This window comes from Podarcis melisellensis (assembly GCF_964234715.1).
Source record: "Podarcis melisellensis genome assembly, chromosome: 16".
Lineage (NCBI taxonomy): Eukaryota > Metazoa > Chordata > Lepidosauria > Squamata > Lacertidae > Podarcis > Podarcis melisellensis.
Genome location: NC_138533.1, coordinates 20,858,392 through 21,002,570, shown reverse-complemented (window position 1 = coordinate 21,002,570; position 144,179 = coordinate 20,858,392). Strand labels below are relative to the sequence as shown.

At 45.1% G+C, this 144,179-nt stretch overlaps 1 protein-coding gene across 3 annotated transcripts; it reads left to right on the top strand.

Annotated features, from left to right (window-relative positions):
* Window positions 1–28,306: 28,306 nt before the first annotated feature.
* TBX5 (T-box transcription factor 5) lies at window positions 28,307–126,031 on the top strand. 3 transcript variants are annotated; one of them, XM_081892412.1, is made up of 9 exons: window positions 28,307–28,517; window positions 85,529–85,707; window positions 90,153–90,247; window positions 97,213–97,332; window positions 98,829–98,976; window positions 108,790–108,942; window positions 109,971–110,062; window positions 115,331–115,557; window positions 124,911–126,031. In XM_081892412.1, exons 2-9 carry the CDS (start codon window positions 85,561–85,563, stop codon window positions 125,495–125,497), a joined length of 1,569 nt encoding a protein of 522 aa, XP_081748538.1. In that variant the 5' UTR covers window positions 28,307–28,517; window positions 85,529–85,560; the 3' UTR covers window positions 125,498–126,031. The 3 variants fall into 3 exon arrangements, with proteins under 3 accessions (XP_081748538.1, XP_081748539.1, XP_081748537.1); XM_081892413.1 differs by lacking the exon at window positions 28,307–28,517 and adding an exon at window positions 76,981–77,154; XM_081892411.1 differs by lacking the exon at window positions 28,307–28,517 and adding an exon at window positions 80,605–81,204.
* The last annotated feature ends 18,148 nt before the right edge of the window (window positions 126,032–144,179 follow it).

The following is a 144,179-nucleotide window of genomic DNA, read 5'->3' as shown; positions in this document are numbered from 1 at the left end:
TTTGACAGCTGAAACACGGTTAAGAAGGAGATTCTGCTTTTGAACTTAAGACTTTAGGGGAAGAGGGTTCAGATGCAATTTTAAAATTTCAGAACCTAAAAGAAACAAACAAAAATAAAGTTATTGCTTGTTCATCCATGGATCGAAGTGCATTTGGTCAAGCAGTAATCATTAGTTGCAGGTAGACTATCTGGATTTTCCATCAAATGGGCATCAGGATTGTTTCCTCGGAAAAGGTATAATTTATTTCCTAATAATTGTCTAGTGCAGATCAAATCCAGAAGGTTTGTACTCAAATACAGTTTCTCTTACTTCCCACCAGAGGACTGATTCACTAGACTCTGTTCTGGATGAAAGGCACCACAATGAGTGTTCTGTTTTCGAACTTTTCTCATAAGGAAGGTGTCTCGGACTACAAATAGAACCATTCTGACTAGGGAATTGTTGCTGTTGGTTTTTTTCGAATGCATATTTTTAGATCTTGTGATTTATGTGGAAATTGTTCGATTTGGTTGTGCATTTTTTGATGTTTTATTTATTGCTTATGACTACTTTTGTTAGGTTGCAGTTATTTATTTATTTTGATGTTGTAAGCTGCCTTGTGCGTGGTTTGAGCTGTGGAAGGGCAGCATATGAACAAAATTATGTATTATGTAGAGATGTACAATTTTGATCCTGAAGCTCACCTATAGTCCTTGAGATGGTTACAGTGCTGGATTTATGTATAAGCTAAACAAGCTGAAGCTTAAGGCCCCACTCTGTTGGGGGCTCCCAAAAAAATTAAAGGAAAAAAACCTGGATGTACATTTCCAAAATATAAGTTAAAAAGCAAATAAAATAAAACCTACATGCAGCAACAGTGTTTTGTGTTGTGTAGGCGCCTATGATAATGGGCCGCACCTGCTAGGCTGCTCCCTAAAATACCACTGGTTTGTTCATTTCTGTATATAGGGTGCCTACATTCTGCATGGACTGGTTGCATGGCAACATGTGCAAATGGCTTTAGATACCTATTAGGTCCATAAATTACAATATAGCATATATTAAAAAAAAAAAAACAGCGACAATTTGTTGTTGACAAAGGACAGCTGGACATATAAAAGGTCCCATTACCTTCAGTAGCTTAGGGCCTTATCAAACCTAAATCCAGTCCTGGCTGGTTAGGACAAAAATAAATACCAATTAAAAGTTCTATTCTAAGCCCTAGAAGAAGGACATTTTCCTGCATGAGAGGGTTGACCACCTTGCTCAGTGACCCCTAGTCCCCTATGGCAATCCTAGGCAGGAAACCCCCATGGAACTCATTGCCACTTGATTGGGGAAGCGCCATAGCTCAGAGGTTAGAGCATCTGCTTCAAATGCTTCTGGTAGAACCTGAAATGGGAGGCTGTGTGTCTTTTTTGGGGAGGACGGGGGATAAGAGATGCTGAACATTAGCAGATGGAAATGGGAAGGTTTGTAAGGAAAGTGGAATCATGCACTCCAGTCAAAACTCTGAGGTAGTTTGGGATTTTGCAGGCCCTGAGCAGAATTAATGATGTCTGGAAGGTTTGTTTTTTAAAAAAAGAAACAAAAAAATTAAGTAACGGCCAATGACCAGTGTTTTATAAGAGTCATTATTTTCCAGCAAGTTCCGATTAACTCCGGCATAGCTGGAAGTCAATTTTTTTTAGCAAAACAGAAATAAAAATGTGTCTGGACATCGTAGACATATGAAATATTTGTAGGGCCGGTTTTTATGGTTTCCATTCCTATACTTAAATATATTTAAATATATTCACTATTTAAATATTGGCTATGGCCGCGGGAACGCCATATTTGGGAGGCCAAGCTCACCCAGGACTTTGAAATACTTCCTAAGAGCAAGGGGGTTGCCTCCAGGTTTTTTGTCCCCTGCTTTCCAAATGGTTCATTGTCTCTGCCTCCTGTTTTATGAATTAACCCCTTTCCCACCGAAATCCCACCCCTTCCTCTGAAGAAGAAATAAAAGAGTTAAAATATTAGGAAGCAGTTGGACGGAATCTTGACTTCTTAAGAGTAGCTATTCCACAGCAACACCCAACCATTGGAACTCCCCGCCACTTGATATCAGGCAAGTGGTCGTCCTCTTTTTGAAGCCTTCAAAAAAATCTCTGTTTAGGCAAACCTACCCAGATATGTGTTTTAATTTGGTTTTTAGCTTATGGCAGATTTTAATTAATTTTTGAATGTTTTAAACAGCTGTTTTTAACTGACAAAAGCAGCATGCAATAGTACCCATCTCCATTTAGCCTGAGGACAGCAACAACCCTCTGAGGTAGGTAAGGCTGAGAGACGATGACTGTCTCAAAGCCACCTTTGAGAGTTCTCCAGGTGAGTGGGGATTTAAACCTTGGCCTCTCCCATCCAGTTTGGGGAGCCACGAAGGCTTGTTTCATAAAGAGATTCCTTTGGGAGGACTAGAAATTGCAGGCTGCTTATTAAACAGGAGGAAATTTTAGTCCGTCTTGAGATGTGGCGATGACCATTAGTTAAAGGTAAAGGTAAAGGGACCCCTGACCATTAGGTCCAGTCGTGGCCGACTCTGAGGTTGCGGTGCTCATCTCGCTTTATTGGCCGAGGGAGCCAGCGTACAGCTTCCGGGTCATGTGGCCAGCATGACTCAGCCGCTTCTGGCGAACCAGAGCAGTGCACAGAAACGCCGTTTACCTTCCCGCCGGAGCAGTACCTATTTATCTACTTGCACTTTGACGTGCTTTCAAACTGCTAGGTTGACAGGAGCAGGGACTGAGCAACAGGAGCTAACCCCGTCACGGGGATTCGAACCACCGACCTTCTGATTGGCAAGTCCTAGGCTCTGTGGTTTAACCCACAGCGCCACCCGCGTCCCAACCATTAGTTAGATGGGTTTAAAAGCAGAGGCTGTGTTAATGAAGACTAGATGTGCTGATTTAGTTAGCTGGAACCTCAATGTACAATAATCGGGAGTATTAAAGTGTTTGCATTGGATGCAGAAGGTCCCAGGTCCTATCTCCAGGTTAGAGATGGAAGAGACTCCTTGCTCAAACCCCTGAAGAGCTACTGCCTGTCAGTGTAGACACCACTGAGCTAGATGGTTTAACTTAATGCTGTGACTCATTATAGGCTAGTTACCCATGTTCCCATTTTACAGAGAGGGAGAGGTGCCTACAATTCCTGATCTATAGGAGCTGCCATGTTTAGTCCCTAAGCCAAAGTAACTCTGTGCATGCTCAGAGTTGCCTGTCTTAACTGTGATTTTGTGGGACGCAGCAGGACCTAGCCTTGAAGCTGGCAACGGGTTCCAGGACTTTGGCTGGGAAGGGGCCCATAGCTCAGGGGCAGAGCACCTGCTTTGCAGGCAGAATGTCCCAGGTTTGATCCCCAATGGCATCTCCAGGTAAGGTGGGGAGAAATCTCCTGGAGAGCTGCTGCCAGTCAGTGCTGACAACACTGAGCTAGATGGACCAAAGGTCTGAATCAGTAGAAAGCAGCTGTCGATTCAGTTTGGCTGTAAAAATAATTGCGTTTAGGAACAACAGAAGAGCCTGCAGGATCAGGCCAACAGGCCATCTAGTCAAGCACCTGGTTCTCACCATGACCAGCCAGATCCCTGGGAGAAACCAGCAAGCAGGACACAAGCACAAGGGCAGCTCTCCCCTCCTGCGGTTATTTCAGCAACTGGTATTCAGAAGCATCCATGCCTCCACAGTTGGAGGCAGAAAACAGCCATTGTGATAGCCTTCTCCTCCGTAAATTTGCCTGGTCCTCTTTTAAAGCCATCCAAATCTGTGGACATTACTGTCTCCTGCGGAAACCAGTTCCATAGTTTAACTGCACTCTGCAGAAGTACTTTATTTGGCGCTGTGGGTTAAACCACAGAGCCTAGGATTTGCCGATCAGAAGGTCGGCGGTTCGAATCCCTGCGGCAGGGTGAGCTCCCGTTGCTCGGTCCCTGCTCCTGCCAACCTAGCAGTTCGAAAGCACGTCAAAGTGCAAGTAGATAAATAGGCACCGCTCTGGCGGGAAGGTAAACGGCGTTTCTGTGTGCTGCTCTGGTTCGCCAGAAGCGGCTTAGTCATGCTGGCCACATGACCTGGAAGCTGTACGCCAGCTCCCTCGGCCAATAAAGCGAGATGAGCGCCGCAACCCCAGAGTCGGCCACGACTGGACCTAATGGTCAGGGGTCCCTTTACCTTTAATGCATAGGGAAGTCTTTAGTGCTTGATGTTGTCTTCATAGCTGTCAACATTTCCCTTTTCTTGTGAGGAATCCTATTCGGAATAAGGGGATTTCCCTTAAAAAAAGGGAAACGTTGACAGCTATGGTTGTCTTGGTTTTTTTTGTTGGGAGCTGCCCAGAGTGGCTGAGGCAACCCAGTCAGATGGGAAGCATATAAATTTATTACTTATATTATTGTTGTTGTTGTTGATGATGATGATGATGATAACCTTTAATCTGTCAAGATTCAACTTGGCTCTAAAAAATAATCACCTTTAGCAAGGTTTCACACAAACCAAACTAACCCTTATCCTCATAAGGAGTATTTGGTGGTGCTAAGAGCTGCAGATCTTCCGGTTAGTCTGAGCTGTTCAGGCTTGCATTTTTCCTCTCGGTTGCAAGAGGGCCTCATCCAGCTGATCTTCCGCCAGGGCTGCGGACCCAGATAAGGCCAGGCAGGGGGACCAGCCGCGCGCCCTTGAAAATAGGCCGCGAGTCAGTGTCAAGTGGCTGTTTCCTCCCGGGTCGGGTGTTCTTTCGTGGCCTGCGTTCGTCACTTTCGGAAGAAAGGCCATTGAGAGTGAGTGAGCTTGGTGGCGGCGGCGTTGTTTAAATGTAAATTGAAGCCCCTTTTAAGGATCGCATTCCTGTTTGGCAAAAAAAAAAAAAAAATAATTGCCCGGTTCCAAAACTGATGGGGATTTTAACGCGGGGAGAATGCAAGCTATTTTAAAAACAAGGACAATTTAGATATTACGGGTATTGCGCTTGACAGTTTCAGCTCCCTTAAACATAGTTAAATATTGCTCATCCACCTGGGTGCTTAGCAGTCCTCGGACGGTTTTGCGTCGATCTAAGTAAGGTTTACTTATAAATAAATGGATTAAAGGTTGCAGCTGCGGATGCTGAGGAAATATAGCTTTGTGCTCAGCCAATAAAAGAAGGCACTTCTGTTGTTTTCCATAGGACTCTCCCTTCACCTCGATCAGAAGCCAAAATGGCCTTTAATTTAGCAAAATATACCATTTAGCAAAAAGTAAAGTGTCAACTTCTGGATTGTGGGGGCCGTGTTTTAAATATACCTCTTTGCAACAATAAGGGAGTAAATTGGGCTGGATCGGGCGCAGCAAACAATCTCAGCGAAATCGGTTCTTATTTTGACGTCCAAAGAAACGCGTTTCAGGCCGTCGAGGACTTGGAAAGCGGTCCTAAGTCACTAGGGTGATTTTAGAAACCGATTTCAAGAAGTGGTTTTGCCATGCCATCACCAGTAATGTGTGCGCGCGCATTTCGCGCCCCCGCGCACGCCACAGCCGCGTTTACCCAAATACTTGAGTCAACACTGAAGTCAACGAGACTAAACACCCACTTTTTTTTTTAACACGCTTAAAAAGGAAATGCGCGCGGGTCTCGGGGCCTTTGGCTGGAATCCAAAGCCCATTCACTCCCTTGACTCTATGAAACTCGAGGGGACGGCTCCAGGGTGCCGGTTTCTGTCCCGCTTCGGTTTATAGATCCAAACGCACCTGGCTGCGGTCGCGGAGTCTTTTATTTGGTCGGTAAAGGTAAAATAAAGTTTGCTAGAGCAAAGAGAGCGGGGCAGGCAGGGAGCGCTTCTTTCTGTTCGCTGAGTGGTGCGCGCCTGCAATGTTATATATGATAGTATATAATATTATATATAATATTGTGTTATAGAAATATTATGTGTGTGATACATATGCGTAATAATAGGTGTATAATAATATGCACATAATAATGTGTGTAATGCTAAACGTATATGTAATATATGTGCGTTATATCTATAAAACATATGTGTAATGTAGATATGCATGTATTTACATACAATACACGTGTGTGATAAAGATGTAATATGTCTGTGGTATATATGTGCATATTAATATGTGTGCAATATTATATGTATTATATATAGATTGTGTAATATATACTTGTGTGAAATATTCTTTGTAGGTATGTATACAACTTATGTGTAATACAGAATTATATATGTCTCTATACATAATATGTGTTTGTAATATACATACGTGTGTGCGTTCTGTATATGTGTGTGTAAGTATGTATACTTATGTATGCATACATATATAAGCATTTATTCTTGTCTGTCTGTTACAAGCTTGCATCTCGCCCTTCCAAGTCAGCCACAGACGTCGGGGTTTTATATAAACTTTAAAGAGAAAAAAGAATTCTCGTCGTGCTCTCAACCGCTGTCATGCCGGTTTTCGGCTAATCTTATTTTCCGTAGTGTCAAAAAAAGGCTAATATTCGGGATGGTGGGGGGGAGAAAGTGCCTGGCATCTTGATTTTCTTGTTAACAAACAATTCTCCTTCTTCCTGGGCGCTTTCTTACCCCACAGGTCCTTTTCTCTCCCTTCTACGTGGGAAAATAAAGCAGACCCACCCCACACACCCTCCAAGCTCTCCCGGGCGCGGGGGAAGTCTTGCAGGACGATCCGGAGCACGTTTGCATAGACGTAAATCCCTCTGGGCTTGATGGGCTGACATCCGAGAAGACGGACCCTTTTTAACAGCTCTGTCTTGGGACGTGTCTCTCATTAGTCATTTTTTGCTTCCGAGGAAATGGACACAATATGGTTGCACCCTCTTCTAGAAGCTCACTCGTGGTTGGATCGGGCCCATTCCTTCCTAGGATGACACTCTCTGAAAAGGCTGCAAACTATCCCTTAAAGCGAACCAGGTCGACTCAGAAGCATGTCTTATCTGAATTCAGTGGGGTTTACTCTAAATACGGTTAGAAGCACAACTACAATACAATACAATACAATACAATACAATACAATACAATACAATACAATAGTGACAGCCTCAGGTAGATGCTCGGAAATAATCCCCCTTGGATTTTGATGCCTTGGGGACTTTCTAGCAGACGTGCATAAAACGGGACTGTAAGTCTCCCTTTAGAACCGACGGGATTTTAACACTGCTACACCCCGTTCCCTCCGTGCACGCTTACCCGGGAGTCAACCCAGGGAAATTCAGCGGGTTTTGTTTCTGAATTCCTATGGAAAGGAATGCACTGTCGACTGTCTAACTTAAGTTGGGATCGTTGTTGTCAGTGTTTATTTAAAAAGAGCTGGAAATTGCTTAATCATAAAACTCTTTAAGCGGTGTGCCTAACAACAGCAACTATTCTTAGATTATTTTACGCGGCTTAGCGAGTTCTACAATTAGGCTGTTCTTTATTATTATTTTTAGAAATGTTTATAAACGGCCCAATCTTAGAACTTTCTAAGCAGCGTGTGAAATAGAATAATCAATTGCAATTAATATTATTATTTAGAGATGTTTATAAACCGCCTAATCGTAGAACTCTCAAAGTAGGGTACCTAACAGAATAATCTATTATTATTATTATTATTATTATTATTATTATTATTATTATTATTATTATTATTATTATTTAGAGATGTTTATAAACAGCCTAATCGCTCTCTAAGCACTGTTCGTAATAAAATATATTATTAGTATTAGTATTCCCAAAGGAATAGTGGGAATAAATCGACGCTGTGACGCCCCACGCATGAGGTTTACCTAAAAAAAAACAACCACCATTCCTTTCTGGCTGTACAAATTATCTGGGCTGAGAACAGTTACGTTCCGACATAATTTCAGAACTCCATAAAACGTAACCCAGCCGTCTACTCGGAGTTTGCTAAAGCTGAAGAGGGGCTCTCCTCCAGCCAAGAGAGGGGAACGCAGAACCTCAGCATCGCAGGGGAACGGGGACGACTCTTGTAGTTAGTTGGTGGGAGGGGAATTATTAAAAAAGAGGCTTTGGTTTTATGGCAGCCGAACAGTAACAAAATATAGAGTGAGGGTTGACAAGGAGCCAGCACCGAGAAACAACACTTGTGTCTCTGGATCGTTTCCAGTGGAGCAAACGCTACAGGGAGGGTTGTCTCCCCCCGCCCCATCCCCGAAACGGCTTCAAATTATTAGGAGAATTATGGTGTTCATATTGCAAAGTTGTTCCATAAACACGTGGCTCATAAGACGGTGCAGCGCGCTTCACTGGGGAAAGGCATTAGCTCAGGGGCAACGCATCTGCTTCGCGCGCAGAAAGCCCCAGGATCTGTCCCCGACATCCCCTGTTTGAAGAGCTGCTGGCAGAGTGGCCGTAGTATTGAGCTTGATCAGGATTAGCCACTTTGAGGCTCTCCATCATCACCCCCAGCCAGCCATGGCATTGGCTCCTATAGTCAGGAGCGTGGGGCTGTGGCTGGCTGTGGAGCTGATGGAACGATCGGCATAGAGAAGGGACTTCACATAGGAAAGGCACCTCATTGGCTGCCCGGGAGCTGGGTGGACCAATGGCCTTCTGCCTTTCCTTTGCAGAAAGCCACTTCCTGCGTCTCTGTAGAGGCAGCTGGTTCGTGGTCACATATAGAGTGCTGTTTGCTAGGTAGTTAGTCCAACGCCAGGAAAATGGTATAGAACTTCTTAAGATTAGGGTTGTGTTTAGCCATCGTGGCTAAAATAATGCAATAAACCTTTTCATCTCAACCAGATTCCCTTTTCTAGATTCAGGTAGGTAGCTGTGTTGTTCTGACGCAGTCAAAAAAATAATAATTGTCTAGTAGCACCTTATAGACCAACTAAGTTTGTTCTGGTAGAAGCTTCCCTGTGCATGCACACTTCTTCAGATACACTGATTCCCTTCAGATTCCCTTTTAACGCTCTACATGGGGCTACCTTTGGAGGGGACTCTGAAACTACAACTAATCCAGGGTGCGGCAGCTAGACTGGTGACTGGGCGTGGCCGCTGGGACCATATAACACCGGTCCTAAAGGATCTACACTGGCTCCCAGTACGTTTCCGAGCACAATTCGAAATGTTGGTGCTGACCTTTAAAGCCCTAAATGGCCTTGGCCCAGTATACCTGAAGGAGCGTCTCCACCCCCATTGTTCAGCCTGGACACTGAGGTCCTGTCCTGAGGGCCTTCTGGTGGTTTCCTCACTGCTAGAAGTGAGGTTACAGGGAACCAGGCAAAGGGCCTTCTCGGTAGTGGCGCCTGCCCTGTGGAACGCCCTCCCAGCAGATGTCAAGGCAATAAACAACTATTTTACTGTACTTTTAAAAGACAACTGAAGGCAGCCCTGTTTAGGGAAGTTTTCAATGACTGATGCTGTATTTTTTTTATATTCGGTTGGAAGCCGCCCAGAGTGGCTGGGGAAACCCAGCCAGATGGGCGGGGTATAAATAATAAAGTATTATTATTATTATGTGTATTGGAAGGTTGGAGGGGACGGGTGAAAGGGGTGAGACACTTGTTTCAAAGGGAGCAGACAAGAGATCAGACCTGGTGGCAGCTACACTCCCTGGCATGTGGTTGGTTTTTCAGGACTTTATCCTGCAAATGACCCACCTGTATGGATATTCCCCTCCGGATTAATGACTAGGCAGGTGGTGCAGTTCAGTGACTTTAGACTCTGGATAAGAACCAAAGAAGAGTTCTGTTGAATCAAGTAAAATGAATGCAATACCATTTACATCTGAGTAGGTCCATTACATTCCATGGGTCTACTCTCTGTATAACTTCATTTCATTTCACTTTTAATTTGTATCCTGCCTTTCTATTTTACTCTGCAGTAACAAAATATACAACAGAGAACGCACACCTTGTGATAATCTGATCCAATACAAAAAGTCATAATAAAACATAACTTTAAAATGGAATGACTTCTAAATAAAGTAATATTCAATAATAGATTAGAATATAATAGTGCACAATAAAATTAACTCTCAAAACACCAGTGTATAACAATTAAACAGAAATTCACTTTAAAATTACAATAAATAATTACTAAACCATGATCAATAAAAATAACTGCAAGCCGCTATGCATAAGATACCACAATACCAAACCATGTAGAAGGATAAAACTGAGAAACAAAGACACACAATTTATAAACCTCAAAAACACACACAAAAAACCTTAATTGGCTACAGGTCACCTTTGATACAACGTTATAGACTAGGGATGGGACACAGGTGGCGCTGTGGGTTAAAGCCTCAGCGCCTAGGACTTGCTGATCGAAAGGTCGGCGGTTCGAATCCCTGCTGCGGGGTGCGCTCCCGCTGCTCGGTCCCAGCGCCTGCCAACCTAGCAGTTCGAAAGCACCTCCGGGTGCAAGTAGATAAATAGGGACCGCTTACCAGCGGGAAGGTAAACGGCGTTTCCGTGTGCAGCTCTGGCTCGCCAGAGCAGCGATGTCACACTGGCCATGTGACCCGGAAGTGTCTCCGGACAGCGCTGGCCCCTGGCCTCTTAAGTGAGATGGGCGCACAACCCCAGAGTCTGTCAAGACTGGCCCGTACGGGCAGGGGTACCTTTACCTTTACCTTTATAGACTAGGGATAGTCTTCCTGTTGCTGTTGTTGGACTGTAACTCCCTTCGTATCTGCCCATTTTCCATGCAGGCTGTGGTTGATGAGAGTCAGAGTCCAACAATATTTGCAGGGGTTCAGGTTGGTAAAGGTCTCCTAGATCTATTATTCATTCATTTCATTTTAATATGTAACATCAAAACACAGTAAGAATCCCATAAAACATTAAGCAGAACATTAAAACAGGAATGCTGAAATTATGCCTGTGGGCTGTTAAAATTTGTGGAAAGACAGAATTTGTGGAAAGACAGAATGACCCATGCTCACACGCTAAACTACAGCTTGTTGTTAAGACTGTGGTCAGTCTTAACTATTGAAACAATGCTTTGGGTGGCTCAAGTGCAAACCTGAACTGTAGTTAACCTATACTGTTTCTTGAAGCAAGGCAACTTCACAATTTGTGATTTGTAAGCAGGTAGAAACTTCCTGTGCTCCTTTCTTGAAAGGGAGTATTAAAGCCAATGCATGCAATGCAGAGCTCTGCCACAGGCACAATTTTCTCTCTCCTGGCAGACTGCAGAGTCTTTGCGTAGAGCTCATGATGGCCATATGGAGCCCATGTCACCCATCCACAAAGGTCTGCCTGCCTCGGGCTCTGAGAGTCTGCCAAGGTCATTAAAATGTTCCCCAGCCCCCTAAGGGCGGACCTGTGCCTATCCACCAGCCTGCCTGCCTTTTATCTAGCCCATATACCAGGCTGCTTATACATTGCAGACTTCCTCCTTGCCTGTGCTTGAGCTGGGAAGGATGAAGGTCTGTTTCCACCCATGTCCTTACCAATGACCCTTTCCTAAATCAGAGGTATAAAGCCAGGATAAAAGGGGGGGATATTGTGGCCTGTGGGGCTCTTAGATTTAGAGAAAAGGTAAGCACGAGGTGACATGATAGATGTTTTTTAAAATAACACATGGCGCGCAGAAAGCAGATAGGGAGAGCTTTTTCTTCCTCACCATGCTAGAACTTGGGGACATCCATTGAAGCTGAATGTTGGAAGGTTTCAGGACAGATAGAAGAAAGGACCCATTCATGCAGTGCATAGTTAAATTATGGAGCTTGCTCCTGCAGGAGGCAGTGATCCATCAATGTGGATGGCTTTAAAAGAGGATTGGACAAATTCATGGAGAGGAGAAGGCCACCATTGGCTATTAGCCAGGATGCCCATGCTCTGCCCCTAAGGTTAGCTGCCTCCATGGAAGCAGAGCTCCATGGAAACAGAGTTTCCTCTGCTTCTGAATAACAGTTGCTGGAAACCTCAGAGGAGGGGAGAGGGCTGTTGTGTGCATGGGCTGTGAAACACAAGAGCAGTCAAATACAACATTCCTAGAGTGAACATGTTTATACATGGGGAGGAATGTTTGTCCAGCCAGCAGGTAAACTTCCTGTTTCCTTCTGGGCTGGGACAGACTTCCTCTGCATGTGACTAGAGATGGGCATGGCCTCACCTGTGCAGGTAATGACAAAAACACAGGGCAGAGCAGCCATCTCTCTCTCTTTGACTACACACATCGAAGAAGCAACATCTGCTTAGCCAAAGATGCTTTCAGCCAAGAGAGGACAAAGGGACTGTCTAATTATGAGATAGTTTCCAGGTGTATGTTACTTTTCTAATCTAAGTCTGCCTTCTGGGATCCCATTGTGAACAGAATGTGAGTAAACTCTTTTTATACTTTTATAGAAGACTGTGTCATGTCTTATCTTTTATGAGGGAATAAGGGGAAAATACCAGAACAGTTATTATAGAGGCTTTAGCGAGCCTGAGCAAACACATCCGCTGCAAGCTTAAAAGGGGGAATGTTACTCTGCTAAACTGTGAATTTGTTTACACAAGTTGGAAAGGCTTTAATCAAACAATATATCCTCTCCTGCATCCCTGAACATCCCCACAATGTGCAGGTCCTGCTTGCAGGTTTCCCACAGACATCCTGTCGGTCACTGTGGGAGCAGGATGCTGGACTAGGTGGGCCATTAACCTGACCCATCAGCAGATTCTTATTCTTATGTTCTTGAATATTTCTTTTAGGGGCTGTTCTGCCATCTATAACTCAAGCCTAGGATAGGCTATCTCTGGTAGAAAAAATGTATGGTGATTGGCTATCGCTGAGAACATACCGTAATTCAGGCATCCCCAACCTGTGGCCCTCCAGATGTTTTGGCCTACAACTCCCATGATCCTTAGCTAACAGGACCAGTGGTCAGGGATGATGGGAATTGTAGTCCAAAACATCTGGAGGGCTGAAGGTTGGGGATGCTTGACATAATTCATAACTTAAAAGTGATAAAAGGAACAGAAAAAACTGGATATACTGTAGTTGATGCAATGTGGTTCCAAGAATTGAAACTAGTCTTAAAAATACATTCTCCAGAGCAGCTTTGCAGATTTGACTATCCTGAACAGAATGGCTTGAACTATATTCATTTCACTGGGAATGCCTGTTTGTGATGGATAGAACAACCTTTTTGTTGTTGTTTGATGCTAGACATCAGGATAATTTGTGTGGGTTATTACACACTATGTTGATTTAGAATGGGATACCTCTTAAGGGTGGGCGAAAATGATCTTAACATTTCAGATTTTTGTAAGTATGTATTAAAAGAAACAAACATAGCTTTTAATAAAGATACCACCCCAAACATTCCTTTAATTGGGTTGTGGGCTTTGGGGGGTGGGGGAGAGGGAGGAAGGATCTCATTGATGGATGCAGTGTTGCCGTTTATCTCTCAGCGCTGTGCATACCAACAATTATTCAACCGTTCGCTCTAGTAAGTAGTTAGGAAGATGTTAAGAAGAGATAACCCTGAGCAACCCATCTCCTTTTATTCTAATCCGATTTACTGAAATCAGGGGCGCTTTGACAGAGACCCAACTAGACAAATCCATGAGCGTCTGTGTACCAAACGTTTGGACTGCTGGTTTTTTTTTAGGGTCGCCCAGGTCAGGTAAGTTCAAAGCATCACCTAACTTTCATCCAACTTCTGTCCGGCTCCACCATGCAATGAGACTTTCAAAACACCCTGATTCGAGGAAGATTGTCCCCCCCCCCCAAAAAAAGCAGCTAATAATTATTTGGTGATAATACTCCCTTTCTAGGTACATGCTGCTCTTTCCGCTCCTATGATGTAAAAGAAACCCTCTGTTGTGATTAAACTCGATTTTTTTTGGGGGGGGGCTCTCATTTGCTGATATACCTTGTGGTTCAGCAATTTCAGACAGCAGCTTTTCTTTGAAGTGTTTTTGTTGGCAATATTGCTGCTTTGAGGCCAGCTGCAGGGGTTCCTGAGAGACTGAAATGCTCTCTGAGCAGACTATTTTTTAAAAAATATATCAAATTAGTACACATTTATTCCCTCCTATAAGGAGACTTTACTTTTTCTTTTGCTGACAATAGCAGATCATTGTGTGTCATGCATTTCTTTATTTAAAACAGAGTTAGAGAACCTGGTTTGTTTGTTTGTTTGCTTGCTTGTCAAATTTATATTCCACCTTCTTTCAAAGGAGCTCAAGAAGGCAGTAACATACAGTGGTACCTCGGGTTAAGTACTTAATTCGTTTTGGAGGTCCGTACTTAACCTGAAACTGTTCTTAACCTGCAGCACCACTTTAGCTAATGGGGCCTCCTGCTGCTGCCAGGCCGCCGGAGCACGATTTCTGTTCTCATCCTGAAGCAAAGTTCTTAACCTGAACCACTATTTCTGGGTTAGCGGAGTCTGTAACCTGAAGCGTATGTAACCTGAAGCGCATGTAACCCGAAGTACCACTGTAGTGTGGTGGGGGCAGAGAGGCAGTGGCTCTGGGCACAACACCTGAGAGGGACACAACCAGGTGCCCCCATAACATGCTCCCTCAAAGTGGCTGAGCTCCTATCACTTTCTAGAGCTGCAGGGAGGCAAGCTACGCCTGGCCCAGGCCTTCAGGGCTGGGACGGCGTCTCCTTCTCCATGTGGCCAGTGAAAGGACACTCATGTCCCTGGGCTGGACAATAAAGCTACGCTGGCTCACCCTTCCCTCCATGTGGGCTCTGAGTCCTTCCCCCCACCTCCACTCCAGCCATCTAGTCTACCAGCAGGACATAACACTTGCTCTGCCCCAGGCACTGGCAACCCATGCTATGCCACTGCAAGAAGGCATACATGGTCCTCCTGGGCTCCTCATTTAATCCCCACAACAAACCTGCAGAGCAGGTTAGGCTGACGGACAGTGACTGGCCTGTTCACTCAGTGAGTTTCAATCATGGCTGAGTGGGGGTTTGAACCCTGGTCTCCCAGGTCCTGGTATGACACTTTGACTGCTACACCATACCACTTCTTAGTCGACATGCTGAGGAGCATCCTGGTAGTTGGCTATCCCCCACCCCCAGATAAAGGGTAGATTTCATTCATTAGAAATATAGATATCTATTTTGCAGATGCAAATTTATGCACAGTTACTAGGAAGTAATTCCCACGGTGTTCAATAAGACTCGCTCCCTAGAAAGTGTGTTTGCGACTGCAGACTGACACAGACCATCTATACATGTGCATTCAGAAGTGAGTTCAATGGACTTTACTCTTAGATAGGAGGATAAATGGCTTTAATCAGTTAAGTCCCATAAGAAACATGCAGTGGTTAGACCGCTTTCTAAGAGAGACTACTACCATCATGTTAAGCCAACAGCTGAAAGAATTGCACTGGCTGCCAATTAGCTGCTAGGCCAATTCAAGGTGTTGGCACTAGTGTATAAAACCTTCTACAGCTCAGGACCAGGATACGTTATCATTGTATTCTGCTAGAGAGGGCCTTGCACAGGTACAGTGCTGTGCTGGTCCAAGGTTGTGGAGTGTTCAAATACCCATTTCTATTTCTACAGCAAGGTCCCTGTCTCCCCCTAATAGCCATCAACAGCCCTCACCTCCATGAATATGTCTAATTCTCTTTTATTGCCGTCCATGTTGCTGTGAGATGTAATCCACTGGGAGCAGTAAAGTACAACATTCCTTGTTTTCCTAGAATGGACATGCAAGGGGATGTTTGGTCCAGCCAGTTAGAACTTCCTGTTTCCTCCTGGGCTGGAACATCCTTCCTTTTGCATGTGACTAGAGGTGGGTGTGACCTTACCGGTCCAGGTAACAAGGACAAGGCATGCTGCCACACTCTCTCTTTTCCATCTTCCTTTTGCCATGTGAACTGCTGTAACTGCCAGTCTGGAGTCACTGAGATTAACTCCCCATATGGGGTAGATCCACATGTACATATTTGTAACTAAGTCAGCCTTCAGGGATCACGCTGTGCTCTGCCTGATTACTTACTCTTTTATTTACTTATGAATAAGACTGTGGTGTCTTTATTCTTTTAGGAGGGATTCAAGGACAAGCCTGATCGAATTGCATATAGTCAGAGGCTTACACAAGCCTGCAACCAGCTATCTGCTGTGTATGTAAAAGGGGAATGTAAACTCTGATAAGTAAAGAAACTTGCTAATGCAAGTTAGGAAAGATATCAATAAACAATATATCCTCCCCTGCCTCCCTGAACATTCCCACAGTTGGTGGCCATCACCACCTTCTGTGGGAGTGAGTTCTAGTGTTCAATGATGCACTGCATGAAAAAGTGCTTGATTTGATCTGTCCTAAATCTTCCATGAGAAGAGAAGACTCCCTGGAAAAGACCCTGATGTTGGGAAAGATGGAGGGCACAAGGAGAAGGGGACGACAGAGGACAAGATGGCTGGACAGTGTTCTCGAAGCTACTAGCATGAGTTTGATCAAACTGCGGGAGGCAGTGGAAGACAGGAGTGCCTGGCGTGCTCTGGTCCATGGGGTCACGAAGAGTCGGACACGACTAAACGACTAAGCAACAACAACAAATCGTCCAACAATCAGCTTCATTGGATGTCCATGAGTTCTAGAATTATGTGGGAGGAAGAAAAAAGCTTTCTCTTTCCCATTTCTCTGTGTCGTGCATCATTCGATAAACTTCCATCACATCACCTCTTAGTTCCATTTTTGTCTGTGGAATGTAATCCATTGGAGCAGTCAAAATACGTTTCTTGTTTGCCTAGAGTGGACACAGACAAGGGGGTGATGATCCAGCCAGTTGAACTTCCTGTTACACTTGGGCTGGAGCATCCCCCCCCCCCGCGTGTGACCAGGTAGGTGGGCGTGACCCTTGCAGACCCCACAAAAGGTCCAGTCATGCAGCCACCTTCCTCTCTTGATGCTTCCTCTCTTTTGATGCCTTTTCTTCTCTTGGACTGCACTGTTGGCTCTCTGTCAGCAGCATCCTTACAAGGATGTAAGCCACACTGTACAGTTGTACCTCAGGTTAAGTACTTAATTCATTCCGGAGGTCCGTTCTTAACCTGAAACTGTTCTTAACCTGAAGCACCACCTTAGCTAATGGGGCCTCCCGCCGCCGCCACACGATTTCTGTTCTCATCCTGAAGCAAAGTTCTTATCCCGAGGTACTATTTCTGGGTTAGCGGAGTCTGTAACCTGAAGTGTATGTAACCCGAGGTACCACTGTATTTGTAACTACAAGCTAAAGCCTGCCTTCAGGGATCCAACTGTGAACTGAATGTGAGTAAACTTCTTGTTACTTTTAAAAGAAGCTTCTTGTGTCTTTATTCTTTTTAGGAGGGAGAAAAGGGGTCTTACCAGGAACAAAATCCAATCTGAGCAAAGCCACATTGGATTGCTTAAGTATAGAGATTCAAATGAATCTAGCAACTAGCTTCCTGCTATATATTGGGCGAATGAACTCTGCTGTATGACTCACTAGCGTGAATTGGGAAAGATAATATTTAATCAATATATCCTCTCCCAGTATCTACAACATTCCCACATTGTCAAAACTAAAAAGTCCCAAATGCTGCAACTTTTGCTGATTGGTTCCCCACAATAACAGATATCGTGTCCTTGTAGGACTCTGTCCACCAGGTCTATAAAGAGAGACATGGAAGAGTGTGGGTGGAAATCCTTCATCCTTGTCCACTTGTGACAGCTAATCTAGGCTCACCAGCAGCCGCTCCGGCAAGGGACAGACACACCATTTTTTACAAAAAGGACATCTGTGTGGATGAAATGGGCTTTCAGTAGCTTTGCTGAGATGTGCCTGGCATTCAGCACGTCAACAGATCTCTCTATGTGTTGACCTTGTGGAGCAGCTGGTGGCTTTGCCTTCACAACCAAAGCTGTCTCCCTTGACAGTGGGTGCCTTACCTGCCTCAGGCCTCAATTTGAGCAAACAGCTGACATGGTGCTGGTGTGTGGACAGGATCAATCTGAGTGAGAACGTGCTGGCAGAACCCAAAGTCAAAAATTATCTGATCTAGAGAGACAACCCCTACTTTGAAATGTTCATTTTTCTATCAGGAATTTACCCCTGATGACAGGCACAACTTTTTACAGGTCTATGACTGTGTCATAAATAACTGACGGATGGACGGACTGACCGAATGACTGATTGATTGATTGAAGCCATAACTATTTTGCTATCAAATCCAGGAAGAAAGGGCTCTTCTAGGTGACATGTTTATTGTGCATGCATCCTGTCTTGCTTCCACAAAGTTTGTGCAGAGGTTAGAGTATGTCTGATCTTTATTCTGCTTTATGATTTGCTTGTGGGGAGGTTATACAGCAGTGAGTGTTCATCCTGAAACCATCACGATTTGCTTCCAGGGTGTTTATATGCTTTTGGATCATTTGTTCCTCCCCAACTTTTTGCTGCATCACTTTCCTAACAGCATAAAGTCTGTGTCTTTTTTTAAAAAGTGGGCTTGTTGCACTAAGACAACGGGCCACTTTTTAATGGTGAATTGTGCTAGCCTAAATTTATGGTATATGCTTGACCCTCCTCCATCAAAATAGCATGTGTTTATTGTTTGTAAGCTGCTTTGAGGCCCAGATGTGGTGGAAAGAGAGCTCTTTTTTTTAATGAATACATTTCCTAAGGGGGGCTTTGCAACAGGGCGAAGGGGGAAGTAATATCATTGATTTTGGAGAGTTGAAGAATCTGTGTTATCCAGACAAGATAGTCAAAAGGGTCTGGGGGCCGCACTGCCCTCCTGCGACTAGGGAGCCTCCTGCTCATTCTTCTGAATAGAACACTGAACTTCCCCTTCCCCGTCCTGACAGTAGGGCTGGGCCATATATGGTTTTCAACATCATGATACAGCACCAGCTAAACATTGTAATATACCAATATATCACAGTGTCTGAAATAAGGATGGAACTATGTAGAGGCTTTGATTGGCTTCACATTTCCCTACACATCGTGATTTTTGCATCACACACACAAAAGGGCTGGGCCAGGTATTGATACGTTGTCAAAAATTAGTAACAACACATTGCCAAAAATTAGTAACTATTTCAGAATACAGTATTCAACATGGCGATATACAGTGGTACCTCGGGTTAAGTACTTAATTTGTTCCGGAGGTCCGTTCTTAACCTGAAACTGTTCTTAACCTGAAGCACCACTTTAGCTAATGGGGCCTCCTGCTGCCGCCACGCTGCTAGAGCACGATTTCTGTTCTCAACCTGAAGCAAAGTTCTTAACCCAAGGTACTATTTCTGGGTTAGCGGAGTCTGTAACCTGAAGCGTCTGTAACCTGAAGCACCTGTAACCCGAGGTACCACTGTATTGTGAACCATGATGTGTGCATGTGCTATCTGGGGGGGGCGGGAAATCGTGATGTGGGGGAAACCGTGAAGCCAACAATCGCTTCACACATGGTTCCTTCCGTCCCTGTTGCTCTGTACTATAAAATAACAGTTGTAACGATATGTTAAAGGTATCAGTTTTAGACCCCTAAGCAGTAGCAGTTTCCAGAGCATTACCCTTTTCACCTCTCCATAGTTACATCCTTATTTCGGACATCATGATAGAGTGGTGTATCACAATGTTTAGCTGGTGATATATATCACAATGTTGAAAGCCAGACATCAGCCCTAACGCACATCATGATTCACAATATATTGCCAGGTCAAAAATTATGAAACCGGTATCACAGTATAGACTTCAAACCTGTTTGGGACGATATATAGATATGTCACCCAGTTCCAGTACTGGATTTAGGTTTGATGAGGCCTTAAGCTACTGAAGGTAATGGGGCCCTTTATATGTCCAGCTGTCCTTAGTCAACAACAAATTGTCACTGTTTTTTGTGTTGAATATATGCTATATGGTAATTTATGGACCTAATAGGTATCTAAAGCCATTGGCACATAACAAAATACGTATTCTATCAAAGTAATTGTTGAACTCAAATATAGTTAAGAAGAAGTATATTAATAGTGAAACACAATTAAGAAGAAGTATATTAATAGTGAAATCCTTATTAAGCTCTAACTTAACTTTATTCATAACAAACTTAATAATGCAAACACAGGTTTTATTTTATTTCTTTTTTGTCTTATATTTTGGAAATGTACATCCAGGGTTTTTTTTTCTTTAATTTTTTTGGGGGCCCCCTAGAGAGTGGGGCCCTAAGCTATAGCTTGTTTAGCTTATACCTAAATCCGGCGCTGCCCATTTCTACCTGACAGCACAAGCATGTTGTTTCTATTTACACAGGCAATTGTTTTGCTGTTAGTAGCTCGATTGTATTCTTCACCAACTGTTTGTTTCTAACGATATAATCTATATCAAACTATTATTAATTGTTAGTGATATTACCAAAGTAGTGGTAACAATACCGTTAGTAGTAGTAATAATGCTGTTATTATTATTATTAGTAGTAGTAATAGCAATAGCAATAGCGCTGTTATTATTCTTAGCAGTAATAGTGCTGTTATTTGCAGCAGCAACTGTACAGTAGTAGTTATTACTATTGCTAGTTGTGTCCATCTTCTCTAGATTATGGTTTCCCATTTTATTTTTCATCAAATGCAACTCTGTGAAACAAAATGCACTGAGAAGCAGAGAAGTTTCTCGAGAAAGAGAAAATGGAAAATATTCTTCATCTGGTTAATTATGTGTTCAACTGAAATGATTTTTTTTTTCCGTCCCCAAAAACCAAGTAGGCGGAGCAAAGAACAGCCCTTGGACCATTTTGTTCCTACTTAGAACAAAAGGGCTGTTTCGAAAAATTCTAAATACATTTCAAGTGCACATCAAAGGATTCTGTACAGATGGTTTTGCAGAGTAAGATTACACCTCGTGCACACCTCAAGCCACAATAAATCTGGGCACCTTAGTCTTTAAGGTGCCCCAAGACTCTTTGATGCTTGAGCTACAGCAGACTAAAGTTGCAAGCTAGCAACCCTGTTCATATTTACGTAGGATTAAGTTCTGTTGGATTCAGTTGGACTTACTGGATTTACTTCAATGTGGATAAGATGAAGCAGCATGATAGGCATCCTTCTCCAAATCTATCAGGCTTTTGCAATGCCCTTTGTAATTATATGTGCTTACAAATATACAGGTTGAGAAGGCATTATGGTGGCACAGTAAAAAGGACTGTAAAAGGTAAAGGGACCCTTGACCATTAGGTCCAGTCGTGACCGACTCTGGACTCTGGGGTTGCGGCGCTCATCTCACTTTATTGGCCGAGGGAGATGGCATACAGCTTCCGGGTCATGTGGCCAGCATGACTAAACCACTTCTGGCGAACCAGAGCAGCACACGGAAACGCCGTTTACCTTCCCGCCAGAGCGGTACCTATTTATCTACTTGCACTTTGACATGCTTTCGAACTGCTAGGTTGGCAGGAGCAGGGACTGAGCAACGGGAGCTCAACCCGTTGCAGGGATTTGAACCGCCGACCTTCTGATCAGCAAGCCCTAGGCTCTGTGGTTTAACCCACAGCACCACCCGCGTCCCAACAAGGAATGAAGCAAGCACAAATATCCTCTCCTTGTTGGGTTTTCCTTGGGAAGCAATTCCATAAGCATGACTCCACCACAGAGAAGACCTTATTCTGTGTGACTCAGGAATGGAGGATTTCAGACATGAGTCTTTCCTTGTCTGAAGATATCATGCACTGAACTAAGGATTTTCCACACGTAAGGTTTATGCTCGTGGCTGAGCAGGGTTTTGAACTCGGGTCTTTTTCTCTAAACTCTGATCAAGGCGTTACACTGGTTCTCCAGGGTCAGCAAGTGGGGAGATCATGTCTGAGAAAGTGTTCAGTGACTCTTAGCTGCTTTTCCATTTAGATGGAAGAGAGGAGCGCTTCCCTGCTTTTAAAAAGCAGGTAGGCATTGCAATTCATTTTTATTTATTTTTTAGGAAAAAGGTAAGGAAGAAGTGGTGTGATAGAAGTTTGTCAAACGATGTACAGCATGGGAAAAGTGGATAAAGTAAAGGATTTCTCCCTCTCTCTTGCCACAAGAACTTATGGTCACTCAATGAAACGGAAGGTTGGAAGATTCAGGACAGATAAAATAAATCACTTTTTTCATGCAGCACATAGTTAAACAAAGGAATTTGCCAGTGGTGTAGCAAGGTCAGTTGGTACCTGGGGCAGAAAATTTCCAAATTGGAATTATTATTATTTGCATGCAAAAATTGTTTGACTTTATTTCATATTTTCTTACAAAGGAATGTGGATTCTGGGCCTCTGATAACAAGTAGGCAACTGTGGATAGATACTTAAATCTACAGGATGGATTGTGTTTTGGCTTGTGTTATTTTATTTATAGCAGGCATGTCCCAAGAGACTGCAATCTACTCCCACTATTAAAAAAACTGGCAGTGATCTACCCATTGGATTGACTAAAGTTGTTGAGCTTTTTTTGTGCAGGGCCAAAGTTGTTGAGTTTTTGGGGGGAGCCAAAGCTGTTGAGCGACAAGGAGTCCACCCTACAGCTGAGGGGGAGCCAGCAGACGGACCGTTTTGGCAGCGGGAATACTGCAAAGCCTAAGTGTCTCTCACAGACGTTTCCTACATCATTTTGTCACCCCGCTCAGAGGTGACACCTGGGGCGAACCACCCCCACCTTGCTCTGCCCCTGGAACTTGCTCCTGCAGGAGGCACTAAGATCCATCAACTTGGATGGTTTCGAAAAAGGATTGGACAGATCCATGGAGGAGAGGGCTATTGATGGCTATGAGCCATGATGGTTATTCCCTGCCTCCACAATTGGAGGCAGCAATGCTTCTGAATACCAGTCACTGGAAATCACAAGAAGGGAGTGTGATCTTGTGCCCAACTTCTGCTTGTGCCCAACTTCTGCTTCCCATAAGTATCTGGTTGGCCAGATCCAGCAGGCTCTTCTTCTGTTCTTTTGGGGCCAGATCCTGGCCTCAGTGTCTCAGATACCCAGTCTAAGTTCCCAATTACTTTACTCTTGCATTCTTCTATACCCATCTCTTCTGCCCACTAATTTGCATTGGTGATAATTGCCTATTCCCCTAAAGACATCACAAGGATTCCTACCATAAAGCTTCCTTGTGAATTATCAAGCAAGTTGGAAAGAGAACAGGGGGTGCAGTGATATCCCCCCCCATTTTGTGGCATTCAGGGCTAATGATTGCTCCGCTCAAATATTTTCATTACAGCCAACCACAATTGCGGTGTGTTGGTCGCTTCATAATGGGCCATTTGGAATTATTTAATCCCAGAATCTGGCAGGCTCTGGTTTCAAGGCATCCATCTAAGATGCCCAGCTCCTTCCAGCAAGCCTGCCCTATTAGCTCCATTTGTCTATAATAGCAACCAAATGTCTTCAAATACTCCAGTGCCATTTTTATTATTATTTCTTCTCCTTTTTTTCTTTTACAGCTCTTGCAATAAGCCTTTTACATGTTAACTTTTGGCCTCTCGGAGTAACCTCTTATTTAAAATCAGCTTAATTGACTTTACCAGACTTTGGCTATTTTTCATTTCTTCCTAGAGGGCTCATTACTAGAGATGGATGTTTATAAACTTGAATCACTTGTTCCCCTGCTGCTTTCCTCGCTGCTCATGTGATCATGTGTGGGAGCCCGTCAGAGAAGGGAATCCTTCTTTTCCAGCATTCCCTGGTGCACATTAGAAAGTAAGGGTATGAAGTGTCCCACTGCTTAGTGTAAATTTCATGATGTCTACTACTTTTTTAAAGTTTGATTTCATATATAGTTTGTTATGGGACGCAGGTGGCGCTGTGGGTTAAACCACAGAGCCTAGGACTTGTCAATCAGAAGGTCGGCGGTTCGAATCCCTGCGACAGGGTGAGCTCCCATTGCTCGGTCCCTGCTCCTGCCAACCTAGCAGTTCGAAAGCACGTCAAGTGCAAGTAGATAAATAGGTACCGCTCCAGCGGGAAGGTAAACGGTGTTTGCATGCGCTGCTCTGGTTCGCCAGAAGCGGCTTAGTCATGCTGGTCACATGACCCAGAAGCTATACGCCGGCTCCCTCGACCAATAAAGCGAGATGAGCGCTGCAACCCCAGAGTCGGTCACGACTGGACCTAGTTGTCAGGGGTCCCTTTACCTTTACTTTATAGTTTGTTATAGTTTGAAATCAGCCCTGAATGCTCACTGGAAGGACAGATCCTGAAGCTGAGGCTCCAATACTTTGGCCACCTCATGAGAAGAAAAGACTCCCTGGAAAAGACCCTGATGTTGGGAAAGATAGAGGGTGCAAGGAGAAGGGGACGACAGAGGACAAGATGGTTGGATAGTGTTCTCGAAGCTACCAGCATGAGTTTGACCAAACTGCAGGAGGCAGTGGAAGACAGGAGTGCCTGGTGTGCTCTGGTCCATGGGGTCACGAAGAGTCGGACACGACTAAACGACTAAATAACAACAACATAGTTTGATAAATTGTGTTGGGTTATATCCAACCAAGTTTTACTCAGGAGGGACCTACTGACCTAAGTTAGTCATTCCCAACCATTTCAATGGGTCTACCATGGATAGGACCAGTGCTGTTTTCTAGAAAAAGTGGTGCCGGAACTCACCATGAACTCCTCCCTCATTCTCTTAGGGCAAATATTTAATCCCCTGGGAGCAGTCAAGTACAACATTCCTTGTAATGCTAGAGAAGACATGCGAGGGAATGTTTGGTCCAGCCAGTCAAAACTTCCTGTTCCTCCTGGCTGGAGCATCCTTCCTTTTGCATGTGGTAGAAGGTAGGCATGACCTAACCTATCCAGGTAGCAAAAGGACGAGTCACGTAGCACACCTCTCTCTTTTTCACTTCCCTCGTTGTTTGACTAGCTTTTAGCTAGGACTGCTCTGCTAGCAGGACCAGTGGTCAGGGATGATGGGAACTGCAATAAAAAAAGCTGTAGTCCAAATTTGGGGAAACCCTGTTCTAAACTAAAAAATAAAATAAAAAATCCCCAATGTTGCAATCTTTCCTCAGAGGGGAGTCACTCCATCTCCTTGTTCATGTCTAGAGGTCCGGAGGGTGGCAACATGAGAAGGGGCCTTCTCTGCAGTGGCTCCCCATCTGTGGAAGGGAGGTTTGCCTTCATTATACACCTTTAGGCGCTAGGCAAAAATGTTCCTTTTTAACCAGGGCTTCGGTTAATCTGATTGACATCCTATGCCCTTTTAAAATGTGTCTCCTTTTTTGGGGGGGGTTGTTATTGAGTTGTTGTTTGTATTTTGATTATATATATTGTGGTTTTTATGTTGATCTTTTCTGTGAACCTCCCTGAGACCTCCGGGTATAGGGCAGTATATAATTTATAATAATAATAATAATGATGATGATAATAATAATAATAATAATAATAATAATAATAATAATAATAATAATAATGTTCGTTGCTCTTTTCTGAAACCTTCTCTAAGTCTACAATATCCTTTCTGATGTGGTGACCAGAACATGAGATACAACCCATTATGTCTACATGCTTTTAGACATTTTATTTCTTTTTTAAAAAAATTTTCTTATGAATATTTTTATATTGTTTTAAGTACCGTAAAACCGTTTCATGGTATACAACCATTAAGCGGTAAATAATTACTGATAAATAAATAAATAAATAAATAAATAAATAAATAAATAAAGCAGTACAGTGGTACCTTGGTTCCCAAATGTAATCTGTTTCGGAAGTCTGTTCCAAAACCAAAGCATTCTAAAACCAAGGTGTAGTTTCCCATAGAAAGTAATGCAAAATGGATTAATCCATTCCGGGCTTTTAAAAACAACCCCTAAAACAGCAATTTAACATTAAGTGTACTATCTAATGATACCACTGAGCCATTAAATGAAAGCAATAATTAATGTACTATACTATAAAATAAATAAGACAATATTGTAGATGATAAAAATTGAAATTATTTTTTTCCCTTACGTGCACTGATGATAGTCATTGTTTGGATGAGGGGCTTTTATCCAGTTCTGCAGTCACACAATCAATCAATCAATCAATCAATCAATAGCTGAACTGGGTTCCACACAGTCACAAACACAAGTCACAAAAACGAAGTCACAAGTCAGTCCCATAAAACAAAGAACAAGTCACAGTCAAAAAAACGGAAAAGCCACACAAACAAAAACGGAAAAAATTAGCAAAAACGGAAGCTTCAAATATCACCTCTGTCTTGCGTGAGGACTCAACAGCCAACAGACTCAACAGGAAGCTTCTGATTAGCAGCGGAAGTCTCAATTTACAAATGGAACACACTCAACAGGAAGCAGAACATGTTCTGCTTCCAAGGCAAAGTTCACAAACCAAAACACCTACTTCCGGGTTTGCAGCGTTCTATTTCCAAGTTGTCCATAAACTAAACTGTTCTAAAACCAAGGCACCCCTGTAATTCATTAAAACATTTTAATGGATGAAAAGTGTGGCCCAATAAATCACGCAGTAAATTATGATGATGAGTGGAAAGAGTGGAATTGGGGATGGAGGCAATATGCCAAGTGCTGGGAATCGCAGGTGTGGGGATACTGCCCTGTGCCCTGATCCTGTTTGCTGGTTTCCCACTGGTGTTTGGTTGGCCACCGTAAGAGCAGGTTGCGGGGAGGGAAACCCCTAACGGCATAGAAAGTTTGCAAAATTCAAATTTAAAAGCTCTTTTTTATTATTCTTATTCAAAACATGTGTTGGCAGGGGCGTGCCTACCAGATGCTTGCTTTAGCAAATGATTAGCATATCATTCACTATGCTGGGACGTACTGCTAAATATATAATGATGGTGGTTATTTGTTATTTTTTTAATGTTAATTACAGTACAATAAAACAAACTTTAAATGGACTGAAAAGTCTCATTTGGCAAAAACCCTACAAACAGTTTCCAAGAAAACGTCAGTGTAAACAAATGCTGGTTCTGAATTCTTCAGAACTATTCGTAATGAACAATGTAAAGAAGCAGAGGAAGGCAACCAGGTGCCAGATCTCCATCTTGGTGTCCCAGACTTGCTCCTAGAAGAGCGGACTCCAGCATGGACCAGGGGTGTAGAACCTCAGGCCTGGTCCTCAGGACTCTTCCCAGGTCATGGTCTTCACTGATCCTGCTCCACATACCTTAGTAGTCAAATGGTTTTGCCTGGCTTCTGGAATATATCCTTGGACTGTGATCATTGTAATTACATCAGAGTCATGGGCTTTCTATAGGTACCGTAATTACGACATGTGAATTAATATTTTGCAGTACTTCTTTCATTGCAGTTACAATAACGGGCAGATTGTTGTGAGCTTCTAACTGTTGCATTTGCATCCCATCTGTTTCTCCAATGAGCTCAGGGTGGTGTGAATGGTTCTGCCCACCCCTACTTAATGCCCACAGCAACCTTGTGAGGTAGGTGAGACAGAGAGACAGCGGCTGGCCCAAGCTCGCCCAAGCAGTTTCATAGCTGAGTAAGGATTTGAACCCTGGTCTCCCAGGTCCTAGTCCAACACTAACCACCACACCACACTGGCTCTCATATTGTGATTATGTTTCTTTTTAATTGATTCTTTCCCTCCCTGTGTGAATGTGGAAATGTGTATTTATGATCCTTTTTTCATTCCTTCCTATCTGCCTATCTAGAAACTGCAGCCTCTTTTGCCATCTACTGATCTACCGTATTATAAAATACCACTTATTAAAGTCGTCGTCCCCCAACAAAGCGATTCCCATATTCATCTGTATGATGCTGGTCAAACCAAAGTTCTAAGGAGAAAAATAGAAGACTTTCAAACCTCTCGTCTGTATTGGCACTATAGTTCTTCAAGTGATAGGGGGGAAGGAAGGAAGGAAGAGGAGGAAGGAAGAGGAGGAATGAGGGAGGGAGAGGAAGGAGGGAAGGAGAGAGAGAGAAGGGGAAGAAGAAGCGGAAGAAGGATGAGGAGGGGAAGGAGTGGAGGAAGGAGAGGGGGGATAGAGGAGGAGGAAGAAGAGGAGGAAGGAGAAGAGGAAGGAAGGAAGGAAGGAAGGAAGGAAGGAAGGAAGGAAGGAAGGAAGGAAGGAAGGAAGGAAGGAAGGAAGGAAGGAAGCAAAGAAAGAAAGAAAGAAAGAAAGAAAGAAAGAAAGAAAGAAAGAAAGAAAGAAAGAAAGAAAGAAAGAAAGAAAGAAAGAAAGAAAGAAGGGATTTCTGTTCACATAGAATTATTGGCCTGGTTGGCAGAAATCGGTTCCCAACCAGCAGCCCCTCCCCGCCGCCCAGAGCTCAGCAACCCCTCAGAAGGTGTGACTTGGAGCTCGGCGGTGGGGCGTCCAGCGCAACGAAGCTGGAATGCGGGCGCTCGTGTGAAGTGATTGTTGCCAGAAGCGCCTCGACGTCTCCGTCCCGCTGTCCTGGAGCGGCGGCTCAGTGGTCCCGTGGTGGAGCTGCGCGGTCGCTGCAGGTCGCTAGGCTGAGAGAGCGGCTGGGAGACCCCCTTATCAGCCAAGACCTCCTCGGGCAGGGTCCCTGGTCGTTACAGCCGGAAGAGGGGCCGAAGGAAGGAGCGAGCCGGAGAGGCTGTCAGGAGTGGAAGCAGTGGGTCCTCCTTCACCTCGGCGTCGCGGGTCCGCGGTGCTTTCCAGTCCCGGAGGTAAAGCTCTCTCCGTCTTGGAAAGAGGGCGTTGGGTCGCAGGCGAGGCGGATCTGGACACCCGAGTCGCGGCTGAGGAGTGATGGCTTGTTGGCAGAAAGAAGACCCTGGAGACGGTTCCAGTCTAGGCTTTGACAGGCAGCGTGCTTGGTGGGGAGGGCAGTGGAGGGGCGGAGGAAGGGGGAGCATGGGGGCAAGGCGGTGTGGTCTGTGCGCCGCTGCCATCTGGACTGCCTCCTGCCTGAAACCCTGGCGAGCTGCTGCCAGTCAGTGTAGGCAGAACTGCGCTAGGTGGACCTGTGATCTGAGTCGGGAGAAGGCAGCTTCCTCTGGTCCTGTGGTCGGATTCGGCATGCGCTAAAGGTGCTGGTCACGGGCGTAGCCAGGATTTATTGGAGCGGCAGGCTTTATGGGGGGTGAGGCAGAACCGAGTTACCTGCGAGACTGCGACACAATTGGTCAGTTAGTTAAGTATTTTTATTTATTCACAGTGGTACCTCGGGTTACAGAAGCTTCAGGTTACAGACTCCGCTAACCCAGAATTAGTACCTCGGGTTAAGAACTTTGCTTCAACATGAGAACAGAAATCATGCTCCGGCAGCGCAGTGGCAGCGGGAGGCCCCATTAGCTAAAGTGGTACCTCAGGTTAAGAACAGTTTCAGGTTAAGAACGGACCTCCGGAACGAATTAAGTTCTTAACCCGAGGTACCACTGTACTTGATTTAGGGGAGCAGCTGTCCCCCTGTACGCCCGTGGCACTGGTGTAGTTTGCTTGTTGCTAAAGCATCCATGACAGATTGCCAACCAGCTTCTGCCTAAAAACATCCAATGAAAGGGAGTCCACAACCCCCTGAGGAAGTCTATTCCAGACCATTTTGCTGAGTTGGAGTCGTGAGGGTGTGGCGGTGTCTATGACAGAAAACATAAGCGCTTCGTTTGCATTGTTGTTGCATTTAAACCCGTGGTGTTAATTCGTGATCCTGTTGCTTCAGTCAAATTTTGTTTGCTTACCCGGCCGGAGATCAGTCAAATGAATTTGCTGAGAGGCGGGATGTACATTGAAATAGAAAATGAATGTATATAACAGGCTCGCTACATTGAAAAGAGTGCACCGCCCACCAGCTGAGATGTGCGCCCGCAGACACACAAACACACACGTCTATCCAGAGGGCAGCTGGAACGGAGGCTGGCGAGACTTTGCCAGTAAAATTGTTCCAGGGCTGATCTTCTACAAGGATAAGATGCGTGTGTTCCCATTTGCTATTATGTTGATGCTCAGATTGCTGCTTGTGTTGGCGTAGACACTCAGCAAGGCTCCATGCTCACCATCCAGCAAATATTAACTTAGGTAATGCGTGAAATCCCGATGTTTAGGGGTGTTTTTTGGTTTTTTGCGCTATTGTGACCCTAAACTTGCTGCCTTATTTTATTCCCCATCATCTCTCAATCTGTATTTTTCTGTGAGAGATCTCTCTCTTCTTTCAAGAGCATCGCACTGGGTATTTTAAAAATATTTTTAAAGGGATCTGTAGCCTCCTCGGGGCATCCAGTCAACCTGCCTGGGTTCATCTGGTTATCTACAGAATCATGATCAACCACAATAGCCTGCTTCATATAAAAATGCGTTTGTATATCATACATATACATAATTATAAAGCAATGAAAGAGGCTTTCGACACCTTGAATAAATACTTATTATTTATCACATTTATACCCCACCTTTCCTCCCAGGAGCTCAAGGTGGTGAACATAGTCCCCCTCCTAGAATCGTAGAGTTGTAGAGTTGGAAGGGACACTGAGGGTCATCTAGTCCACCCCCTGCAATGCAAGCATCTCAGCTAAAGCATCCATGACAGATGGCCATCCAGCTTCTGCTTAAAAACATCCAATGAAGGAGAGTCTACAACCCCCTGAGGGCGTCCATTCCAGTCTATTTTACCCTCACAACAACCCTGCAAGGCAGCTTAGGCTGAGAGTGTGTGACTGGCCTGAGGTCACCAAGTGAGCTTCATCACGGAATGGGGATTTGAACCCTGGTCTCCCAGGTCCTTGTCCAACGCTCTAACCATTGTACCACACTGGCTTTCATTGTGCGTTCCACCTCTCATCTTACCATACCTCACACGGTTGTTTTGAGGATCAAATGGGGAGACTGAGAACCATGTCCCTTGTGTATCTGGGAAAAAAGGTGAGATATAAATGCAACAACAGTCCCCCTTGGTAGTTCCTCAGGGGAGGGGGGCGCAGCCCAGGAAAGGGCCTTCTCTGTGGTGGCCCCTAAGCTGTGGAATTACCTCCCTACAGAGGTGCATCTGGTACTTTCATTATAGAGCTTCCAGAGGAGGCTGAAGACACACCTCTTTACCTTGGCTTTTGACACTTGAGGTGCATGTTTTTGGGAGCAACCTTATTTTTATGTTTCTAGGTTTCTTTAACATGCTTTTGATATTGTGTTTTAATGTGCTGTAACGTGTTCTGGGACCTTAGGGTGAATGACAGGCTAATAATAATACTAATAGGTAAAAAGGTAAAGGTAAAGTACCCCTGGATGGTTAAGTCCAGTCAAAGACGACTATGGGGTTGTGGCACTCATCTCACTTTTAGGTTGGGGGAGCCGGTGTTTGTCCACAGACAGCTTTCTGGGTCATGCGGCCAGCGTGACTAAACTGCTTCTGGTGCAATGGGACAACGTGAGAGAAACCAGAGTGCACAGAAACACCGTTTACCTTCCTGCCACAGTAGTACCTATTTATCTACTTGCACCGTCGTGCTTTTGAACTGCTAGCTTGGCAGGAGCTGGGACAGAGCAACGGGAGCTCACTCTGTTGTGGGGATTCAAACTGCCGACCTTCTGATCAGCAAGCCCAAGAGGCCCAGTGGTTTAGACCACAGCACCACCCGAGTCCCTACAAAATAAAATAATAATAATAATAATAATAATAATAATAATAATAATAGTAATAATGTGCCCTTCCAAAAGGGGGAAAGAAGTATATATTTTCTCATATTTGCATTAAAAAAATGCTTTCGTTGTGATGTGGTGGGGCGGGTAATCTATAACAGGTGTTCCTATTTGGAGAGAGGCAAATGTCTCATTTGGAGACTTCCCCCTTCCACACCCTCCCCAAATGGAGAGCAAGGATATTATGAATGGCCTTGCCTGTGCAACCCTTTCATTGAGGACAGCTCAGCTTCCCCTTCCTACCCAATAAGTCAACCTAAGTTTTGTAGGCTGGGGCTGGGTGGGGGAAACGGGTTGGGAAACACAGTCAGATTTTTTTTCCACACAAGTGGGCCTTGTTGGTGGGGAGCCCGTGATGGTGTCCAGGGGCATTCTGAGAAGAGGGCTGTTTCTTATTTCATTTTCATTTTCCTTTCATTCCTCCTCCCACCCCAACAATGAGAAGAGATAAAAGCCTCCCCTGAAACCTGCGGCGTATAAAATATCTTCGATTGGAATTCCAGAAGCGCCAGGATATTAATGGGAGGCTTGTGATTCTCAGGCATGAATGGTGTGTGTGCAAGATGTATGCAGAGCAATGTGGTTTTTCTATCAAGATCCAGAAGGGTAGCTGTCTCAGATTCCAGCGGTGCGAGAAGGAGGGCTCAGTGTGCGGCAGCATGCCCTGATGAAGGAGCTTCTGGGAAAGGACCATTGTTCAAGGGTGGAACATCTGCTTTGCTTGCAGAAGGCCCCAGATTAAACCCCTGGCATCTCCAGGTAGGGCTGGGAAAGGTGCCCTACCGAGACCCTGGAGAGCAGCTGTCAGTCAGTGTAGGCAATACAGTGGTACCTTGGTTTGCAACCGTTTTGGATTACAACCACGTCAAACCGGAAGTGCGTGTCCTTTTTTTTGGATTGTTGTTGTTGTTTAGTCATTTAGTAGTGTCTGTCCGACTCTTCGTGACCCCATGGACCAGAGCACGCCAGGCAGTTCTGTCTTCCGCTGCCTCCCGCAGTCTGGTCAAACTCATGCTGGTAGCTTCGAGAACACTGTCCAGCCATCTCGTCCTCTGTCGTCCCCTTCTCCTTGTGCCCTCCATCTTTCCCAACATCAGAGTCTTTTCCAGGGAGTCTTCTCTTCTCATGAGGTGGCCAAAGTACTGGAGCCTCAGCTTCAGGATTTGTCCTTCCAATGAGCACTCACGGCTGATTTCCTTAAGAATGGAGAGGTTTGTTCTTCTTGCAGTCCATGGGACTCTCAAGAGTCTCCTCCAGCACCATAATTCAACCCATATTTGGGGGGGGGTTACAACCCATTTGGGGGGGGGGAGGCCCCATTGGTGAAAGCGCGCCTTGGGTTACAACCTGTTTTGGTTTACAACTGGATCTCTGGAACGGATTATGGTTGTAAACCAAGGTACCACTGTACTGAGTTAGATGGACTGGTGGTCTGACTTAATATAAGGCAGCTTCCCATAGGAGCCAACTCCTAGGGGCCAAGGTCCCTTTGTCTCCCCTCCCCCAAATAAAATATTTGAGGGGGCTGTACGCCCAAAGGTTGGTGGGCATTGCCATTCAAATGGTAATGTGCCACCATTCAAATTGTGTCTGTGTTGTCAAATGAAATGTTACCTTCAGTTGGCTAATACCACACAGAGACACACAAGGACAGGTTGGAACGTGGACCAGGATTTTAAACATTGAGGACAAAGCGCCACAAAGAGTCAGAGATCTGTTTGATGTTTCTGTGCATACAAAATAAGAACAGTGATCAGGTTGTACAATCAAATTGGATTTGGTGCTCTGGAGTCGAGTACAACAAACTCACTCTTCCTGCCCCCCACACGGACTTTTCGTGAGAAGGACAGTGATGGGAAGATACACCAGGAAGCATGAGATAATAATTGTGTTTTTTTCCACCAAACCTGTGGGAATGTTCAAGGTGGCAGGAGAGGTAGGTCAGGCTGAGAAGCAATGACTTGGGCCAAGGTCACCCAATGAGCTTTGTGGCTGATTGGGGATTTGAACCCTGGTCTCCCAGGTCTCCTAGCATGACACTCTAACCACTATGCCACGCTGGTTCTCATTGTATATCCTGAAGCATGTCCAGCATCAATCCATCACTGATAGTGCATTAGTGATGGACTGATACTGGGCCATCCATGCAATTCTCTGCTTTGTTAGTTGTTCTGTGATGTTTCCCGAGTGTTACTGCTTTATTGCCACATGGAAGGGGCACCCTTGCCTTCGTTATGCACCTTTAGGCATAATAATAATAATGATAATGATAATAATTTATTGTTTGTACCCCACCCATCTGGCAGGTCTCCCCAGCCACTCTGGACGGCTTCCAACAAAGATTGAAAAATACATAAAAATGTCACACATTAAAAACTTCCCTAAACAGGACAGCCTTCAGATGTCTTCTAAATGTCAGGCAGTTGTTTATCTCTTTGATATCTGATGGGAGGGCGTTCCACAGGGCGGGTGCCACTACCAAGAAGGCCCTCTGCCTGGTTCCCTGTAGCTTTGCTTCTTGCAGTGAGGGGACCGCCAGAAGGACGTCAGCGTCCGGGCAGAATGATGGGGGTGGAGACGTCCTTCAGGTATACTGGGTTGAGGCCATTTAGGACTTTAAAGGTCAACACCAACACTTTGAATTGTGCTCAGAAATGTACATGAGCTCAGATAATCATGAATGCACAATGGAAAGGACATCTGGAGGGTTTCTCTTTTAGTAGTGCAGGGAACGTGGAGACAAGGCATATCAACAGCTGCTAGCCAAGCTGGCCATATTTTACCTCCATTATTGAAGTCATTATGCTTCTGAATACCAGTTGCCGGGAATTGCAACTGGTTGCTATTGCAATGATGTCCTACTTGCAGGATGCCTACTGGCATCTACTTGGCCACGGTGATGACAGGATTCTGTAACAGATTGGTCATTGGCCTGATGCAGCAGACTCTTCTCATGTTCTTACTGTGGACTAGAGACATGTAGAAGCAGCAGTGGCAGGAGGAGTGGCGTCATCAATGCACACATGCCTTGAAGGTGCGGTCCTAGCCACACCATCCATTTAAAGCACATCCAATGCAAATTTAAAGCACATAACTTCCCACTCCCAAAAAAATCCTGGGAACTGTAGTTTGTTAAGGCTGGGAATTGTAGCACAGTGAGAGGGGGGGCACAGTTCCCAGGATTCTTTGGGGGAAGGATGAACTCAGTGGGACTGCTGTCGGCAAAAGGCATTCCATCTGTTTCTAGGACCTGAGCATTTATCCCTCCAATACCTTGATTTGGGCAGAATGGACTTCTCTCTCTCTCTCTCTCTCTCTCTCTCTCTCTCTCTCTCTCTCTCTCTCTCTCTCTCTCTTATTTTTTTCAAGATTTTTAGAATAACAACATTTCCCTATTCATCTTAACACCAAATTCATCTTGTCTGACCCCACCCCCCGTTTTTCAATTTTTTTACATTTCTTCCCCTTGCATATACAGGGTTACATATGCTTCAGGTTACATACGCTTCAGGTTACACACTCCGCTAACCCAGAAATAGTGCTTCAGGTTAAGAACATTGCTTCAGGATGAGAACAGAAATCATGCTCCGGCGGCGCGGCGGCAGCAGGAGGCCCCATTAGCTAAAGTGGTGCTTCAGGTTAAGAACAGTTTCAGGTTAAGAATGGACCTCCGGAACGAATTAAGTACTTAACCCCAGGTACCACTGTAATTACTTTTCCAATTAATTTCCAAGTCTTATTTTTTTCTAAGATATCCAGCTATCTCATAAATGCTACACCAATCCTGCTAATGTTCTACCATGTTTACAGTGCTCTTTAACATAATCTATGCAGGACACGGGTGGCGCTGTGGGTAAAACCTCAGTGCCTAGGACTTGCTGATTGCATGGTCGGCGGTTCGAATCCCCACGGCGGGGTGAGCTCCCGTCGTTCGGTCCCAGCTCCTGCCCACCTAGCAGTTCGAAAGCACCCTTAAGTGCAAGTAGATAAATAGGTACCGCTTATAGCGGGAAGGTAAACGGCGTTTCTGTGTGCTGCGCTGGTGCTGGCTCGCCAGCTGCAGCTTCGTCATGCTAGCCACGTGAACAGCGCCAGCTCACGGCCTCTTGAGCGAGATGAGCACGCAACCCTAGAGTCGGACACGACTGGCCCGTATGGGCAGGGGTACCTTTACCTTTTAACATAATCTATACATTTTATCCAATCTTGCTTGAATTTCTTCTTGTCTTGATGCCTGAACTTCACAGTAAATTCCACCATTTCGGCATAGTCTATCATCTTGTTTATCCATTTTTCCTTTGTTAGTACGCCATCTTCTTTCCGCTTTGGGGCAAATAACATTCTAGCAGCCGTGGCAGCGTACATAAATAGTCTCTTTACATTCTTTGGTATTTCTTCCCCCATTATTCCAAGCAAAAAAGGCTTCTGGTTTTTTATGAAAAGTTATCTTAACCATTGTTTTTAATTCATTATATATCATTTCCCAGAAGTCTTTTGCTTTTTCACAAGTCCACCACGTGTGAAAAAAGCACCTCCATTGTCTTTACATTTCCAACATATTTTGGAGGAATGGGCAGAATGGACTTCTGGTCTCTGATAAAGTGCTAATTATGAACACAAAAGCATAATATGAGCCTGCTGGATCCGGCCAATGGCCAACTAGTCCAGCATCCTCTTGCAATGCCTACCCAAATGTCTATGGGGAACCTGCAAGCAGGACCTGAGCACAGGAGCATTCTTCTCCAACCAGTGATTTCCAGCACTTGGAACTCAGAAGCAATTGGTTGGAGACAGAGCATAGCCATTGTGGCTCATAGCCGTGGGAAGCCCTCTCCTCCATGGATTTGTCTAACCACCTTTTAAGGACATCCAAGTTGGTGGCCATCAGGAACGAGGCCCATTATTTCACTGCGTGAAGAAGTCCTTTCTTTTCTCTGTCTTGAATCTTCCAAGATTCAGCAGCAGCGGATGCCCACGAGTTCTAGTGTTGTGAACAGAGGGAGAACTTTTTCTCTATCCACTTTATCCATGCCGTGCATCACCATATGAACTTCTATCATGTCGCCTCTTACTTGCCTTTGCTCTAAGCCACTGTTTCCCAAACTTGGGTCTCCAACTACAATTCCCATCATCCCTCACCACTGCCCCTGCTAGCTAGGGATGATGGGAGTTGTAGTCCCAAATAAAAGCTGGAGCCCCATGTTTGGAAAAAACTGCTCTAAACTAACAAGTCCCAAACGCTGCAACCTTTCCCCATAGGGAAGTCGCTCCATTCCCTTGATCATGTTGGTTGCCCTTCTCTGAAATTTCCCCAAGTTCCAACTCTACAATATTATAGAGGCTTACTTGGAAGGAAGCGTCGCTGAATGGAGCCAGGCTAATTTCCAAGCGTGCTTAGGATGGCGGCTTTTTTTTTTTTTACTTTAGGATGGGGGCTTGTTTGCTTAGCAATTTGCAATGGGTGAGATCCGAGAGAGGAGCCGGCTTCGTTCTTCCGCTTTCACTCAACAGCCCCCATTTGCGTTAATTTTGCAAATTTGGGAAACAGAAGAACAAGACCGCCCGGCTGAAACCTCTCCAAGGACATTCTCCCAAGGCGCATAGCTGTCAACGTTTCCCTTTTTTTTAAGGGAAATCTCCTTATTCCCAATAAGATTCCTCGCAAGAAAAGGGAAAAGTTGACAGCTATGCCCAAGGGCTGCTCGCCGGAAGGGATTTTTCTGGACGTTGAACGTCGGGTCAGCAAAGAATGTCACCGGGTTATACAAATAATTCGTCTGGTTAAAGCATAATTTGGGGGCTAGGGCATTCCAGGGATTCGACCCTTCTACTTGAATATGAGTCCTACATGGAATCCAGTGGAACTGCTCAGATGAGACTGGCATTTTTACCCTGGTCTTTGGTACCTGAGATATGCGTTTTCAGGACCTACTCCTATTCTTGTGAATGTCATCTTTTAACCGTTTTTAATTGATTTTTTTAAATTGTCGTATCCTCTCTTGGGACCTGCTGGTGAACGGCGGATAATAATGAAAATAGTAGTAGATAATGATAATAATTATTATTTTCCCTGTACGTAGAAGGAAAGGAAGCCACCAGCTTACAAACGTGTGTTTCTGGATAGCAGGGAAGCCCACTGAACTCAGAGGAACTTGCTCCCGAGTAAATGTGCGTAGAATTGCGTTGCTGTTTCACTTCCCCTCTATTTTGTTATTCATTACTTATTTCAGATTTTCAAATTTCGTTTCCCTGCGGTTCATTTCAAACGCTGCCTTCTTAGCACCCCTTTTCTGAAATCATGGGTGCGTCCTAAAAGGCTAAAAAAGGGAGAGCTAAAAATTCCTAATTATCCATTCTATAACAATCCAGGCACGTAGACCAGGTATACAGCGTCCAAACATTGCTGAGCCTGTGATCCTATGAGAGTGCGCTCCAACGGACGCAATGGGCTTTACTTCCGAGTAAACGTGCGCAGGATTTTGCGTCCCGAATGTAGGAACGTTCTGTCCACCCTGACTTTTAGGCGTTGTGCAAAATGACGACGGCAGATTCGTGCAATTCATTTTTCCATCCTCTCTGCGATTTGCTTAAGCGCATTTGGAACAATTCCTGTAGCTGATATTAAAAGACAGAGATCATATAAATCGTCCCGAGTTTCCAGATGTGGAGGCCAACTTTTGTAGCGCGTGTTGATTTAGTAGATTTATTGATTTAGTTATTTTTTTAAATCCCCTCCCCAATATTATCTGCGATAGGTATTGGGGGAGGAATGCCCATTATAGTAGCTTACGTAGTTGAGGGCTGTGTTTTTGGGAGGTGGGGGTATTGTCATCAGAATTATGTCGAGTCTTTCTTTTCTTTTTTTTAATGGTCCTGTTAGCTTTATGCGTATGACTAAGATGCAAGACTAAATTTGCAAGGGGTGGTGGGTAGAGAGCTCTGAATTAGTTGGGTGATACTGTTCAGTAAACACAGCTGAGCTGAAGAACTCTGACAATCGAACTGTGTGCGCCAAGATGTTCTGCGTGCCATTAATGTGCAGGGCAGAAAGATATTCTATTTACCATTGCTTCGGGTTGACCTTTGCAAATTCTGCAAGTTTCCGTGTGTCTGTGTGTATATGCGCGCGCGCGCACTAGTAGCGGTTGCACCCCTGCTATTCTGCTCCCCAACCCCCTGCCACTCCCCCACATTAACCCCCTAGAGTTCCCCCCTCCCACCCCATGCAACTACTAAGCTCGCTTTTCACCTTCCCAACACTGTTTCTGAAACTGCTTCTCTCTTGTGGTCTGCAACCCTGTTTTGCTCCCCTGTTTTCACCTGCACCCCATTTCTCCCTGTCCTTTCACATAAGCACCTCTTGCACGTAAATCACACCTGTAGAAACCTCCTGCGCGTACGTGTGTGTGTATCTCGTATGTATCATCTGTAGTGATAAAATCTTAATTTTCTGCTTGAAATGACCACTTTTGTCCGTTAAGGCAAACGGGTTTTTGAGTCCCTAGAAATTAAATTCCTTTTCAGGGAGCTGAGAAAGGCACATGGGGGAAAACCACGACCATATCTGGCCCAGGGATTTCCTCCAATAAATGTTCATCTCGCTCATTATGCGGGCTCGATTCATCCAGCTTTATTTCAGCGGCTCTTTTTATCATTGCCCTATCAGGTAAAGGTAAAGGGACCCCTGACCATTAGGTCCAGTCGGAACCGACTGTGGGGTTGCGGCGCTCATCTCGCTTTATTGGCTGAGGGAGCCGGCGTACAGCTTCAGGGTCATGTGGCCAGCATGATAAGCCGCTTCTGGCAAACCAGAGCAGCTCACGGAAACGCCATTTACCTTCCCGCCGGAGCGGTACCTATTTATCTACTTGCACTCTGACGTGCTTTCAAACTGCGAGGTTGGCAGGAGCAGGGACCGAGCAACGGGAGCTCACCCGTCGCGGGGATTCGAACCGCAAACCTTCTGATCGGCAAGTCCTAGGCTCTGTGGTTTAACCCACAACGTCACCCGTTATTACTACTGTATTCATATTATCATTCAGCACCGTCGGCGTCTATAGCTCTCCTGTTCGCGAGAAGCTTGCTATCACTATCGATCAGGCACACAGTTAAGACTCAGAAGTGGCTTCCGCCCAAGAATCCTGGGACTTTGGGAATTGTAGCTCTGTGGGGGAACTACAGTTCCCAGAATGGTTTTTGGGGGGAGAGAAGCCATGTGTTTTAAAAGTGCATTGGACCTGCTTTAAATGATTGGTGTGGATCTGCCCATAGCTAAATTCTTAAGAGGCAATCTAGTGGAAATGTCAAGGAAGCATGAATGTGACCGCCTCAGACTGGAATGACCGTCTTTCTCCTGGAAAATAACAAGTCCTTCAGTGGTGCTCTGGCCTGGGTAAGGGGGCATTTAAGCCACAGATTTAAAAGTGCATAAGTGAGCGTGGATTGTGACTTTCTTTTGTTGTTAGAGGACAGTGCTGAAGAGCCGAAGGACGTGCAGGACATCTTTAGACAGCATATTTTGCGGAACATCCTCCAAAACGGCTACCCTTCCCTATAGAACCTATATAGGGTAACGGGTTCTATTAATTGATTGATTAATTAATGCATAATACGCACAGCCCATTCATGTCTAGCAGAAGGACATTCACCCGTGTAAGATTTTTCTTTTCTTTTCCCTTAGAAGGGGGCCGCTGGCGAGGAAGAATCGCTACATTATTTATGTCAAAAATTCCCAGTGCATGTATGGAGGGGAAAGTATCCCCCAAATTCCCTATAACCTCCTCCCTGACCCCTGCATTCTTGAGCGCGAGCGCACAAAATATTAGACGGACAAAACCCTTCTTTTTTTTGTACCCAGATTGAAAGCAGAACTTGTTCTATGGGTATTTTTTTTTTTTTTTGAAAGGAAAATAATACGGCCTGGGGGGATTGTTGTATGATTTTATGAAGCCATAAATACTTGAATGCCCTCGTACACGACCAGAACTTCGGGATTACGTGTGTGGAGGGAAATGTGGGGCAGTGGCTGGTTTTGTAGTGGGAAAGGGGGGCTGGCGTAAAAAAAGGTTATCCTGTGTAGGCTATTAAATTGCAACTTGATCCTGGCAAGCGTCCTCTTCCCCCTCCCCAACCCGCCCCCACCTCCCTGACCGGGCTCAGTTCTCCGAGAAGTTCTCCTCCGCACGCCCTATTTAAATGAAGGCTCGGGGGAAAGTCCCGGCTCTTTTATAATGAATGGATTCCGCTTTCCGCCTCGCGTTCCTGCTTGCGCGGGCGCTCATCGACTCCCAAACCAAACCTATGCAAGTCCATTCGCTCATGCCATAGAATAATGCCCCCTGTTGTTCTGCTTCTTCCTATTCTCTCCCCCCCCCCCCAATTTATTACCAGCCCTTCACACTCGGGTCCCCTACGGTGGGTTACAATAATTAAAAACACAACGTGAATATTTAAACCCAGTGTGTTTACGCGATATGGATAACATCTGAAAAACAATTCAAAGGTACAAAAATAAGGGAATATTTATATAGTGTAAGGTAGATTCAGGACAGATAAAAGAAAACGACTTCTTAGCACAGCCTGTGGAACTCTCTGCTACAGGAGGCAGTGGTGGCCACCAACTTGGATGGCTTTAAAAGAGGGTAGGGCAAATTCATGGAGAAGTCCATCGGTGATGACTAGCCATCAGGGCTATGATCTGCTTCTGAAAACCAGTTGTTGGAAACCACAGGAGGGGAAGAGCGTTTTTGTGCTTGGGTCTTGCCTGAGGTCATCTGGTTGGCCACTGTGAGACCAGGATGCTGGACTAAATGGGCCACCGGCCTGATCCAGCAGCCTCTTCTTTTCTTCTTATTAGTAGTAGTATTTTACGTGTAATAATAATAGTGGTATTAATAGCATTATTTTAGGTGGTGGTGAGGACTACGGTGGGAAAATCATAACCGAGATGTGGGCCTCTTTTGTGAGAGTAATCTCTCCCCCCCCTCCACACACACAAATACCCCTCGGTGTATTATCTTTACTCTTGCACCTTCATATCGCTATTAATATTCTCTTTGGATAGCCTTCAAAGAGCGGCAGCGGGGGGTGGGGGGAGTTTGGTGGTGCCCCCTTCTTAATTCTCTTGTGAAATTCTCTCTTTGCATCCCGCGATGAAAGAAAGACCCGCTTGTGTTTGACATCATCCAAAGCTGCTCGTTGGGATGGAGGCGGCGGCGGGGGGGGGGTTGTTCTTTCTCTCGCCCCCCCCCCCAGCCTGTCACTATCACTTAGGTAATGTTTTTCCTCGCGATGGATTTCGCTGGAGATTAATTATTCCCTTCCAACCCGCCTTCCTCACCAGCTGGGGCGTTATCTGAAAGCAGTACGCAGCGTGTGTGTGCTGTGGGGGGCGGGGCGGGGCGCTACCTCCCTCCCCGCAAGGAGAAATAAAATTTTATTACTGAATGCTCAAAGACCCCTAAGACCATATTCCTGTTAGCCCTATGATAGCACTTTAAACAGTCATGCCTCCCCCTCAAAGAATTCTGGGAGCTGTAGTTTATTAAGGGTGCTAGGAGTTGCCTGGAAGCCCTTAATCCCCCTCACAGAACGACAATTCCCAGAATCCCATGGTAAGAGGCACAGGAGTGAACTCCTAGGGGCCGAGAGTTTTTCATCCCCCCTTTAAAATATTTGAGGGCGCTGGGCCACTCCAAAATTGATGGGCATTGCCAATTCAGATGGTGTGCGTACATCACGTCATGTGATCAATTATGCAGGGCAGGGCTTACCTCCCCCCACCCATATTTTATTCAGGTTGGCACTTCTGGGAAGAGGGATAGATTATTAAACCACTCTGATAATTATAACTCTGTGAGGGGGAATAGGAGTCTCTCAGCACCATGGGCGTAGCCAAGGGGGTGGGGTAGAGGGGCAATTGCCTCCCTAAATCAAGTATAGTGGTACCTCGGGTTACAGATGCTTCAGGTTACAGACACTTCAGGTTACAGACTCCACTAACCCAGAAATGGTACCTCGGGTTAAGAACTTTGTTTCAGGATGAGAACAGAAATCATGCTCCGGCGGTACAGCAGCGGCAGGACGCCCCATTAGCTAAAATGGTGCCTCAGGTTAAGAACAGTTTCAGGTTAAGAACGGACCTCCAGAACAAATTAAGTTCTTAACCCGAGGTACCACTGGAAATCAACAAAATTCTTAACTAACTGAGGTTCTGCCCCCCTAACATAAAGCCTTCCCCACCCCCACATAAATCCTGGTTTCGCCCATGCTCAGCACCCTTAGCAAACTACAACTTCCAGGATTCTCTGGGGGAAGCCATGGCTGTTTAAAGCACTATCATTCCTGCTCAGAGGAGGCAAAGGAAGTGGCCGCACACAGAGAGTCCTTTCTAGTAAGTTTGAGAACTCCCCTTCTACTGTACTAGCATGCATTTGTGATTTGGCTGCAAACCCCACACTCCTGAATGCTTTTTGCTTGGCTGGATTGCGTCCTTGAACCCTGATGGTGCTTCTAGATTGCCTGGATGGTAGGAGGATAGAGAGGGTTGTCTGAGGGTATGTTGAAATTAACCTACTTATAACAAGGTAAGATCTACATGCATTGCTCCATCCACTTTTGCTCTGGCCTTGCCCACGAATCCCATGTGGCCCCCGTGAAGTTGCATAGAAGGAACTGTTGTGGGAATGTTCAGGGTGGCAGGAGAGGATATATTGTTTATTAATATCCTTCCTAGCAAGTTCATTTACTTAGCAGAGTTTACATTCCCCTTTTTACATGCACAGCAGATAGCTGGTTGCAGGCTTGTGTAAGCCTCTCACTATTATACAATTCAATCTGCCTCAGATTGAATGGTATGTTCTTGGCAAATTCCCTTGAATCCCTCTTAAAAGAATAAAGATGCCACAATCCCATTCAAAGTCAATAAAAGAAGTTTCCTCATCAGTTCACAGCTGGATTCCTGAAGGCAGACTTAGTTACAAATATGTACATGTGGATCTACCCCATATGGGGGGATAATCCCAGTGTTTCTGCTAGCTGAGAGCTAGCAGAGCAGTCCTAGCTAAAAGCTGGTCAAACGAAGAAGGAAGTGAAAAAGAGAGAGGTGTGCTGCGTGACTCGTCCTTTTGTTACCTGGACAGGTTAGGTCACACCCACCTTCTATCACATGCAACAGGAAGGATGCTCCAGCCAGGAGGAACAGGAACATGTTTGGCTGGACCAAACATTCCCTCGCATGTCTTCTCTAGCATTACCAGGAATGTTGTACTTGACTGCCTCTCGTGGATCACATCCCACAACTATGGCCCTCAAGCTATAAGTGGCTTTCCCAATTCTGCTCTAAACCACCACCGCACAGGGGAACGAGGTTCCTTAATGGCAGAACTGATGTCACCCGCCCTTTAAGCAAAATTAGTCCACCCACACAGTGGGGGGAAAGAACAATTGTCTGAGCCAAGGACTCCTATTAATGACAGAGTGTCTTGGCACGTGTCTGGAAGGGCTCTGGCACATTCCGGTTCCTTTGATCACCTTTCAGATAACAGAATCCTAAATGGATGCCTTCCTTTGTACCGGGGAACAAAAGCATCAAAAGAGAAAAGAAGTAAAAATAAATGTATGTAGGACTCCCCGCATTCCTCCTCCTCACAGAGAATGTGCCAGCTGTTCCTGGGCACTTTAAAAACAAAAGAAAAGAAAACAAAAACAGCCACTTTATTAAAAACACATATAAACTTCACCTCCATTGCAAGGAGCACTTTTGCAATTTGAAGGGGGGGAAACCTAAAATAATAGGCCTTGTGTCAGTTTCTTGGCTTCAAATCCAAGAAACTCTTGCTGTGTCTTTTCTAACCACATCTTGTACACTTGCCTTGGAAAAAAGGGGAGAGGAGGGAGGAGTGTGGCTGGAGTCTGGAGGAATTAAAAGAGAAATGTTTATATCTGTTCTCTAATGTGGGCGGCCTCCTCTCAAGCTTGGGCCTTTGGTTTCTGCTCCTGCACCATTTGGGTTCTCTATCTCTGCCAAGATCTTACCTTTTCTGTGTTCTTGGTCAAACAAAACAAAACACACACACACACATGCATAAAAACATGAGAAACAGTCCTAGGACCTGGGAGGTAAAGGGTAAAGGGACCTCTGACCATTAGGTCCAGTTGTGGCCGACTCTGGGGTTGCAGTTCTCATCTTGCTTTATTGGCCAAGGGAGCCGGCATACAGCTTCCAGGTCCTGTGGCCAGCATGACTAAGCTGCTTCTGGCAAACCAGAGCAGCGCACATAAACGCCATTTACCTTCCCGCCGGAGCGGTACCTATTTATCTACTTGCACTTTGATGTGCTTTCGAACTGCTAGGTTGGCATGAGCAGGGACCGAGCAATGGGAGCTCACCCCCTCGCGGGGATTCAAACCGCCGCCCTTCTGATTGGCAAGTCCTAGGCTCTGTGGTTTAACCCACAGCACCACCCATGTCCTAGGACCTGGGAGACAAGGGTTCAAATTCCCACTCACTGAAGAGTGACCTTGGACAAGCTACTGTCTCTTAGTCCAACTCACCTCGTAAGGTTGTTGCAAGGTTAACCCAGGGAGGCAGAATGTTGCGGTTTGCAGCCATGGTTAGCCTTCTCCTCCATGCATTTGTCCAGCCCTCCATGTAAGTGGCAGTCACTGCCTCCTGTGGCTGTGAGTTCCATAGTTTAGCTGTGAGTTGCATGAAGAAGCATTTTCTTTTATCCGTCCTGAATATTCCAACTTTCAGCTTCACTTGAATTTCCATGATTTCTAGTGTCAAGAGGGAGAAAAACTTTTCTCTGTCCACTTTTCTCCATGATGGGCATCATTTTATATATCTATCATGTCACCTCTCGTTCACCTGTTCTCTAAACTGATACGTCCCGAACGCTGCAACCTTGGCTCATAGGGGCATTGTGCCATCCCCGTTACCATTTTGGCTGCCCTTTCCTGAACCTTTTCGAACTCTGCAATACCCTCCAATATAAGCCACCCTTTGTTCACCTCATTCTGGAGGTCCTGTTGGGCTCCCCACTCCCATCAGCCCCAATCAATTTGGCCCAATGGTCAGGTATATGATGGGATTTGCAGTTCAAAACATCTTGAGGGCCACTCTCTGGGGAAGACTGGCTTAAGCTTGCATGGACCACAGTCGATGTCACCTGGTTCATGAAGCACAATCCTTCCTTTTGAAGGCTGTCCATGTAAAGCAGGGGTGCCCAAACTTTTTTCAAAGAGGGCCAGATTTGATGAAGTGAACATGCGTAAGGGCCGACCAAAGTTGTTGTTGAACTTTTTTAAGGATTTCCCCCAAAGTTGTTCAGCTTTTTTACTATTTCCCCCCAAAGTAGTTGAGGATCTGGGGGACCAAATTAGGCCCCCAGAACAGACTTTGGACATGCCTGATGTAAACCAAGCTGAGAGTTGGATGTCTGGAACCCTGAAGAGTCGTTGCCAGCTAGTGTAGACAATATGGAGCTGAGAGGGCCAATGGTGTGGGATGTATTATCACTGTAGTCAAATACAACATTTCCTGTTGCCTAGAGTGGACGCACAAGGGGATGTTGCTCCAGACAAGGAGGACTTCCTGTCATACCTGCTCTGGAGTATCCTCCTCCTGTGTGTGACCAGGTCATAGGCGCCAACTCCATGGGGTCTGAGGGGGCCCGAGCCCCCTCAAAAATTCGTTTGGGGGGGCTCTGCCCCCCCCCCCATAATTTAAGAAAATTATTAGTTATATTATGCTTTGTAAAATCACAAAATTATGTTGGTATATTTTATTTTCCTAGTTTGATGATAGTTACCTTTTAAAATACATTCAGTAATGAGTTAAAACAAAGCCACTCCCGATCTAGAGAGGGGGTGGGGTTGCGGGCTCTCCACCCATCAACAATCTCGCGGGGCTGGCGTCAGCCCCGCGAGAAGCGGGGATTCCCCCTAGCTCATTAATATTCACCGCCCACGGCGGCAGCCAATCGGCTGCCGCAAAGGGCGGGCCCTCACAGGTTCACTTAAGGTCGGGGCAGCCCGGGGCTCGCCCCTTTTGTTCCCCCAGCAGCAGCGGTTTGGAGGTCTTGGGCCCCCCAATATTTTTTATAAGTCAGTATGGGCCCCCGCCCCCCAATATTTTTTATAAGTCGGCGCCCCTGGACCAGGTAGATGGGTGTGACCATAGCAGACCCTTTAAAAGGGTTAGTCACACTGCCATATTCCTCTTTGGCTCTTATGCTGCTCTTTTCCTCTTTTTGCCTTTTTCCATTTTCACATTTCGGATTCCTCTCTGCTGGCTCTTAGCCAGCAGCACATGGCTCATCCTTACAGAGGATGACAGCCACGAGGTAGAAAGTCTGAGACTTAGCTCAGACTTCTTTTCTCTACAAATGTAACTGTAATCCACAAGATAAAGCCTTCCTTCGGGAAATAATAATAATAATAATAATAATAATAATAATAATAATAATAATAATAATAATAATATATTTATACCCTGCCCACTCTGGGCGCCTTCCAACAAATATTAAAATACAGTAACCTATCAAACATTAAAAGCTTCCCTAAACAGGGCTCCCTTCAGATGTCTTCTAAAAGTCTGGTAGTTGTTGTTCTCTTTGACATCTGGTGGGAGGGTGTTCCACAGGGCGGGCGCCACTACTGTGAACTCAATGTAAGTAAACTTTACCACTACTTTCAAAGAAAGCTGTCGTGTTCTTATTATTTTTAAGAGGAAAATAAAGGGGAAATTTACCAGGAACAATCCAATCTGGACCAGCCAGACTGGTTTGTTCAACTTATATGATTATAGCAAATACTTCAACTTGCTTCCAGTCAAGGGAATGTGCTCTGCTACTTGCTCACTAGCATGAGTGACGAAGGATAATATTTAATCAATGTATCCTCTCCTATTTTCCTCAACATTCCCACAAATGGTCTGATTCATAGGAGCCAACTCCTAGGAACTGAGGTCCCTTTGGCACGCTCAATAAAATATTTGAGGGGGCAGGGCCCCCCCAAATTGCTATTTAAACCGATCTCATGATTGATTATGCAGGGCGAGGCTTACCTGCCCCCCCCCACCAATATTTTATTCAAGTTGGTACGCCTGGCTTGTTTCAGTATGAGACGGCTGCTTCTAATGTTTGTAATTCAGTGGGTAGAGCATCTTTGTAATTCAGTGGGTAGAGCATCTGCTTTGCATGCAGAGGGTCCCAGGCTCAAGCCCCAGCATCTCTGGAATAGGGATGGGGACACCCCCCACCCCCCCGGCCTCTCTTATATTCATCCTCAATGTCTTAGTGTGGTTGCATTCAGGGAAAGGCATGGCGCTCTAAGCAGGGATTCATAGGTAAGCTCAGCTTTTGTTGATGCATATAACACCTAATGCAATTGAAATAACTGCAGTCATAATAGGCTCAGCTATCGCCTGTTTCTTTTACTAATGGAGCATAGAGAAATTCATAGAACCTAGAGACTTTCAGGATAATGTTAAATCATATAAAAGGTTTGCATTATTGTACACTCTACCTTATTGTAAGTACAGTGGTACCTCGGGTTACATACGCTTCAGGTTACATGCGCTTCAGGTTACAGACTCCGCTAACCCAGAAATAGTGCTTCAGGTTAAGAACTTTGCTTCAGGATAAGAACAGAAATCGTGTCCAGCGGCGCGTCAGAAGCAAGAGGCCCCATTAGCTAAAGTGGTGCTTCAGGTTAAGAACAGTTTCAGGTTAAGTACGGACCTCAGGAACGAATTAAGTACTTAACCTGAGGTACCACTGTACTCACAAATAAGAAACTGTTGTTCATTCGCTTCCCTTGGTTGTAAGAGCACAACACACACAATTTTTTTATTTTACAGATAGGTAGCCGTGTTGGTCTGCCATAGTCAAAACAAAAAAATTCCTTCCAGTAGCACCTTAAAGACCAACTAAGTTAGTTCTTGGTATGAGCTTTCGTGTGCATGACTGATATCTTCTTTCTTACTAAATGCAAGAACCTGGACATTATACCCAAGGGTCTTAGAATTAAGAACCCTCTACAATCCACGTATCCCACTGAATATGCAAGAAAACTATGCAACACTTTCTCTAAGAAGCTGCTCAAACATCTGATCAGCGTTCTCTACTCTAAACAGAAGCTAATAAAGGAGGAACTCCTTGTATTGGACAACTCTATCAGGAACCACCAAGCTTGGCAAGAGTTCCACAAGGAAAAACAAAACATTTACCACTCTCAACTGTGTATCTGAAGAAGTGTGCATGCACACGAAAGTTCATACCAAGAACTAACTTAGTTGGTCTTTAAGGTGCTACTGGAAGGAATTTAATTTTTTATTTTGTTACTTTTATTGTGAAAGTATTGCTTTGACATTCTCTGTCTCCTTTGGCTGTGGAATACAAAGCAGCAGACCTGCCTTGCGGGCAGAGCCCAGACTTCCTCTAACACATCCGATCTGGCTAGACGAGGGCCGGACCCTCATTCAGTCCCACCTCACTCCGGTCTTCCTCTTTCCTCGTTTTCCTCCTCTGGAAAAAAAGAGGAGGGTTTGATGGATCCCCTGACCTGCCGCGGCCTGCAGGCATGAATCAAAAAGGTCTCAAAGAGGTTCGCCTGACCCTTCCTACCCGGCAGGGCGCCCTCCTCCCCTTCCTCTTCTCCGCTTTGCCCCTGCAAACCCTCAGCCTTGTAATGGGCTTCTAATGAAGCCGGACTAGAAGCTTGATCTGTTTGGTATAACGTCACACCTCGCGTCGGTTTCCCTCGCTGATGGGATGGGGGGCGCGGGGCTGCATGGGCTTCGTGTGTGGTTGAAGTTGGGGTCGTCCTGGAGAAGGGGAGGCCTCTCAACCTGTCTCAAAGCCTGTTTCCTCAGAAGCGTGTCCTATGCGGGTAAAGTGGCAAATTGTATTCTAGAGGGCAGGAGAACTTATAGGAAACCTCCGTAGCAATGTCCTTTTTGAGGCTAACACTGCAGAGAACTCTTAAGACACTTAAGAGTTCTCTTAAGAGTTCTCTTAAGCCATGGCTTCCTTCCTGCAAAGAACCCTGGGAGCTGTAGATCAGGGGTCAGCAAACTTTTTCAGCAGAGGGCCGGTCCACTGCCCTCAGACCTTGTGGGGGGCCGGACTATATTAAAAACAAACAAACCAACAACAAAAAAAACTAAACTAAAAAATGAACGAATTTCTATGCCCCACAAATAATCCAGAGATGCCTTTTAAATAAAAGGACACATTCTACTCATGTAAAAACACGCTGATTCCCGGACCGTCCGCTGGCTGGATTGAAAAAGCGATTGGGTTGGATCCGGCCCCCGGGCCTTAGGTTGCCTACCCCTGCTGTAGATTGTTAAGTGTGCATCTTACAGAGCATCTTACAATAAGACAGTCCTTGACCACAGGCTTGCCATCTAAAAGACACTATATGGAATTAAAAGGGATTAGGAGGAGTGGGGCAACCCTCAGGTACTAGTTTGTTGTTTTGGAGTTTTTGTAATGGAATGTGTTCAAGGAGGATCTTGGTCTTGCAGTCCCCTCTTTCCACTATTCCCAGTTCCATGAGGCTTCAGGGAAGGGAGTGAAGAAGAGCGGGGGCATCATCTGCTGAAACAACAGTTCATTCAGGCTCTTCCTCTCTCAACTTTGACCTGGCAACAGGAATAATAATAATAATAATAATAATAATAATAATAATAATAATAATTTATATCCCACCCATCTGGATGGGCCTCCCCAGCTACTCTGGACAGCTTTCAACAAAATACAGTGGTACCTCAGGTTACAAACACCTCGGGTTACAGACTCCGCTAACCTGGAAGTAGTACGTCGGGTTGAGAACTTTACCTCAGGATGAGAACAGAAATCGTGCACCAGCGGCATGGTGGCAGTGGGAGGCCCCATTAGCTAAAGTGGTACCTCAGGTTAAGAATGGTTTCAGGTTAAGAACGGACCTCCAGAACGAATTAAGTTTGTGACCAGAGGTACCACTGTATTAAAATACGGTAATGCATCAACATTAAAAGCTTCCCTAAACAGGGCTGCCTTCAGATGTCTGGAAGAAAAGGGAAGCAGGGCCACTCCATTGCCTTAAGGAATTTCAACACATGTACCTAGCACCTGCTACCTGAGGCAACTCTCTCCCTGTACAGTACTCAGTGATAGGGCCGGTCCTGTGCACCTGCATGTATATCACTGGATTTCTTTACAATCCAGCACTGGGCATTTGATGAGTGGCCTCAAATGCATCTTGTGCATTACATCGCTTATGCCTTTAACAGATTGGGTTGCAGGCAGGAGAAATTGTTTATGCAAATGAAGCTGCTGGAAGTCAAAACAAACTGTAGCAGCCCCACCCCATCGGCCATGCCCCTCACTGGACCAATGCAATCCCTCTTCCTTTCAAATCAATGGGAGTTTGGACCATTTAATTCTATGGAAATAGGCCTCTGCCGTTGGCCAAAATTATGCAAGTCTCCCAGAGTGCTTTCTAAACAGTCAGGAAAAGCTAAGAGACTTCTCCGCACTCTGTTCCAATAGATTTCCTGCTTCCTACATGATGGTTTGGGAAATCAAACCATCTCAAAAGGCCATTTGTTTCTGTTCAGAGGCCAAACACCACGATTAGCCAGCAATTGCTGAATGAGTGCTTCTGAAAACTTTGCTTCAGTTTTAAATGGAGCCAGAAAGATCAAACTGATGGACTGGGCAGAGGGCACAATTAATTCCTACATCCCACATTAAAATGTGGATTTAATCAGATGTCAACTCAAGTCCTTCCAGCTATCTGTGTACACCAATTGATTCAAGATGGCTGTCTGTGCTAGGTCATCAGTACTTAAAAACATGGATATTTTGAAGGTTCTCCAAGGGTTACAACACAGGATCGTCCAAGTCTTGCCACTGAAGCGTGAATTGCATCTTCAGTATTGAAATAATAGGGTGTTCACTGAGCATTATTATCCTAAAGAGGAGTTTGAGAGCAAATCCTGCCTACAAATCAATTGAACGTATTTCAAAGGCCTAATAATACTTACATTTATAGTCAACAAACCACTTTTCTGCTTCTGTTGTTATATATATATTTATGTTGGGCTTGTTTTAAATCATTCATGTCCCACATTTCTTCCATGATGGAAACCAAATCACAAGCATGTTTATTTTGAAGGGAGACCAAGAGAGTGCAATAGACCTTTCAAATAAGTATTCTTCAGTATTGGGTCCCCAGGTGTCATAGAATCATAGAATTGTAGAGGTGGAAGGGAGACTGAAGATTGTCTAGTCCGGCCCCCTACAAAGCAAGAATATGCAGCCATCCCATACCAGGATCGAATCTGCAAACTTGGCGTTATCAGCACCACACTCTAACCAACTGAGCTATCCAGCGTTGCCGTTGGACTACAGCTCCCATCGCCCTTGACCACTGGCTGAGCTGGCTGAGGATTATGGGAATTATGGTCCAACAACCTCTGGGACACCAAGGTGGAAGAACACTGTTGAATCCAGACCCCTATGTTCAGGACTGCATGACTGTCTTCTAAATGCTTACTTGGAAGTACAGTGGTACCTCGGTTTACGAACTTAATCTGTTCCGGAAGTCCGTTCTTAAACCAAAACCGTTCTTAAACCAAGGCATGCTTTCCCTAATGAGGCTTTCCATCACTGGTGCCCTTCCACCATTTGGATTCTATTCTTAGACCGAGGTAAAGGTCTCAAACCGGGACACTATTTCTGGTTTTGCGGAGTTCGTAAACCGAATCGTTCTTAAACTGGACTGTTCTTAAACCGAGGTACCACTGTAAATTCAATTCCAGGCATGCTTATCAGAGAGCCACTGTTGTGCAGTGAGAGAGCCTGTTTGGCTCTTACAGAGTTATTGGGAGAGGAAAATTAGGAGGGGAAGAACCTTAGGCAGTATCCGTTCTCTGGATACTTGAGTATCATCGGCCTTTAGTGTCATCGGCCCAATTCTGTGGAATCTCCTGCCAACAGAGATTCATTGAGCACCTTCTGTGCCAGGTTTTGAATGCCTGCTAAAAACTTTTTTGTTCTCCCAGGCCTATGCAGGCAATTGCGAATACATACCCCACAAAGGCATATTGATGTATTTAATTCCATTTTGCTTTTAATTTTGCTTTTCACTTTTTATGATGTCAAGGTTTGGTTTGATTTTTTTATATTGCTGTAAACTGCCATGATTGTTTAGTCATGTCTGACTCTTCGTGACCCCATGGACTGGATAACGCCAGGCACTCCTGTCTTCCACTGCCTCCCGCAGTTTGGTCAAACTCATGCTGGTATCTTCCAGAACACTGTCCAACCATCTCGTCCCCTGTCATCCCCTTCTCCTTGTGCCCTCCATCTTTCCCAACATCAGGGTCTTTCCCAGGGAGTCTTCTCTTCTCATGAGGTGGCCAAAGTATTGGAGCCTCAGCTTCAGGATCTGTCCTTCCAGTGAGCACTCAGGGCTGATTTCCTTCAGAATGGAGAGGTTTGATCTTCTTGCAGTCCATGGGACTCTCAAGAGTCTCCTCCAGCATCATAATTCAAAAGCATCAATTCTTCGGCGATCAGCCTTCTTTATGGTCCAGCTCTCACTTCCATACATCACTACTGGGAAAACCATGGCTTTAACTAAACAGACCTTTGTTGGCAAGGTGATGTCTCTGCTTTTTAAGATGCAGTGGTATATAAATATTCTAATAAATAAATAAACAAACAAATAAATAAATAAAATCATACACACATGCACACACAGAGCATCAAAGATCAGGGGAAAGAGTTGAGCCTACAACATTTGACAAAAACTGTACAATGAAGGTGATGATTCCAGACACACCTCTTGCAGGGGGCAGGGGTGTATTTCTACAACTTTGTCTTCCATATAGATAAACTTTGTCTTTCTGGAGATTGTTTTAAACAATTGTTTTTACCAAGCAATCTATACATTTTCTAGATAATACCATTCACCACCTTTATCTTATCTGAGGAAAAGTTGTATATACATATAACAAACAAACATTGATTTCTTGCATTTATAGCTCACCTTTTTCTCCAAGGAGTTCCAAGGCAGCATAAAACCATCTCCCCCTTTTCACACAACACCATGTGAGGTGGGTAGTGACTGGCCCAAAATCACCCAGTAAAAGCTTCATGGCCCAGTGGGGGTTTGAACCTCTCCCAGGTCCTGGCCTAACCCTCTCACTATTATACCACACTAGCTCTAAATAAACAAACAACCCTATTTAATCAAATGGGACATTTCCCAGTAATGGTACATAGGAGTGGGGGGCTCTGGAACATTTACAGTAACATTAAGTCAAGTGATGTGTTGTGGGTTGTTGTTGTTTTTTAAAGTGGCCGATGGAATGGGTTGCTCACCCTAAAATCAACAAGTCATGTTTAAATGAGTGACCCAAGTGGGGAATCTGCACACCTCCAGATGTTGGATTCCATCTCCATAATAATAATAATAATAATAATAATAATAATAATAATAATAATAATAATAATAATAATTTGTTGTTTATACCCCACTCATCTGACTGGGTTTCCCCGCTACTCCAAACAGAATATTTAAATGATAAAACATCAGACATTAAAAACTTCCCAGTACAAGGTTGCCTTCAGATGTCTTCTAAAAGTCAGTTGTTTATTTCCATGACATCTGATGCAAGTGAGTTCCACACGGCGAGCACCACTACCGAGAAGGCCCTCTGCCTGGTTCCCTGTAGCTTTGCTTCTCACAGTGAGGGAACCGCCAGAAGGCCCTGAGAGCTGGACCTTAGTGGGGGTGGAGATTGTAGGATGTAATCCACTGTGAGCAGTCAAATACAACATTCCTTGTTTTCCCTAGAGTGGACATGCAAGGGGATGTTTGGTTCAGCCAATCAAAACTTCCTGTTTTTTCCTGGGCTGGAGCATCCTTCTTTGCATGTGACTAGAGGTCTTTTTTTAGCTAGTTTTTTAAGCTAGTTTTTTAGCTTCCAGTTAGCATAAGCACTGGATTATTCCCCCATGTGGGGTAGATCCACATGTACATATTTGTAACTTAGTCTGCCTTCAGAAATCCGGCTGCTGTGTACTGATGTGAGGAAACTTGTTTTATTGACTTTAAATGAGATTGTTGTGTCTTTATTCTTTTAAGAGGGATTAAAGGGAATTTACCAGGAACTATACAATTCAATCTGAGACAGGCTGAATTGTACAATAGTGAGAAGCTTACACAAGCCTGCAACCAGCTATCTGCTGTGCATGTAAAAGGGGAATGTAAACTCTGCTAAGTGAAGGAACTTGCTAAGGCAAGTTAGGAAGGATATTAATAAACAATATACCTCTCCTGCCACCCTGAACATTCCCACAGAGATGCTCCTTCGAAGTTGTAATCCGATAACATCAGGGGGGTCACATGTCCCCCACACTGTCCTGTACACAAGAGTGCATCTCCTGCTTTGTATCCAGTAATCTGCAATAACTCCTGCCAGAACTGAAATCCACATGGGATCTTTCTTTCAGACAGCTAATGCAAGAGTTGTAAAAGGCCAAACAAAACACAACCATTTTGATAAGGTATGGTCCCCATATATCAACTATGTAAATAGACATGACATTAATGTAAGACCTCCAGCTACTCATGCTTACTTATGGAGAGGCTGCGTCATGGGTAGTTGAAGCTTTGGCAATGTGTTCGATGATTCACTAATTGGACAGTGTCCTCACTCACATTTTTTCTTATATGTGACTGATATAAGCCTGTAGCATTGTTATCTTACTATAAAATTAGATAAATTACATTTTAAAAAATCATCCCCCCAAAAAAACCCCTCCATCCTACTCATAAACAACATTGCAAGTGAAAATAGTTTTATAATGAATGTGAAATATGATGATGACGATATTATTAAAATGAATCATTGATTTACCGGTAAGTTGTCCCATTATGTTGTGGAATAGATTAGTATCAGACTGTGACTTGTAATGATATATTGGTACTGACTTTTGCTGTTGTGTTGTTGTTGTTGTGGACTACCCTGGGTACATTTCTGTGGGGAAGTGGCATACAAATTGTTACAACAATGACAACACTGATAATAAGCTATTTTGAATTCCTAGGAGGAAAGGCAGGATGTAAACTCCTTAAATAGAAAAGTAGCAAATAACACTTCAGAAAAACAGGTACAGAGATCATTAAGAAAAGGGAGCTGGGCTGCATTTGTGATTCCAGTGAAATGAACTGAGTTGGGAGCCAAGCTAGAATATTATCCCTCCTCTGTGGCTAGTAAATCCAGATGTAGATGCCTTGGAACGATTGTCAAAATCGTCTATTCATTTTTTTAAAAAACGACATTCTGAGAGTCCATAGAAATGACACAATTTTTAGTAATATTATCTGGCAGGGTGCTGTGGAGCACACCCCAAAGGTGCGGAAACATTCCCCCACCTGGGCTAGGATTAAACAAAGCAGGTTGGTTTGGCATCTGGAAGTAGTGTGCTTAAAAGCCTGAACATCTCAGATGTGGGATATGGGATATCTAAAATAAGGCAGTCAAAACCAACTACTTCTGATTGCTAGAGAGGACACATAGAGAGAGGAAGTTGGATCTCACAGGGTCTCCAGCAAGTCCTCCCTGTGAGAGCCACTCCTACTCTGTACAGCCAGGTAAAGGAGCACAACCTTTATAAGCTGGTCAGTTGCCCGGCCTGCTCTCTCTCTCTCTCTCTCTCTCTCTCTCTCTCTCTCTCTCTCTCTCTCTCTCTCTCTCTCTCTCTCTCTCTCTCTCTCTCTCTCATATCCCTGCTATCCATTCAATGCTTCATCAATGGCGAGGGATTTGCCGAGTCTGAGTCACAGCTCAAACTCCAATTCTAATCTAATCTATAATATATGTCTGTAACTACTTTATAAGCCTGCCTCAAGACTCCTACTCTGAAACTGAGTGAGTAAATCCATCTTTACTTATAAGAAGACTGTTTTGCGTGTTTATTGTTTTAAGGGGGAGAAATGGGGGGAAATACCAGGAAATGCAGTCTGCAGTAAAGCATCCTGGGTTACTTAAATTAAAATGCTAAAGCTAGCTTATCAACAACATCCTTATTTTTTGCTGACAAAGGGATGTGCTGTGCTGAACTCACAAGAGCGAGTATGAAAGGATAACGTCTAAGAAATTTATCCTCTCCTAGTTTCTATACACATCCTTACAACTTTCCCCCACCTGGGCTAGGGCAAAACAAAGCAGGCGGTTTTGCATCTGGAAATATTGTGCTAAAAAGCCTGAGCCTCTCAGAGACTGTGGGGGTGGGTGGGGGGGGTAGGGATGTCCAATTAGGGACCTTTGGGAAGAAGGAGGAGGGGGAGAGCAGAGAAACCCAGATAAGCTTGGTTTTATCAGCCTATAAAAATACCACTTTCACTTATCTGCAGAGCGCTTTTTTCTCTTGCTTTCTCCCCTCGCAGCTGCAACAAGCTGGGGCTTAGACTGCAGGAGGGGAAGAGGAAAGCTGGTGGGTGAGTCTGACCTGACCAGCAGATGAAGGTCCCTCTCAACATCAGCCAGACTGGAAGTTCATGAGTGGTTTTTAAGTCAGGGGATCTAACTAAGGCTACTATATAGTATGGCCAATGCACCTTCTCAGGCCACATTTTTTGTTGTTGTTTAGTCGTTTAGCCGTGTCCGACTCTTCGTGACCCCATGGACCAGAGCACGCCAGGCACTCCTGTCTTCCACTGCCTCCCGCAGTTTGGTCAAACTCATGCTGGTAGCTTTGAGAACACTGTCCAACCATCTCGTCCTCTGTCATCCCCTTCTCCTTGTGCCCTCCATCTTTCCCAACATCAGGCTCTTTTCCAGGGAGTCTTCTCTTCTCATGCGGTGGCCAAAGTCTTGGAGCCTCAGCTTCAGGATCTGCCCTTCCAGTGAGCACTCAGGGCTGATTTCCTTAAGAATGGATAGGTTTGATCTTCTTGCAGTCCATGGGACTCTCAAGAGTCTCCTCCAGCACCATAATTCAAAAGCATCAATTCTTTGGTGATCAGCCTTCTTTATGGTCCAGCTCTCACTTCCATACATCACTACTGGGAAAACCATAGCTTTAACTATACGGACCTTTGTTGGCAAGGTGATGTCTCTGCTTTTTAAGATGCAGAGGCCACATTTACACCATGGATTTAAAGAGAGAGGAAGTGTGGTGTACTGGTTACACCTAACTCTTAAATTGTTTGTGATCAAGTTGAAAAGCACAGGAGAACTCCATTTATTCCTACTCTCGGCTTCCCGTTACCTAACCAAATTCCTGACTTCTCTTCTTATCCTATGACTGCTAAGCTTACTCAGGAATCCTTCCTGAGGTCTTTTGTCAAAAGCTTTTAGAAAGTCCAGGCCCAGGAAGCCAACCAGATCATCTCTATCGGTCTCAAACTTGTTTATCCTGCACCTTTTCCTACGGCCTCCATGTGGCTGATAGCAATGTCATCCCAAGACCTTGGAAGTATGTGGCGGAGGAAATAATTGAGATCTGCAGCAGCCCCATCCTGTGCATGTTTACTCGGAAGGAAGCCCAGATGTGACCTAAGACACATATAGGTTGGGTTGACAGGGACCCAGCTAGGCCCCTTAAGTGATTGTTGGAAACTTTTCAGAAACTGGTTTCAAAGTCTTTTTGGGAAAGGTAGCTTCTCACCAGATGAATGAATGAATGAATGAATGGCTATTTATGCATGGAGAATATCATTCCTTTATGCCCATTATCCAGTTGTGAAGCTTTATTGACACGTAAAGCTGCACCAACCACGCACAGGTACCCACAGGTTTAAATCAAAAGGCTTGAAACAACAGAGCAGCATTAAAACCAGCAAACGGGGGGAATGGCCCCATTTTCAGGGGCAGAAGGAGAGGGGGAACTGTGTGTCTATAAAATATTGTGTGTGAAAGCAGTGTGTGTATATAAATAAATCAGTATACAACGCCTGATTGGTCAGGCACTTCAGCTGCCCTGCTTGGCACTTAGAAATTGCTGTAATTTTAATCCCTGCAAAATCCAAGTTTAAACAAATTGCCCTCGGACCCCCTTCAAATCCTCGACCAGTATGAATGCAGACCCCTGGAGCACAACGGTTCGCAGTCTTGTGTCTCCCTGTTTCACACCCGTTGTGGCTCAGCAAAAGCGTTTTGGAGCTTGAAATGATATTTTAAAAAGTCATTTACAGTATATTGTCGTTGTGTTAGTGATTCGTTAGAATGCAAATCTTGAGCAAGCAATTATTCTCATCTCCTTTTTATTTTCAGTAGACAGGCAACCCGTTTTTGCCTCCTTCTAAATATCTATTCCAGTAAGTCTTGGAATGCCCTTTCCTTCCACTTCGACCGAGTACCACAACCAGAAACTATTTTTAAAAAGCAATCAAACTGCTAACACCCCGATCCTCTCTAGGACCTTCCTCTTAGTTGCTGGAAGCATGAGAGAATTAATCCCCGCGCCGGTTTCATTTCAGAGTGGTCTTGAATGGTGTTGAGGACATCCGTCGTGCAAACTACAGCACGTTGAGGACAGGAAAATAAAATCGAGCTACTCTTCTTACGATCTCTGGCTTAGCTAACGTAGCCCCTTTCCCCTCAAGCACGGCCCATATCGATTTAAGAAGGAAGGAAAAAATGTCGACAAACTTCCTTAAACTTTGCTTTTGGACGACTCCCATTGGCGAGAGAAACTCTTCCATCGGGGGCTACTGGTCAACCCTGAAGAGCTAGATAATTATTTTACCAGTCCTTCGATCGCCGCTGCCATTTTATCCCTGTAGACCAGGCATAGGCAAACTCGGCCCTCCAGATGTTTTGGGACTACAACTCCAATCATCCCTGACCGCTGGTCCTGTTAGCTAGGGATGCTGGGAGTTGTAGTCCCAAATCATCTGGAGGGCCGAGTTTGCCTATGCCTGCTGTAGACCGCCGAGATCCCTAATAGTTTGGGTGATAGTGAAGATTTTGGGGGGGAGGGGGACGGGGGCAGTTGACTGGGAACCGTAGATTTCCGGGTATGTTATTTATCTGACAGGGATCAAATCAGCTCCCCTCTCCCCCGCGCCAAATATGGGCAGCTTGTGATTTTGAACTGGGGGGTATTTTAAAACAACAACAACAAAAAACCCGAGCACTTTCCATAGGTGACTGCTTTTATGTTGTATCCTGTTTAAAGAGGACAGATAGATGGATGGATACCAGTATAGCATATTTTGGCATATGCCAGTAGATCTCTGCGGGGAGGGGGGGTTTCCCCTTCACCTTGTGGGTTTGGGTATCTTGTGAATTAGACTCCATGCTGGTATGGTGGGAGCTGGATCTCTCCAGAGTTTAGCTCCAGAGTCCAGAACCCGATGTCCCTGCCAGTTTCAGTTTGTAAACGCCTTCGGGCAAAGACCTGCCTTCCTGAACGTTTGTCTTTCCTCCTCGTCGTCCTGTTTATCAAGCTCCAGACGCAGCGAGGACGCTATATAAATAAGAACCCCTGGGCTGGGTTCAGGCTATGTGAATTGAGCCTTGGTCCTAATAAAAACCCATGATGAGACGACGAGTTTCTCTGTGACTTCGTCTAAGCCCCCGTTGCTTTTCAGTGGCAACTGCGCTCGGCCACTTTACTCCGGGTGGGAACGCGTTCAACCCATAAAATCTGCAAACAAGGAATGGAATAAAGGAAAGCCTCGCCCAACCAGGGCTTCAGGACTTGGGGTGGAGAAAGAGAGAGACGGGCTAACTATGAGGGTCTGAAGCTTTTGACTTCCGGGGTGTCTTAGCAACTTTTATCCACCCGGAAACCTAGCCTCTTTCTTGCTCCGTGAGAAGGGAGACGCTTTAAAACGCCTCTGCGAGCAAGCCCGCTAGACTAGCCTGCTCTCTCGGTCCTCCCCACCCCCTTCCAGCTTTCCTGGAAGGCCTCAGAAAATTCTTTTCCAAAATTAGCAACCCCAGGCTGCGACCTGCCCCCCCCCCTGCTTATTTCGCGTATAAATAAGCAACATTCGGCGATCAGCAATTATGAAGCTAATAGGAACCCCGACTGTCGTCATTGGGATCAACGGGCCACATTAGGCTCGTTCAAATTAGGCCCTTAAATATTGCTACGTGTCAGTCAGGTTTATGACCTTTGCGAGATCTTTCCACCCTCCCAAGACACACACACACACACATGCCTTTATGCGGTGCTCGGGCAAAGCCAGCTGTTGATAGGTATGTAGAACTCATTTAGAACCAGACTCGCGTTTCCCTTCAGGAATATGATTGCAAACCGACCCGGAGAGGCCGCAGCATCCCCGTCGGGGCGGCCGGGAGCCGGTTTAACTGGAAGCAGAAAAATGGGGCAGGCAGCATGGGGCGATGTGAGGAGGGGACAAGGAAGAGAGACGTGGCTTGCTCTTGGATTTTGGGTTGTAATTTGAATTTTTGTCCCCTGGACGGAATGGAGAGGGGAAACTTTCCAGAAGGCTCCCGTCCCGTCGATGAAACATTGTACGTGTTGTGTGTAGCGGGGAGAATAAGAGAATGTCAGCATTTGAGATTTGCCAGAATTGCACTATATTTTGGGTGTGAGCGACGCCCTCGGGTTTGCTTTTTTTAACAGACGGTGTGTGTGTGTGTGATTTGTAGTAGCCAAAGTTCCCATTCTCCCGTTTGAGCGTCATCTGCGCCACTTTTGCGCCCGATCCTAATGCTGTGACCAGCAACACAGGTTACCCCATAAGGCACAGGTTTGTCTAAAGCGCCATAGGTTCTGTTCTTTTCTCCCATCTCCCCACTGCATCGAATTCTTGACACAAGTTGTGGGGAAGGTCTCGGAGGTTTTACATGCTGGAGGTTCTGGGTTCAAATCCTCGGTAGGCCCGGAAAAAGACACCTGCCTGAAACCCTGGGCAGGCGTTGGCAATCAGTGTAGGAAACACTTAGCCAGAGCGGCAGAGTTCTGTGAACTGCAGAGCCCCTAGCCATGCTTACTAGGATGCAGGTCCCACTAAGTTCTGCATTTATTTGCCTTGACTTCAGTTGCGCTTAAACTACAATACCTCTTGAACGCGGTTGGAGTCCCGCTAAGAGGCAGTGGAAAAGTGGAGAGAGGGGTTCGAGTCTTCCTCTGGGCTATGACTTAACTCAGTGAGGGGATCTTGGACCGATCTCTTCCCCTCCTTCTCTCTCTCTTTCCTTTACCCCACCTCGCAGGAGTGTTATGAGGATAAAAAGAGAGAGCGACTCATGGATGCTGCCTTGAACTCCTCAGTATAACATTATATATTACACACATTGTTGCACATGTACTATTATTACATATGTAATATTGCATATTACACACACATATTGGCAGGTGTCCTTAGGCAGGTTCTGCTCGCTATCTGCATTAGGGGTGTGTATATTTGTGTGTGTGCGGTGATAATATTGCCTGCCATACCGGGTTTTTTTAAGGAGCGGTTTGGGGATGTTCGCTGCACCAGTGCCAAGCGTTATTTATTGCATTGGGGGCAATATTATGTTACTCGTTGCTTAGAAACAATTTCCCTATTTAATTAGTTCTGGGACAGACTGGGGACTTGCAGTATATAAAAGAAACACAAATTATACCAGCAAGCACAACAACAGCACCACGAGGGAAATGCAAATTAGCACGAAATGTCGGTGGGTTCAGGATTTCTGTTCAGGACAACGTGAGAGGCTGCTGATTCCCCTTTGCAAATGAAAGACATATAAAAAGCCCGTCCTAAATAAGTTGGGCCCAATCTGCCCGAGAAGTTCTGCTGCAGAGGAGCCGCTTGTTTACTTCAGTAGAGCTTGCGCAGGAGAACTCCCCACTGGCTTGTTCGCCTTAGATCGCTCCCAGGGATTCTAGATCCAATTTTATTTCCAGCGATACATTCCAATTTACCACCCACGATTTGCCCCCAGCAGACAAAAATCCAATTTATTTTGTGTAACTAAGAGAGGAATTCCCGTCTCCCAATTCACAAATGCGGGGTGTGTGTGTGTGTGCACCCCAGTGATACCATCTTAAATCCATGGAAAACGAGGGGGGAGAGCCTATACCCGAAAATGTTTTAACGGACTAAACCATAAATGCAATGTGATATATCTTTAAAAGTCTCTAATGCGCAGCTTACTGAGCAATAACGAAGAATACTGCCTGAAAACGCCAGCCCCCCCCCCCCGTGCCCAATAGCTTCATGAATAAAAGTATCATTTTATGCACAATGAAAATTTGCAGATTTTTGCAGGCTGGCTATTCCCACTTTGTGTAGTTTTTAGGGAACGATCCAGAATTTTTTCACCACCCCGTCATCGTGTCCTTGGGTCTAGACACGATATGAAAGCGCACCTCTTCGATTCAGTTAATTGACCCCTCGCCACTTCAGCCCCCTGTCCCCGCCGCTCAGTCGAGTCCTACTAATTTCCCGTAAATAAAAGTGCTCACTTTGGCCTCCTCGACCTTGTGTTAAGAATCGGAAGGCAGAAACTCCAGTTCAAGGGTTAGGAAGAGAGGGAGCCACGTGTTTCTCCCGCGAGCAAGTAAGTATGGGTGCCAAAAACTTGTCAGCCTTGACCAGAGAGACGGTCCAGGAGCCTTTCCTCAGAAACGCGTCCTAAGGTCTCAGTACAAGGACTTGGGAGGTTTCTTCCAGGTGGATGGAAGAACATCTCTTTTGCATGCAGAAGGTCCCAAGTTCAACCCCCGATGGCATCTCCAGGTAGGGCTGGGAGAGGCCCCCTATCTGAAACCGTGAAGAGCCGCTGCCAGTCAGAATTAGATGCACCAAAGTTCTGACTCAGTATAAATTTGTTCCTCAACCAACAGAGTGAAATTTGCTTCTGTGAAAACGCGCGCAGGATTTCGCTTGCACCTTTTCCAAAAGGAAGACTGATTTGTGAGTCTAAGAAATCGCTCAAACTCCTCGAGATTGAGATAGGACAATGCCCCCCCCCCATTATCACATTTCCAGGACAGGTGGAGGAATATATATTTATCTGGGCTTCTGGAACCCGATAATGCTGATGGTTGGAATTGAGATTTAGGCTGCGATCTTCACCCCACTTTACGGGGGGGGGTGCCCCACTGAATTGAAGAGGACTTAACTTCCGAGGAGACATGGTTAGGATCGCGCTGTTACAAACGGTTGCTGATTTGTGTAATACGTGCACCATTTTTCTTTGGTTTGATTGCTATGCTGCTCTTGCGCTGGGTTTGGAAAGCCGCCTCGTGCTCCAATCCGGAGGAAAGGCGGCCTATAAAAACTCTGAAACAAACAAACAAACAAACAAAAACAAGTGGCTCAAACCAGCTTTATTCACAATGGGGGATGTATAGTAACTGTGTGTTTTTGTGCGAGAAAGAGAGAGATGCATTTTGTGTTCCAAAAACCATAGTTTAGGATGGTGAAGATTCTGGACAACCTGAAAGCTTACTCAGTCATTTTGCTCGCGTGATAGCTCAACCGTCATATCAAAGCAGAACCGCTGAAACTGATTAATTCCAATGCATCAACTCTTGAGCAAGACCAAAATGAAAACTCACCCATAGTCCTAATTTGGATTCCCGTGTACCAGGGCTACTACATTTGCTTTTTGACCATAAGGAAGAACATTTTTACGGATTTCCCACATTTACAGAGAAAGTTTACTCCAGGCAGCAAATTTTCTCCGCGACTGACCGGGAGCGCAGGGGGCGCGTGTGTGTTTTTGGTGCACAAACAGGACCTCGGTTATGTCTTTGAACCACGACTTGGGGGAGCGCAAAGGCCGAGTCGATGGAAGTGGGGAGGCATTTCTCGAAGTTTGGACGAGATTTCTGGGAACTCTTTTTGTTTTAAATGTTCGTGGGGGAGCAGCTTTATGACGACGATTATCTGCAAATGCCGACGTTATTAGCTTCTTATTATATAGGCAGATCGAGGCCAGCGTTGTTCCAATATGCAGACTAAAGCTTTTTGCAATTTCTTGTGTATATTATTTGTAAAGTGCGCCGAGGCAGGGGGGCTCTCTTCCTCAGATTTCAGCCCACCAAAAATCTTGGCCTGTCTAGCAAAAGTGCTGGCCATTCCAGGACCGGAGGGGTGGGGTGGGGGAGGGAGGGGAAGAGCAGAAGAGGAGGGGGAGGGGGAAATGGCGATTTCCCTTTTAAGCTGCTGGATCTGGCTTTCTAGTGATTAAATTTTTCCTGATGTGGACTGGACTTATGGACAAATGATTGAGAACACTCCTTCGGGCGCCAAGCGAGAGCCGCCAGTGAGGGTCCGGGGTCTTTTATCCTCTAGAATGCTTCAGGGAGAAGAAGAAGGGGGGGACACAGAGAACCCCTGCCCCCCCCCGTCAGCAGCCTCCCCTCCCCTCAGCTTGCTCTGACTTTGCGAGGGGGGGGATTCTCCCCGCCCCCACGCTCTCTCCTCCCCCTCCTCATTTGCCCCGCATTTCCTGCTGAAGTCGTAAACTTTATTTGATTTACCGTGATTCAATGAACCTGCTTAAACTTAACATGTGTTCCGTCTTGTTCCACCGGCCTATTAAAAACAAACCCTCCCCAAACCACCAGCGACTCGGGGGGACCCCAAACAATCCCTTGTTGAGTGCGCTTTTAATAAGATGGAGAGAGAGGAGGAGAAGAAGAAAAAGCAAAAAAAACCCCAAAATAAAAACCAACAGCAACTTAATATTGTCGAGAGGACTAGTAACCTGGCTGGCCTGCGGCAGAAATATTAAAAAATAAACAAGCAAGCACTGGAATCAAAGAGTGTTTTGGTGTTTGGCTTGTTAGCTTGTTTGACTATGGGTAGCAGCGATTACTCAGTGGGAAATGTTGACAAAACTCAGGCTGGTGGGGAAAAAGAGCCACGGTCGTGCTCCTGAAATTCCCGCACCTCTCGCTCGCGGTCACTAGGGGCGCCATTACAAGTTTCAGAAGAGAGGAACTGGGCGAGATTTACAGCAAGGTTCGAAGGCCCGATCTTGAATACAGTATATTCAAAACCTAACTTTTGTGTTCCAAGGAATACAGCTTAATATATTCTGTAGTGGTTCCTATGGACACATGGACTCTTTTAAATTAGTCAGTCCCAGTTGGTAGAGCGTGAGACTCTTAATCTGTGGGTTGGAGAAGATTGCAAAGGGTTGGCGTTGGTGGTTCCTTCCAACGCTACAATTCTATGAACGTGCACCGAGTCAGCCCATTGGTCCTTGCAGCCCGGTATGGTCTACAGTGGCTTTCCCAGAGAGCTTCAGGCAGAGGGGCTGTTCCCAGCCCTACCATTGGGAACTGAACCTAGGACCTTCTGCAGGCAAAGCATATGCTCTACCGCAGAGCTACCGCCCTTCCCCCGTAGAAGGGAGAGAGGTATAAGTAATAACATTATGGTTATTATTGTCGCTTTAGGTTGCCTTGGGCAAGATAAAGACTAACAAATTTAATGAATGAAATAATAAAAATATGAGGCGTTACGTGCACTCATGGTGCTGTAATAATAACTCATTGTAACCAGGTATATTATCTCAATCCCAAAATAAGAATAATAATCCACATGTTGGTCGTGGTGGGGGAAGAGAATCTCATTCTCTTCCCCTCGTTTTCTATGTCACACATACAAATTTGTCCATTTCTTTTTAACCTTTTAGAAAAAGGAAAGTGTTTAGGACACCAATCCTATTCAAGCCTCATTTGGGATTAAGTCCTATTACACCGAAAGGGACCTACTTTCGAATACACAAACCTAAAATCGGGTCTCATCTCCGGATTCACATGATGGGAACGTGCAATTGAAATCATTGGCCGCCGCCCCCTTTTTAAATTTTGTTTTGCTTGGTTTTTTCTTTATTAATTCTTTTTCAGTGAAAATTCTGGTGATTGACATCACAAATAAATGAATTATGAAATATCCGTAACGACAGTAATGGAAATACTGAGAAATGATGATTGACCTTAAGAGTGCTTTTATTAGAAATTTATATATGCGGCCTTGGCGGGAGAACGTGCCCTAGACGGTTTACAACAATCGAAACGAATAGGAAATAAACTTTCTTTCTTTCTTTCTTTCTTTCTTTCTTTCTTTCTTTCTTTCTTTCTTTCTTTCTTTCTTTCTTTCTTTCTTTCTTTCTTTCTTTCTTTCTTCCTGGAACTTTCGAAGGAAATCTAGTAAAAGCGTCCACCATGAACCCAGTTCTAAACTAGGGAGCGATCCCTCTGTCCAGCGCAGGGAGATCAAGTATTCATGGGGGCAGTGGATCCGTTTGGGTAACTTTGATTCGGGGTTGGTAGAGAGCTGGCTAGCTAAATCCCTCCGTAGGTTTGAAACCAGCCTCCTGGGAAGAATAATCCCATTTTGGAAAATGGGGTTGCGTTTAAGCAGCGGTAGAGGGAGCGATTCGGCCGGATCCAGCGAAGTTCAACGCTTTTAAGTCTCAAGCGCCTGTTTAATTCGGTCATTTTAAATCTATGGGATTTTAAAAGATGTAAATCTTGGCTAGATAGGGGAGTAAAGATTCCTGACTGGGTCAAATAAATAGATCAACCTCGAGTCCTTATTTCCGGGCGACTTGACTCGGGGTGCCAGGGAACCCTAAAAACCACCGGGCTTGAGTTCTGGAGTTTCATTTGAGGGAGCGGATAGGCTCTTGTACTTTTATATCTTGAAGATTTAAGGGAAAGCGAGCAGGGCAGATTCTGCCCGGTGGATCTCCAAGCGCAGCCCCGCGCCTGTTTACTTCCACGAAAATTTGCACAGAATTCCACCCTGTCCCTAATGGTGAGACTGGTTGTTCGTTTTGTTTTTCTGATTCTTTAATCTTCTGATCTGCGAAGATCCCGTCCACATTTAAGGGCCGCTCTCGTTTATTAAGACTTCGGGAGCAAAATTGCGGGCACACACATTTTTCTTTATCTTATCTCCAACCCTCTGTTTACTCTCCTTGCTTTTAACTGCCCAGTGAAGATAAAATAGAAGAATCAATTTAACCGCCTACCCCACGAAGCAGAGGATATTTTTGAAATATCTAAGGGAGAGAAGCGGTCGCCGTTGCCGCAACGTCCCCCCCCCCCCCGCGTTAATCAAGACATAATTTAAAGCTGGAAAAGTCCCTTTTCTACTTTTGAAAGAGATAACCCAAGCGACGTTCGCAAAGAAGGACATTAGCTATGAACTCACTTCTCACCCCGAAATAAGCGACCGTCTGGGAGCGACCCCAAGGACCAGATATTTGCAATCCACGTGTTTGCAATTTTTCGCTCTCTTGTTTATTTATTTCCAGGTATGCTTGAGATTTCAGTGCATATAGGGTATCCTAGCTATGCCTGTTCAGAAAGGACTCTAACTGAATTAAACGGGGCTTTCACCCAGATAATCTGAGTTACGATCGCAGCCTAAATTCACTCAAGAGGGATCAAGCCCTACTTTGTTTAGGATCTCACTGGAAAGCAACTCGGGAGGGTCTTAGCACTGTAACATTAACAACCTTATACGCTTGTGTATTTCACTGAAGGTTGAGGCATTTGTTTCTAAATATCAGAGCCGCAAAGCCCAGCCGATTAATCGGCTGGGTTAATTGGTTTTAAAGCGAACCGACTAACGGGGTGCTCCTAGAAATCGGACCAGAGATGCGGGGTGGAGTTGGGACAGCAGCAGCAGCAGCAACAAAATCTTAAGTACTTGCAAAACTTCAGGCAGCGATCACCATCTTTAAAGGAGACACCGGCCCTTTCTCCTACGTCGGAAAGAAAGCATCTTCCAAAACTTCCACGATGCACGTGCACAATCGACAGATCAGTTGATGGACACAATTGTATGAGGTTTATTTCACCAGGGGACACACCTCACGTCTAAATCTCTCTTTTGCGGACTGGAAAACTTTTTAGGATCGGGACGCCAGGGGGACAGAATGGCGAGAGCTGTTTCCTACTACTCCATCCTTTGAAGGAGAGAACCTCATTGAATAAAGCGGGACTGACTTCCTAATAAACTTGCACAGGATTTCGCCGCGTAGCTAGCTATAAAAGGAACAAATAAGTTGTCTACTTTTTTGTTTGTGCACCAGAACTCTTAAGAGAAATCCGTTATAATATTTATGAATTGTTTTCAGTCGCTGTACACACACACACACACATCGCTGTACACACACACACACACACACACACACACACACACACACACACACACACACAAGTTTAGCCTATCAGTTCATAACGCCAGATCCCGCTCCACAGCGATGTTCAACACAGGACGCCTGAAGTCTGGACAGTTTAACGGGTGTCCCAAACGCTCTTAGAAAGCGCGTGTGAGGTTGGGGAGACCACGCATGTTCTCTGTGAAGTTAGATCCGTGGTGGCCCGTTCACACGTGGAAGCCATCACTCGATCTTGCGGTTCGTGGCGGGGTGTGTGTGTGTGTGTGGACGTGCCGGTGGGTGAACTAAGCCCTGGAGGCTGAAAAACTGGCAAAGTTATTTCTGGTCTTTCCCTCCCCCCACTCCTCGAAGTTTCGACTTATATTTCGCCATCCGTGTTGGGGATCTTGTGGCCCTCCAGATGTGGTTGGATTCTGACTCCCATTCTCCCTGATCACTGACCTGGGGCTGATGGACAAGTCAGAGTCCAGCAAACATCTGGAGGGTCAGTTACGCCCACCCCGCTGCTTTAAAGGAGAGAAACCTCTGTCCCCAGGAGGTTACAGTCTTAAACTCGCCCTAGGAGAAGGCCACAGGAGGGGTGGCGAGTACGAGCGAATCTCACAAGGGAGCAGTTCAGTGACATGTGCTTAGGACAGCCGTCTTCTTCCTTTGCCCCAGCAAGAGCGACCCCATCTGTTGGTGAAGGGTAGTGGAATGGGCCTAACATCCCAGGGCTCGCTTTAGTTTGTTTACTTATATTCCGCCTTTCTTCCATGGAACTGGAGGCGGTATACATGCATTTCCTCCTCCGCATCTTATCCTCACATCAACCCTGTGAGGTAGGGTAAGCTGACAGAAATTGACTGTGGGCCAAGGTCACCCAAGGAATTTCCTGGCTGTGTGAGGACTAGGACCTCGGTATCTCAGGTCGTGGTCTAGCACTCTAACCACTACAATACACTGTCGCCCTCCCTCTCTCTCTCTTTTGAACGAAAGAATCGCGACGGGGGAGCTTTTGCCTCACACCCAGGCACCCTACCTACCCCTCTACCCAATGTCATTACAAGAGGACAGCACGGTTGGTTGGAGCGTGGTGGTAATAAGGCCAAGGTTGCAGGTTCGATCCCCGTATGGGACAGCTCTATATTCCTGGATTGCAGGGGGTTGGGCTAGTCTACATGATCATCAGGATCCCTTCCAACTCTACAGTTCTGTGAATGAAACTCTATGAATGAAGAGTGATTGCTTGTTTGAAAGGGAAAGGGAAGGCAAGCCCCGGCCTGCACCCCTTTCTTCAGAGTCCGCGAAGAAGGGGCTTATCTCGGCTTGGGTGGGGGGTCGATCGGGCGTTGATTGACGCGATGTTTGGCAATTGCAGATTAGCATGGCCCTTCTGGCGTCAATGAGAGCTGTCTCGCCCATTAAGTAATTGATTAAGGAAGGTGCGCGAAGTGAGGGTGACGTTAGCGTGGGAAATTTGTTTGCTTATTTGTTCGCTCATTCATTTATGGTTTTGCCAGCTGAGCTCCATGAGAGACCAGTTGGCGTCCGGTTGAATCTGAAGAAAGGATGCCGATGTGGTGTACTGACCTAGGAGCCCGGAGAGCGGGGTTCGAATCCCCACTCAGCCACGAAGCTCACCGGGTGACCTTGGGCCACGGACGCTGCCTCTTAGCCTTGCCTGCATCGCAGGGGTGTGGTGAAGATAAAATGTGGGGGGAGAAACTTTGTACACCACCTCGAGCGCCTTGGCTTGGAGGAAAGGTTGGGGTATCAATGCAAGCATAAATAATAGAGTGGTACCTCGGGTTACATACGCTTCAGGTTACAGACTCCGCTAACCCAGAATTAATACCTCGGGTTAAGAACTTTGCTTCAGGATGAGAACAGAAATCGTGCTCCGGCGGCGCAGCGGCAGCAGGAGGCCCCATTAGCTAAAGTGGTGCTTCAGGTTAAGAACAGTTTCAGGTTAAGAACGGACCTCCAGAACGAATTAAGTACTTAACCCGAGGTACCACTGTAGATGCAGGTTTCCTCGCTGTGTGGGAGGAGAGCAGGTTTTGGAGGCCAAGAAGGAGTAGCGAGGAAGAACTCGGTGACACTCGAGAAAGTTCATCATCTGACACCGTCATTGGGACGTCCGCTTGCTTTGCTTCTTCCCTTGGGAAAGGGTAGAACTGACCAAAATCCCACATTTTGAGGACACAACTTTTCTCCGGATTGAGTCACTGGAGGTTGTGTGGTCGTGGTCAAAAACCAAACCAAAAACACTCCATGAAAATGGAAGATTGGTTTTCGGCCTGGGTTGAACCCTGAGGTGCTAGCTGTCTATCTACAAGTAGAAGTTGCTTCTCCCCCCGCAAAAAAAAACCCCTCACCCCTGCAGGGTGGGTTTTGGTTTTTAAAAAACCTCTTTGTTCTGTTTTCCTAGTATGAAAGTATTAGAGTTTGCTCTGTTCTTTAAACAGCAGAACATAGGAAACTGGCTTGGGCGGACTTAGACCCTTGCTCCATCTTCACGGACTGGAAGTGGTTCTTCAGAGGATTGAACCTTCAGCAAGCCAAGCGGACGCCCTAGTTAACTAGCTACCTCTCTTCACCCATGGCTCATCTAGTTCACTATGGTTGGCCCTGACCGGCAGCGGCTCTGCAGGGCTTTCAAGGCAAGGGATATTCCCACCCTCGTCTAGACATGGCGGGGATCGAACCAACGACCTTCTGCAAAGTAGATGATCTACCATTACGGCCCATGGGGAGCTTTGCAAGGGCTGTGCAACACTGGAGACCTACAGAGTGAGGGAACTTCTTTTCAGTTCGTCCTAGACGAGCGCCGCAGAGCAGCTGGGGAAGAGACAACAGAAAATAGCAATCGTCCTTTTGCCTTTATGCCAGGGGGAGAAGGCCTCAGCAACTTCTTCAAGAGAAAGAGAACTAAGTTGTTTCTACTCCGCCTAAATACAATATACTCTTTCTAAACGCAGGCGCTATTAAGGCCGCGCTGTTTGCCTTTCAATTTCGTGCAACCCTGAGGTGGAGGGGGAGATTAATGGACTGCAAGAGAAAGGGGGTGGATATTAAATGGGGTTTTCATCTAAGAAAAATAAAAAAGCACCTGAACTAGCTGTTTAAAAATAAATAACTTTTTTTTTTAAAAAAATGTGTCCACCTGTTTGTGACTTTAGAAACTAGAGGCCGGGTAAACCTACCGCCCGGTTCTTGAGTCCCACAGCAATCCAGTTCAAAACCAGTGGAGTGGGGTATTTTTTTGGGGGGGTGTTATGGTTAGAGGTGAAGGAGGTGAGGAGAAGAAATTCTCATTTCCTTCAAAGCAGCGTCTGACGTCAAACAGTTTCGGTGTTTATTTATTTGTGTGGTGTGTTTGGCGGGTGGGGGGTGGGGAATAAAATAGCGACTGCAGTCAAACCCCAGTTCCCAGTTTTTAATGTGAACCCAGGGCCGACCTACCAACAGCACCGACTCCTGGGGAAAGCGATGGCCCCGATGCAGCTAAAATCAGGCCTGTGTCTAAATCATTTCATTGGGAAGTAAAAGCCCCTTTAATAACGGAGCTTTCCCCTCGAAGAGACCCTGTGGGATCAGGCCGGACGTCCCATCGATATCAATGGAACAAGATGACTTAGTCCGGCCCCGTTGGCTTCACCAGAACGGCGGGGGGATACCCTGAAGCGTCTTATTCTGCGCGGATATCTCAGGGCAGTTGGGTGAGTTTTGCTCTATGTTGAGTGAGTGTTGGGTCTCGCTTCTAGGCGGGCCTGCTTTCAGTTGGATCGGGTCCACCACTCGCCTGCTGAAACTCTTTCGGGTTCTCAGATGTCGCCTCTGGCTTGCATGGCATATAAAGAAAACTTCACGGCGATACGGAGATAAATATAAATCGAAATGCAGAACGAAAGAGAAGGACTCCCCCCCTTTGATTCCCTGACCAAGAAGTAAATCCCGCTGGTTTGAATGGAATTGATTTCCAACCAAGACGGCAACGCCCTTTTCATTTGAAAGCAAAGCCCCATTGAACTAACTGGGTACTACTTAACTCAAGCTGCAGGAACGCTATTAGGTGCAGTCCACAATAGTTTCTGAGCAGTCTTAAAAGTCTCATTCAGCTCAGTAGCTTAGGGAATCCTAGAAGGGCAAATATTATTATTATATTTTTAATAATAAATATGGTTAATCCATAATAATTAACTGATAATATTAATATTCTTTCTGAGCTTTGGGGGCATATTGCAATCCATGATAATTATTTCCCCTTAAATTTCGAGTACAATATTTCCCTGTGTGTGATGTGTGTATGTATATATATATATTAAGCGTTTTTGTAAATGCTGCCCATTGAGAAATAGCGCTTCTGCAGACTTTTTTTGTGGGTTCCAGACAGAGTAAGAGGAAGTGAACCGCTGAGAGGGCATTTCTCTCTCTCCACCCCCATATATGCACTTTCCTTTTAACAGCTTTGTACTTTTAACAAATGCAGATTTATTCAACCCCCCCCCCCAAAAAAAAGAGAGATAAACCTGTGTTACGAACTGAGTTTTCTCTAGCTGTTCGGTAGATTTAATGAAGCTTTCGCCGCTTTGCTATTTACTATAGTGCGATGTGATGAGGGTTTCTCAGTCTGGGCAGGTACCTGAATTTGCAGGAAGGGGTGGAGAACAGTAAGGCCACATTTGTCAGCTGCGGTGAAATTTAATGGAACTGTTCGCAGCAATGAGAATCCTGGATCCAAGCCCCCTGTGCAGTAAAAGATTCATTGCCAAAACATAAGGTGTTTTCTTTTTTTCCCCCCTTAAAAAAAAATATTTGGAAGATTCTGAAACTTTCAGGTTCAGCGACAAAGCTCTAGGATGCAAAATGAAGGAAGAAAACCGGCGATATACTGGGGGCACACGTACTAGGGAACAATCCCCAGTGGGCCTGACTTTTGAGAAATTACTACTGGGGTTCTGCGGTTAAATGGCCCTATTTTAACAGATGTGGCTCTCTTCCTCTTGATGTCACTCCCCCCATTTTTATGCAGTCAAAACTGTATGGGTGGGATCCTCAACCCAGTTGCACGGATACGGTCCTCATGGCAATTTCTCTGATGTTCAGTTCCGCCGATTTCGTTCCCCAGCAATCAGGCCACTGGGCAGGCGGAGAGAGGGGTCAGCAAGCCTGATATTGGAGTCGTCATGAGGACTGCTCCGAAGAACTGAGGTCGGGCTGCGCTGCCCTTTTGCCCATTCATCCACCGAAATAGGAAGGAATCCATCCAAGTCGCCTGGTGTCAAGGATCGGGAGCAATCCTGCAACCCCTTAAGAGCCAGCTCGCCTGGCGAAGGACTCCCCCCCCCTCCACGAGAGCAATTCCAGCTGTCGAATCTGTCGCCTTGTGCCCCCACCTCGGAAGAAGTAAGCCCAACCGATTTCAAGGAGAGAGGATATGCTTCGGATTGCAACTTTGCAAGATCGTCAACTGCTGCAGCGGTGGAGAGCAGAAGAAAATTAGAGCGGGCGGGGGGCACTGAAATAAACCAGAAAATTACTAGGAAGAGGAAACGAACCATCTGCTTGTTCCTCCTTCGGTGTTTCTTGGGACAGCGACTTCTGCCACAGAATTTGTCCTCTGGTGAGGCAAGGGGGAGAAATTCTGTATGCTTTCCTCGCAATTTATGTTATTATCAATAGTTTCAGTTCTTTAGTTTTAAGTCTAAACTCTGCCCTGTGGGTAACTTCTTTTTTTAAAGCGGTGTTTTGTTTTAACATTACTGTAAACTGATTCGGGCTGTCTATTTTTGTCCTCCCCCCAAAAAACCAACCCCCCCCCCACAACCCCAGTATATATTTATCTGAAATAATTAAATAACCTGCACTCGAAATGAAAACTCATTTATCAGGACAAAAGTTCACCTTTTAAATACAGTTTTATTTCTCTTTCACACACACACACGCGCCGCCGAAAAAGCATTTCTTAAATGTAATTTCCCGCTCCCTTCGCCCCAAATAGATATCGATTGGGGGAAAAACAATACAGACGTACAATTACTGCAGGAAGCTATGTTGGTCCATTGTGTGGGAGAGAAGCCCGAACTTACAGCGCAATAAGTTACACACATTTTCACAGAAGTTAATTCTGTTGTGTCCTATAGGGCTTTCTTCCAGGTGTGTGCTTAGGTTTAAATTTTTTAAAAGATAATTATTGCCTTGATTAGGAACAACCAGTCGCAAGGTAATGAGAAGTCCAAGGGGTTTTTTGTTTGTTTGTTTGTTTGCTTTTTTACTAAATCCCTTCGGGCTGTGCTCATCCTATCGTTTATGTCCCGTTGAACTCAAAGGGACTTCTGAGCCAGTGTGTTTAGGATCGAGCTGAGTGCTTATTGAGCTGTTTAGCTAGGAGACCAATCATCCACATATATTATCTAGTGTAGGTTTGCTTTAAATGCTTTCGAGGGCTGCATTAAGAAACTCCCTTGTTTCGAGATAATTCCTCAAAAGCAAGCCCCACAGAGCTCTTCGAGGCTTAGTTCTGTTTGTGTTACGGATCCCGGCCATAGTTCTACGGAAATATGCAATTTAATCAAAACTCACTTATATTACATTTCTATTAAAGCACGCCCCGTCGTGATGTTCAGCCTATATTTTACCAATTGGACGCAGAGGACCCTCTCCGTCCAATCCTTTGCAACATGGAAAGCAGTAAAACATTTTCTTTATTTTCAACCATAAGAAACTGGGGGGTTCTCTTTGGAATCAGGTGGGGGAAACGTTGGACACGATCTAGGTCCATTAAAAGGAGCAAAGAAACACACACAAATCGTCAGCCTAGAATATAAAGGTTGGCCTATCACATATGCAAGAGGAGGGGACCGGTCCCTAATTACTGGGATGACTTTGTTCTGAAAGTGACCCAGGCCTCCAATTTTTAAAGGGCCCGCAGGAATATTTCTTTTTTAAAACACCCCCCACCCCACCCCCCACATCCTTATGAGTCAATTATCAACGGGATGGAATAGGAGGACAAGCATCCTTTGAAGTGAGGACACGCAGAGAGGAGACGGATTGCTCTCAGTCGCTCCTTGCGGCCGTTTTGTTTGGGGGGGGGGGTCTTCACCTGATGCCCATCAGCAACTCTGAGGTGCTTCACTCCCTCCGCCTGCCGCTTCCCCCCAACTCCCCACCCCCAGCAGACTGGTACTCAGGCCCCTCTGATGGGCCTTGCCTCAAATCCTCAGCCGGAAACCTCTGACTGAATCCAGCCGGCCAACAGAGGACATCAGCACCTCAAAGCCGTTCTGGAAATGGCGATCCCTCAAGGGTCCGACTTGGGGTCCGGGACTACGCACCCTACCCCGCTCTTACCTCCTAGCTAGATCCTGAAGCGGAATCTTCCAGTCTTCCCGGTGGACCTGAGCTCACCTCGTATTTTATTTTAGTCCCCAGCAACCATTTCTTCTTGCCTCTCCCCAGCGCCCCCCCCCCCCAGTCTCAATTCCTGCTGGGGAAAGCATCGCATTTCTAGCACGCTGTGCTCGCAAAGGGCGAACGATTGCCAAGGCCAGCTTGCGAAACATCTGCAAGAGAGGGGTTACAAAAATGTAGATGATAAAAAAGCAAAACGAAACAAAAATCTTCCCCCATCTCCATTGACAGTAAATTTGGGGACTGGGGACCAGGAAAGAAAGGAGGCTATAAGGTCAGTATTCTTGCTCCCCACCCCGGGAGAGATCAGAGTGCCTGCGATGTCAGATCTACCCAAATATCGCTGTGTGTGTGTGTGTGTGTGTGTGTGTGTGAGAGAGAGAGAGAGAGAGAGAGAGAGAGAGATATGGGCTCCTGAGATCGGATCTGCCCAGATCGCCTTTGCAAGATGCAGCTCTCCACGCTCCCCATAATATATAGAAACAGGACAAGCCATGCAGACACATCATGCGGTTTAATTCCACCACAAGTGCGGTCTAGCGATACGGCCAGTTGGCCCTCCATCGAGTCCACGAGAATCTGGGTTTTCAGTCCTCCATATCTCCCCCCACCTTTTCTGCCCGCTTAGCACGCCCCTCTTCCTTCCAAAAGAGCTACATTCCTCCCAATTGCAACTAGCACCCCCCCAGGAAAAAAAAAATCCAGAAGACGAAGACGAAGAAGAGGGGGAAAGTGACTGATGGGGATTTAAAGCAGAAGAACACAAATTAACCTTCCATTACTGCTGCGCTCAAGCATGACAAAGGGGCCGGTTGCGTGCGCGGTGACGTCTCCGTGTCCTATAGGTGCAGGCGCTGGTGAGATAGGAGCGATCGCCTCGAACCCGCTTTATTTTATTGGAGTATGGCTGGTAATAAACAGTAATATTTAATTTGTCAGAGGCCACAAATCGCTCGCGAGGCTGGGCAAGCCTGTCTCTCGCCTTGACAAGATCCTGGAAGGGCGCTACCTCCGCAGGAGATTCCCCGCGAATCTTTTAGGTCTTGTTTGAACCTGGAGCAGCAGGGACAGAAATCGTCGTGGTCGTCTGCGGCGTCTTCAGCTCTGCTTCGGAGCCCTTGCATAGCTGGTTTGGGTTTCATAAGGTGAGAGATGGTCCTTTTAGCAGAGTTTGGGGGGATCGGTCTCTTCTATGCAGCAATGGTGGATTTTGGGGTGTGTGTGTGTGTGTGTGTGTGTGAGAGAGAGAGAGAGAGAGAGAGAGAGAGAGAGAGAGAGAGAGAATGTTGTATTGTTACTATTTTCAGAATGTCCGGTGGTTGATGATGGGACTGAACCGTGCCAAATGAACGGTCAGAATCCGGTCCGAGCTGTAGCGCCCTGGATTCCCATGGATTTCAGTGGGGGCGAGATTTAAGCACGTGGTTTTGCCTCCCTGTCGGTATAGATGCCCCGAAACATGCTTCTCTGCGCCTCGATCGTGCCTATCGATTTTAAATATATACATATATAGATATTGTTTATTGATTTTAAAGATGGTCGTGCTTACAGATATGTTGCATAGAGTCTAGTTTTGAGAAAGGAGCTCATAGCTGGAGTCTCTGGAAGCAGCCTTAGGACTTGAAGTAGCTTTCAGCCGGGCCGAATAGAGCTCAGGAAGGCAGGCCGTGTGCCTACGCGTTTCAGCTCGTGGTATTTTACTGAGTGTGCGTGCGTGTGCACCTCTATACCCATAATACACGTTCTCTGTTTGGGCTGTGATTTGGGTTGTCCTTGTTGAACGACAGCTGCTGGCCTCTGTTCTTTGTGGAACTTCGTGCACACAGTCGCCGGTGGTTTAAGTTATTTTTCCAGCTGCGGGGCTATCTGCAGGATTTGCAGGGTTTGGTGAAAGTTTGGAAGATAGAAGCAAATCTCAGAAAGAGCCTCCTCTTTCAAAACCGAAGGAGGTTTGAAACACAGGCGCGCATACATACGCACACCCGTACACCAACATAATAAAAATCCAAGGCATTTTGTATATTGAAAATGTGCTGTGGAAACAATACAGTAATCAATAATATCTATCATCTATCTATCTATCTATCATCTATCTATCTATCTATCTATCATCTATCATCTATCTATCTATCTATTCATATATCTCTCCGGATATTTTTCATGAACAGAGAGGAAAGAAAGTTGTAGGCTGATTTAGTTTCTGCATCAAGCTCTAACTCAATAGGCGAAAATGCATTCCTCCAGAGTAATTCCACAGCGAGCGGAGAAATAAAATCCCACTGATTTTCACCCGGATGTAATTAAAATACAATCTACATAGAATCCATGGAATTTACCCCGGACGAAACGTTGCCTGGGGTTGGGCCAAATGTTCGGGCGGTTTCTAAAATGTGCAATACATATACCTGTTTAGGATTCTCTTTCTAAGTTGTTGTTGCTGTTCTTGTGTGTTATACAAACCAACACAATATTAAGGTGGAGTTGTGAATTGTATACACACGCATATGATCAATATACAATCATTTTTGCATGCATATATACGCAAAACGTGAGTATTAAAAGCACAAACTCTATTATCAAGGGTACTAATCTATAATGATACCAATCTATAATGCATGATACACGAACGTATACGCACACTTTGCAACATAATGAATGTTAATACATGTGGTTCGGGTATATGATATTTTAACATATTAGAAGGTGAGCTGAAGTCTCTGTTTATGTGTCCGCAGAATAAAAACAAGAAGTGTGTGTGTTACATGTCTTACTCTCATGCTCAGGGTTTTTATTTTGCAAGGCATTATGTGGGTGCAGTATCCTGCAGCCCACGTTGCTTTTCCAAGGGATTACGAATGGGAAAGATTTGCAATCGGGTGCTAGCAAACTCCACAGAATTCCTCGCCCCTCGAGGCTTGACTGATCTCCACTTTCAGCCCCCCCCCCCCGCTTTTACCCCCAGCTCGAAAAGCGATCCAAGCAGATCGCGCCTTATTGGACGAGATGAACTTTCCAGCGCGAATGTTGAGGGATCAGTGTTTGAATTGCAACGAGGCTTACAGCGCAATCCTATGCCTGCTTCCTCAGAAGTAAGCCCCACTGACTCCAACGGGCCTTTCGCTCGCCTTGCCTAATCGTGCAACCCTGTAATGTTTACTCGGCAGGAAGCTCCACTTTGTTCCATGAAGCTGACTTCTTCCTAGGTGCGTGGCAACCTAATCCCCAATTTATCCGGGGAGAGAAAGTCCGACGGTCTGCAAATGGGGCACTCTTTGAGTTGGAGAGGCGCTGAATCTAGGTGCGTGGCAACCTAATCCCCAATTTATTCGGGGAGAGAAAGTCCGACGGTCTGCAAATGGGGCACTCTTTGAGTTGGAGAGGCGCTGAATCTCTCGGTATCCTCCAAATTCCATTTTAGAGAACGACACGGAATCATGCAAGAAAGCGGAGGCAGAGCTCAAAGACTGCTAAATAATGATCCTTTATACCAAACTCTTTTTAAAAAAATAGTAATAAAAAATGGCCACACGTGGCTATTATCAACCTGGTTCTTTTCAGATTCCAGAAAGAGTCGGGGAGGCTGTTTATCCTCGCTTTGACCTATTCAACTTTACCCTCAAAAATAATACATTTGAAAGAAAAAGAAAAGAAAGTTAAGATACAGAGAAGAGAAAGACAGATTACAAAAAACCGCATCCTCAGCTCTCTTGACGGGTTGATTATTTTTAGTAAAGGCGGTTCTTGGAGCTTGTATATGTATATAGTCTCTCTCTCTGTGTGTGTGTGTGTGTGTCCTATACATTCTTTATTTCTTTAGAAAAAGAGGGTGAGATTATTCGTAGGGAGGTGGAGGTCCTTAAAAAAAATAAACCTATGCAGTAAAAATAATCATTGTTAGTAACAAGGAGATGACAATCAGATCAGATGCATTTATTTATACGGTGGTAGGACCCATGGCAAAATACATACAGTATGGAGGAGCAGATCCTCAAATAACCTGGGAGATCGCTCCTACAGTACAACATGACAGTGGCCTTATTTCTCTCCCCATAAGAACAACCCGAAAACTACCGCCGTGTGATTTGGTTTACAAAGACAGCACCGCTTCCCTTTGAACAGATGCGTTTTTGTTTTTATTTTAAGAAATGATTTCCTTAGATATAATGCAGAAGAGAAGTCAGGCTGGTTTGGAGACTGGAAGCCGAAGGGGAATGGTTTGTATTAGGTGTGGGTTTTTGTTTCTTTTTTTAAAAAAAGCCAACGGCTTTTCTTTTCTTTTCGAGGAAAAAAAAGGGGGGAGGAAAGAGAGAAAGGGGATTTCTGAAGCTTTGAATTTTTCTTTCTGCTTAAGAAAGATGGATAGAAAGGAGGGAGGGGAGAGGAAGGAGGGGGGAGGAGGCAAAGCGGGGAGGGAATCCAGAGAGATCCCTCCGACTGTCTTTGTGAGATTTTTTTTTTCCTGTGGCCTGGGAGGGAAAATCAGGCTGGGAAAAAAAGGAGAGGAAGAAGGGAGAGGGTAGGATAGGATAGGAGAAGGGGGGGGGGAGAGCGAGAGAGCGCCAGCCTCCCGTTGCACCAGCGCAGCTGGTTGGCCAGAGCGAGCTGGGCGCTCGCTCGAGACGCTGCGCTCCCTTCGCCTCAACGCACTTGGTTGGAGACGCGCAGGGCTCCGTCTTCCTCAGCCGAGCTCGCTCTTTCGCGGCCTTAAAGAAGCGAACCTGCTCTTTAGGGGCTTCCTCCGCCATCGCTCCTACCCCGAACTTTTCCCTCGCAGCTCTCTTTCCGGGAATGTGTAAGCGTCCAGGGAGAGGACGCGGTTCTCGGCTGCGTGGAGAAGGCGAGGACCCTTCTCATTCCTGAAGGCATCGCCTGGAGGGACTCGCTCCTCTGCGCGCTACCAGGAGTTGTGTCCGGGAGGCAGAGAAGGGACTGGACGGGTTTTCTTTCTTTGAGGGGAGGGGGAGAAGTAGGGGGAGGGCATTTCCTCCCCCCCCCTCGTCCTCTCTCGCCCTTCACATCATTTCATTGATGCTGTCTTGAGGAAAGGCTCGGTTTTTATTGCATTTGGAGCGGAGAGAATACAGCAAGGAGATGGCTGATGGTGGCGGCGGCGGCGGCGGCGGCAATGCTGCGTCCAGGCTGAGGGCTTTGTGAGTGAGATGCGGTGACTGCCCGGATCCGGGCAAAGCTAGAAGGTAACGAGGGCTGTTCTCGCGCTCCGGATGCGCGATCATGGGGGGGGGGGTGGGGGCGCCCGAGGCTCAGAGGAGAGATTCGGACCTCTCGGTGTGTGGGTGACATACACACACGCACACACTGAGAGAGAGAGAGAGGGAGGGAAGGAGGGAGAGAGAGAGAAGCGAGCCAGAAAACAAGGCCCCAGCAAGACAGCTGGAGATGGTGTTTTGCTTTGAGAGGGAGAGATCTTCCAGTTAGTCCCTCGATCTTGCAGAGGGGGTGGCGATCTAGTTTACAGGCACCTTGGTGTGTGTGTGTGTGTGTGTGTGTGTGGAGCGGTGCCCCCCCTTTCCATTTCATTCCTTCCCCGAAGCGCCTGGCCGAGCAGTTGCGGTTCCCTGCTCGGCTCGAGCTGGCTGGCTGCATTTTTCATCCAGCCGCGGCCTGGTTCTGTCAAGGCGGATTGCCTCTCTGCAACTCTCGGAGGGAGAAACAAGAGGGTCTCATTCATATTCCCCCCCCCCCCAGTCTCTCTCTACCCGCCCGCCCCCCCCGCACCGCCAGCCTTCTTGGCCCAACTCTTCCACGAGAAAACCTTCTGTGCCGATTCCGAGAGTGATTTAAGGTTAGGAGAGGCGTTCCTCTGGCGCTTGTTTTGTTCACACACGCCTGATACGTTGCCACGTTCATCTCTCCCAACGCCCGGAGCTGGAGGGGGGATTTTAGGGGAAATTACAGAAAATGAACAGGCAGTGATCTTGAGTCGTTTGGCACCCTCCTCTCTGAGTCTAGAAATCTCTGAGGACCCTTCCTCTAATCTAGCCTCAGGCCAGCAGTTCAGTGATTTCAGCCCGATCACCACCTTGCTTTCTACCTCTGAATCACTTGCTTCCCGCTAACCCCACTTGGAACTTTAGCGTTTCCGAGGTGAGGTAGAGCAGCACCTCTGTATGTCTATAGCTGGGGCGCGAGCACATCCCTTGTAATGATTCCTACAGTCCCATTTTACCGTTGTTTATTCGGAAGTAAACCCCATAGACTTCCATGACTTTAACTCCCTTCCTAGGTTCAGCGGTTTGAAACTGGATGGTGGTGTTGTTTTTCCTATAAATCCCACGTGAATTTAAAGCTATTTTCACACTGAGGCTAAATTAAAGAAATTTTCTTAAATGCTGGTGAAAGGAGCTGATATATTAATTATTTTTATTAATTAAAAACTAACACGAAACGCTCGTTCTGGTTTCTCTAACAATTCGCGGGCTTTGTTTTGTTAAAGATGTAGGCGCGGGGAAACAGGGCAGTTGGATTATTTTAAATATCCAGTCTATGCTGCAATATTCTGGAAACTAGATTCAACATATGATATTTTTTTCCTTTATTTCTTTAAAACTAGAATGCTCTGTTCCCTGGAGTTCTACTAGCATCCCAACTTGCAGGAATAGGAAATATTTCCCGTACATTTCAATTATTTTTCTTCTTCAAGCGGCTGTATTCTTAAAAGGCAGCTGCAAACCGTTTTGATTTCGGTGGACATTTCTTAGAAAATGTACTAAAGATTTAACTGAGGAGGGAAAAGCAGCAATGAAAAGTTAGGGGCCTATAGGTTCTAATCACTGATTCATTAGAAGACAAGTCGCTTTGTGTTTCAGTTAGGTTTACTTCTAAGTAAGTAAGTGGGATCCGGACTGCAATTCTAGATACATGCTTAGCTGGGAGTAAGTTCTATTGAATTCAGTGGGGCTTGCTTTGGAGTAGAGATTTTTGTAGAGGCTAGCTTGCACCGAGTCTCCCATTTCATTCCCGGTTACCTGGAAGCAAGCACCAAGGAAATATCTTCCAAGTAAAATACATATATTAGGGTATTGGTATGAGAAATTGATTTTTGATTTGCTGGAATTTCCTTCCTTCGTTATTTCATACTGATCTTTAGGAGATGGCCTTTTTTTAAAAAAACAACAACAACAAAAACACGAACAAAGACCAAAGCCGGAGGTGCATTTAATAAACGAGAACATTATTATAGCATTATATAATTTTAACATTATTAAAATTATATAATTTCCCCTAAAAGTAAAGACAAGGCCTTGTCGTCGTCGTCAGCATCAAGTAATGGCCATTTTCTACGTGGTTTGCTATAGAGCAAATTGTACAGCTTCAAATTTTCTCATTTTACCAGAGGAAATCTCTCTTCCCCACCCCCTTTTCTTTGGGGGCAAAAAAGAAAGTCCACATTATTCAGTTCACATGGGTCCAGTCGTTGGCTCTTTTTAAACCTGCGAAGTTTGTCGCGTTTTCATGAGGGATCTCTCCCCCTCCCCCAATATACCAGCATATTCAGTTGTAGACTGTTTTGTTTGGGCGCAGAAATGAAAAATCATTGGAAGGGGGGGGGCATGGATCGGTAATTGGCCTCTGCTGGAAAAGTGCTTCCCACTTTGGCGGTGCTGGTGGGAGAGGGGGGCTATTTTAGCAAGGAAATCTTGCCTGGGCCTTTTCGACATGAAATATTTCTGGGCCTTTTCTATATGAAATTGACACACGCCTTCCAACGGAAGTCCATTGCTGCGTTTCCTCCGCGACTCGACGTCTAAGGTCAATACCACTTTCTCTGTTGACCTCGCTGTCTCTGTGTGTACATAGATGTGTGCGCACGTATCTTTCTCTTTGTTTTACGCACGGGTATATATATACACATGCTTGCTTTATGAGTACATGCAGAATATACATGTGTACACACGGAAGATGCATATGCGTGCATATCCATGCTTGCACGTGTACATGTGTAATATTTTGGTTACTATAGAATCTCTGTGTGTACCCAGATGTATGTATGTATATGTATGCCTCTCTGTGTGCATATATTTGTGTACATATAGAATATGTGTACGTGTCAGTACACTCATGCTTGCGTGCGTGCATGTATATTTTGTGTACGTAAAGAATATGTATTTGTGTGCTAATCAACACACGTGCACACATTGTGCTTCTGCACATATGACACATGAGTGAAGAGGAGGCTAGCAGACACACTGACCCAACAAAACAAGCAGCGCAAGAATGTGTTGCAATCTTGGACATCCTTACATGCCTTAAGCCCCACAGACTTCTCGGGTCTGGCAGCCCAGCAGCCTGAACCTGTGCAAATTTATTCAGAAATAATTCACATTCACTGGAACGGGTCTCACTCCCCAGGAAGTATCCATGGGGTTATTGCAACCACGGAGACCGCAGTAAGAAAGCTTCATTGATCCAATATGCACACCCAATATACACAAGAGCTTGTACACATAGGTACAGAATGCGATTGCGGTTGTGACGATTCACAGCTCTATTAGCGTATGTACAACATTGTTCCCGGCACCTCACAGCTACGGGGAACAACGCTGAACTTACCCTTTTCTTGAATCTTCTGGAACTTATTTAAAAAACGAAAAACTGAGTCAAGAATTTGTAAGAACGTACTGATATTGCAAGTTCACTTTATTTTAGATAGTTCGTAAGTTTTCACGGCACTTTGTAAGTAATTGTCTCTTTCTCATATATTTGATAAGTGGTGTAAAATTATTTCTGAACATTAACGGCACAGGTTGCATTTTTCTACCATTAGCATATGTGGAATTTTACCTCGTATCATATAAGTTTTTAAAGTGTTTATGTGTTGGGATGGCCTATGCACGGGAGATTTACGCGCAGCACAGACACATTTCTGTATATCTGTAAGATTGGGAACCTGTCGGTGTGAAAAGAAGGGAGACAGCAGGGATCTCCAAACAAGCCTCTCTTCTAGGGCCTGGTCTTTGAAGCAGGGGCAGGCGTAGGCCTTGGAGGAACGCGGGTATAACCGGCCTTGAATTGGCAGCCGTGGACCTTCTCTCTCTCTCGGCCTATCCGCCCATCATTCGGTCTCCCTCGCTCCAGGATTTAAGTTTGATGAGGCCCTAAGCTACTGAAAGCAATGGGGCCCTTTATATGTCCAAGCTGTCCTTTGTCAACAACAAATGGTCGCCGTTTTTTGTGTTGAAGATATGCTATATGGTAATTTATGGACCTAATAGGTATCTAAAGCCATTCGCACATAACAAAATATGTATTTTATCAAAGTGCATCCAGGTTTTTCCCCTTTAAATTTTGGGCCCCCCCCCAAAAGAAGGGGGCCCTAAGCTATAGTTTATAAATCCAGCACTGTTGCAGTGGCAAAGAGGGGACGCGACCGTGGGTCTCTTCTCGTTCTCTGCACCACCGCCAAGACTCACCACTCCTCTCTCTCTCTCTCTCTCTCTCTCTCTCTCTCTCTCTCTCTCTCTCTCTCTCTCTCTCTCTCTCTCTCTCTCTGTTGTATAGGAGTGGGGCGGGGGGGCTCAGCAGCCTAGAACATGGCGGATGCCGAAGAAGGCTTCGGGCTCCCAGCCACGCCGGTCGACTCAGACACGAAGGAGCTAGCGAGCGACGGGAAGCCGGAGAGTCAGCTGGGCGCCAGCAGCAAACAACCTTCCTCGCCCCAGGCCGCCTTCACCCAACAGGTAAGCCGCCGCAGTGGGCACGAATGGGGGGAGGCAGGGGGTGGGAATGCTTCGGGAAAGTGGGAACTAATGAGAGACAACCCCATTACTCCTCCTCTGTTCTTTTAATTCATAATAATAATACTAATAATAGTAATGGGTTGTGTATTCAAGGACAGTCCTACTCAGAGTAGGCCCATTAAAATCAATAAATATGACTGGGGGGTCACTTCATTAGGTCTTCTCTGAGTAGGGCTAACGTTGATGAATGATAATAGTAGGTTAGTTAGGTTGCAGTCGTAACAACCCCACGTACCTGGGAGTAGGCCCCATTTAATTCAAGTGAGTTACTTCTGAGTAGACGTGGTTAAAACTCGCTGAAAGGTAGTTTCATTTCATTATTTATTATTCACTGTAAATCCCACCTGTAAGGGTACAATTGGAGAAAGATAATACAATGGAATAAGACAAATATAAAAATCTCCGCCCCAAAAATCACGTACAATAATATATATATATATTTGGAGAGATGGAGTCTGGAATGCGTTGATTCTGCTATGCAGAAAGGCGAGCGCGGCTATTGACTGAAGGAGACCGTCCTTCGCAAGCAGGAAAATTTGGGGGTACAGTTAAAGGACAGGGAAAATATTCGTATTTGTACCCATTCGGATTCATATCCTGGCTCCCGCCTCAAATAGAGTTTGTAGTAGACCTGGTTATGTAAGCCAGCCGCGCAGTCCGCGTCAATCGATCCCGGAATAAACTGCCATCGCCAGATTCTTGCTCACAACCACAATAACTAAGGTCGCTTTGGATAGATTGCGCCGGCAGTAAAATGCAAATACATACGCAGGCGCACCGCGTCCCACTCTTTCCTCACTGCGAGGGCGGCGTAAGGGTCGCAGAAAAGGAAGTCGAAAGGGAACTGGGAACGAATCTGGTTTAAATGATCGTGAGGACGCTCCCCGAGATATATGTGTGCGGCGAGAGCCGTACGGGAATAAAGAATTAAGTACATTTATTTGCATCCAAACACCAGAGGTTGGAAGGAGAGATGTTTAGGAAAAAAATAAAAAATAAAAGTTCGCGTGTGTAGGGAGTGCCTGAGCGTGCAATACATTTACGACCGCGAGGTTTCAAGCCTTGATCTTTCCGGCTGAGTCTGTCTCCCGACGTCCCAACATCTGGTTTCTCGAAACCGATCCTCCCTCTCCCTCCAGCCCATTACTGCAAATATATATGCAGTATGCTCTTGGCTTGGCCGGGAGGACTTGATATCTACCCTTGCTTCGGCTGCTTCTAGCGAGTTGCTTAGCTGCCGTTTGTGATGGGAGTGAGTCTTTGGTTCAGGATCTTTAAAAAAAAACATGCATCCGGATCACGACGCAGAAGCGAGCCCCGCGAAATGGGGTGTGCTCTTTTATTTACATTTAGGTTATTTTGTTTTTTTAAAAAACGATTTCTCTTTTAGGCATCACAAAACTGGGAAATCAGCATGGCTGCCTCGCTCTCCTTCTCTCCCTCCCTTCCACGTTATACATTTTAAAGCATGTCCCTCCGCTCCCAACTGGAATTGTAGTTCACCCACTCGCAGACCTACAGGTCCCAGCACCCACAACAAACTAGAGCTCTCAGGATTCATTGGAGGGGAGTGTGCTTTAAATGTACGGTGGCCTAATCTCTTAGGCCAAAGCAAGCCTCGTTAAGTACCACGGATGGCGCTCTCCCCATTCCTACCGTGTTCAGTAGGGCTTACTCGAGGTAAATTCGCGTATGCGGAGTCCCCGTCTTTACAAGTTACTGACCAGTTTTTAAACACAAAAATTATGGGACTGGAAAGATTTCTAAGCCACCTTTTGCTGTGTAAACGGCATTGAGAACTTTTGATGTTGGAAAAGTTAGTATAAACGTATTCCAAATAAAGAAATGACCCCGGTAGAGGTTCTAGGCACTTTTAAGGCGCGATCCTATCGCTATCTATTCAGGATTCGGTGGGGCTTACTCGAGATCAAGTGGGGGTAGGATTGCAGCCTTTCTCAAGCGTTCGCCTCCTCGAACTAGTTCGGACTTACTTCTGAATAAATATGCGTAGGATCGCACTGTCGAGCTCTCCCGGCTTGTGATAGGGAATAAGCCAACGTTCCATTTGTCGAAACGATCCATCAGCACGAAGCTGATGCGCAGCACGGCTGCAGCGGTCCAGTCGATTAGTCAACTAAAGTGTAGGTTGATTAATCTGCTATTATTCGACCGAGTCAAATTTTGAGCGGTGGGCTTGATAGCTAAGGGGAACCCTATCCCCTTCTCTCTTTTTTTGGGAGGTCCAGTGTGTCAGGGAAGCAAGGGGGGCAATGCGTGCAGGCACGCTCAGAAGTAAATCCCATTGATTACAATGGGCCTCATAGGATTGCAGTATTCGAGTTGAACTTCTGCTTCCTAAATGTTACATTTAACCCCCACCTTCGGTAATCCCCAAATGCATTTCCACTGTACCCATCGGAAATGATGAACCCGGGAGCGGCGCAGTCCTTTTGCACACTTACTAGGGAGTAAGTCCAGTTGAACAAAGGAAGTTTCTCCCGAGTAAACAGGGCTGCCGTCCTAGGCACTGGGTGGGATTCTCCTCTGTTGCTTTCCGCGGGCTTAGGCGTGATCAGCTTTCAACAGGATCACAATTCTTCAGCAAGGGAATCCTAAATGTGACTACTCGGAAGGAAAACCCCATTGAATTTAATGGGACTTATTTCCACGGATATGTGCATAGGATTGTAGTTGAATGGTGTTTTCAATTAAACTGCCTTGGAACCGTCTGGTGAAGGACGGGTAAGGACAAACTGATTGAACACTGCCCTTAATGACACGGATATATTATTATAATTATCCTTATTTTTTGGGTAGAGATGCAGATATGTAGATGAAGCTGTATCTGGCTAATGGAAATAATAAAATAGCGTGGATGATTGTGACAACAGGCGTGTACATACATAAGAAAGCAGCGGAGGCGAGTTCGTATTTGTGCATTTGGACGTCTTAACCCAATGCACTTTCAACTTGACCTCCATCGAGTTGGCCTCGTTTCCCAGAACCTGAACCAGAAACACAGTAGGATAGGAACCGCGCCTTTGTGCCATGTAATCTCAGAGCCAGTGTGGGGAAGCGGTTAGAGCGTTGGACCAGGGAGACGCGAGTTCAAATCCCCCGCTCAGCCCTGTGATGTTCACTTGGGTTGACCTTGGGCACAGCAGCCCTACGTACCTCACAGGGTTGCTGTGGGGATAAAATGTGGAGGGGGGCGGAAATCACGTAGGCCGCACTGAGCTGCGGGGGGGGGGGGAGGCGGATTATAAATGCAACCAATAAAGGAAACTCTGGAAGGACGTAAGGATGGGCCCGTAAGTGACTGCAAGGCAGAGATAACCTCCTTCCCAGGGGTCAGCTTTTCATCCTCCTCCTCCTCACCCCTCCTTTTTCTCTGCTCTCTCTTCCCCATCCCACCCCGCTGCCTTTTTTCTCAGGAAAACCTTCCTTGCCTCCGATCCTATTATAGCGCCTGCTATTTTGATGCTCTTGGCTCGGAGCCTATCAGGCCGGCTCCTATCAGAAAAGTTCCAAGCGGCTCTCATGGCCGCTGGCGCTGGGCAGATCTCCGGCCTGGAGCGGCGAAGCGTCTTTGAACATGAGCCGGACTGTCCCGTCTCTCGCCCACTCCCTCCCTCCCTCCCCTCCTGCTTCGCCATTTCGGGAGATAAAAACCACAAGCCTAGTTTAGGCAAGCCTCTATTCACCGAGAAGGGATAACAGCCGTCGTGGAGTGCAGCCAAGTCCGCTAGCACTCTCTCTTTCTCTGTCTCTCGCTCTGGAGGTCGTTTCACACGTTACGCAGTCAGAAACTCGGGTTTGCCACCGAGGAGGAACTCTCAGCAGGAGCCACAGCCAATCCCGTCTCCTGGCCGCGTGTGCCTGGAAGAAGCACGCGTCTTTCCCCCGTTTCCACGTTCACTGTTGGCTTTTTAGGAACACCCGTGTAACCCGAGCCTATGCGTGTATACTAGGGAACAAGCCACCGTGAAATCAGTGGGATTTGCTCCCAAATCAATCGAAGTTTATCATCATCATCATCATCATCAGTAAAGCGGTGGGGGGTATACACTTGAAAAGGTGTGGCGTGAAAAAGACACGCCATCAGCTATTGATGGGCGCGGGGAATAAACACCCTTGATATCCCCGTGATTTGGGGAACGGGTACGTCACATTGCATGCTGAAGATCCCAGGTTCGATTCTCAGCCTCTCCAGGTAGGGACTGGGATGTCTCCTGCCTGGAAACCTAGATATCTGCTTCTAGTCAGTGTAGACAACAGTGAGATAGATGGACTGCTGGTCTGATTCAGTCTAAGGCGCCTTCCCGCCTTCCCACCTGCCCTTGCTGTATAATGATTTGCCTGTTGCCATTTGCTCTTCTTTGCAGGGCATGGAGGGAATCAAAGTGTTCTTACACGAGCGAGAATTATGGCTCAAATTTCATGACGTGGGGACCGAAATGATTATAACCAAAGCTGGAAGGTAAGAATCCAGATATTTCTCTTTTTGGGGGGTCAGAATGCGGGTGATGGAGCTGGTGGAGAAAGACTCATTTTCACTAGATGTGTGCGTGTGTGATGGGCGTAGCCAAGATTTTTTTTTGGGGGGGGCAGACTTTATAATGGGTGGTGGTGGTAGAAGCGAGTTATCTGCGATGCAGTTGGTCAGTTAGTTAAATATTTTTATTTATTAGCTTGACGCCCATTTTAAATTTATTCTCTATATCCTCTTGCCTTTGTGGTTTTCCACCGAGGTTGCGTATTGTAGTCTTACCACAGTGTTGTAAGCCGCCTCGAGGGTTTTTCTTTTGGTCAAAAGGCGGGGCATGGATATTTTTTAGGTAAGTTAATGGCTCTGTGGAGAAAACATAAATAAATGAAATATCGGCCTGCTTCCCTAAAAGACGAAGAAACACGATTCATTTGTAGGGCTGTGTGTGTCCTCGGAGGGAGGGGAGTTCCTTTGCGAACCCCATTGAAATGTAAAGAAGCATTTCCGGGCAGTGGCGTAGCGTGGGTTGTCAGCACCCGGGGCAAGGCAAGTAATTTGCACCCCCTAACCCGTGGATTTGCGCCCCCTAACCCTAACCCCCAGATGTTGCGCCCGGTGCGGCCGGCCCCCCCTGCACCCCCCACGCTACGCCACTGTTTCCGGGTGCGTTATAGCAGCCCGGACGTGCCTTGAAGGCTTCTGCCCAGTGAAAAATACGCAGGATCTGATGTCGCAAAAATGTAATACTGTATCAGGAGTGACACTGGAGCTCTCGGAATAGATTTCCTTGCAGGAATATTTCGAAGAATTGATCTTAAGGTTTGTGGATGCGATAATTAGGGCGATGCGTGCACTATATAGAAGGCAGGCGAGTTTGGCCAACGTCAAGCACGTCTTGGGTTGCAATGCCTGGCGCGTTTACTTGGGAGTAAGTCCTAATGAACGTAGTGAGGTTGACTTCTGAGTAGACGGGCATGCATAGAACAGATTGGGGCTGGAGAGTTCTGTTCTGAAAAGTGTTTGGCTTTGATCCACAGGTGTTGGGGAAAAAATGAGAAGTTTTGTTTCTCCTGAGATTCTCTCCCCCCCCTTTTAAAACAAGTTTAGGTGCTGCAGCAACCCAGTTATTTTCGCAGGGTAACCATTGCAATAATCGAGACAAAATGAAACCATCTAAAGGCCCGCCAGTTTCGGTGGCACAATCCTGACCATGTCAGTTCAGAAGTAAGTCCTACTCAGAGTAGATCCACAGAAATGAATGAACGTAGGTTCATTTCCCTCTGAATAGGGCTTAGTGTATCAACCCAAAGTGTTTTCCCTTTTCTTAATGTGTTTGCTTGTTTGTGTGTGTATCATAAAAGCACAAACAACACTTCACTCAAGCTTGCTCTGGTTTTGTTAATTAGTTATTTAGGTTGTATCAAGTTTAGGGACAGGTGAATGCTTGAAATTAACGCAGTGAATACTATGTATACCATTAGACTGCGATTCTGCGCGCAATTACTTGCGAGTAAGTTCCACAGAACTTCTGAGTAAACATGCATAGGATCGTACTACGGGGTTCCATTGCGCTTCTCAGTTTTGCGCGCGCGTTATAGACACAGTAAGAGATTCGGCATGTTTTCATTTTGAGATATATATATATATATATATGCGCAAATCTAGACCCAATGACATCAAAACAATCAGATCTGAGAAGGGTCCTTCATAAACTATTTGGCCTCCTCGCTTCTATATTTACCATAGTATAACTCGCAAGGGCGCTATCTCTACCTCTCAGTGTTGAGGGAAAAAAAGTGTTCTGATCCCGCCTCCAATTATGGTTTTCCAAAAACACGCTCCACCACAAGCGCTGGAGGTTATGCTTTAAGGTTCAGTTTCTACTCCAGCTTTGAAATTAGTCCTGTTGAAATGAATGGCGGGGTCTGACTGGAAGATTCTACGTTTGAGGAGTTTAGGATTTGCTGCAATTTATTCTGTGTTTCCGTTTCGGAACACAATGTTGTTTCTCCCCCTTCCCCTTGTGTTTTGTTTATAATATAATATAATATAATATAATATAATATAATATAATATAATAATATATTATATATATATTATATTATATTATATTATATTATATTATATTATATTATATTATATTATATTATATTATATTATATTATATTATATTATTATAATTCTATTAAGTCTCCTATAAGAATGCTTTAGAATTAAGATGGATAGCTATAATCACTATTGGTTACTAGCCACCCTGGCTATGTTGTACCTCCACCGCTAGAGGCAGTATGCTGCAGGTACTAGTTTCTGGAAACGATAGGCGGGGAGAGTACTGTTGCGCTCAGATCCTTCCTGTAAGCTCCCCATGGTCGTCCGGCTGTATCCAGCCCCCCCCCCGTGATTATTTATTAAATTTTCAAAAAAAATCACATATACAGTACATTCCAATGCATAATATTTTTTTCTCTTGTTTTGTCGACTTCCCACCCCATTTTCCATTATGTTTTTTTATTGCTTCCCCTTGCTGCACCCTATCATCTCTCTCTTATACCATAACAACAATGCAATAATCTTTAATTCCTTCTGTTGCTCATAGTTCAAATCTTGCTTGCAAATTCATCATACTATAATATTTCTTTAAATAGTCTGAAATAGTCTATTCTTCCAAAAAACAGTCACCATTAATTTCTCTTATTTTAACTGTTAACTTTGCCAATTCCATGTTTTCCATCACTTTTCTTATCCATTCTTCTTGGGTGGGAACTTTTTCCTTCCAGATTTGTGCATAGAGAATCCTGGCTGCTGGTGGTTGTATTTTTTATGTTGTGAAGTGCCCTGTGATCTTCGGATGAAGGGCAGTATGCAATTTTAATAAATAAATAAAATAATAGATGGGCCATTGCCTGATCCACTAGGATTCTTCATACATTCTTACATATAAGAATTAGTGAATGGAGCATTGATTAGTTCACATCCGTTGCATCAGCCGCAGGGGGAAGAAGAGAGCAAAGTTCTACTGCAGTTTTGGTGACCCTGCTGCCACTCACTTCTAAGTTTTGAGGATGCAAAGAACTGCTTAGTGGCACAAACAGTTTCTCTTAGCAAACAGGATTTTCAGGCACCCCTCCCTGCTTTTTATATACAGTAGCATCTCTCCACTGCTTTAGCATGTCCATTTAAATTTCCATCTCAAAAGCAGTTCAGGAACATAGGCAGTGGTCATCTATTGAATCAAACCCTTGGTCATCTAGCTCTGTATTTTCTACATGGGCGGGAAATGATTCAATTCAAGATGTCAGGTGGGGGACATTCCAGATCCTACCGGGAGATGCTGGGGATTGAACCTGGGACCTTTTGGATGGAAGGCAAATGCTGTACCACTAAGCTACAGCCCTTATCCATGTTTACCATGTGGCACAGTGTATAGTATATGCCTTTGTGGAGGAGAAGTAGAGTCCAAGGAAATCTTATACCTGTCTATCTGGAAGTTAATCTGCTTTGGTTCAGTTGGACTTACTTCCAGGTACAGGATTGTAGCCTTTGGTTCCTTCCATTTCTAGATTTATTGTCAACTGGATTCTGGCCTAGAATTGAAATAGAAAAAAGAGACAATTATACAGTTTCAAACAAGTTTATTCCTGTGGTTCTTTTGAAGGTACCTTACAGACAAGTTGTGTTGTGTTGTGTGTGTACATGGGGGGTGTTATTGGGTTGTTGTTTTTATTTTGATTATATAATTTGTGGTTTTGCATTTTGATTTTGTTCTGTGAACAGCCCTGAGACCTCCAGGTATAGTATATAAATTCTAATTCTAATAATAATAATAATAATAATAATAATAATAATAATAATATGTACTCATATATACTCAATGTTATGTATGTATAATGCATATAATTGTTATGCAGTGAAGTATATTTTATAGAAATAGTTTATATATGTAAATGTACATGCACACATGCAAGCAAATAATTATATCCATAGGTCTGTTGCAGCAAGAGTCTTAAAGACTTTCAAATTTAAAAAGGAAGAGTGTTTATAAAGTATGTTTTAGAAGTGTGATTTTATTCAGTAAAATTTTGGATGCCACAGAAGTGTTTTAAAGTCTCTTGCTTGTGTGCATTGATATTGTAATAGATCTGTAATGCTAAGATGTTTAAGTATAGTAAATGTTAGGATTTACCAGTAATTAGAACTTGTATGCTGTAACTGGGATATGTTATAAGAAAGTCTCAATGTGTATTAGAAAGGAAGTTACGGAAGGGGGTTGAGGTGTCTAAATCATGCTTATGTGTAAAGACTGTGCTTGGACTTTGAGAATGTAATCAAGATCCATGTGCATTGGAATGTGTGTTCCTACTTCTGAGCACCAGCAATTAGCATGTGAAGAGTTAATTAACCTATGTAAATGTCCAAAGTGTGTACCAGTCTTGACAAGTGTTGATGGTCAGGAGAACTCTTTTGTTAGGTGACACCTGAGGGGGTTAATCATTAGTATTACAAAGCATCAAAAGCACCATTAGAATGCAATAATAATAAAGGAATAAAGGAGGCTTAGCGTTTAGGAGCAGCAGAATGAAGAGAGATGCCTTAGACTGGAGTGCTGCACTGCGGTGGGGAGCAAACCGCTCTTGAGATGACCATGTTGTAAGATCTGGACTCCCTCCGTGCAGACTGAAGGAGTAAATATGTGAATATATAGTATTTCTTAAAGCTGTGACAGTCTCTTGTCATGTCTTCAATTCTCCAAAGGAGCCCCATGGGCTCTTGCCTCTGTTTGGCAGAGAGAGGGGCAGGCACCCAACTTTTGTAAACAATATAAACATAACTGTTAATCTCGGGGTCATGGGTTTGAGTCCTACATTGGGTGAAAGATTCCTGCATTGTAGGGGCTGGACTAGATGACCCCTGTGGTCCCTTCCAACTCTACAAATCTATGTTTCTGTGAATCTGTTAGTCTTTAATGCTTAACAAGACTTAATGTTGCTTTCCACATACCCGGTAGTTTTTTAAAAGTTATTTACAAAACTGGGACGCAGGTGGTGCTGTGGGTAAAACCTCAGTGCCTAGGACTTGCTGACCATAAGGTCGGCAGTTCAAATCCCCATGGTGGGGTGAGCTCCCATCGTTCGGTCCCAGCTCCTGCCAACCTAGCAGTTCAAAAGCATGTCAAAGTGCAAGTAGATAAATAGGACCGCTTTATAGCGGGGAGGTAAACAGTGTTTCCGTGTGCTGGCTCGCCAGATGCAGCTTCGTCATGCTGGCCATGTGACCCGGAAGTGTCTTCGGACAGTGCCGGCTCCCGGCCTCTTGAGAGAGATGAGCGCGCAACCCTAGAGTCAGTCACGACTGGCCCTGTTGGGCAGGGGTACTTTTACCTTTACCTTTTCACTTACAAAACACAACTGCAAATACAATTGCAGAGCAGCTTACAGAAATCAGTAGCAATTAAAACTGAGGATTTGCAGAAGAGCTGAGGGGAAAAAATGTATATGTGTTTTTATATTTTTGTATTGTAAAATGAATAAAAATATTTGGAGAGAGACGTAGGAAGAAAAAAAAAACAAGCTCCAACACTAGCTCTTAAAATTCCAGTTTTCCTTCTCTTGCTCCCCAACTGCTAAGAAGGACAACTGTCTAAACCCCTGAGAATTGCTGCCAGTTAGTGTGTTGACAATAATGAGCTAGATGGGCCAATGGACTTACTCATAATAAGGCAGCTTCCTATGTCTTAGGGACATGGCCGTAGCTCAGTGGTAGAGCATCTGCTTTATGTGCAGAAGGTCCCAGGTTCGATCCCTGGTACCTCCAGTAGGTTTAAGGACACCTGCCTGGAACCCTTGAGAGTTGCTGCCAGTCCGTGGGTGTAGATAATGCTGAGCTAGATGACCAACAACCCAACTTGGTAAAAAGCAGTTTCCTATCCTCCTAGCCTTCCTTATGAGTTGCATTTGCCTTGTAGGGACTACCCAGAGACCTTCATGGCTATGTTGAACACTCTGAACCAGGGATTAGGAAGCTAGGGCTCCAATTCCCATCCAGCATGGCCAGTGGTCATTTTATAGCTCAGCGGGTGGCGCTATGGGTTAAACCACAGAGCCTAGGACTTGCCGATCAGAAGGTCGGTGGTTCGGATCCCTGCAACGGGGTGAGCTCTCATTGCTCGGTCCCTGCTCCTGCTAACCTATCAGTTCGAAAGCACATCAAAGTGCAAGTAGATAAATAGGTACTGCTCCGGTGGAAAGGTAAACGGCATTTCCGTGTGCTGCTCTGGTTCGCCAGAGGCGGCTTAGTCATGCTGGCCACATGACCTAGAAGTTGTACGCCGGCTCCCTCGGCCTGTAAAGCGAGATGAGCACTGCAACCCCAGAGTGGGCCATGACTGGACCTAATGGTCAGGGGTCCCTTTACCTTTACCTTAACATCTTGGAGGCCAGAAGCTCCCCACCTCTGATAGCTCTTTGTTCTATTTTGGAAACTGTATGACAGCATTTTGTTTTCACTTGGTTTTGCTTTGGGCTGTTTAAATTACTTTGCGACTTTTACTCGGGATTTAGAAGTACTGCATTCTGGTTGGAGAGTGCTATAGATTACACAGATGCAAGGGTGAGAAATTATTTAAAGGCGTCAGATATTGGATGACTTCTTTTGGAAAAAAGAGAGGGAGGAAGCAGAAAGGAGAGATGGGGATCTTAAGCAAATTTATTTGAAGTAAGCCAACCTGGAAGTAGCAGGGAATACTTCTGAGTAAATGCTTAAGATTGCAGCTGTAAGAAAACTTACTGGTGGATCATACCTCTTAATGATAACTGGACCTCATATGAAATGTTTACTTTCTGGTTCTCAATCTTGGTTATACTACGAAAGACTGTAATTGCAATTTGTTCCAGAACAAATGTTTTCAGATCAATGCATCTCTCTGCTAATATTTACGTGTCTTTTTCTTTCCCTTTTAGGCGCATGTTCCCCAGCTACAAGGTGAAAGTGACGGGACTCAACCCCAAAACAAAGTACATCCTGCTAATGGATATTGTCCCTTCTGATGACCACAGATACAAATTTGCAGATAATAAATGGTATGCAGCCTAATTCTGTTTTGGAGATAGGTCAAAAACCATGCAAGATTAAAGGGTTAAAAACAAAATCTATACAGAGCAAAGCCAAAAGGGGCAATTGCTCTTTGGTGTGGCGTGGGATACCCTGCTCCTTGGACTAAGAAAATTTGTCTATACATTGAAGCAGAGCTGAGGAAACCACAGGCTAAGGGTGGCCCTTTAGGCCTCTCTTTCTGGCCCTTGGAACTCCCCACAGACCCCACCCGTTACTGGCCCCGTTTTGCACCTTGAGTGGTTTTCCCTGGCTGGAAGATGTGCTCTCATAATGCCTCTCATTTGCCTGGCTGGAGCATAGAGAAGTACAAAGCGAAAAGGTCCAGAATTCAACCATTTTGCATTGTGTGTAGGGACAGTTCTAAATACTGGGTGGCACACAGCTGAATGACACTGTAGGGTAGGTCTGTACCACTCCAGACATCAGGTAAATCTACCAGACTTTGCACATTCAAGAATGTGATTCCTTCAGCTGCAGCATGTAATAGGCAGTCTGTTCTGTCAGTGGAGGTGAGTCCATTAGGGCAAGTGGGGGCAATGCCCCATCAAGCTAAGTCTGTCCTCTTCCAGCCTCCGCCTGACCACTTCCTTACAAGTAGGAGGGGCAGTGCTGGCTGTCAGCATCCTCCTCCTTAGTCTCATAAAATTGAGCAAGGAGTATGGTGGGAACAAAACCAGAATGAATTGGCTCTACCTATCATAGACCAGGCATAGGCAAACTTGGCCCTCCAGATGTTTTGGGACTACAATTCCCATCATCCATGACCACTGGTCCTGTTAGCTAGGGATGATGGGAGTTGTAGTCCCAAGATATCTGGAGGGCCAAGTCTGCCTACGCTTGTCATAGACCAATCAGTAACTCCACCAGGCATTTTCTCTGGCTCCCTCTACTGTTGGCCTCCATGCCTTCTATCCTACTAGTCCCAATCAGCAGCAGTCTCTACTGCATTCCATGACTTCAAGACTCTATCATCCCTCTCTGCTGCACATTATCACTATCATTATTGTCGTTGGCAATGTGGTACAGTCTATTGTACCATCTCCAGACTACCACTTTAGCTACTGCAAAATTAGTGAAGGGATGGGGCATGTCTGAGGAATAGGACTGGGAGGGAAAAACCATTTGACAATTCTTCTCTTTCTCTGGGCTTATTCACAATTACATTTTGCCCCACTCTTCCCTGGCACAGATTTGTGCTTAAAAGCTCTGCGTCCAAGCAGTTGCTGTTGGTTTTTGCCCTGGAGCTTTCCCTGCAAAAGCTTTAAAAAGTGGGGTTTCATGGGGAAATCTCTGGAGCAAAAAAAAGGGCACTTGGACACATAACTTTAAAGCATGGGCCATGCATGGAAAGAGTGGAGGATAAGCTGTTCTTCCCTCCTCTGATTTGCAGCCTTTTCTGATTTTCTAACATAGTTGAGAGAATAAAACAAAACACCAAACCCACTGTGTTGATTTTGGTTAGGTCAGTGACTGGGAAAGCTGAGCCTGCCATGCCAGGAAGATTATATGTGCACCCAGACTCGCCAGCCACTGGGGCCCATTGGATGAGGCAGCTGGTCTCCTTCCAAAAACTCAAGCTGACCAACAACCATCTTGACCCATTTGGCCATGTAAGTACCTGGCAGATTTAATTTCATATTGGCTGATACAGACTGACATTGGAGCTCTCGTCAAAACAAAACAAACGCCAGCTTTTCAATCAGAGCTTAATTGGATCCATACATATGCACCACAATAGGATTTAGCAATCTTAAGCTCCTGTTATACGATATCACGGATGGTGACTCTAATCACCTGCAGAGTGCCTTTCGTTTGTCACCGAGGAATCGCAGCCACTCCCAGTAACAGGGAAGAGATGGAGAAGCTGAGACCTAGCTGTTGTTAAGACTACAACTCCCATCAGGCCAAGGCAGCAAGATGAAAGGTCAGGGACCATGGGAGTTGTAGTCCAATGACACCCAGAGGGTCATAAGTTTTCCCCATCCCTGGTTTAGGGATACCCAACAACTCTTCTCATTTTAGAAAGTAGACATTTTGGGCCATGATCCAATGGCAACAACAGAGAAGGTGGCTATAAACTTTCACAACGTTGATTTCACTTTGTGCCAGATTGCAACCTAGATTACAGGTGGATAACCTGTGACCTTCCAGATGCTGATGGTCTAAAACTTTCGCCATCCTGGCAGGGACTGATAGGATTTGAAGTCTGACAAGATCTGGAGGTTCACAGGCATTCCACTCCTTGCCAAGATAGATAAATTGATGGCGAGTAAACTCCAATGAATTCTCAGTTGAGTAGCTTGGGTGCTGTGTAAGGGCATGTGCCTGTTGTGGCTTAGACTGTGTACATCCTGTATCTTTAAAGCACATTTGAAGCACAATCTCATCCTTAAACAATTCTGGGATCTACAGTTTACCCCTCGCAGATTTACAATTCCTAGCAACCCTTCATAAACTATGGTGCCCAGAATTCTTTGAGGAGTAAAACATACTTTGAAGCTAGAGTGTATATGCAGCACTTGCGAAGGAAGATGAGTTTATTTTAAAAACTACAGTGGTACCTCGCAAGACGAATGCCTCGTAAGATGAAAAACTCGCAAGATTAAAGAGTTTTTTGTTTTTTGAGTTGCTTCGCAAGACAAATTTCCCTATGGGCTTGCTTCGCAAGACGAAAATGTCTTGTGAGTTTCAATGCATTCCTATGGGAATTTGGTTTCAATGCATTCCTATGGGAATCCGTGCTTCGCAAGACGAAAAATTCGCAAGACGAAAAAACTCGCAGAACGAATTAATTTCGTCTTGCGAGGTACCACTGTACCTTTATTTCAGAATTGCAACTAATATTTCTGCTGGTGAGGGGGATATGGGTCAAGGAGTGCTCTGTTTGCAAAAAAGGGAAGCATAAGACAGCATATGCTAACAAGATGTCGTATCTAATAAAGCTGACATTATACATATTGTATTATTTATTGGATTTGGTGTTTATAAAATAATGAAGTAGAAACAATGTAGGAAATTACTGTTTTATATGTTCACTTGGAAAGAAAGTCTCTTGATTTATCTGTGCTTCCACTGCTCTGTTATTTTCTTTCATGTGCACCTCTACACATATTGCTCAAAGTCTGATTTCTCAAAGGGGAATAATAGAATTGTAGAGTTGGAAGGGAACACAAGGGTCATCTAGTCCAACCCCCTGCAATGTCTGAATCTTTTGCCCAATGTGGGGTTCAAACCCACAACCACGAGATTAAGTCTCATGCTTTACCAACTGAGCTATCCCAGAAGCATGTTCAAATGCCCTGGGAATTATTCTTAGGCTCAAGCCTCAACCTAGGGATGGGGGGTGGGGAAGAAAGAGAAATTGAACTGCACTCTCATTTAAAAGGGAACTGACTTAATTCACCCTTTCTGACATGAGACACAGCCATCCTCCAAAATTTGCACTTTTCTGAATGTTGAGATGTTCTAGCCAAGTAATGTGTACAAAAATGCATATATTTGGGCAAGATATATGGAAGAATGCATTATGTCAGTGAAAAATAACATGCAGCAATGCATTATATTTGGGAATGCTGCTTTGCAAAAGTGTGTCTTTTAACCAAAATTGCATACAAACATGTTGTACATTGGGATAAATTCACACAAAATTAGTGGTACATTTTCTGACATTAAAAAAATAAATTTCAAAGTGATGTGGAGAACTGAATTTAAATTAAAAAAGGAGAGAGACAAACAGAGAGAAACTGAAATTGACAGATTCACCCACCCCCTACCTAAAACATATGTCTCTTCTAATCTCAGATGGGTGGAGGCAGAGGGAGACTGTGATATTTTTAAACAATGAGAGAAAGCTCCTCTGTGTATGATCAGAGACAGCCTGCACTGCATTCTTATCATTCAACCATATATTGTTTACTGTCCTTTCCCAGCACTGAAAACAGGTTGCTGTGGACAGAGGCATAGCAAGGTCAGGTGATACCCGGTACAACTTTTCTTTTTGTCAACCCCCCCCCCCCCCGTTGCAATTTTTGGGAACGTTGTCCAGAGTTGTTGACCTTTTTTTTAGGGAGGGTTGGCTGCGAAACAGATACAGGGGTGCCAGCGCCACCCACCGACCGCCGATCGCATAAAACTGCCCGCCGGGGATGCGAGCGCTGACGGCTGGGTGTGTGTGAACGCCACCCGCTGGAGGGGGGGAGGCTGATCACTGGCCATATTTGCGTGATCAGCGGCTGTATTTTCACGACAGTCACACCAATCGTGAAAATCCGCCCGCTGGGCGTGAGGATTTTGTCACCCTCCCCAGGCATGACACCCGGGTCGGACCGGACCCCTGCACCCCCCTTGCGATGCCCCTGGCCTGTGGAATCACAAAAGAACAGAATTGGAAGAGGGCCTCTGAACGAGTACAGTGGTACCTCGGGTTACAGACGCTTCAGGTTACAGACTCCGCTAACCCAGAAATAGTACCTCAGGTTAAGAACTTCAATTCAGGATGAGAACAGAAATCACACGGTGGTGGCACGGCAGCGGGAGGCCCCATTAGCTAAAGTGGTACCTCAGCTTAAGAACAGTTTCAGGTTAAGAACGGACCTCCAGAATGAATTAAGTTCTTAATCCGAGGTACCACTCTACTCCTGCCTGCTTAAGTACAGGACCTGCTATTCAAGATACAGCTGCAGCAGCTCTGACAGCTGGTGGTCCAGCATCTTCTGAAATATCCCCAGCAAAGGAGAGCCCACTGTCTCCTGCGGAGGTCTGTTCTGCTGTGGAACCACTCTTCCTGCTAGGAGGCTTCTGTTGATGCTTAGCTAAAATCCCCTGCAGTTCTAGTCTCTCCCTCCAGAGCAGGCTTCCTGAACCTCGGCCCTCCAGATGTTTTGAGAGTACAATTCCCATCGTCCCTGACCACTGGTCCTGCTAGCTAGGGAACATGGGAGTTGTAGGCCAAAAATATCTGGAGGGCCAAGGTTGAGGAAGCCTGCTCTAGAGTAACAGAGGGCATTTTCCAATTGAGGTCTGCATGCTTTTGCTGCCTATTGCAGACTGACTGCCAGAGCAGCAGCAGAGAGAGCACATTAATGCTCAAATTCTTTTCACTAAGCTGAGGCTGACAGCTGAAATGCCGAGGGATGGGCGGCCGGGAAGCCTGAGCCAGGAAGGTGTTTAACAGTGAATAAAGTTGGTCTTAATTTGATGGAAGTGTGCTTGATGCATTTTGGTGGCAGCCGCGCCCTGTCAACAGTTGGCTCTAATTGAGCTCCGGCTGCACAAGTGGTTCCTGCAGACATGTGGAGGGGAGATGTGAGATGAAATGGGAGACAGCAGCGCCTTGTAAACAAGGATCTGTACAATGTGCTAACTGATCTAGTAACCTAGATTGAAGTGCAGCCGCCCAGCCCAGGTTACAGTTTGAATTAATCCTCATGCCTCGCTGGACTGACATCACACCCACACACCCAGTATTCTAGTCCAGGCTTAATTTTAGCTGTGCAAGTCTTGGACTTAGCTTCAGAACCTATTTTTGGTGTTAGACCTTAAGGAGGAATCAGAGCATGTACAGAATGCCTCCTCCGCTCCTTTTTTAAGGATTGCAATCCTAAACTTATTTATTAAGGGTTTCAGGTCTATTGTACACAATGGGATTTGTTTCTGCGCAAACATTCATTGGAATGTGTTGTGATTAATTATAACTTGCTTCTAAATTATCTTCGACTAAGGGCAACAATTTCTAGTTAGTCGCATTCCGTGCCTTCACTTGTTATAACCTTGAACAGTGCAATCCTATAATGTCCTTTCAGAAGTCTGACCTACTGCCTGACCCAGGGACTTACGTGCAAGCAAGCAAATGTGTATAGGATTGGAACCTTTTTGTAAAACGCTTTGAGGTTTTTGAAGTTTTCCCCTAACAATCAAGCAGTGTATAAATCTTATGAAAGAAAGAAACAACCCCGAAACATCGAAGAATCTTGTGGCACCTTTAAGACAAATGTATTCTAGTATAATAATAATAATAATAATAATAATAATAATAATAATAATAATTTGTTAGCTGTAAACATGCCTCAAGACCTTTCACTGGCTTTGCTGCAATAGACTAGGGTGAAATCTACACACATATAAAAAAAGTTGTGAAAATGCTTTTTCAAAAAAACATTTTGAAAAATATATTGAAATTCCCATAGCTCATTGTTGCCATCTAGTGTCACATTTGCATATTGCACTTTACAACACACTTAAAACATTTTATTTGCAGCTGTATAGCTGAGTCCTAAGGCAGCTAGCCCTCTGGAAACAGTTACAACCTTAGCCTTAAACATTTAATAGCTAAACGGCATGTTTGTGTGTGAAAGACTACAGTTAAGGAAGCGTGATCATTTAAAAAAAATATTTAGATATCGCTGTCAGTCAGAATAGATTCCAGGGCAGACTGCAAACCTTTACAACTATATCAACCAGACAAAAACACAAATTAGAAACAAGCTGTAGATTCATGACAGAAAGAACAGAAACACTTAAATTGCTTGAGGTTTGACTTGGTAGCCACTGCAAATATCTCTCTCTATACCGGGTGTGGGGAACCTGTGACCAGTGGAAGCCAGCCCATTAGGACACATGAAGAACTGCCCCCCCAGCCCCAGCCCCCCAAGTAATTTCGTTGTCCCCGAGAGGGGGCAATGACAATAAAGATATTATTATTATTATTATAGTCTGCCCTCAGCCAGTCTCCACCTGCTTTCCTTGCTGATTATAACCAGATCAGGCCCAGGGTATGCCTGCCAGCTTCCTCTTCCACCTTAAGTCTCAGTGTTGCCTTTGCAGAACTGAGCAGGGAAGAGGAAGGGGTCAAAAATGGACTTAGTTGGCTCTGCCTGTTACCAACTGTGGTGCCACCTACAGGTGGGCTCCTTGTCTTCTGCCCTACCAGTCCCAATGAGCACCAGCCATCACCGCCTGTGGTGCCCTGGATACCGTTGGAGAACAAATCCCACCAGCCCCAGGCAGTATAGAGTTGTAGCCCGGCAACACCTATATCCTCCAACTCTTCCTGAGGACACCACTTCATGTTGTAGGAGAGAGGTTTGAAATGTTTCAGTGCTTTCATCTCCTGGAGACAAGAACAAAACAACCTTCCCTGCACATAGAAAGCTAGAATGTCCTGGTGAGGGACATTCTTCCCTGAGGGGGCAGTTTTCTTTGTGCAATGAGTCTGATAGTTGGCTAAGTTGGCTAAGGGATGCTGGGAGTCCATCAGCTGAAGATCACTGATGTAGTTAATACTAAGCTAGATGGACCAATCGTCTGACTCAGTATAAGGCAACTTCATATGTTCTTCATATGTTTTAACCCAGATTTGGTGGAACGCTCTGTCTCATGAGACCAGGGCCCTGCAGGATCTGATTTCTTTCCGCAAGGCCAGTATGACAGAGTTGTTCCGCCTGGCCTTTGGCTTGGAGTCAATTTGATTCCCTCCCCCTCTTTCTTTTTCCTTTCTCCTCCTGTGATGAGGCTGCATTTTAATGTTTTAATGTTGTATTTTAATCTTGTTTTTGAAGTTGCATTTCAATCAACTTGTTTTTTATTGGTTGTTAGTCACCCTGAGCTCCGTCTTGGCTGGGGAGGGCGGGGTATAAATAATTTTTATTTATTATTATTATGGGCATGGATAGCTCGGATTGTTAAAGCATGGTGTTGATAACGCCAAGGTTGCAGGTTGCATGGCAGGGGGTTGGACTAGATGATCCTTAGGGTCCCTTCCAACTCTACGAATCTATTATTCTTTCTTTCTTCCCCCCAACTCTTCTCTCTCTCTCTCTCTCTCTCTCTCTCTCTCTCTCTCTCTCTCTCTCTCTCACACACACACACACACACACACACACACACACACACACACACACGAGAGACTCCTGGCTTGGGGTGGGGGACGCGCAAAGGGCAATGGGCGCTCCGACTGGGACGCCCCTTCCCACTGGGCCCAACCGTCTCCCTCCCTGCCAAGCGGAGCCCGCGCTCCACAACAATGGGAAGCGGGGAGGCGCGCGGGCGGCCCCCTCAATTAGGAGAGCCGTAATGAAATTAAAAACCATTAGATCGTTCACCGTTGATGTCTGCGACTCTCCAGGATGTCAGAGCCGATTTGGCTAAACCCCCCGGATGAGAGGGGCTTTGCGAGCAGCCCTGACGTCCCGAGGCCCCTGGCTGGCGCAGGCCCCGCGGGGCAGCCTGCGTCTCCCTGTCGCCAGAATCGACGGCAATCATTGTCAGGAGGGAGGAGGAGAAGGGACGGACGGGCGGGACCGATACGCTCCCCGTCTCCTCCTCCTTGCCCCTGGAGATTAGGCTTTGGGGAGCGCCGGAGATCTGCAGGACTTGGGTCGGCTTGGAAGGCTGGGGCCGGGTGGGGAGAGGCGCTCGGGAGGTCCTTCCGACGGGCACCCCCCCTCCTTCGGCATTCCTTTCAAAGGACAATGGGGAGATGGAGGGGAAGGATGGGAGGAAGAGATGGGGTCAGGCGCCCTGGCGCATTCGTTAACCCCATGCCAAATGCCCATCCTGCGTTCTGGCCTTCGCTCTCCTTTGGTCAATTTCTCCCTGTTCTGTTTTGTGTGTGTGTGAGAGACAGTTATTGCAGTTACTATTATTTTAACACGGAAGCCAAAAGTTCTGAAGCAGCTACCTATGAAGAAAGAAATGAAAACAGAAGCCTTTAGCAAATTGTTGTTGTTTTCAAAAAAATAATAATTAATATTGCGTTTCAATATTAATGCTGCATTTTAATTTTTGCAACTCACCCTGGGACCTTAGGGTGAAAGAAGGCAATAAATTGTAATACTGATTATGATGATGATAATACTTTTGTTCTTGTTTTTATTATATATTTTGTATTTTTATCTTGTATTTTTATGCTGTGAACCACCCTGAGATCTGAGGATGAAGGGCGGTATACAAATTTTTAATAATAATAATAATAATAGGTTGTATCTAATGTTAGTCCTGCTCTGAAATTAATGGAATGAATGAGTAACTTAGGCTTATTAACTCCACTGGCTCCAGCTGAGTAGAGCTTAAATTGAATACAACACAGTGTAGAAGAAGAATACAAGCAACCACAAGCATATATTCTGATGCAGTTACATACCAGGAGACAAAGATAAACAGAAGCCTTTAGGACATATATTTATGTATTATTCAGACATATTCACCAGGAAACACTCCGATGCAACAATGTACCAAGAAAGAAATGAAAGCAAGGCTTTAGGAATCCCCTTAAAGTAAATGCCTGAAGGTGGTATTCAGTGCCTATCTTACTCAGAGTAGACTCATTCAGGTTAGTGAACACGACTGGTTTAGGCTCAGTAATTTCGATGGATTTACTCGGAATAGGACTTAGTTGAATACAATCCTGGGTAAACAGGAATGATTTCAGACTCCATTACCTGATGGTGTCAATGGGAGTTACTAACTAGTTACTACTTAGGCAAGTATTTACTATTATTTATTTGTTTCTTTACTCATACAAATGGCCCAGAGTAACTCACGAACACCAAAACAGTGGTTCCCAAATCTCACCCCCCCTTCCCACAAACAACTTGAAGATTTCCTAGGGTCTTAGCAGACTGCTTGATGATTTTTCTGCCTGTTCTAGCAATTGTGCTAGATGCTGTATGGCTTTTAATTTCATCTTAATTGTTTCTTATAAATTATATTTTGATTTTACTACACTTGGAATCCCACAGAACTGCAACTGTAACGCAATACAGGTGTCAGGGTTTCTGGGAGAGAGGAGGAGATGACAGAGGAGACGGAGAGCGAGTGGGAGGAGGGGCAGAAGGATGAGGAAGAAGATGACGGAATTCTGAGGGAATCCACGAGTCTGAGCAGCGAGTCAGAGGATTCTCAAAAGGGGGTTACCTTAATCAAGCAAAAGGGAGGAGAAGGGAGAAGCGGAGAGGAGCCCAGTGGAAGACAGACGCAGCAAGAGGCGTCTCAGCCGGAACGGAGTAAAGGGGGTGGAGTCGTCAGCCTCTCGGAGGGAGCAGGATTAGGAGAGAACAGAGAAAGGGGGTTGGAGCAAGGTGTTCAGCCGGAAAGGGTGGAGAGCAGAACAAGGGGTGGTGTAGCGGTCGAAAGAAAGGTCAGCAGCAACGTACGCGCGCCAAGTTCAAACGTAGAGGCGCGCGGAAGTGGAGAGAGCTCAGGGGAGGAGCCCGGCCCTAAAGCCAGAAGGAGGGGGGAAGAGGCGGCAGAGGATTCAGCCTCAGGCGAGTCACGGAGAGAGGGAACCCAGGGGGGCAGGAAGACCCTGCGGAAAAGAAAGGAGAGGAAGAGGTGGTCTAGAGCCAGGCTATTAAGTTGGTGTGGAAGAGGGGAGGAGTCAGAGGGGACTTCAGCGGTCTAACGTGACAGACGTACGGCCACGATGCTGAACTGTACGAGAAGCAGAAATCTTCAATAAACTTTTCCTGTAAATAAACTGCAACGGAGTGAGGTCTCTTGTGAGCTGGGACCCGTCCTGGGTGGCCGTGACAACAGGAAAGAAAAGAGCCGATCAAAATGCAATTAAAAACCACTGTGATTTATTTATTTTTTTAACTGGGAAGACATGCTGTCTCCTATTTTCTGCTATGAATCCAAGCAGACCCTCTGAATGATAGCTGGTGGTCTGTGGACCACAGTTTGGAAACCCTGGTTTATCAAATAATGCCATTAATGGTGGCTTTCTGCATAGAGTTTCTTCACTGGGTAACTTGTTTTGCAACTCCCCTCCGCCCCAGAATTTGCTGCATTTCCAATTCCCCAATGTATCCCCGATTAGGGTATTTGTTGTGCTCTGTCTGATGCCAGAAGGCTGTTGATGGCTACTAATTCAGCCAGCTAGCCCTGGTGATTATCTAATGCTTATTAGATGGATTTCCCCTAAATTGATTTCTGAACTTTGAATGTTATTGTTATTCATGTTTTTATACTGTATTTTATGCTGCTTCTACAATTAAGTGTTTTAAATTTGTTGTTAGCCGCCCTGAGCCCGGTTTTTGAACCGGGAAGGGCGGGGTATAAGTAAAATAATAATAATATTATTATTATTACTAGGCATGGCTATGCTCTGCCTCCACAATACCAGTTGCTGGAAACTGCGGAAGGGGGGAAATAATAGAATTGTAGAGTTGGAAGGGACCCTGAGGATCATCTAGTCCAACCCCCTGCAATGCAGGAATATGCAGCTGTCCTGTATGGGGATCGAACCTCCAACCCTTGCGTTATCAGCACCATTCTCTAACCAACTGAGCTATCCTGCTTACTGGTTTCCTACAGGCATGTGTTTGGCCTCTATGAGAACAGGATGCTGGGTTATATGGGCCATTGGCCTTACCCAGCAGGTTCATCTTATGTTCTTACAATGTCTCCTCCTCCTTCCCTTCTAGATCATCCTCAACTCCATGCACAAATACCAGCCCAGACTCCATATCGTCAAGGCGGATGAGAACAATGGGTTTGGCTCAAAAAACACAGCCTTCTGCACCCACGTCTTTCCAGAGACGGCCTTTATCGCTGTGACGTCCTACCAGAATCACAAGGTAAATGATGGTGCCTTTGGAAATATCTTCTTGGAAATTGGAACATGGCTGAGGCAGAGTCCAGCATCCTCCTCTCATGATGGCCAACCAGATGCCCCAGTGGGAAGCCCAAGCAGGACCCAAGCCCAAGAGCATGCTCCCTTGCTGTGGTTTCCAGCAACTGCTACCCAGAAGCATTACTTCCTCCATCTGTGGAGCAGAGCATAACCATCATGGCCATCAGCCATCAGTATCCTTGCCCTTCATAATTTTTTCTGCCTTGAATGTTCCAGCATTCAGCTTCAGTGAATGCCCATGATTGCTAGCATTCTCACGATACGTGATGTTGCAGTGCATGATTGGTTTTAAGAAGGCTTCCTTTTTGTTTTTAGACCAATCTTTTTGGCCCAGATGACGGATCGTTGTCAGAAGACTACTACTACTACTACTACTACTACTACTACTACTACTACTAATTTGTACCCTGCCCATCTGGCCGGGCCTCCCCAGCCACCCTGGGCAGCTTCCAACAAAGATTAAAAATACATTAAAATGTCACACATTAAAAACTTCCCTAAACAGGGCTGCCTTCAGATGTCTTCTAAATGTCAAGTAGTTGTTTATCTCTTTGACATCTGATGGGAGGGTATTCCACACGGCAGGTGCCTGGTTCCCTGTAGCTTTGCTTCTCACAGGGAGGGAACCGTCAGAAGGCCCTCGGCGCTGGACCTCAGTGTCTGGGCAGAACGATGGGGATGGAGACGTTCCTTCAGGTATACTGGGCCAAGGCCGTTTAGGGCTTTAAAGGTCAGAACCAACACTCTGAATTGTGCTTGGAAACGTACTGGGAGCCAATGTAGCTCTTTCAGGACGGTGTTATGGTCCTATGGTCTTGGTGGCCAGTCCCAGGCACCAGTCTAGCTGCTGCATTCTGGATTAGTTGTAGTTTCCAGGTCACCTTCAAAGGTAACCCCACGTACAGCACATTGCAGTAGTCCAAGAATGAACAAAGCCTCCCTGACTATCTTCCTTCTGCTTTCTCTTTTCAGATCACCCAGCTCAAGATTGAAAACAACCCCTTTGCGAAAGGATTTCGAGGCAGCGATGATATGGAGCTTCATAGAATGTCGAGGATGCAAAGGTAAACATTTTCACAGTGTATAATGAGCTGGGAACCCTCTTCAGCCTGAGGTCACATTGCTCCCTGAGCCAACTTCTGAGGGTCACATGTCTGTGGTGGGTTGGGCCAGAGGGAAAAGGGGGTGGAGCCAATAGGTTAGGGCAGTGCTTCTTTTCTTAAAAAAAACACCACACGTTTAAGGCTACTCTCATTTTCCTACTTATATTGAAATACTGCCCCTGAATGAGGCCAAACTTAGATTCACAAAATGTTTAGGAGTATGTGTACCGCTGTGTCCCCCCAGAAAAAGCACTGGGTTAGGGTCCATCCACACTTTCGCTTGTCCCATGCCACTGGTGTGGAAAACCCCTCTTTAGTGGTAAATTGGTGCAAACCCAACTCGCCCTTTGCTCTGATTGACCGCTGAAGAGCTGTTTCCACTGGGTGAAAGCAAAGGGACAAGAGGAAGTCTGGACAAGCCCTTAGCTTCTAAAGATGCTATATTCTGCATCTAAGCAAGCAAGAGGCATTGTTGGAGTGGAAGGATGATTCCCAGCCAGACACATTTGCTTAGAAGAACCTGCTGGATCAGGCCAGTGGCCCACCTGATCCAGCATCCTGTTCTCACAGACAGTAGCCATTGACAGTCTGATCTTCCATGAGGCTGTTTCTTTCTCTTTCAAAGACATCACATCCAAGGTGGCAGTCATCATTGCTACCTCTGGAGGAAGTAAGTTCCATAGTTCTACTATGCACTGCAATGGATAAGTCCTCTCTTGTACAGTGAGTGGTACCTCGGGATAAGAACTTAATTCGTTCCGGAGGTCCGTTCTTATCCTGAAACTGTTCTTAACCTGAAGCACCACTTTAGCTAATGGGGCCTCCAGCTGCTGCCGCACTGCCAGAGCACAATTTCTGTTCTCATCCTGAAGCAAAATTCTTAACCTGAAGCACTATTTCTGGGTTAGCGGAGTATGTAACCTGAAGTGTATGTAACCTGAAGCGTATGTAACCCGAGGTACCACTGTATCTGTCCTGAATCTTTCAACATTCAGCTTCATTTGAATGTCTGTGTTCTTGTGGTATAAGAGAGGGAGAAAAAACCTTTTCTCTATCTGCTTTCTCCATGCCATGCATAATTCTATCATGTCACCTCTTTCCTGCCTTCTCTCTTAACTGAAAAGTCCCCAGCGCTGTCTGTAGCCTTTCTTCAAAGGGTGCCACTAGATCCCCTTGATCATTTGGAAGAATATCCCTTCGATAGTCAACTAAGTTTCATTTTCTTCATAAATTGGAGACAGAATTCATTGTGACTTAATTAGACACACAATTCTGCCTTTACAAATCTCTCTCTCTCTCTCTCTGTATGTATGTAATGGATAAGGCTCCTAAAATATGAACAGTTTTTTAAAAAAATTATGAACAGGTGGTCATCACCAACTTCAATTTGCTGCCGACATAAATGTAACAATGAAATTCTGGATGCGACATGCAAAGGCAGCCAGGAGTCTTGGCTCTCAGACTGTGCCTCTTTTTCTCAGACAGAGAAGAGCACATGTTTCTAATCGGCGTAAATGCTCTGTCTTCCCTTGTATATATATTTATAGGTCCCAATCATTTCCCTTTTCTGAGAGGGATGTTTTTGTGAGATGATAGCCATGCTCAGGACTTTGTCAGCACAGCTGGGAAACGTATGAGAAGAACCTCCTTTCCCCTCACCAACTAATTCTGCTAAATATGCCATGAGCGCAGTCATGGGGAAGGGCCATAGCTCAGCAGTAGAGAATCTGCCTTGCATGCTGAAGGTTGCAGGTTCAATCCTTGGCATTTCCGGGTAGGACTTGGAAAGTCTTCCTGTCTGAAATTCTGGGAAGCCTCGGCCTGTCAGTGTAGACCAGGGTTTCCTACGACTCTTAGCATCCTTAGCTAGCAGGACCAGTGGGGGCAGCAGTCCAAAAACAGCTGGAGACCCAAGTTTGGGAAACCATGGTGTGAACAGTATGCAGCTAGATAGGCCAATAGTCTGACTCAGCGCAGAGCAGCTGCCTATTCATTTCAGTCCTTTACTCAGAACAATGTGTACTAGGATCTGACATTAGTTTTTGGGGAAGGAGGTGATTATGTACAGTGGTACCTTGGGTTAAGAACTTAACCATATTTTTTGCTCTATAAGATGCACCAGACCACAAGACGCACCTAGTTTTTGGAGGAGGAAAACAAGAAAAAAAAATATTCTGAATCTCAGAAGCCAGAACAGCAAGAGGGATCGCTACGCAGTGAAAGCAGCAATCCCTCTTGCTGTTCTGGCTCCTGGGATAGCTGCACAGCCTGCATTCGCTCCATAAGACGCACAGACATTTCCCCTTACTTTTTAGGAGGGAAAAAGTGAGTCTTATAGAGCAAAAACTATGGTAATTCGTTCCGGAGGTCCATTCTTAACCTGAAACTGTTCTTAACCTGAGGTACCACTTTAGCTAATGAGGACCTCCCGCTGCGCCGCTGCCGTACCTGGAGATGCTGGGGATTGAACCTGGGACCTCCTGCATGCAAAGCAGGTGCCCTGCCACTGAGCCACAGCCCTTCCCTGCCTCTTGGCAAGAGACCTGCCACTATGCACTGAGCCATGTGGATCTTGGATTGAACCTAGTATTGGCAGGTGGGCAGGCCCACTGTCCATATGGGACCGCTTACTCAAATATAACACCCCCGTCTAATGTGGGGGAGCCCTAGCAGGCTTACCTGAGGGTAAGAGGTGGGCCTGGGGATCGCAGCACTATTGAGTGGTTGGGAACCACCATTTCAATTTCCCACAATCCCCTCAAGCCATTTATCTTTCTGAGGTGAAGGACAAGATGGCACCATGACCAGACCATCCCATGTACAGAACCTAAGCAGACTGGCAGATGAATCTTGTTGCTATATACGCAATGGGGTTGTGTCCCCCACCTCATCTGAAGATGGCATTGCAGGACAGGCACACACAGCTCTGACCTCATAGGGAATGATACAGCCAAGAGGCCACTGCCTACCGCCCCTGCCACCTGAAGCAGTTGCCTCACCCTACCTAATGGTAGAGCCGGCCGTTTATGGGACATTTCAGTGGTGGCTTCCAGCTGCAGCTGCCTGCTACTGATTGAAACACTGTATTATTATTATTACTATATCATAGAAACATTGAGTTGGAAGGGGCTAGAAGGAATCTTTTGTACAATGTGTATCAAGCCACTTTAAACAACCCTGGCTTTTCCCAAATTATGTTCACAGTGGTTTAATATGCAATCCCTTTTCCCAGGGAGCTCTGGGAATTATAGCTCTGGGAGGGGAACGGGCACCCCCCAAATAACTCTCAGCACCCTTTTTAAAATATATAATTTTAATTAAACTTTTCTAATTTACATTTCAAAATATTCATTTAGATGACCTAAATCAATGACTTCCCTTCTTTTCTTTTGGTGGTTCATTTTGCATACCATACACCCCTGCATATTTTAAATGCACTATACTATTCAGTAATCCATTGTTACATCCATCAAAATTTATTTACACTGTTGAGTTTATCTTAATTCTACCAGCGTTTTTAAATAAACACAATTTTCACCCATATATTGAGTAAACATTTTCCAGTCTTCTTTAAAAGTATGTTCTTCTTGTTCTTTTATTCTATATGTTAAATCTGCAGGCTGTGTGTATTCCATCCATTTATGTTGCCAGTCTTCTTTGGTTGGGACCTCTCTTGTTTTCCATTTTTTGGCTAGCAGAACACGGGCCGCAGTAGTAGCATACATAAATAATCTTTTTTGATACCTGGGAATTTCCCTCTGAATTATCCACAACAAAAAAGACTGTGTGTTTTTTTTTGAAAGGTACTTTTAAACATCCCCCCCCCCAATTCATTATATATCATTTCCCAAAACTCTTTTACCCTTTCACAAGTCCACCACATATGGTAAAATGTACCCTCAACCTCATTACATCGCCAGCACTTACCTGATTCAGACTTATACATTTTAGCAAGTCTACTCGGAGTTAAATGCCATCTATAAATGAATTAAAATGATAACTCTCAGCACCCTTAACAAGCTATATCGTTCCCAGGATCCTTTGAAGGAAGCCATGGCCATTTAAACTGGAATCATACTGCTTTAAAGGTATAGTGCAGACAGGGCCGGATTTAGGTTAGATGAGGCCCTAAACTACTGAGGTAATGGGGCCCTTTATATGTCCAGCTGTCCTTTGTCAACAACAAGTTATCGCTGCTTTTTTGTGTTGAATATATGCTATATGGTAATTTACGGACCTAATGCTGTTTTAGGGGTTGTTTTTAAAAGTCTGGAATGGATTTTGCATTACTTTTTGCATTACTTTCTATGGAATCCGTTTTGTATTACTTTCTTTGGAAAAGCACACCTTGGTTTGGGAAGGCTTTGGTTTGGAACAGACTTCCAGAACGGATAAAGTTTGAGAACCAAGGTACCACTGTATATAGGAATGAGCAAACCAGTGATATTTTAGGGAGCAGGCTAGCAGGCGGGGCCCATTACTAACATCACAGGAGCCTACACAACACAAAACACCGTTGCTGTGTGTAGGTTTTGTTTCATTTGTTTTTATCTTATATTTTGGAAATGTATGTCCAGTTTTTCCCTTTTAAATTTTTTTGGGGTCCCCAAGAGAGTGGGGCTCCAAGCTATAGCTTGTTTAGGGGAGAAGAGTCGGTGGAAGAAGATTGGAAGAAATTTAAAGATTATTTACAGAAACCTTGTAAAATTAATGAATGTTAGAAGGATGTTGGAATGAAGTTATATGGCTTTAGCAGAAATGTTATAAAGGATTAAGTAAAAATAGATTGTTAATTGGTGAAAGGAGGAAAAGTAAAGTTACATTATGTCAAGATAAATTATAGGACAAAAACTGAGAAAGATGGAAAGGATTTGCTGAAATAGCTAACCGAACTAGAATACAAAAAAGGAAGGTGTGAGGAGGTCAATGAAACAAGCAAATGAAAGATAAGTTATGGGAATATTCGTTGTGTTTTTAATTGTTTCTATTTTTGTTTTGTTATGTGTTGTTTTGTTTTTGTTTAATTTTGTGTTTTCTTTCCCCCCCGTTCTGTAACCCTTAAAACTTTAATAAATATTACTTTAAAAAAACAAAAACAAGCTATAGCTTGTTTAGTTTATACGTAAATCCGGCACTGTAAGCTTACTGTAAGCCAACCCAGAAGTGGCAGGGTATACTGAGTGCAGATAGAGCATAAGTAACTGATGAAAACATTGCCTGTCTTTTCAGCAAGGAGTACCCAGTGGTTCCCAGAAGCACCGTCCGGCAGAAGGTGTCTTCCAACCATAGCCCTTTCAGCGGCGAGAACCGGGCGCTGCCTGCCTCTTCCAACCTCGGGTCTCAGTTCCAGTGTGAGAACGGCGTTTCCAGCACTTCGCAGGACCTGCTACCAGCTGCCAACTCGTACCCCGTGTCGCAGGACCACGGCCAGATTTACCACTGCACCAAGAGAAAAGGTCAGGCCCTTTGAGCAAACCTCACCTTCCTGGAAGAGAAATTAGGTCCGCTTTCCCTTTTAGAGGCAATCTATCCAATTGGCACTCCCCCAAACAATGCAGGAATCAAATCGCAGCTGCCCTTTCAGAGCCATACTTCTCCGAATTTCGCGACACAGATTCCCCAAGCAAACGGTGTTTACAAAGATGCATGGGTTAGGGGAAACAAGGAATATTTTACGGAAAATAACATACAAAAAGGCATTACATTAGGGGAAACTGTTTGCGAAAATGTGTATGTTACTCAAAGATGCATGCCAAAATTAAATTATCTACTGTATTATTTGTTAATCTTATTAGTAGCTCTTTTTTTTTTTTACAAAAGTAGTTCAAAGTGACTTACAACAAGAAATACGCAACATACCGACATCAAAACCAGCATGAAGAAAAACAGAGAAAAAACACAAAAATATGTTTGTTAGAACTTCTCACTAAAACGGTGAATTTCCATGAGGATTTCTTAAACATAGTAAACAAGTTGCAAATTGATGCAGGAATGTAGAGAAAATCCAATATTAGAAAAAAATGAGAAACCAATAAAGACTGAAATGGGTAGATTTCCTTCTTTGGGTGGCAGAGAGTCCTTGGCATTTATTTATTTCTTGAGTCCATGTTACGGATCTCTTCTGCCTGTTTAATGACAACAGGGATGGCTCATGATGGCTAAGAATAGGAGGAGAAATTTGGTTTGGTTTGCCCTTTGAAGTGAACCTATCTAATTTGTGCTTCTTGGAACAGTATGCAAACTGAAAATTCACACTTCTCTGAATTTTGCAGTGCCATTTCCCAAGCAAATACAATGGTGCCTCAGTTTAAGAACAGTCCTGTTTAAGAACAATTCGGTTATGAACTCCGCAAAACTGGAAGTAGTGTCCCGGTTTGCAAACTTTACCTTGGTCTAAGAACGGAATCTGAACGGTGGAAGGGCACTGGTGGTGGGAAGCCTCATTAGGGAAAGCACACCTTGGTTTAAGAACAGTTTCTGTTTAAGAATGGACTTCCACAACAGGTTAAGTTTGGAAACTGAGGTACCATTGTATTGTGTGCAAAAAATGTGTGTTTTAGGGAAAAGTGTGCATGCAAGTTGACATATATCAGGGAAGATAATGTACAAAAATGCATTTTGTTAGAGGCTATATCGCCTGTCAAAATGTTTTCGTTAGGGAAAATTGCAGGCGGATTGCATAGCAAAACAATAATTGCATACAAAATTCCATACAATTCCAAAGCGCCATACAATTCCAATCCATTCCAGAATTTCCCATTGCATGCCATTGTAAAATTCTGCGCAGTTGCATACAGTTCTTTGGAAGTGCCTTTGCATACAAAAGCCTACCCTTCCGATGGGTAGGAGAATTGTGTACAAAAACTTGTATTAGGAGAGATGCGCTCTGAAATGCTGGTGGATTATTGTGAGACCTTAAAAAAACACGGGTGCAGAAATGCGGTAAACATAATTTCAGACTGGGGAAAAAGAGAAATGGAAAGAAATCAGAGCGGACAGGCTTGTCCATTCACAGTGATGACTGCCTCCCGCACCCCCCGCCCTCTGTAGCATGCATTAGTATACATGTATTTGCAACAGAAACAAGACATCATTCTGCCTCCCTCATCCTCCCACCAACCAGTGCTTCATTTCTCCAATTTGAACTTTAGTCCATCTCCATAGGAAGCTGCCTTATTACTGAGTCCATCTAGCATTGTCTACCAAGAAGCAACAGCCATGACCCAGTTGTGGGGAAATGCAGAACACCAGTAATTTATCCAACCAGATAAGCATAGGAAGCTGCCTGAGTCAGACCACTGATCCATCTAGCTCAGTGCGGTTGACACTGACTGGCAGCTGCTCTGTAGAGTTTCATGCAAGGGAGCCTCTCCCCACCCTATCTGGCGATGTCGGAGACTGGACCCAGGACCTTCTGCCTGCAAGCAGATGCTTAACCGTGGAGCTACTGGCCTCCACTTTCCCCTTCTCCCCCACTCTTTCCATTTCTCTGGCTGCTTTTCCCATTGGCCGCTATTCCGGCAATTTCAGTCTGCATTATTGAAGAGCAGCATAGATGAAACCCAGAGAGATGGCCGCATAGTTCTATAGAAGCTGAATCCACATCCAGGGAGATAGCTGGTGCCTGGGATAAAGATAGCTTATCAGGCCAGGAGGCCTCTGAGAAGGATTCGGGATTAATACAAACGCTTAAATAGCTGATGCAAGGTTATTCCGAGGGGTGAAATTTACTGCTATTTCAAGAGACTACACAGGCTCTTTTGACTACTAGCTCACATGGGATTCGAGAGCAATGTTTTGACATTGGGCCATTCATTTATTTTCTTTAACATCTTGAAAGTTTTTTTTTAATGAAGTAGATTTATTATTATTAAAATAATAAAAACATTAATATCCAGTGTTACAGACAATCAATTCAAAGAAACAAAGCTCCAGCAATCCCATACACCCTTAATAAGCTATGAGTAGATCTAGACCTCCTTCTGAGCAGATAATATATGTACAATTACGACATAAGCATATATTTAACTGTTTCTTTTTATATATTTGTATTTTAAAATAGATTTATACGTTAGTTGACCAAATAACTTTCTAAGCGCTGTACACAGTAATTAAACACATCACTGTTCAAAAGAAAATCCACATCACTGTTCAAAAGAAAATCCACATCACTGTTCAAAAGAAAATTGGCATAAAATAATTATGAAAAAACAGGAATTAAATCAACTCACATTTTAAAATGACAATATCGATGGCAAGTCTGGGTAGGCTTGCTGAAATAAAAACAAAGTTTTCAGCAGGCATCTAAAACAGTGAGGGCACCTGCCTAATGTTGATTGCTGTTTTCAAAAACCCATGAATTTTGCAGCAGCAGCATAAGAACAGAAGAAGACCCTGCTGGATCAGGCCAATGGCCCATCCAGTCCAGCTTCCTGTAGACAACCAGATGACTATAGGAAATCCACAAGCAGGACCCAAGCACAAGAGCATCACCCCTGTGGTTTCCAGCAACGGGCATTCAGAAGCATTGCTGCCTCCAGCTGTGAAGGCAGAGCAGAGCCATCCTGGCTACCAGCAATTTATATCTTCCATGAATTTGTCCAATCCTCTTTTCAAGGCATCCAAGTTGGCGGCCATTGCTGCCTCCTGGCAAAGGCAGTTCCATGAGAAGGCTATCCATGGTTCCAAGGCATGATGGCTCTGCTTTGCTTCCACAGTCAGAGCCACTGATGCTTCTGAATACCGGTTTCTGGAATAATAATAATATAATAATAGTTACAGATAGGTAGCCGTGTTGGTCTGCCATAGTCAAAACAAAAAAAATTCCTTCCAGTAGCACCTTAAAGACCAACTAAGTTAGTTCTTGGTATGAGCTTTCGTGTGCATGCACACTTCTTCAGATAGTGGTATCTGAAGAAGTGTGCATGCACACGAAAGCTCATACCAAGAACTAACTTAGTTGGTCTTTAAGGTGCTACTGGAAGGAATTTGTTTTGTTTTGAATATAATAATAATTTATTATTTATACCCCGCCCATCTTGCTGGGTTTCCCCAGCCACTCTGGGCGGCTTCCAACAGAATATTAAAATACAATAACCTATTAAACATTAAAAGATTCCCTAAAAAGGTCTGCCTTCAGATGTCTTCTAATGGTAGTTGTTTTTCTCTTTGACATCTGGTGGGAGGGCGTTCCACAGGGCAGGTGCCACTACCAAGAAGGCCCTCTGCCTGGTTCCTTATAGCTTTGCTTCTCGCAGTGAGGGAACCATCAGAAGGCCCTCAGCACTGGACCTCAGTGTCCGGGCAGAACGATGGGGGTGGAGACGCTCCTTCAGGTATACTGGACTGAGGCCGTTTAGGGCTTTAAAGGTCAGCACCAACACTTTGAATTGTGCTCAGAAACGTACTCATGCTTGGAAACCATGCAGGGAGGGAGGGGGTGAATTCAGATTCTGCTTGCAGTAATCCCACAGACATCTGGTTGTCCACTGTGAGAATTGGATGCTGGGCGAGATGGGCCATTGGGCTGATACAGGAGGCTCTTCTCATGTTCTTATGAGTATGAATGGGGTGCTGGGACTGATGGAAGTTGGAGTCGGAAACAAATGGAGGGTGGCAGGTTGGCAAAGGACAATTTGGGGCAGTTGAGGCCTTCCCTTTCATTGAGTGCTCCACACCCAAGGAAGCATGGGCCTGCATACACACTATCTCTGTAGTGGCTGTGGCTTCTCCCAACAAACTGTAGCTGGCTCTTTCTTGAACTACATTATTACCATTATTATCATTATCATTATTATTACTACCCCACCCATGTGACTGTGTTGCCCCAGCCACTCTGGGCAGCTTCCAACATATATAAAAACATTCAACATTACACATTAAAAAGCTTCCCTATACAGGGCTGCCTTCAGATGTCTTCTAAAGGTTATATAGTTACTCATTTCCTTGACATCTGACAGGAGGGGGTTCCACAGGGCGGGTGTCACTACCAAGAAGGCCCTCTGCCTGGTTCCCTGTTACTTCACTTCCCGTGCCAGAAAGCCCTCTGAGCTGGATCTCGGTGTCTGGACTGAATGATGGGGTGGAAACACTCCTGCAGCTATACAGGGCTGAGGCCGTTTAGGACTTTGAATTGTGCTCCCTCAAGAAACTACAGTTCTGGGATTCCTGGGGAGAAGCCATGTGCTTTAACTGTGTGGTGTGTTCACCCACCCAGCCATCGTCTACAGAACACCATGCTGTGGCAAACCTATTCCACTTAAACGGTCCTACATGACCGTCTCCATATAGATATGCAATGCAACCCTTCCTTATCCACTGTCTGCTGCCCTTCCCCAAAAAAGCATCCCAAACCGAGCCGTAACAGCAAAGAGGATGGCCCAAACTCTGATTACGGCCCTGGTCACAGGGAGGCAATCCATCATCTGTCTCCCAACATGGCAGCGTGATAAAGAATCAACAAAGTTTTCCTTCCAGGGTTGGGATTCCCACTGAGTGGGTGGCTCTTTGTGGCTCCCTTCCTCTCCCCTCTCCCACTTTATCTAATTTCCTCATATTGTCACAGGCAGGAGGACTATCTCTCCCATGGTGTTCTCTCTCTCTCCCCCCTCCAAAGCCTCTTGCAGCATGCCCAGCTCAGTGAGATGGCCGAGGGAGGGGTGTTTGTGTGCGGAGGAGAGCCTTGTCTCCTTCATATCTCCCCAATAGCTCAAGCTTGATGGGCAGAGGAGGGCTCATTTATCAAAGCTGCCACAAGCTTTGATCGCTGACAAGAGACCTTCCAGCACAGTCTGTAAATCGGGATGGGGCATCTCCAGGGCGTGAGCTGGCTTCTCCTGGCTGAAATTTTCGACTTTGCTAGGTCAAAAGCAATCTACTACATTGGCAAGCGGGTGGCAGTGGGAGGAAAAGGCAGGATTTATGGAACTAGCAAAAAGTACATAGGCACATAGGAAGTTGATGATGATATTTATATTTGTTTATTATTCTTATTGTTGTTGATCCTGTTATTTACTACCTGCCCTTCACTGTAAAGCCCCAGGGTGAGTTGCCACATTTAAAAACCCAATGCTGAAAACAATTTAAACTTACAATCACAAAATTAAATACAGGGTGCAAAATACATTGCTAGAAATAGAACATGTTCTTTCATACCCACACCAAGGAAATTTTACTGAATCAGGCCACTGGTCTGTGCAGATCAGTATTGCCTGTATGAAGGGCAGGGAACCTTTTTTGGCCCAAGGGCCCCATCCCCTTCTGGGGGCCACATGTGCAGGTGGGGTGGGGCCAGAGGCAAAGGTGAATGGAGATATGCAGGCCAAATTTAACTTTATGCTGTAGGTTTCTACACCCACCCACCAGTCAGGGATAAACGCCCTATCTAGGGAAGGAAGATGCACTATCAGAGTTCAAGGACGTATTCCAGCCAGGGGGAAAGCGCTCAGGGAGTGTATGAAGGAAAGGTGGTGAGGGGTGTGTGGCCTGTGGAGACCCCCAAGGGCCAGTCAAAGACCTGGAGGGGCTATATTCAGGGGCGTAGCAAGAGAGGTGCGATAGGTGCGGCCTGCCCTAGTTGTCCCCACTGAGGTGGGTGATAAAATGGTGGGTGGCACTCACCGCAGGGGCTGCAGCTGTAGGGTGGCTGAGTGGGTGGAAGCAGGCGGATTCCAGTGCCCCCTTGGGCAGCTGGCCCTGCCCCTGGCACAGGGCACGCATGCCACCCCAGGCGCCCAATCGGCTTGCTCTGCCACTGGCTACATTTAGCCCTCGGTCCTGAAGTTCTACCCAGACTAGCAGCAACCCTCCAGGATTTTAAGCAGGGGGTCTCTCCCATCCCTACCTGGAGATTGAATCAGGAAGACGTTATGTCTGCAGAGCAGTTGCTCTAACCACTGAACAACACTGCAGCATATCATAACCATCCCTATGTAAAAAGGGCTTGCGCCTTTGGATAGCAAGGTCTGGAGACTCAGTTCCTTTTTTTTAAGTTAAAGGATCTGAGGTAGCCACATTGGGAAAGGTGTGCTATAAGTCAAAGAAAGCAGTACAGTGGTACTTTGCTTTGCAAATACTTTGGATTACAACCATTTTGCATCACAAGCACATCAAACCCGAAAGTGTGTGTCCCTTTTTTTGGATTACAACCCATTTTTTTTATTACAACCCATTTTTTTTTGAAGGCCCCATTGGTGAAAGCGTGCCTTGGGTTACAACCTGTTTTGGTTTACAACCAGACCTCCAGAACAGATTATGGTTGTAAACCAAGGTACCACTGTAATGAGAGGGATCAGGTATGATCATATATGTTCACACAGGGATGTATGTACAGTGGTACCTCGGGTTAAGAACTTAATTCATTCTGGAGGTCCGTTCTTAACCTGAAACTGTTCTTAACCTGAAGCACCACTTTAGCTAATGGGGCCTCCTGCTCCTGCCGCCACGCGATTTCTGTTCTCATCCTGAAGCAAAGTTCTTAACCTCAGGTACTATTTCTGGGTTAGCGGAGTCTGTAACCTGAAGCGTCTGTAACCCGAGGTACCATTGTAGGCTGTATCCAGAAGAAAAAAAAATCTGCAGCAAGGTAGCCCAAATTCAACATGGATCCAGTTAGTGCCGTCTTGTGACCGTAACATGGTTTTCATGCAATGAATAGTTTAACTATGGAACTCACTGCCAAAGGAAGCAGTGATAGCCGCCATAGTGGATGGCCTTTGATAGCTTCTAGCCATGATAGCTGTGCTCTGACTTCACTCTTTGACGCAGTCATGTTTCTGAATACCAGTTGCTGGAAACAACAGGAGGGGAGAGGACTCTTATACTGAGGTCCAGCTTGCAGGCTTCCCATTGAGGTATCTGGTTGGTCACTGTTGAGGACAGGATGCTAGAATAGATGGGCCATTGGCCTGTTCCAAGAGGCTCTTCTTATGTTATATATTAACATGGGATGCTGCCTTATACTGAGTTAAATCCTTCGATCCATTGAGCTCAGTATCTTCAGGCTTGAACCTGCAGGTGCTGGGGACCTTCCGCGTGCAAAGCAGATTCTCTGCTGCTGAGCTACAGCTTTCTCCTCTTGCCCAACAAAAGGGAAATCTATCCTCCTCCTCCAGTTCCTTCTTCTCCTTTGTCTGTTCTGCACAGTTCCCAATGTGCATCCCCTCCCACATGCACACAGTTCCTTCACAGGCTTCCCTTTTGCTCTGCAGACAATGCCTGCCCTATACTGTGTTGTTATTTGTGTATTATGACAGCATCTATTATCATCACCATTATAGACCGCAAGCTAGACTGGGGCGTCTCCGATGCGGGAGCCTGCCTGACTTCCATCCAAAGAGCTGGGTGAAAGGAGATACGCTCCTCTCTCTAATCTTGCTGCTGTTGTTTCCACTGCCCCTTCCAGCAGTCAGACACTTATTTTGCGCCGAGGTCTCAGCAGGGGTGCAATTTAATGGAGGGCATTAAAAAACTGGATCGTACACTCTCTCACACACATACCGTGTGTCAGACAATATGTTGCTATTCCTGCGGAGCATTTACATTTCTGCTCAGCTCACATCTTCTGCATCCAAGAGGCGTTTTGCAGGATCAGGCCAAAGGGGTCCCATAGAGCCCAGCCTGCTGTTCTCAGAGTGGGCAAGCAGACCTCCCAACGGGAAGGCAGAAAGGAGAATCTGAGCACAACAGCAGTGCTCTTCTCATTTGTGATTCCCAGCTGGTAAGCAGAAGGATTTCAATCCTGTGTGGTGCTGGTTGTTTCTCCTTCATGAGCAGATTCCATGTGTCCCCCCCCCCCATGTGGGCAGCCACCTCCCCCACCCCACCAGAAGGTGCAGCTCTGGTTTCAGTCCCTACAAAACAGGGACTGAAAAAATTCCCTGATCATCCTCAACTCCCCATCACTGAATGTAAGAAGAGCTTGGCTGCTGGATTAGGGCAAAGGACCATGAAGCCCAACATCCTGCTCTCAGATTGGCTAACAAGACACCAAAATGGAAAGTCCAGAAGCAGGACTTGAGTATAACAGCAGGGCTTTCTGCACTTGTCATTGTGAGATCAGGTGACTGACAGGTGGGTGGCTCCACCCACCTGCCAAACATGGCCTGCGTGTATGTCGGGGGCAGTGTTAGAAATTCAGATATATAAGCTAGGCACCAAATGGCTCCTAAAACCAAGGTTACAGTCACCCAAACGGAATGTTTACTTGCCATTTTGGGGGCAAAACAGCTCTGAAGCCTTATTTTTCAAAGGATGGACTGATTGTGATTGATTCTCATTTAAACATCTGGCTAGTTCAGATGACAACCTTGAGCTACGTTAAGAATTTTGAGAACTTAAAGAAGAAAAGTCACTTGATCCAGGGACAGTCCACATACCTATTAGCCTATTCCGACCTCTTTTTCTAAAGGGTGACAGCTCCTGCTCAGGCTGCACAGAAAAAGCATTTTGCTTCCAGAAATTCATTTTGATTGTGCAGAAAAAATAGAACTGATGGAATTCTACAGGGTGGGGCATTAGTGTGTGAAAACAGCCCAGATCCAATGATGCCCAGGCATGCACCTTCAGGTGGTTGAGATACCTGACGCCCAGGTATCTTCACTTGGTTGCAAGTGGCCGAAAGCCAGGTTCAAAATGCGCCTGGTGCCTGGTTATTTTTGAACACTGGTTGGGGTGGGGGAGAGATAAGGATCCAGTATACTGGTTGGATTCAGTTCTTGATATGGTCCTTTGGTCTGATCCAGCAGGACATCATCGATGTCTCACAGTGTTCCTCATTCACTGTGTATTTTTTTTTTTGTCTCTTCATCAGATGAAGAATGTTCCACCACAGAACATCCTTACAAAAAGCCCTACATGGAGACGTCTCCTCCAGAAGAAGACCCTTTCTATCGCTCCACCTACTCCCAGCAGCAGGGACTCAATACCAGTGCGTACAGGACTGAGTCTGCTCAGCGCCAAGCCTGCATGTACGCCAGCTCTGCGCCACCCACGGAACCGGTGCCCAGCCTAGAAGACATCAGCTGCAACACGTGGTCCGCTGTGCCGTCCTACAGCAGCTGCACAGTGACTGCCATGCAGCCTATGGACAGGCTGCCTTACCAGCACTTCTCTGCCCATTTCACTTCTGGCCCCCTCATGCCCCGGCTTGCCACAGTCGCCAACCATACCTCATCGCAGATCGGGGAGACGCATGCCATGTTCCAGCACCAGACCTCCGTCCCTCACCAGCCAATTGTCCGGCAATGTGGACCTCAGACAAGCATACAGTCGCCTCCCAGCAGCCTACAGCCAGCGGAATTCCTTTATTCCCATGGGGTACCCCGAACCCTCTCACCCCACCAGTACCATTCCGTGCATGGGGTGGGCATGGTGCCAGAATGGAGCGAGAACAGCTAACAAGGCAATCAAGGGAGAGGATTGCTGGAGAGATTTCACTGCAAACTAAGAGTGGTGTTTGTTTGTTTGTTTGCAAGACTTGTTTTAACTGAATGTTAATATCTAAGCACTCGAGAGATGGACAGCGTCCTATCCTCTGGGCAGACCATGGTATTGTATCTCCTGGCTTTCCTTTCTTGCGACCAATGACAAACTGATCCATGCTGTTCCGCCCTGCCCCACGCCATACAGCCCCCCCCCCATGCCCAGACATAGCCACACTGAGTTTGCATTGCTTCCACACCAACTTGTGCCCTTGCACAACATTATAGTTTTGTTTTGTTTTCAGGTGAAACACGGGAGTTTTGCTACCTTTCTTGACACGCGGAGAGTGCTCATACAAGACGATCAGAATATGTCGTGTTTTCTTTTCTCCTCTCTCTCTCTCTCTCTCTCTCTCTCTCTCTCTCTCTCTCTCTCTCCTTTTCTTTCTTTTTTTTGGTGTTGATATTGACATTGTTATATAATAAATGATAATATATATCTATCTATCTACATCTATCTATATATTCCTTGGAGTCTCGCGAAAAGAACCTGTCCCTTTTCACAGAGACTTAAAAAGGCTAGGGAGGGGATTCGAGGGTTGAAGAGTGTGTAAGGTTTCTTTTCAAAAGGGTGGAAGTAATTCACAGGTAAAACACTTTGGTACCTACCTCTGACAGGCACTTCAACTTTGAAAAGTTTCTGGCCTGATTTCGCTCCATTTTCATGCCTGGTCCATTTTGTAATGTGCCGCCGCCTAAAAATGGACCAAGATAGCTCACAGCAAATGAGCATCCACACTCAACTTGATCATTCTCTTTGCCTTCCTCTGTTATAAGTGGGGATGGGGGAGAAATTCCATTCTATTTACACTTTTGAAAACAGCATATGAAGTGAAATGCACCCATCCTTCAAAATCTTCATGTTTACTAATTTTGCAGTGCAGTTCTCCAGCCAATTCATGTGCACAGAAATGCATATGGTAGGGTCATGCATGCATAAAAATGCACATATTAAGGAAAACATTGCACAACAATGCATGGCATTACAGAATACAGGTTTGCAAAAGAGGAAGAAGAAGAGTATATTAGACAAAATCACATACAAAAATGTGTATATTAGAAAATCACACTAAACAGATCTGGAAAAGTCGAGAACTGAACTTAAAGTTAGAAAACTGAGAAATGCAGAGAAACCAATATTGACAGGTTCACCCACCCCTAGTTATAGAGAGTTGATTTTGCATGGCACAGATATCCTGTTTTAAATCATAAACAGGTTTGTTGTAGCATAAGATTTTGTGCAGTAGGACAGAGAGGAAACCTGTTTCCTTCCTGATGTCATTGGACTATAGCTCCCTCATCCCTGAACATTGGCCATCCTGTGTGGGGCTGATGGGAGGTGCAGTCTGACAACATCTGGAGAGTCACCATTTCCCTATTCCTGGACTAAATAGTCTACTTCACCAGATTCTTCAAGCCAAATTAGAAGTTATGCTAATGGCAACCACACATCTGGTGCTTTGCTCCTGCTAAAGTAAGAATGGTGGGCCATTGCCCTCCATATGTTGCTGGACCAGCTCTCATCATCCCTGAACAACCCCTGAACAACAACTGAGGTTTCCCCATCTCTACTGCAATGTCTGCTAAAACTTATCCATGATTCAACATAATAATGTTCTCCCTACATCACACCATTAGCAGTCATGAATAGAGGTGGTGAGAAAGCATGAAAGCAGGACTTGGGAAGGTACTGCTGGGTCTTATATACAGTGAGGGAGAAGAATAGTATATTGGCTGCCCTTTTTGGTAGAATTCAAAATAAGATCAGCACTCACACCATTTTCTAGCACGCAGTGGGGAATCTGTGGCCCTCAAGATGTTGCTAGGCTCCAACTTCTATCACCTCTGTTCATTGATCATGGTGGCTGAGGCTGATAGGAGTTGGAGTCCAACTGCACATCCCCCAACCCTGCCACTATTGGGAAAGATTGATGGTACTGTGTTTTTGCAAAGCAAGCACATCATCCAGCAAATCATGATGTTCTCATGCCTCTCATCTATGTCTTGTCTTGAAAAAGGACCTCTCCATCTTCCACTTCCCCCAGCAGATTTACTAATTGCCTTTGCACTTTGAGTTTGCTCATCCCTGGTGAGAGAGGTCCTTCTGTTTCGGGCAAGAGTAGTCAAGCTGTGGCCCTCCAGATGTTGTCACACTCCAGATCCCGCCAGGCCCAGTCAGCATTGCCAGTTGCAGTCCAGCAACATCCCGAGGGTCGCACGTTCCCCATCATTTAATTAAGATTGAGACTGAGATGCTGCAGAGCAGAAAATCCAGATCAAGTGCACTTTTGTCAGCATCACTTCTTTGTCCCAGGACAACAACAAAAATGTGGCCACCACATCAACTGAATTTTTAGATGTTTTGATGAAGTTACAGATAGGTTCTCTAGCCTCCATCAGATTATGGGCACCAGCTTACCATGAAAGAAACTCAAAACTATTTTTATTTTTGGAGTTAGCACAACTGAGGTCCATGTTCTCGAATGACAATCAGGTTAGGAATCCCCCCAGACGTTGTTGGAGTCCAAGTTCATCAGCCCCAACTAGGATGATAAGTGATCAGCGATGATGGGACTTGGACTCCAACTTGGGATGATGGGACTTGGCGGGTCCTTGACTTCTTGTCCATCCTGGTCCTCTGCCACAATCCCCAAAGTATTCTGGGAAGAGGTACAAGAAGTTCATGGCTGCTGTGCAAATATGACACCTGCTTCCTATGGAACCCAAAGCACTGTCTGGAATGACACATCACGTGAGGTTGTCCTTCTGTCACCAGCTCTGCTGAAATGTAAGTCTATGGTGGAACAATGGGGTTGTATCCAACCAAATTCTATTCAAATAAAACTCATTGAGATTAATGTACCTGTTAGTCATGGCCCTTAGCTGCAATGGGTTTGCTCTGAATACAATGAAAATTACATGCAGTTTAATGACAGGAGCCTTATCAGCAAAACAAGTTCCTCCAGGTTAAATATTGCTTGATTTGGATGCAGTTACTACAGGGGGACAATATAAATTAGTCTGTACTAAGGATGGTGTCAAAGATCTGGCAGTTTGGATTTGGGGGGTATTGAATATATCAAATTTGCAAGGGTTGATTTTTTTTGCCATCAAAACCCTTCACAGCATTATTTTTTTGGGTACTTTGCTGTGCACAGAATTCACTTAATCCTGACATTTTCAACCGTCCCTCAGCATCTTGCCACATATATTTCTTGGACCAAATCATGTCTGGTCTTGCCCCGCCTTCCCCCTGAATTGTCCAGTGTCATAATTTCTCCTACTTCCTGGTTTCGCCTCCTTTTTAAATTAGGCAAAAATGAGGTTGATCCCATCCAGTCATACTGGATAACACGTCTTATATTCTTACAGTGGCGTAGCGTGGGTTGTCGGCACCCGGGGCAAGGCAAGTAATTTGTGCCCCCTAACCCGTGAATTTGTGCCCCCTAACCCTTGGATTTGCGCCCCCTAACCCCCAGATGTTGCGCCCGGTGCGGCCGGCCCCCCATGCACCCCCCACGCTACGCCACTGTATTCTTGAACATCAATAAGTAAATTCACGTGACCTGAACACTTCAGAATGTCACTGAGGGCAAATGAGGGCAGCAGAGAGTAAAAACTAGTGAGGGCAATAGAAACAAGCATTGCCACTGAGGAATTTGTCAGCAATGAGGAAAACCACAAAGCACAATTGTGTGCTGTTTGGTTTCTTTCCTTCTGTACATGTCCATTTTTTAACCCATTAATGACTTTTACAACTTCTTTTTTAAAGTTTCCTTCTAAAGTGATGCTGGCCCTCCATAGGACCATTTTAATGAAATCTAGTGTTTTGAATCTCCCCCAGAAAAATACCTGAAACTAAGTTTGATGTGGGAAAAAAAATTATGTGTGTTTAGTAACCACCGAAAAACCAAATTTGTAAAAAATGATCATTCTATTCGTCTTCCTGTATAATTTTTCTTTTTTCTTTTTTTGACATATCTGCTTATGTTAACATGGGACGTTAAACAAAATCTGTGTTTAGAAAGTGCTGAGAAAGGTTGGGCAGTTGTGTGTAGGTAAAACAAAATCTAATTGCAGGGTTCTTTGGATGTAATTATTTTATTAGTACTATTTATTGATAAATAGGTATTCTGCTAAGGCATAACAGGTAATAAAATCAGCCACACAGCTGGTCAGAAACTTTTAAATTTTATTTTGTTGATACTTCATTGGCAAGCTTGAATTCTTTTTCCTTTCTTCCTTTCCAAACTGTACTTAAAAAAATAATAATTACAAATGACCCTAATTATGAAAATGGAATAAATATGTATGCACGGGAAAGAAAATGAATGACTGTCCACATGCATGGGAGACTGAGGTCACAAATACGTTTGCGTGTCTGTTTCTAAAGGGGTGGGAAGAACCTTTACCTATCTAATCTTTCCATATTTTTGTGTGACAATTTATGTCTAATAAATACCAGGTGCTCTGAAGTACAAGGTATCTGAATACCTGTTTTCCCCTGTGTCTGTGATGGATACCTGTGTCTCTGGTAGAGGAATGGATCCTTCAAAAACCCTTATGGGAAGAAAGTTGGGTGGCAACCTTTTACCTGCGCCCTCATTCCTCACTGGTTCCTCTTTAAAAAGAAATGTTGGAGCTAATGGGATAGAAAATAACTACAGTGGTTTCAGGGCTGGAGTAGTTTCATTCCCATTCCAGAGGTGAGCAGCTGAGGCTGGTCCGTTAGCGCAAATGGGACACTGCCCCAGAGACTGAAGGCTACTGTTGGCCATTCCTCACCTGCATGACGTCTTGCATGCTGGCATCATTCCACAGGTGGCAGTTGGTGCAAGGCCCTCCTAGCCCTGCACAAAGGGGTTTTGGGTTGTTCTACCTGGGATGGGGGTGGCGCTGTGGTCTAAACCACAGAGCCTAGGGCTTGCCGATCAGAAGGTCAGCAGTTTGAATCCCTGCGACGGGGTGAGCTCCCGTTGCTCGATCCCTGCTCCTGTCAACATAGCAGTTCGAAAGCACATCAAATTGCAAGTAGATAAATAGGTACCACTTGGCAGGAAGGGAAATGGCATTTTCGTGCGCTGCTCTGGTTCACCAGAAATGGCTTAGTCATGCTGGCCACATGACCCGGAAGCTGTACACCGGCTCCCTCAGCCAGTAAAGTGAGATGAGCGCCGCAACCCCAGAGTCGTACACAACTGGGCCTAACGGTCAGGGGTCCCTTTACCCTTTACCTTTACTAGTCAATCACGGATGTGGGTGGCGCTGTGGTCTAAACCACTGAGCCTTTTTGGCTTGCTGATCAGAAGGTCGGCGGTTCGAATCCCCACGACAGGGTGAGCTCCTGTTGCTTGGTCCCAGCTCCTGTCAACCTAGCAGTTCAAAAGCACACCAAAAAGTGCAAGTAGATAAATAGGTACCGGTCTGGCAGGAAGGTAAATGGCATTTCCATGCGCTGCTCTGGTTTTGGTGTTCTGTTACGCCAGAAGCAGCTAGTCATGGTGGCCACATGACCCGGAAAAACTGTCTGCGGACAAATGTCGGCTCCCTTGGCTTGTAAAGCGAGATGAGCGCCACAACCCCAGAGTCGTCCACAACTGGACTTAACTGTCCGGGGTCCTTTACCTTTACCTTACTAGTTGATTAATCAACAGGCAAAGATAATAGTTCCCAATCAAAAACTATGTGACAAGCCAACCCTGCTACATAGAATAATAGAACTGCAGGGTTGGAATGAACCCTGAGGCTCATCTAATTCAATCTCTTGCAAATGCAGGAATCTCGACTAAAGCATCCATGACAGATGGCCATCCAACCTCTGCTTAAAAACCTCCAATGAACTGAAAATTCACAACCTCTGGAGGGAGTCCATTCCACTGTGAATCAGCTCTTCTTGCCAGAAGGTTCTTCCTGATGTTTACTTGAACTCTTTCTTGTAACTTGCTCCTCTAGAGCAGGAGAAAACAAGCCTGCTCCATTTCCCCCGTGACAGCCCTTTAGATATTTGGAGATGGCTATTGTGTCTCCTCTCACTCTCCTCCTAGCCAGCCTAAACATACCCAGCTCCCTCAACCGTTCCTCATAAGGCTTGGTTTCCAGATAAGGGCCACTCCAAAGTCTACCTGGATGCCACCACTACCTGTAACACTAAGAACACACATTAAGGGATTGTGGAGACGAATGGAGTCATTGCAGAAAGCAGGAACTGCCAGTCTTTAGGTTCAAACATTAGCATCATCTGCCTGGGAGAGGAAGCAGGAGACTCCAGATTGCTAGAGAACTGTAATGCAGAATTGGATGCCCTATCAAACACTAGGTGGTGGATAGCTGTTTGACTGTGTTTCCAGGAGGGGAATGACCCTGCCTCCCCTTTGACCTTAGAAGCCTCCCCACATCTGATTTCTTTAAGAATTACATCTATGTTGGTTAGTGTCAATGTCAGAGGGGATGAGAGAATCTTTCACTTATTTCAACTGAAACAGAAACATGCTTGTTAACCTCAGCGCATAAGACTAGCCCTGCTGGATCAGCTCAAAGGCCCATCTAGTCCAACCTCCTGTTCTCACAGTGGTGAAGCAGATACCTACGGGAAGCCCACAACTAGAATCTGAGCACAAGAGCACTCTCTTCTCACTTGTCATTCTCAGGTATTCAGAGGCATACTGTCTCCAAACGTAGACACAACCATTGTGGCTAGTAGCCACCAACAGTCTTTATCTCCATGAATTTGTCTAATCCCATGTCACCCAGGTTAGTGGCCACCACTAACTCTTGGTGGGAGCAGATTCCCTCATCTAGCTATGCACTGGGTGTGTGTGTGGCAACATCACACAAGGACCGAGCCTCTACAGAGGGAAGACTTGCCTCCAGTCGTAATATTGTATTTGGGATACAGGGTGATATAGAAAAAAATGTGCCTTAAAAATTTGGATTGGACAGTTTCAAGAATGCTACAATGATTACCCGTCCAAATTTGGGCCCCGTAAAGTACCTGTGCCAAAGATTTGGCTTGAAAAACTTCTAGGGCTGATGGGATGTATTTGCTGCCCTTCGTATGGAAAAAACGGGACAGCATCTTAGCACTTTGGATATATATGTGGGTCACAGCAGCGAACTTGCAGCACTGCATTTTTCAGGAGGTAGAACTACATACTGTATATTTGAAAACCAAGTGTATTATTCAACCCAGTTCAAGGTGCTCATGTTAGTGTTTAAATCCCTAAATGACCCAGGCTCCGAATACCCTCTCGGGCATTAAGATCAGCTGAGGTGGACCCACTTGGCTGTTCCACCCCCCTCAGAAGCCTGGGGAGGTAGCCCATGGGAGGTCATTCTTTGTGGCTGCCCTTAAGCTGTGGAACTCTGGAGTTGGGTATGTTTAGCATGGAGACAGGAAGGTGGAGAAGTCACATGTTACCCATCTTCACATATCTAAAGAGCTGTTGTATGGAAGACGGAGCAAGCTTGTTTTCTGCTGCTCCAGGGAAGAGGACCCCAACCAATGGATTCAAATGACAAGGAAGGCAGTTCCGATGAAAGATTGAGAAGAACTTTCTGACGGTAAGAGCTGTTTGAGATAGTGGAAGGGACTACCTGGACTCTCCTTCATTGGAGGTTTTTGAACAGAGGTTGGATAGCCATATGTCTGGAATTGTTTAGTTGTGATTCCTGCATTGCAGAGGGTTGAACTAGATGGCTCTTGCGGGATGCTTCCAACAGCAGTTTTATGATTCTGTAACTCCTCCCCACAAACATGCATCTGTCATTTTCATGGTACAACTTCCAGGAAATGCTGAATATACACTTAAGGTGTATATTTTAGGACCCAACTTATGTATACCTGAAGGAGCATCTCCACCCCCATCGTTCTGCCCGGACGCTGAGGTCCAGCGCCAAGGGCCTTCTGGCAGTTCCCTCATGGCGAGAAGCAAAGCTACAGGGAACCAGGCAGAGGGCCTTCTCAGTGGTGGCACCCGCCCTGTGGAACGCCCTCCCATCAGATGTCAAAGAGTTAAACAACTACCTGACATTCAGAAGGCATCTTAAGGCAGCCCTGTTCAGGGAAGTTTTTAATGTGTGACATTTTAGTGTATTTTTGGTCTCTGTGGAAGCTGCCCAGAGTGGGCGGGGTACAAATTTTATATTATTATTATTATTATTATTATTATTATTATTATTATTATTAGTTGATTTAAACTGTTTTTAATAGTGTATTTTCATTGTTGGAACCCACCCTGGGACCTTAGGGTGAAGGGCTTAAAAATAGTAATAATAGTAATAGCAGCAGCAACAACGATCATATCCCCGTCCCCTTCATTTTCAGCGATATAACAGCAAGGCTATTCTGTTTCTTAAAAGTGAGCAATGGGCCTACGCAGGATGAGGAGGAGAAGGATTTTTTCAAGGCCACAATTTCCACCCTATAAAAGCGCCTGCTTGCGAATAAATCCATTTTTCTTCCTCACAGTATTAAGGCTCAAGAAATTCCATGGAAAATAATTTGTCAAGATTTCTGGCTGATCAAAGAAGCGTATAAAAAGCCCCCGTTTCTTTCTTTCTTCCTTTTTTTAAACCCCCAAAATAAATAAAAATGGCTAAAGAAACCCCCCTCCGAGCTCAGAACGAATTGGCCATCCATTTACCCAACTGTCAAGCAGGGGTAGCGCAATCCTTAACGTGTCTTTAGCAGGAGCCTGAGCCAGAAGGAAGCAATTCTGTGGCCACTGTGTGTCCATGCATGGGGTATGTTAATGATTAGAATATCTCGGCCCAGGGGATTCGGTAAGATATGACTCAGATTTGCAAAAGCCCCATAAATCTCCCTTCTTCTTATACAAAATGTGTGCTTTATAGCTTTTTCTTGGCCGATGGCATACATACATAACAGAGCACGTTGGGTTTGCATCTGAGCTCCCCAAACGAGTGTTTTTCGTCTTTGGGCTCAAGCCATGAAGAACAGACTCTTCTCTGTGCGATTGCTACTATTTCCTGGCTCATGGTGAATGCGGACAATGGCTGGTAACTTACTATGGGGGCATCTCTTGCAATTAGGGATGCAGGTTGCTGCTGGTATGATAGTAATAATAATAATAATAATAATGAACAATAAATAAAACAAAACAAATAAAATAAAAATGGAATGTGGAATTGGCAAAGTTAACAGCTAAAATAAGATGACCTTTTTTAAAAAAAGAATATTTATTAAAATTTTTATGATAATACAATAAAAAATAAAAAAATAAAAAATAAAAATAAAAATAATTAAAATCACACAGATTTTCCATTGCTTATTTTCCTTTAGCTTGTTTCCTGGACCTCCTCATACCTCCCTTTTTTGTATTCCACTTCAAATTGTTGGTTCAGCAAATCCTTACCATTAAATTTTTACCTGTTTCTAACCCTTTTTTCATATTCTCTTAAAGCAGTTACAGCTGGAAACCACTTAATTTCTATCCAACATCATTCTAACATTCATTAATTTTACAATATTTCTGTAGGTAGTCTTTAAATTTCTTCCAATCTTCTTCCACTGACTCTTCTCCCTGGTCCCGGATTCTGCCAGTCATTTCTGCCAATCCCATATAGTCCATTACCTTCGTCTGCCATTCTTCCAAAGTGGGTAGGTCTTGTGTCTTCCAGTACTTTGCAATGAGTATTCTTGCTGCTGTTGTAGCATACATAAAGAAAGTTCTATCCTTCTTTGGCACCAATTGGCCGACCATGCCCAGGAGAAAGGCCTAATGATGACCTAATGATGATTGTTTTGTGGGAGAATGGAAGCCTTTTTCGAATTATTTAAAGAAATACTATAGTAGGATCAATTTGCGAGCAGGATTTGAACTAAGAGCCACAGAAGGAATTAGAGATTATTGTATTGTTGTTATGGTTCAAGAGAGAGAAGGCAGCAAGGGGGAGAAATGAAAATGAAAATTCACCATAAGGCCAATACCTTCCTATTTTCACAGAAGCTGCCTGTGTGTAGGGTTGCCATATTTCAAAAAGTAAAAACCTGCAGAGTTGACAAGCCTACCTGTGTGAATTCTGAAAACAGCAACATCTGAGTGCAAAGTTCTCCTGATACGCACATTCCTAGATGCAATTTCTCCTAATATAATACACTTTTGTTTGTTATTTTCGTTAATATATTCAGTTTATATGCACCCTAGTGCATTTGTATTTGAACAACATGACTTGGTGAGCTGCAGGGCAAAATTCAGAGAGGTGAGATTGTCAAAGAATGGCTGCATTTTGGTTCATGTATTGTTTCCAGAAATGAAAACTGGGTAAATTTTCCTTTAAACGTCAAATGAATCTAATTTCTCCACCATCTGTAGTTGCAATGCACCTTGGGAAAGATAAATCATGAGAACTACAAGCACCACAATGCACTGGGTGCCTCTGAAAACACCCCGGCTATCATTAATGCAATCCAATAAAATTCCAGTTGTATGGGCCATTTCTGAGGATCGCTTGGACTACTACCATGTTAAAATCGCAGAGAGTATTTTCTTTTTTTTAGTACATCAGATAATTAGAAACTAATCAAAATCCCAGCCCACAAGGAAGGCCTCAGTGGGTTTCTGGGAGGAACACCTGGAAAAGATCGATCAAGACGTGGTCGGTGGAAGGAGATGATTTATGAGGAGTAAGCCTTGCTTAAGTAGGAGTTCTTTGGAAATATTGCTGCGGCAACTCTGGAGGGGGAAAAGCCCAGGGTTCTTCTTGAGTTACCAGTTTGTCAAGAAAAATCACTTGATATGGTTCCATGATAAAAATTATTGCTCTTGATTTGCCATCCGCAAAGCTCTCCATCAGGGAAAGCCCTGCTCACTTCAATGGGCTTGAGTCAAGATGGTGCCAGGAGAATTTCAGGTTGCCGTTTATGACGGAACAAAGTAAAGAGTTGCAGGCCAGCTGAAGTCACTTCCCTAGAATTCAGTTCTAGAATCATAGAGTTGGAAGGGGCCACAATGATCATCTAGTCTAACTCACTGCAATGCAGGAATCTTTTGCCCAACATGGGGCTAGAACCCACATGCCTGCGATTAAGAGACACATGCTCTACCAACTGAGCTACCCCAGCTGGAACAAACTCCAGACCGATTTCCACATTATGGGTCGTAGCCTTCTCACTTCTGCTCATGAGTGGGCAGTAAAACGGCAAGTGCGATTCTACGTAAACAAGAGTAAAGTGATGCACATCTCCAACATATAGGTGATCTGTTCTTATCCATTTTAGCAAGTTTTTCTGGAGTTTGGTGCCATCTATACTTCATTGTGTTTTCACTGAGATTGTAGCAGCCCGTGAATTTTATGTCTTCCCGCCATAATTTTTCCCATTGTTCCATGTAAATATTATAATCCAAATCTTGCGCCCATCTCACCATTACAGCTTTCACTTGTTCTTCCTTTACCTCCCATTCCAATAGGAGGTTGTATACCCGTGAGATATATTTTCCTTTACTTGTGTTCAATACCAGGAGTATATATGATGATAATTATCTTAATCTTCTAGTGTGGTGGTTTGTTTGATTTTTCTGTTATTTATTTGTTTGTTTGTATGTTTGTTTACTTGTATGTACTTCTGTTTTTCATAAATGTATTTATTTTAAATTAATAAAGTTATATACAGTGGTACCTCGGGTTACATACGCTTCAGATTACAGATGCTTCAGGTTACAGACTCTGCTAAAGCAGAAATAGTACCTCGGGTTAAGAACTTTGCTTCAGGATGAGAAAAGAAATTGTGCTCCAGCGGCACGGCAGCAGCAGCGGGAGGCCCCATTAGCTAAAATGGTGCTTCAAGTTAAGAACAGTTTCAGGTTAAGAACAGACCTCCGGAATGAATTAAGTTCTTAACCTGAGGTACCACTATATATATATTGAGGCATAAGAACATTGAGGCATAATTGAGGCATAAGAACATTAGAAGAGCTCACTGGATCCGGCCAATGGCCCAACTAATCCATCATCTTGCTCTCACATTGGCCAGCCAAATGCCTGTGGGAAGCCAGCAGGCAAGATTCAAGTACAAGAGCCCTCTCCCTCCCCATGATTTCCAGCATTTTTTTATTTTATTTATGCTTTATTATCCATACATGCATCCATACATTAAAGACAAATCTTCCTCATTCTACATAAATCAATTTTTTCCAAGAACTCAAATTCGGCAAAAGAATATAAGTCTTCCTACAACATTCATTTGACTTCCCGTCCGTTCCAGCAATTGGTATTCAGAATTACTACTGCCTCCAGCTGCAGAGGAAAAGCATAGCCATGATGGTTCGTAGCCTTCAATAGCCCTCTCCTCCATAAATGTGCCTAATCCTCTTTTAAAGTTATCTAGTTTGGCGGCCATCTCTGCCTCCTGTGGGAGTGAGTTCCATAGTTTAACTCTGTGCTTTGCGAAGAAGGGCTTCCTTTCATCTCTCCTGAATCTTCCCTCATCCAGCAGCTACATATCTTTTCACGTATACACTCATAGGGTCTGATTTGGTGGTGGCTGGCCAATTATAACCAGTGGCGTAGCATGGGTTGTCAGCACTCGGGGCAAGGCAAGTAATTTGCGCCCCCTAACCCGTGGATTTGCGCCCCCTAACCCATGGATTTGTGCCCCCTAACCCTAACCCCCAGATGTTGCACCCGGTGCGGCCGGCCCCCCCCTGCACCCCCCACGCTACGCCACTGATTATAACTCATAGCTTTCTGTAGGCAGGCAGCCCTGTATTGGGATGTTTTTAATGTCTGATGTTTCTCTCCCCGCCCTTGCCCCCCCCCAGTTCATTTTTATTAGTTTCTGGTTTATTTAGATACACATTCATCATATCACATTGTAACAACTTAATTTTCCTGTAATTAAACATATATTTTTAAAACCTAATAAAAGAAAAAAAAACAAAACAAAAATACATGCTTGTTTATTTGATTCATTTGTAATCCATTTGTATTTGACTTCCTTCCCCTTCTTACTTAGGTCCTCAGTTTTATTTAATTGACTGCCCCTCCTAACATGGCCATTTATTCAGTAACCTAGTTCCTTTATATTTTACTGTTTTTTGTTTTTCTTTACTGGAATATATCCAAACAATATTTGAAAGACCATTATGGAGAATTAAATTTTTTTACTGGTTTAGAATAACCCCTATAAGGAAAAAAAAAGTAAAAATAGACAAAATAAAAATAAATGTTTGATGTTTCATTGTGGTTTTTTTAATATTCTGTTTGAAGCTGCCCAGAGAGGACACTCGTGTTGCGAACATGATCCATTCAGGATGCACATTCACAACCCGCAGCGGTACGTCTGCGCACATGCAGGTTGTAATTTGGTGCTTCTGCACATGCGCAAAGCGCGATTTAGCGCTTCTGCGCATACGTGACCGCTGAAACCTGAAGTAACCCGTTCCAGTACTTCCGGGTTTTGGCAGTCCGTAACCCAAAAAAACCTGCAACCTGTAGCGTCTGTAACCCGAGGTATGACTGTAAAGTGATGCATGTCTGGGCAAGAAACATTTTATGTATCACAGGCAAGCGCAAAGAAGCTGGCGAGTCCTCTACATCTGACCTCCATATGATTTAGTCGATAGAGCAGCTATTCTTCCTGTCTGTTCCAAGTCAGTATCTTTAAGTCAAATGCAACAGGAAAAGGAGAGAGAGAGAGAGAGAGAGAGAGAGAGAGATGGGGGCATCCCATAAATCACAAAGGCCTTCCGATTTATCTCTGCCTGCAATCAAAGGGAATCTAAAAGAAAGAAAGAAAGAGCTGGGGATATCGGAGTTTGCTTCTACCGAGGGAAACCAAGAAATGGGATACCGTTACCTGCCTCTCTGCACGAGCCAGGACTTTAAACCACATTAAAATAATAGCTGCATTCACTTGCGGTTGCAAGAAGGATATTCTGTCCAAGAAGAGGAGGCATCCGGAATCATTCCAGTTTCAAAAAGTAACTTAACCAGAAGTTTTCTATATTAAAAGGGGAAAAAAATCATTGACTGCAACCTTAAATGTGATAAATGACTCACCCTGGCTCTGCAAAGGGAGGACAAAGGGAGCCTCTAAAACCAGGCGGACACAGCATAAGCATTGAAAAGGAAGAGCCCCCGCAAGAGCCATATAATGGCAAGAGTCTGCCAAGGAGATCGCTGAGGCCGCTATTAGGATATAGGAGAGATACGCATATAAGCCAAGAGAGCACCAGACGCTTTTTTAATTTACCGTGAGAAGAGATAGTGGGTGGCAGGGAGGATGGCGGGAGACAGGTAGAGGAAACCGACCAAAGCTGGATTTGTCAGTCCCCAAGTGCTGTTTAAAAAATATCAATGGTTTTCACAGGTGGATTCTTGCTCTAGCAGGTCTTTGCAACAAGTGGAAACAGATTAGGAAGAAGCATTACACTGAGTCATGTTTGTATTGTAGATTAGTACTGTCTACACTAAAGCAATGACAAACCTAGACAGCATCTTAAAAAGCAGAGACATCACCTTGCCAACAAAGGTCCGTATAGTTAAAGCTATGGTTTTCCCAGTAGTGATGTATGGAAGTGAGAGCTGGACCATAAAGAAGGCTGATCGCCGGATAATTGATGCTTTTGAATTATGGGCCTGGAGGAGACTCTTGAGAGTCCCATGGACTGCAAGAAGATCAAACATGTCCATTCTGAAGGAAATCAGCCCTGAGTGCTCACTGGAAGGACAGATCCTGAAGCTGAGACTCCAATACTTTGGTCACCTCATGAGAAGAGAAGACTCTCTGGAAAAGACCCTGATGTTGGGAAAGATGGAGGGCACAAGGAGAAGGGGACAACAGAGGACAAGATGTTGGACAGTGTTCTTGAAGCTACCAGCATGAGTTTGACCAAACTGCGGGAGGCAGTGGAAGACAGGCGTGCCTGGCGTGCTCTGGTCCATGGGGTCATGAAGAGTCAGACATGACTAAACGACTAAACAACAACAACACTGTCTACACTGACTGGCAGCAGCTCTTCAGCATTTCAGGCAGGGGGTGTTCCCATCCCTACTCTGAGATGCCGGGGATTGAATTTGGGACCTTCTCCAAGCAAAGAAGATGCTCTGTTATGGAGCTACAGTGATTCCCCAATCACAGGAGACTGCCTTATACAGAATCAGACCATTGCTTCCATCTAGCTCAGTATTGTTTATGTTGATTGGCAGAAGCTCTCCAGGATTTTAGACAGTCCTATCTGGAGATGCCAGGAATTGAACCCACGCACGCAGAGCAAATGCTTTGCTACTGAGCTATGATCATATAATGAAGGAAGGCTTACATATGATCAAACATACCTTGGTTCTCTGCAACTTAAGGACAGAGGAATATAATTGGCAGCGCTTTTTTCCAGGGGGACGCATACCCCTAAACATTTTGTGAACCTTTGTACTTTTGTCCATTTGCTGTATTTATTTCCCCCGATTTGAACTATAAAATGGTGATTCTCTTGAGTCAAAATGAGAGTACCCCTAAACATTTTTAAGAAGAAAAAAGCACTGCTAGGAGACTGCTTTATCAATCAGAACATTGAGTTTCCCAAACGTGGGTCTCCAGCATTGTATGGACTACAATTCCCATCAGCCCTGATCATGCGTCCTGCTAGGTAGGGATGATGGGAGTTGTAGTCCAAAAACAGCTGGAGACCCAAATTTGGGAAACTTTGATCTAGCTTGTTACTTGACAGGTAGCAGCTCTCCAGTATTTCAGCCAGGAATCTCTTCTCAGCTGTGCTTGAACATGCTAGGGATTGAGGCTGGGACCTTCTGCATGCAACACAGATGCTCAATCATGTGTTACATGCGCCCCACCCAATTCCTACTTCAAATTCACATTTGGCATGCATGCAACACTTTGGGCTGCTCAACACCCTTGGCCTCCATTGCGGTTGTGTTCATTACATCATGGACGTTCAATGAACCTGAATGCAGGAAGATCCAAGACAGAGAAAAGAAAAAACAAAAAAAAATCCTTCCAGTAGACCTTAAAGACCAACTAAGTTAGTTCTTGGTATGAGCTTTCATGTGCATGCACACTTCTTCAGATACCATGCACACTTCTTCAGGTGCTACTGGAAGGAATTTTTTTTTGTTTTGACTATGGCAGACCAACACGGCTACCTATCTGTAAGAGAAAAGAAAGCCCTTCTTCACACAGCACATTGTTAACCTGTGGAACTCGCTCCCACAGGAGGGAGCGATAGCCACCAACCTGGATGGCTCTAAAAGAGGATTGGACAAAGTCATGGAGGAGAAGACCATCAAGAGCTGTTAGCCATGATGGCTATGCTCTGCCTCCGTGGCTGGAGGCAGAAATGCTTCTGAGTAACTGTTGCTGGAAATCACAGCAGTAGGGAGAGTTCTTATTATAGGTTTCCAAAGAGCCCTTCCATAGCCTCCTCCCTGGTGTCCCTCCTGCAGTGTTGGACTGCTGTGTTTTTGGGGAAGGCATTGTTCCTCAGGTGAAGGTGCCTCTGAGGGTCCAGTCTCTGGCCCTCCAAATATGGGAATTCCTTCTGAGGGCTCATGCTGTTCTGCCTCTGTTGTTTCCTGGCTCCCAACCTCTCTTCACTTGGGCTGGCTTTTTAGCTTCTGACTCCGAGTCCTGACTGCTGCTGAACTCTGGGGTCATAACGTCCAGACTCACCTCAAATTGTTGATTGTAGTCAAGCCCTGACACCATTACCATCAGTCTAATTTCGTAGCTTTTTTGCCATGGCAATTTAAAGCAACTTACCGTATTTTAAGCAAAGCACAAGCACAAACACATTGTTTCTTGAACTGAATCCATTCTGGGAGTCCATTCGACTCCCGAAACTGTTCAAAAACCAAGGCTCAGCTTCTGATTGGCTGCAGGAGCTTCCTGCACTCAAGCAGAAGCTGCATTGGATGTTCAGCTTCTGAAAAACGTTTGCAAACCAGAACACTTACTTCCGGGTTTGTGGCATTCAGGAGCTGATTTGTTCAGCAACTAAGCCGTTTGGGAACCAAGGTTTGACTGTACATACATTAAAACCAGCAACTCCCCTCTCCAAAGCCAAAAACCTTCATTATAACATCCCACACACAATAATAATAATAATAATAATAATAATAATAATAATAATAATAATAATAATATATTATTTTTACCCTGCCCATCTGGCTGGGTTTCCCCAACCACTCTGGGTGGCTTCCAACAGAACACTAAAATACAACAACCTATTAAAAGGCCATCAATAGTTAAAATCCAAAGGTCTGATTAAAAAGGAAAGTGTTGGCCTCGCACCTGCAGGTATGTAACAATGGTGCCTGGTGATCTTTCCTGGGGATGGCATTCCGTGAGGAGACACTACTGAAAAGGCCCATTCTGGGTGGGTGGGTCTAGGGCCAAGAGTCTCCTCAAACCTAGAGCCAGCCTGGCCAGGAAGCTCTTCTTGGGATAGAGAGTTGCTCCTGTTTGTGACATCATTCATATCAGAGCAACTTTCATTCATTTCCCTTGTTGCTTCCTCGCTTCCCTCTTTTCTTTCTCATTTATGAAGGATGAGATTCAAGCTGTCTGAAGTCCAAAAACATTGGAAGGCATTCCCTTCAGCTCTGGCCAATGTTTCCCTTCATTTCAGAGAGAACCATTTGAGTGTTTTCCTAAACAGAATTCTCCTCCACTCTCTGAATGAACAAATGGCTTTGAAAACACATATTCAAATCCTCCTTTTCATCTCGCACTGTTTCTGGTCCTTCTTCCCTAAGCCCAGGCTATGGCAAAAGTCAGCAAAATGGGCTAACGTGAGCTTTCAAAGTCATTTTCTTGGACAGGGAATGGGAGAATATGTCCAAAGCACTCTCTGCGGAGGGATTTCCTTTCCATTTGAGTCCACTTCAAGGCATTGCCTGAGCTTAGCCGAGTTATTTCTTTTCCCCCTCGGTCTGCCTCCAAAATAATATTTGAACCCATCAAAGCAGGATTTGCGGAATGGCTGAGACGCCTCTGTGCGTCTCTTGAGAGACAGGCCTGGAGACCGTGAACTGTACAGAAGATGGAGATCCCTGGACCAGTTTCAGCTGCGTGGAAGGAGCTGGCACAAGAATGTGCAGAGATGTTGGATGCAAAGAAAACTCAATGCCCAAGGCTTTCTGGAAGCAGTTTTCCAGGATTTCAGGAATGAATCTTTCCCCAATCCTACCTGGAAATGCCAGGCCTTGAACCTGGGACTTTCTGCATGTACTGCAGATGGTTGGCCACTGATGTACACCCTGCCCTAAGCTTCCTTCTACTGAGTCAGGTCATTGATCCATCTAACTCAGTATTGCCAGCAGCTCTCTAGGGTTTCAGTCTCATCTATCCCTACCTAGAGATGCCAGGGTTTGAACCTGGGACCTCCTGCAGGCAAAGCAGATGCCCCATCTCTGCACTACCGCAATTCATAAAAGCAGTTAAGGCAGGCATCCCCAACCTCGGCCCTCCAGATGTTTTGGGACTACAATTCCCATCATCCCCGACCACTGGTCCTGTTAGCTAGGGAAATGGGAGTTGTAGTCCCAAAACATCTGGAGGGCTGAGTTTGGGGATGCCTGAGTTAAGATGTGTGCTTTTGTGGGGATCATAGGACGCTTGCCTT

Coding starts and splice junctions, on each gene's coding strand:
- TBX5 (XM_081892412.1), top strand. CDS start 85,561: ATGGCGGATGCCGAAGAAGGCTTCGGGCTCCCAGCCACGCCGGTCGAC. Junction 98,977..108,789: donor ATCTTGACCCATTTGGCCAT/GTAAGTACCTGG, acceptor CTTCCCTTCTAG/ATCATCCTCAACTCCATGCA. Junction 108,943..109,970: donor CGTCCTACCAGAATCACAAG/GTAAATGATGGT, acceptor TTCTCTTTTCAG/ATCACCCAGCTCAAGATTGA.